General features: G+C 50.4%; 10 protein-coding genes across 20 annotated transcripts; 4 read left to right on the top strand and 6 right to left on the bottom strand.

Annotated features, from left to right (window-relative positions):
- The first annotated feature begins 13,362 nt into the window (after positions 1-13,362).
- ELOVL1 (ELOVL fatty acid elongase 1) lies at positions 13,363-17,257 on the top strand. Its single transcript, XM_069862908.1, has 7 exons — positions 13,363-13,521; positions 13,954-14,144; positions 14,296-14,376; positions 14,606-14,662; positions 14,991-15,096; positions 15,256-15,392; positions 15,811-17,257. Exons 1-7 carry the CDS (start codon positions 13,476-13,478, stop codon positions 16,063-16,065), a joined length of 873 nt encoding a protein of 290 aa, XP_069719009.1. The 5' UTR covers positions 13,363-13,475; the 3' UTR covers positions 16,066-17,257.
- A 3,179-nt stretch (positions 17,258-20,436) lies between these two features.
- CDC20 (cell division cycle 20) lies at positions 20,437-25,921 on the bottom strand. The gene is made up of 10 exons (XM_069862151.1): positions 25,719-25,921; positions 24,843-24,988; positions 24,029-24,125; positions 23,387-23,515; positions 22,808-23,004; positions 21,892-21,986; positions 21,566-21,797; positions 21,331-21,456; positions 21,044-21,161; positions 20,437-20,683 (listed from the first exon to the last, which is right to left on the bottom strand). Exons 1-10 carry the CDS (start codon positions 25,915-25,917, stop codon positions 20,505-20,507), a joined length of 1,518 nt encoding a protein of 505 aa, XP_069718252.1. The 5' UTR covers positions 25,918-25,921; the 3' UTR covers positions 20,437-20,504.
- A 1,359-nt stretch (positions 25,922-27,280) lies between these two features.
- Positions 27,281-35,352, bottom strand: MPL (MPL proto-oncogene, thrombopoietin receptor). Of its 6 annotated transcripts, none has more exons than XM_069862904.1 (12): positions 35,053-35,351; positions 32,134-32,269; positions 31,612-31,787; positions 31,169-31,434; positions 30,935-31,091; positions 30,659-30,788; positions 30,203-30,378; positions 29,979-30,121; positions 29,670-29,829; positions 29,245-29,332; positions 29,067-29,154; positions 27,283-27,577 (listed from the first exon to the last, which is right to left on the bottom strand). In XM_069862904.1, exons 1-12 carry the CDS (start codon positions 35,312-35,314, stop codon positions 27,380-27,382), a joined length of 1,980 nt encoding a protein of 659 aa, XP_069719005.1. In that variant the 5' UTR covers positions 35,315-35,351; the 3' UTR covers positions 27,283-27,379. The 6 variants fall into 6 exon arrangements, 5 of the variants coding, with proteins under 5 accessions (XP_069719006.1, XP_069719003.1, XP_069719005.1 ...); XM_069862907.1 differs by lacking the exon at positions 35,053-35,351 and adding an exon at positions 32,363-32,446 and having other exon boundaries at positions 30,935-31,110; XM_069862906.1 differs by having other exon boundaries at positions 27,284-27,577; positions 30,935-31,110; positions 35,053-35,182.
- A 633-nt stretch (positions 35,353-35,985) lies between these two features.
- On the bottom strand, positions 35,986-50,677 carry TIE1 (tyrosine kinase with immunoglobulin like and EGF like domains 1). Of its 2 annotated transcripts, none has more exons than XM_069862900.1 (23): positions 50,147-50,677; positions 49,395-49,682; positions 46,113-46,223; positions 45,850-46,005; positions 45,628-45,759; positions 45,219-45,359; positions 44,870-44,998; positions 44,348-44,493; positions 44,062-44,206; positions 43,661-43,819; positions 43,336-43,473; positions 42,923-43,213; positions 41,664-41,954; positions 40,830-41,143; positions 40,518-40,728; positions 40,264-40,374; positions 39,963-40,153; positions 39,720-39,833; positions 39,492-39,562; positions 39,223-39,263; positions 39,005-39,101; positions 37,696-37,795; positions 35,986-37,456 (listed from the first exon to the last, which is right to left on the bottom strand). In XM_069862900.1, exons 1-23 carry the CDS (start codon positions 50,190-50,192, stop codon positions 37,385-37,387), a joined length of 3,495 nt encoding a protein of 1,164 aa, XP_069719001.1. In that variant the 5' UTR covers positions 50,193-50,677; the 3' UTR covers positions 35,986-37,384. The 2 variants fall into 2 exon arrangements, with proteins under 2 accessions (XP_069719001.1, XP_069719002.1); XM_069862901.1 differs by having other exon boundaries at positions 40,950-41,143; positions 50,147-50,676.
- Positions 50,678-55,006: 4,329 nt separating this feature from the next.
- Positions 55,007-59,773, top strand: C8H1orf210 (chromosome 8 C1orf210 homolog). Of its 2 annotated transcripts, XM_069862149.1 has the most exons (5): positions 55,007-55,067; positions 55,203-55,303; positions 56,979-57,486; positions 58,435-58,581; positions 59,219-59,773. In XM_069862149.1, the coding sequence occupies exons 2-5, from the start codon at positions 55,217-55,219 to the stop codon at positions 59,581-59,583; spliced, it is 1,107 nt and encodes a 368-aa protein (XP_069718250.1). In that variant the 5' UTR covers positions 55,007-55,067; positions 55,203-55,216; the 3' UTR covers positions 59,584-59,773. The 2 variants fall into 2 exon arrangements, with proteins under 2 accessions (XP_069718250.1, XP_069718251.1); XM_069862150.1 differs by lacking the exon at positions 55,007-55,067 and having other exon boundaries at positions 55,091-55,303; positions 58,443-58,581; positions 59,219-59,518.
- A 2,478-nt stretch (positions 59,774-62,251) lies between these two features.
- On the bottom strand, positions 62,252-71,346 carry TMEM125 (transmembrane protein 125). 4 transcript variants are annotated; one of them, XM_069862910.1, is made up of 3 exons: positions 70,997-71,346; positions 69,742-69,872; positions 62,252-65,618 (listed from the first exon to the last, which is right to left on the bottom strand). In XM_069862910.1, exon 3 carries the CDS (start codon positions 65,303-65,305, stop codon positions 64,643-64,645), a length of 663 nt encoding a protein of 220 aa, XP_069719011.1. In that variant the 5' UTR covers positions 65,306-65,618; positions 69,742-69,872; positions 70,997-71,346; the 3' UTR covers positions 62,252-64,642. The 4 variants fall into 4 exon arrangements, with proteins under 4 accessions (XP_069719011.1, XP_069719012.1, XP_069719015.1 ...); XM_069862911.1 differs by lacking the exons at positions 69,742-69,872; positions 70,997-71,346 and adding an exon at positions 67,454-67,680; XM_069862914.1 differs by lacking the exons at positions 69,742-69,872; positions 70,997-71,346 and adding an exon at positions 66,592-67,135.
- Positions 71,347-74,556: 3,210 nt separating this feature from the next.
- Positions 74,557-97,573, bottom strand: CFAP57 (cilia and flagella associated protein 57). The gene is made up of 21 exons (XM_069862899.1): positions 97,263-97,573; positions 95,104-95,387; positions 94,735-94,918; positions 93,665-93,817; positions 92,457-92,596; positions 91,008-91,173; positions 90,263-90,376; positions 89,585-89,797; positions 88,845-89,018; positions 88,361-88,522; positions 87,738-87,893; positions 85,604-85,697; positions 84,541-84,731; positions 83,384-83,557; positions 82,082-82,240; positions 81,509-81,652; positions 80,293-80,409; positions 79,702-79,836; positions 79,475-79,618; positions 75,408-75,534; positions 74,557-75,131 (listed from the first exon to the last, which is right to left on the bottom strand). Exons 1-21 carry the CDS (start codon positions 97,569-97,571, stop codon positions 74,938-74,940), a joined length of 3,534 nt encoding a protein of 1,177 aa, XP_069719000.1. The 5' UTR covers positions 97,572-97,573; the 3' UTR covers positions 74,557-74,937.
- Positions 97,574-99,332: 1,759 nt separating this feature from the next.
- On the top strand, positions 99,333-103,910 carry EBNA1BP2 (EBNA1 binding protein 2). Its single transcript, XM_069862897.1, has 9 exons — positions 99,333-99,440; positions 99,529-99,612; positions 99,959-100,116; positions 101,187-101,310; positions 102,207-102,296; positions 102,523-102,598; positions 102,863-102,953; positions 103,100-103,271; positions 103,626-103,910. The coding sequence occupies exons 1-9, from the start codon at positions 99,366-99,368 to the stop codon at positions 103,674-103,676; spliced, it is 921 nt and encodes a 306-aa protein (XP_069718998.1). The 5' UTR covers positions 99,333-99,365; the 3' UTR covers positions 103,677-103,910.
- Positions 103,911-104,057: 147 nt separating this feature from the next.
- CFAP144 (cilia and flagella associated protein 144) lies at positions 104,058-106,794 on the bottom strand. The gene is made up of 4 exons (XM_069862898.1): positions 106,662-106,794; positions 105,822-105,881; positions 105,448-105,551; positions 104,058-104,423 (listed from the first exon to the last, which is right to left on the bottom strand). The coding sequence occupies exons 1-4, from the start codon at positions 106,780-106,782 to the stop codon at positions 104,358-104,360; spliced, it is 351 nt and encodes a 116-aa protein (XP_069718999.1). The 5' UTR covers positions 106,783-106,794; the 3' UTR covers positions 104,058-104,357.
- A 1,013-nt stretch (positions 106,795-107,807) lies between these two features.
- PIF1 (PIF1 5'-to-3' DNA helicase) lies at positions 107,808-115,920 on the top strand. The gene is made up of 12 exons (XM_069862147.1): positions 107,808-108,251; positions 109,523-109,628; positions 109,703-109,828; positions 110,729-110,882; positions 111,409-111,523; positions 111,599-111,705; positions 112,118-112,257; positions 112,931-113,037; positions 113,403-113,490; positions 114,092-114,237; positions 115,452-115,643; positions 115,771-115,920. Exons 1-12 carry the CDS (start codon positions 107,808-107,810, stop codon positions 115,819-115,821), a joined length of 1,776 nt encoding a protein of 591 aa, XP_069718248.1. The 3' UTR covers positions 115,822-115,920.
- Positions 115,921-136,238: the final 20,318 nt, after the last annotated feature.

Below are 136,238 nucleotides of genomic sequence, written 5' to 3'. Positions count from 1 at the left end.
TATTGATCTGTAGTTGGTTGTTTCCTAAAAAGTGTGAGACTTAAAGTGTCCATCTAGTCCATGCAAGTTGAAGGCCTCCCGTTGACACCAAGCTCTTGTGAAGGTGTGTGCATCACCACCTGTGAATGACCAGGATGCGGATGATGACCCAGGTGTTGCCTGGACATGGAACTTTTGGAACAGGTCCAGAGGAGGGCTACAAAGATGATTGGAGGGCTGGAGCACCTCCCATAGGAGGACAGGCTGAGAGAGTTGGGGTTGTTCAGCCTGAAGAAGAGAAGGCTCCAAGGAGACCTTATAGCGACCTTCCAATACCTGAAGAGGGGCTACTAGAAGGCTGGGGAGGGTCTTTTTACGAAGGCATGGAGTGATAGCACTAGGGGGAATGGCTATAAATTGGAGAGGGGAAGATTTAGACTAGACATAAGGAGGAAATTTTTCACAGTGATGAGGGTGGGGATCTTTAAGGTCCCTTCCAACCCAAACTACTCTATGATTCTATGATTCTATGATTCTATGGTTCTGTGCTGCTTGCTTGACCTGATGGGGTGGACCTCAAACACCCTGTGAGAACCCACAGGACTGGGACTTCCATTGAGATAACCTGGAGAAGGCAAGACTGAGGGGGAAACTCACTGCAGTTTACTGCTTCCTCACAAGGGAAGGAGGAGGAGCCGATCACCCTGGTGACCAATGATGGGATCAGAGGGAATGGCAGAAGATGTTTAAAGGGAGCTTTAGGTTGGTTATCAGGAAAAGTTCTTCACTCAGAGGGGGTGGACCACTGCAACAGCTCCTCAGGGAAGCAGCCATGGTGCCAAGCCTGGCAATATTCAAGAAGCACTTGGACAACGCCCTCAGACCCGTGGTGTGAATGTTGGGGTTGCCCTGTGCAGGGTCAGGGGCTGGATTCGATGATCCTTGTGGATCCCTTCCAACTCGGGACACCTAGTGACTGGTTTCCCATTTTTCCCTTCCTATTGCTTCCCCTCCACCCCCTCAGCCTCCCCAGGCAGCTGCCAAGCTCCTCAAAACCAGCCAAACCCGCCCCAAATCCACCACGACACCCCCAAAGCTGCCAGGCCGCCGCGCACCCCCCCATCAAGGGACCCCGTGTGGGCGGGGCTACAGAGTGGGCGGGGCTAAGAGGTGGGCGTAGCTAAAGACTAGGCGGGATCCGCGGCCAGCTCTGATTGGTCCAGAGGATGTTTCCCCGCCCATTGTAGGCGGGGCTTACTCCCCCTGTGGCCAATCATCAGCGGGTAGGGGTCGGGCAGGTTATTTAAGCGCGGGCGCCGCGGTGGTGGCGGGCAGAGCGGGGTGTGGTCGGCGGTGAGTGCGCCGAGCGGGCCCGGCCGGAGCGGTGGGTGCTGGGTCCAGCCCCGCCTGCTGGGGTGGGGTCGGGCTGGGGCTGCGCCGTGTTTCCCAGGGGTCCTGTTGAGTTTTTTGGGGCTTGGAGGGAGGCGCCTGTGGCGGACGGGGCCGCGTGCTCGGCTGGAGCTGCTCCCTGGAGGCTGGTGCGGGGCAGGGCGGCGCTGGGGCTCTGCGGGTTTGTCTGCAGCTTTGCCTGGGGAGGGTGGCCGTGGGGGGGGCCATGTGCCGCCTCGGCACCTGCGGAACCGCCCGCAGGAGCGGAAGAGGCTGGAGGAGGCGCGATTGGCGCTGTCCTTGTCACCAGGGATGCTCCGAGTGTCACCCAGAGCGGGGAGGGGGGGGGGCATGATGAGCATGGGGAGGCCGTGGCCTGATGGGCGGGATGGGTGTTGCGACATGGCTGTGGCGAGGCTGGGTGCGGCTGCCACCGGCCGGGAGGGCGCTGGGGGCGGCCCTCCCCCTCCCTGCAAGGGGGGAGCTTCTGACAGGCCGGGGCCGAGCAGACCCCTGGGCCAAAAGGAGCAGGAAAACTGGCTTAGAAGGCTCAGGCTGGCTTAGAAGATCTGGGAGGGGTCGTGGTGGGTGCGAAGAGCGCTACGGTGTGGGGGCTGGTGACAAGCTGGGGGCGAGCAGACCCCCTGTGCCCAAAGGAGGAGGAGAAGTGGGGTCTCAGGCTGACTTAGAAGAACTGGGGGGGTCGTAGTGGGTGCAAAGAGTGTTAGCGTGGGGGCTTGTGACAGGTTTGGGGCGTGCAGACCCCCTGTTCCAAAAGGAGGAGGAGAAGTGGGGTCTCAGGTTGTTTTCGTAAGTGTTTAAGAGGAGCTGGGGGGTTGTGGTGGGTGCGGAGAGTGTTACAGCGTGGGGGCTTGTGACAGGCTGGGGGCAAGCAGGCCCCCTGTTCCGAAAGGAGGAGGAGAAGTGGGATCTCAGGTTGTTTGTGTAAGAGGAGCTTGGGGGTTGTGGGTGGGTGCAGGGGGCTTTGGGATCACGGGTGGGTGTGGGGAGTTGGGGATGGTGGTGGGTGCAAGGAGCACTATGGCAGCAGCGTGACAGGCTAGGGGTGTGCAGGCCTCCTGTGCCAAAAGGGGGAGGACAAGCAGGGTGGTTTCCTAAGTGTTTAAGAGGAGTTAGGGGTCATGGTGGTGGCAGCCTGGAGCTGGGGGCTGTGGTGGGTGCAGGGAGTGCTGTAGCAGCAGTGTGAGTGCGTGTGACAGGCCAGGGGCGTGCAGACCTCTTTGTATCGAAAGGAGGAAGAGAAATGGGTATCAGTCTGGTTGTGGAAGTGTTTAAGAGGACCTAGGGGTCATGGTGGTGGGTGTTGTGGTGGCATGAGGAGCTGGGGCTGTGGTAGTGTGACACAGGGAGCTGGGGTTGTGGAGGTGTGGGGAGCTGAGGGGCTTCCCCAGACCCCCCAGCCTGGTGCTGCTGCCCCTATTACACAGCCAGGCTGCCCTCCTTTGGGGCAGTCACATACCAGAGCTGCCACCCTGCTTTGGTGCTGTGCTCGGGATGCTTTCCCAGCTGGCCAGGAGGAAGGATTGTCTCTCCTTGTTGATTGTGAGCCACCCCTGGCTGGCTGGCACCCCCAAGCTGGCAGCAATCGGAGGTGCAGGGCTCTGTGTTGCCCCCCCCCCCCAGCAAGGCTGGCAGCTGTGGGGGTGTAGGGCTTGGTGTTGCCCCCTCCCTAGCCAGGGCAGCTGTAAGCCGTGGGCCGCAGGGCTCGGTGCTCCTCCAGCCAGGGTGGCAGCAGTAGGGGTGCAGAGCTTGGTGCTGCCCACCGCGCCGACCAGGGCAGCTGCAGGGGCCCCGATGCTGTGCACACAACCCCACACCCCGTCCCAGCCAGGGCTGCAGCGGGGTGCAGGGCTTGGTCCCCATGAAGCCAGCCAGTTGCTCCCACAGCTGCAGCAAGACACCATCCAGGACGCCTGGCGAGCAGTGATAACCAGCAGCAGAGGTTGGGCGTGGGCAGCATCACCTGGGCTGCTCGCCTGGAGCCGAGGGGATCTGGGGCCCGTGCCAGGCTGTCCTAGCTGGGCTGCTGCTCAGGGCTGGGCTGCTGCACTGCCTGGCTCCTGGGTGTCACTGAGGGTGGATGTGGTCTGCTGGGGCCTCCCTGCAGCAGGGGGAGAGCAGCTTTCTGCGGTGGAACTGCCCGCTTGGTGCCAGAGGGCTTTTTCTCCTACTCAGCCCTCAGCATCAATGTTCCATTGAGATGGCTCTTCCCTCCTCCTCTGGGCAGGGTGGCAGTACCAGGCCTCCCCCGCTGCTGCCACACAATGTTAGCTTTGAGTGCCGCTTGTGTAGGTGCTTGGCCTCCCTCTGGCCCTTGCGCTGGAACGCAGGTGGGAGGTTGGTGGCAGCAGCAGCCTGGCTGCAGGCTCACCTCACATTGGTTTGTGGTGATGCTTGGGGGTCTGTGCTTGCTGGGTGACTGCAGGTGTAGTAACTGTGGCCAAGTGCTGATCTGACCTTCCACAGGCAGCACTGGACCTGCTCTGTCGGTCTCCAATGTGGACCTGTTCTTCTGTTGTAAGGAAGGGGCAGTTAGGGCTGCTTCTTTTTAATCTGTCGTGTTAGATGAGACAGCATAAATACATAAGCATTGGAGAGAAGGGGAGGCTTTGGTGGCGGCAGTCCATATGCCCCTGCCCTCAGGCTGCTTCTCACAGGGGGACTGCCAGCTGCTTTCCCTGTGACTGACCATCATGGTTCTGGAGTCCTAAGGACACGGAGAAGTGGGGAGAATACCCCTTGCTATGGTCAGTGGGCAGTAAGGGAGAACACCAGGCACTTTCCTTGCTAGTGCATTCCTTCAGAGCATCTCTTCCCTCTCAGATTCCTGTGGAGCAGCGCATCCCTCCTGCTGTGCTCCCCTAAACCGACAACCTTCTCTTCTTTGAGAATGCAGCCAGGGCAGATTCCTAGCTGGATGGAGCTGACCTTCCCATCAGACCTGCTGGGCAGCTTCTTGAGGATGGTTTAGAGTGCCAATTGTTTGGCTGAGCCCTTGGGGCTTGATTTAGACTGCTGTGTCTTACCTCTTTACTAGGAAGCCCCTCTGTCTGGTTCATGGGTGTGAGCTGCTGCTGCCAGCCTGTTTCTGTGATAAGCAGCACCGTGCCAGCTGTTGCAGCATCTCCTTGCTGCATCTTGCTGTGGGGATTAAGCCGTGCCACCCACACAGCCTGGGCCACCACAGTCCTGCCCTGCGTTGTATTCTCATCTCTGTTTCCTCAAAGTCTGCTAGATGGGGGGTGTTATGTGGTCCAAAACAAAAGGTAGGGGCCTAAAAACTCCCTCGGACCTTGGTGTCCTGCACCACGTTTTGGAGGTGAAAATAAGTGAGCTTGTTCAAGGTGCAGTGTCTCCTTTATCTCCTGGTGAGGAAAAGCTTGGCATCCCCAGGTAGCTCTGAAGCTGGTATCAGAAGCAGGTGGATTGTTGCATGCTTGGCTTGGCACTGTTCATGGAGGTTGTGGATGAATGCTTTCCCCTTCTCTGCTGGGGTTACAGCACAGTTAGCATTGGGGCTGGGATGACTCCTTTAGGAAGATGTTTACAGGAGATAGTTGGGAGCGGTGGCAGGGGTAGCCCAAGAGGTCGTCTGTGTTTCTATGCTTTTTTGTTGGATTTGTGGTAGCATGTGTCCTGCTGGTTGTGTGGTGGTGGGAGTACTTGGGCTGGAAAGTCTAGTTCTTGCCAGCCAAACAGGTAAGGCAGCCTGGGCTCCTGCAGGGAGGAGCTGGTCCCCAGGAGCCAGGGCTCATCCCTGAAGGAGCTGTGGTGCTGCTATTGCTCGTAAATGACAAGTTTCAGCTGCCAAGGCCAGCTCCCACCAGCAGGCCTGTGTCTGGATGCTGAGACTTGAGTGGCTTGGCGATGGTGGAGGTGGTAAATGGGTGTGATGGTTTTAATTTCCCTTGGCATCTCACAGGGTTTGATTTCTGGTTGATTCTTCCCTGTGGCATGGATCAGGGTGGTAAGCTGTCACTGTGGCAGCAAGTTCTCCAGCCTTTCTGCAAGGAGATCAGCTGTGGATCAGATCAGCTCGCTTGTTCTCATGATTTGTTAATAGATTTGCTCTTTATGTATGCAGATTGTCTGGAGAAGAGAAGGCTCTGAGGAGATCGTTCTTATAGCAACCTTCCAGTACCTGAAAGGGGCCTACAAGAAAGCTGGAGAGGGTCTGTTCACAAAGGCTTGTAGTGATAGGGTGAGGGAGAATGGGTATAAACTAGAGAGGAGCAGATTTGGGCTGGGTGTAAGAAAGAATTTCTTCACCATGAGAGTGGTGAGGCACTGGCACAGGCTGCCCAGGGAAGTTGTGGCTGCCCCATCCCTGGAGGTGTTCAAGGCCAGGTTGGCTGGGGCCTTGGGCAGCCTGATCTAGTGGGATGTTCCTGCCCATGGCAGGAGGGTTGGAATTAAGTGATCTTTAAGGTCCCTTCCAACCCGAAGTATTCTATGGTTTATGTCTCATTCTGCTTCTACTTAACCCTAAGAGGCTTTTGCTGTCAGTACAGGACAGCAGTGGGAACAACAGCCTTGGCTTGAAGTGGTCAATCTATACTTCTGTGGAGATAATGAGGCCCAATGCTGCTTTTTCTGTGCACGGAGGGCTGTGAATGCTGTTCAAGGTGGTATCTGTTAAGCCTTGTGCCTGTTGGGATCTGTGGTGCATATACTGTGCTGCTGGCGTCTATCTTTAGTATTCTCAGAGAATGTCTCTTTCTCTTGTTAGAAGGTGGCTGTCTGACTCACTGCTTTCTTGGTGTAGAGGGCAGAGAGGGCCAAAGCTGATGTCATGGTGAGTTCCAGCAGTGACCCCTTGTCTCAATAAGTGGCTCTGTGGTCACACCTGGGCTTCAAATGGTCCGGATAGAGCTGTTGGAGGGATTTTAGGAATTTTTCCTTTCTGCATCTTGCTTTGTAGACTTTTGATGCCTATCTTGTCTTGGTGTGCCTGTCAATTAATGCACAGGCCTGGATGGAACAGAGCATGGTAATCACTGCTGTGTAATGATTACAGACACTGCTTTGGGATTAGAGGTGAATGGGGAGGTACTTGCATAATGATTACAACCAGAGGTAGATGCTCTGATGCAGATACGAGTGCTCAGTGTCCCTCTGCTAGAGGGCTTTAGAAGGCTTGACCTACTTCCAGAAGCAGGTGTTAGGAGTTGCCTTGCTTGGTCGAGACCTGTCTGCCTAGTTCTGTCCCTCCTGAGTGTGCTCTCCATGCACCCCAGGGGGCTGCTGGCTGCCTTCCCTTCAGAGGGTGCCCAGCCCTCCACCTCCTTCTCCCTCCCCGGTGCTGCACAAGGGAGTGGACACAGCTCGGTGTCCTTAGCTTGGAAAGGAAATACCTAATTTTCCACTTCTGTAGGTATCTCACCTTCAGTTTCTTTTTCTTGTGCTTCTTTACTCCTTTGTTCCTTGCATATCAGACTTTCTTCCTAATGTTGTCTTTTCCCAGCTGCTCTCATCTGTACTGATATCAGTGCCCTGAAAATGCAGCTACCAGTGTTGAATGTGATAAGAGGTAAGCCTACTGTAATGGCTTGCCTGATCAGCGTGGGGAGGTGTTGTCCCTGAAAAAAAACCTGTGTGTGCTCTGCATACAGACCTTTAGCTGCAACGTATGCTCTTGTGGGACCTTGAAGTCTGATTACGTGCCTTGGTTTTTGTACAAGGCTACCAGGAACCTATTGTGATGGGCTCTGTCCTTCCTCTGAAAGCTTGCAAGATGCCACACTGCCCAGGCTCTGCAGAGCTTGACTGTTAATCTGGGAGTCTCTTGCTCTCTGTGCTTCTAGTGAGCATGGGAAAGGGAGAGCTTAGTATCTGTTTGTAGGATGCTATCAAAAGGCCTCTGGCGTTTACAGCTGTTGCATGAGATGGTGTTAGGGTATTAACACACACCTGGTGAAGATGGGGAAACTCTTCAACTTCAGACAAGCCATTTTTATCACTTGGAACCAGCATGCCAGGAGCAGCACCCAGCCAACATGACTCTCCCACCAGCTGCAAGGGCAGCTCTTGCAAGAGCTGTTATATATCAAGAGTTTAAGAGCTCTTTATGAATACAGTCCTCCTATACTGGGTTAAAAGCATGCTGATGCAGAGCATGTGGTACCAGGCTCCTAGCCATGTCCTTTGGCACTCAACATAAAGTAGCTGAGCCAGAGGAAGTGACAAATGGATATGATTCAAGTAGGAAAACTTATCTGGTGGTGTTAGCATGAAGTTTCCTTGTAGACTTTGTAGTATGTTGTGGGCTGAGAGGACTGGTTGTCCTTAAACTCTGATCAGTCTGTCACAAACCCTCAGAACTGAAGTGCCAGGCTTGGAATGCTGCTCCCCTGCTCTGCCCTAATATGCTGGCATGGCTTTCCACACTTAAAACACAGCAGCTCATGCTCTCCTGCTAGGCTGGTCTTCGGTGCCCTATGAGCTGGTGCACAGGCATCTCTTTAGGCTGTGATTTCTCTTGAAGGGAAACCTATGACTTTAGTAGCATGTGGACAGCAGTGTCTTAACTGAATCTTTAGTCAGATGGCTGCAATCATTGGGAGTGATGCAGGTGTACTTGGGTATGGCTCTCCTGTCGAGTGCTCTGCTGTGCATGCATTTGTATGGTGTCCTGAGATGCTGTGTGTGAAGCAAGGGTGTGCTCCCTTTCACCTGGGCATGGAGCAGCTGAAGGAGGAGATCCAAATCTAGCTTTCTGTGCTTTGTGGTAAACTTCAGTCTTAGAGTGATCCCACTGTAGAGTTGATAAAGAACAGGTTTTTGCTGCTTAGGGTTAGCCAGATTCCTTCTCCTTCCTGACTTGCTCTGACTGCCTTGCTGCTCATGTGCTATTTAGGGCAGACATGGCTTTGTATTCCTCATCTTCACTGTGAGAGCAGTGAGGCACTGGTGCAGGTTGCCCAGGGAAGTTGTGGATGCTCCATCCCTGGAGGTGTTCAAGGCCAGGTTGGGTGGGACCTTGAGCAGCCTGGTGCAGTGGGAAGTGTCTCCCCCTATGGCAGGGGGTGTGGAATTAAATCTTTAAGGTCCCTTCCAACTCAAACCATTCTATGATCTTGTTGGATTTGCTTGTGCCTAAGCTTCTTGTGGAGCTGTGACTGACAGTTCTCAGTGATGGTTTGAGGTGCCAGTCTCAGTATGTGCCTTGCACAGCCCTTTTTGTGCCACCAGGCCACAGGTTGGTCAGTCCCACTGTTCCACAGTGCCAGCTGCTGCAGACAGATGCTTCTGAGCTACAGGTCCCCGTATCTCTGCTGGGAAACTTACTGTCTGGGTGCATAGAACACTTGCTGGACCCCATAGTGACTTTCTGGAACTCCAGGAAGCTTGGCAGGTGCTGTGGTGAGGAGTCTGGGGAGGAAGGTGCCTCTTCCTGAGAGGCTGTGGAGGTCAGAGCAAGTCTTGCTGCCAGATTGTAGGTTGGGGATGCAAGTTAGTTTGATATTTGGCCAACTGGTTAACTCCTGACCTTTGAGGGCTGCTACTCCCTTGTGAGCCCTTCAGGAGCCAGGCCTGCTTTAGCCACTTCAGCAAGGGCCCTGTGCCAGCTCTCTGGGGTGGCAGCTCTGTGGCCACCTACCAGATAGTTGTGGTGCTACTTGTAATTAAACTAGTGAGGAGATGAGGGTGGCTTGCTTTCACACTTATTACAGGACTGACTTCTGATTTGAATGCAGATGTTGTAGGAGCGCTGGGTGTTAGATGTCTTGAGCTGAGTCTCTTTCTTGCAGATGGCTGCTGTGTGGGGAGAGATGTACCCTGCAAGGCTGTTAATAAAATTTACTGGGTTGAGCTCTAGTCTCTGTCAGTGCTGTGGATCACAGTGCTGCTGTGGTGTGACTGCCTTGGGGCTGGTTACAAAGGGCCTTGCTGCTCCTGCTGAAGTTGCACTAATTAGCTGTACAGCTCATTTGAAATATACAGTGTTACACATAGCCTGGCATAAGCAAGTATCTAATCCTTGATGGTGGTTACTCAGGCAGAATGTTGCCTGATACTCTGGTTTGCAAATAGTGGGAAATGTCTCTCTGAGACGGGGAAGTGACACCCTGTTGATGCAAGGTGGAAGAAGATGTGTTGCAAGGTTTCTAGGTATCATGCAGGGTGTGTTTGAGCCCCAGGGGTTCATGGTGCATTGGGATGCTTGGACCTGTTTACTCGATTTGTCTCCAACTGTTCACTCAGCTTTGGGTTACCCATCTCTTCCCCAGCTTCTTGCTCAAGAAAATCAGGATCTGGGAAGAGTCAATGGAGAATAAGTGTCTCCCCTGTGCAGACAGGATGGATGCAAACACTGAGCTGGAAATGCCTGCGGTGTGATGCACAGTGTAGCGTGGAGGGCGGTAAAAGCAGATGCCTGCTGCATGGTGAAGCCCTCCCAAAGCGCAGAGGGACACCGAGTGCTGGTGTTGTGCACAGAGGAAGTGGCAGGGCTGAGTTCAGGTTCCCAGACACTTGGTTTGCTGGAAACCCCCTGCCTGCAGCAGGAAGGCTGGCATGGAGCTGTCATCGAATCACATCATAGAGTGGTATGGGTTGAAGGGACCTTAAAGCTCATCCACTTTGAAGCCCCCTGCCTTGGGCAGGGACACCTCCCACTAGATCAGGTTGCTCAAAGCCTCATCCAACCTGGTCTAGAATACTTCCAGGGAAGGGACAGCCACCACTTCCCTGGGCAACCTGGGCCAGGGCCTCCTCATTGTCATAATGTAGAATTTCTTTCTTATGTCTAACCTCAATCTGTCCTCTTTCAGCTTAAAACCGTTCCCCTTTGTCCTATCCCTGCACTCCCTGATAAAGAGCCCCTTCCTGGCTTTCCTGTAGCCTCCTTTCAGTACTGGAAGGCTACTGCAGGTTCTCCCCAGAGCATTTTATTCTCCAGGCTGAACAACCCCAATTCACTTGGCCTGCTCCTCCCACCTGGTCATCTTTGCAGCCTTCTGGACTCACTCCAACAGGTCCACATCCTTATGTTGGTGGTCGCAGAGCTGAACACAGGACTCCAGGTGGGGTCTCAGAAGAGCAGAGTAGAGGTTCAGGCATCTTCCTGCTTAGTGAAGGCAATATTTTGGCCTGCTCTACAGCTCCCCCTTTGCAGCTCAACTGCCAGCACTCCAAGGCTTGTGGCCCTTGGAAGACAGGACAGTGAGATACACCTGCATTTGCTCACTGAGCAAGGCACACCTCAGCCTTGGTCTAATGCAGGGCCAAAGACCTGAAGACCTTGAGGGTTTCCTGGAGATGTGGTTGCTCTGTTAGCTGAGTGCAGCAGGATCTTCTGCCTAAAGAAGCTGTGGAAAACATCCTCTTTGTAAGGGCCTGTACCACAATCCTGCTAGTTCTGACCTGATGGAAGTCTTGGTGCTTACCCAGAGCCCATGTTCAGGACAAATATGGCTATAGGTGTGCTGGAGGTTCTTCACAAGACCCAGCAGTAAGACGGACGTGTTGCTGTTCACTGTAGTAGAGAATCCTGTGCTAATGCTGGGTTGAAGTGGGCTTCTCCCACTGCCTGCCTGGTTCAGGGCCACTGCCTTGTCTGCTGTGTGCTTTGTGCAGCCTTTGGCAGGTCTTCCAGGGCAAAACTAGGGTGTGAGTCCTCTCATTAAGTCCCCAGTGTCCTGGAATGCTGAACTGTGGTAAGCTGGGATCCTAGTTGGCCAGTGGTGCTGGAGCCTTGCTGACATCAGGGTCATCATCAGCAAAGTAATCCAGAGTGCCTGAGCTCAAGTATTTCCCTGCAGCGTGAGATGTACCTCTGAGCCCCTGGGTGATTGATGACTATCTTCTCATCCTACCCTGCCCAAAATAGGCAAGAGCCCTGCAGGAGCTCTTGTGTTTCTCCCCTGTAGTAAAGGCTGACTCATTCAGATTGATAAGGTAAACACAGAGCTTGAATGGTTGGGTACCTGTGCTGGGAACTAACTCTTGAGGGCTCCTCAGTCCAGTAAATAAAGGTGTTACTGGATGTAGTGGTTGAATCTAGACAGACGAGTTTGGAGCTTGCTCTTAGCATCTTCCAGGACTTGTGCTCACTGTGTTTCCCACAGCTGGAGCCTTGAGAGGCTCTCAAGGATGCTGGTCCCTGCTGCACATGGAGAGTGGATAATCTTGGCAGTGCCCAGGACCTTAAATATTACTGATATGATGGTGATACTACAAGTACTAGTTTCTATTAAACCCCTTGAAACCTCTAGCTGGGGAGGCAGGCATCTATTCTGCTGCTGGTGCCCCTGAGGTCTGGGGATCTGTCCTGAGTGGGCTTTGCCCTGTTGTCGCAGTTGCCTCCAAGGTGGTGTGAGGAACCACCTTCTGTGCTTTCTGAAGGACAGCAAAGCTGCTCGAGCTCTGTCCCTGGGATGCGTGGCTGTGGGCTGCTCTGGAGCCCTGCTTGGAGGAATGGGGCCTATGGGAGTGTGGATGGAGGGGGAGACCTGTTCCACCTCGCTGCTGTTGCAGAGAGAGGCACTCCCTGGTCTGGAAGAGCACATGGGATATGACTGAGCAGGCTCAGAGCCAGCACTGTTGCTGCACTAAAGTGGTTTGCAGAGGATGGTGAGCCAGGGTGGTGTGTGCCAGCACCCAGTGAAGAATGGTGCCAGTGAAGCCTGTCACGTAGGTCCTTGGTAGTGCTGCACAGGTGGTGTCTGCAAAGAACTTTGAGCTCTCCCTCTTGCAGCAGAGCTGAAGGAGCGATGCTGGTGCTGGTTGGGGGCTTGAAATGACAGTGGCTGCTGGATATTCCCAGTAAGACCCTAGGTGGGGGAAGGTTGCTCTGGCTTCAGCCTCACAGCTGCTTCTCTGGAGGAAGCCATGTGCCTCATGGTGGTGGCAATAAGACTCCTGGGGAGGCTGGGCTGGGGACCTGTTTCCCCAGGCTTGTGTGTGAGCAGCGATTCCTGCATGTCTTCTGGAGGAAAAGGGAGGTGGGGTGTCTGTTTGTAGGAGCCCTGGGGAATGCCTCCCTCGCAGGTGGGTGAGTCGGGGGAGGCTGGGCCCGTGCTTTGCCTCCCTTCCTGCTGCTGTGGTGTCCTTTGGGCTGGGCAGAGGCTGGAGAGCACAGGGGCTGGGTGAGGGTGTTTCAAACTTGCCTGCAGCAGCAAGGGCCTGGACCTGGCAATGTGACTCACCAAAAAGCCTGAGGGAAACAACCAGCGGGAGAAGGGAAGGTTAGACAAACCCTCCCATGATACCCACTAACATCTTCTTGGTTGGACTCGATGATCCCATGGGTCTTTTCCAACCTGATGATTCTATGATTCTTCCGGCAGTGTCCATCTGGATTGCTGTCTGGTGTGTGCTCCAGTGAGCATGTGGGGAGCGTCAGTTCTTCCTACAGCCCTGTATCCTTCTCCTGCAGCTTTCTCCCCTAACTGGGGATGTTGTCTCCTCTTTGGAAGGGGAGTGAAAGTCATTGCCAAGTAGGTTTATGGAGTGGTAGCTCTTTGAAGGAGGGTTCTGTGTATGGATGTGAAACCAGCAACTCATAGACCAGAAACTGGTGTTTGTTTCTGAACCGATGGCTTTCCTTCCTTGCGCAGTGGCTCTGTGTTGCTTCTCAGGTGGTGATCAGTGGGCAGGAGCCCAAAGCTGATCATAAAGGCGCTGCTCTGGTGAGCGTGGGCCAGCTCTGCATCTCCCTTGGAGACCATGTGCCAGGGTCAGGAACAGCAACGTGCTGGGTGGGCATTGGTGGCAAGGTTAGTGGCAACATCGTGGTGGTTGTGGGTGGTAATGCTTGAGGCTGTACAGCAGGAGCAAGACTTAAGGGGTTGGAGACAGGGTGCTGAGGTTGGAAGCTCTCCTAGTTAGCTTGAAGTGTTAGGATCCTGCCTTGAAAGGACTGCTGGTGGTGGGGTCTCAGTGAGAAGTGGGAAGCATATGGCCCAGCTGGAAGGTGGGTGCTGGTGTGTGATCAGCTGAGAGCAGTGCTGGCCAGATACAGAACTGTACCTCTAGCTGTGCTTGAAATCTGCTGATCTGCAGGGCTGTGCTCTATGTGCTGCCCTCCTGGGAAAACAGCTGCTTGATCTGGTCTTCCTCTCTCCAGAGGTACTGACGCCACCATGGAGGGGATTGTGACCATGTATGAGGACTTCATGAAGAAAGCAGGTGAGCGTTTGGCTTGGCCCAGCTGCAGGGCAAGTGGCACCATGTGCTTTACTGCCACAGGCCCAGGGGAGGGGTCTGTCACCCCTGAAGCAGTCTGGGTCCAGCTGCATCCTGCCTCTGCCCCGGCGCAGAAGCAGCTCTGGGTTTTTTTGGCTGCATGTTATGAGGCTGCCTCACCTCAGTGCCCATGCAGGCCCTTTTGGGGCACTTCTGCACTCCTGGGCAAAGGCAAAGGGCAGCCTGGGCTGCCCTGCAGCACAGCTTCAGGCTGCACCTGATGTCACCAGCCTTTGCTTCCTGACTGCCCTAACCTGAACTTCTGTACTGTGAGTGCAGGATTGCTGCATCCTCGACTCTGCTGTGACAGGAGCATTGCTGGCAGCAGACTGGGGTGAGGATGCTAATTGCTCTGCACTGTGGCTCTCTCCGCAGACCCCCGCATCGCTGATTATCCACTGATGCAGTCCCCGTTCCTTGTGATGGGCATCCTTCTGGCATACGTCTACTTTGTGCTATCCTTGGGTCCCCGGCTAATGGCCAACAGAAAGCCTTTAGATCTGAAGAAATTCATGGTGCTATACAACTTCTTTCTGGTGGGACTCTCACTTTACATTGTCTATGAGGTGAGTTGTTGGCAGTAGGCTTTGCTTGGGATGTATAAAGCAGTTTGAGCAGGCTGCGTGGGTGATGGGAGACCTTTTGCAGGCTGTTCTCTGCCCTTTGGTGCAGGGCTTGATGTGTGTTGGCCTCACCCTGTTGATGCTCTTGTTGCAGTTCCTGATGGCAGGGTGGCTTACTGGGTACACCTGGCGATGTGACCCTGTGGACTTCTCGCAAGACCCCAAAGCCCTTAGGGTGAGTTCTTGTCCTTCTGATAACTGGGGGTGGCCTTTATTTAACATTTGTTAAATAAATGTTTATTTAACATTTGGACAGCAAGGTCACAGCTATCTGCCTCTCCCAAGGCAGAAGACTCGGAGTCCCTGGCTCTTGGTTTCACCCCAGGGTTACTATATGGGGACCCTTGGTTGCTCAGTGCTTTCAGGCTGAGGTGGGTCTCTAACGTTAACTTGTTCTGTTACAGATGGTCAGAGTTGCTTGGCTCTTCGTCTTCTCCAAGTTCATTGAGCTGACGGACACGGTGAGTGAGCTACTGGGGAGGCCTTGTCACTGCATGTGGGGCCGGGAGCTTGGGCCCCTTGTATTCGGGGTTGGTGCCTTTTCAGCCTTTCCAGTCTGACCTGGCGGTGCTTCTGTCTGGCACAGCTGCTGTGGACTCTGGCCTCTGCAATAACCCACTCTTGACATGTTACAGCTCTGGAAGCTGTGGGGTGACCTAATGTGTGGTGGCAGTGAGCTTGGAGGGGGAGGAAAGCATCACTGAGATCAGACACTGAATTAGTGGCTCACCCTGCTCTAGGAGCTCCCTAGGGCTGCAGGCCTTTGATGCTGTTGGGTTCTCATTGCAGGTTATCTTTGTCCTGCGGAAGAAGAATGAACAGGTCACATTCCTGCACCTCTTCCATCACTCTGTTCTGCCTTGGAGCTGGTGGTGGGGAGCAAAGTTTGGTCCAGGTAAGATGAAGACACTGTATGCAGCCTGGAGAAGGGGTGTGGGGTCAGCCCATGCATGTTAAGAGGGTTTTGGTGCTGCTGGGCTTCCAGGGCCGGCCTCCTTGTAGTGCTAATTGCTGCAGAGGATTGACTTATGCTAATGAACATCTCTCTTTACAGGGGGAATGGGCTCATTCCATGCCATGGTCAATTCCATGGTGCATGTTGTCATGTACTTCTATTATGGGCTCTCAGCAGCAGGACCTGCCTTTCAGAAGTACCTGTGGTGGAAGAAGCACATCACAGCCATCCAGCTGGTGAGTCTTTGCTGTGGAGCAGAGCATGTGCCCTCAGCCTCTGATGTGAGGGGCAGGCCAGCCCTTGTACCTATGAAAGATCCAGCCAGCAGCTGTAGTTGTGTCATCTTCAGCCTCTCACTTGGTTTCTAGCAGCTCTGGCCTGCTGTGGACCTCTGATAGCCCTACCAGCCTGGTCAGGGTGAGGGGGGTGCTCAGCCTGCTGCCCCTGGGCTGCAGCCACATTGGGAGGGTGAGAGGCACGTGTTGCCTTGAGACCTTGTGCATGCTTCTTCCAGCTGCTGCTGGCTCTGCCTCACCGTAAGGATCTCTGCTGTAGGATGGGAAAGGAACAGCTTAGCTGAATTTACAAGGTCTCTGTTGGGATCCCTAACTCTGCTCCTATAAATAACGTGTCCCTGCTCTGCCTTGCTCCCAGGCACAGTTTGTGATTGTCTCCATCCACATCTCCCAGTATTACTTCATGCCCAGCTGCCAGTACCAGTTCCCCATCTTCATCCACCTCATCTGGATTTATGGGACGATCTTCTTTATCCTCTTCTCCAACTTTTGGTACCAGTCCTACACCAAGGGCAAACGGTTGCCCCGAGTGGCTCAGCCAGCAGCCCAGCACAACGGTAGCAGCATCCATGAGAATGGCACTGTTGCCAACGGGAAGCTCAAAGCCAACTAGAGGGCAAGGCCCTCCCAGAGCCAATGAGAGCCCCGGGGCAGAGGCAGCTGGGACCTGTTCCTCTGCTCCTGGGTGCCACTAGCCAAGTCAAGTGCCTACAGACTGTTGTACCCCTGTGCCCAGCCCTGCTGTCCTCTGTCTGCATGCCCAGCCCCTCTGCTCTGACCAGCCATGGGCCGCTTCTGCTCCTGGGAGGGCTTGTGCTGTTTCTCAGTGTTGCTGAGCAGAGAGGCAGCTGCCTGCATCACAGCTGTGGGGCTCAGGTCCCATTCCACTGTTTCCAAAGGAACTTCCCCCAAGTGCCTACATCTGGCCCTTCTGCCTGGGGTCTATTTCCTTCTGCGTAGGACCAAAAGAAGAAACCAACCGGTCCCTGTCCTGGTGCCCTCTCCTCTCCTCTCCCCTGTCTCATCAGCACCTGTGTGGATGAGCAGACTTGTCCCTGGTCACTTGCTGTTGCCAGCTCAAGCGCCAGTGCTCCTGCTCGCCCATGCCTTGTGCCACCTTGTTCCATGCCACAGTGCCACATTGTCCCTTCTGGTCCCCGGGTGCCTGGGTGTGGGGGTCCTGCCCTGGGGTGGCTGTGGCGAATGTAGGGGCAGCGTGTGGGATATGAGCACCCACACCTTGCCCAGTGCAGTACATGTGCCCTGTGCCTGGGATGTAGCCAGGGCTGCGACAGCCTGAACTCCTGCCCCACATAAGCCTGGGGTGCCTTGCCTTTCTGTGCCTGCACCAGGTGCTCGGTGTGTGCTTCAGCCACACAGACCTGAGCCCGTATAGCAGCTGGTGGCTTGCTCCGGAGTGGGAATGGCCAAGCCCAGCCTTGCCTTGGACCACTTCCATTTCTGCAAACTCAAGACCTGAGCAATAATCACCCCTCGGATGGGCTCCTGGGCTCTCCTGCTTGGGACCAGCCCTGCTCTGGCCCGGTGTGAGCACAGCAGAGGATGGTTGTAGCATGCCCTGCTCTGGGGCTACAAGTGAGTGCCTCTTGCCTTTGTGGATCTACCTGGGCCTGGGTGAAGGTGTAAGCTGCCCTGCAGCGGAGCTGTGCAGCAGCTCTCCTGGGCCTGGTGCCACTCACCTGCTCTGGCTGTAACCAAAACCTGCTGGCCTTGAGGATGAGGTGAAGGAGTCAGGCCCTGTCAAATTGGGCTGCTCTTCTATCACAAATAAACAAACAGAAGGAGAGATGGCTCTGCCCTCTTCTTTTTCCTGCGTTTTCCTGGTGCTTGATCTTACCCAGTGTGGTTAGAGGCAGGGCTGGGAGACGCAGCTGGTGTAGCAGGTTTGCGTGTTGGGGGGAGAGGGTGATGGCAGCGTTGCTGATGGAGCAGATGGGTTCTGAGTGTTTTGGTAGAGCAGTTCTCAGGGCAGGAAGTGTGTCAGGGCTCCAGTTGTGAAAGTGACTCCACCCCGTGAAAGAATGGCTGGGGTGGAGCTGGGGTGTGGGCTGGGAGGTCGGCCAGCTGCCCAGGAGGAGCTGCTGCTTTTCAGAAATCCTGGGCAGCTGAGGTGTGGCGAGCAGGGAATGGTGACCCTGGACGCCCCAGGAGCGTTTTCTGCATTTGCTGAAGCCAAAGCAGCTCTCTGCCAGCGTCCCTGCCCTGTTCTGTGTGGAGTACAGATGAGACTGGTCAGAGGAAGGTTTGTGTTGCTAGTGTCTTGCTTTTGCTACAGCTGTGCATCTTCCTGGGTCCTCTCTGCCCTCCCTGCCCCCTGAGACAATCTGGCTTCTCATCAGCGCTACTGGGCTGTAGTGCTGCCTTCCCCATTGCCTTGGGCCTGGCCTCCCTGAGCCGGGAGGAGAGCTGACTCAAGCCAAGGAAGTGGGTGGGTGGCCAGCTGGGCTGTTTGTGACTGCGAGGAATGTGTTAAACCTGCAGGACTCTGAGTTTCACTGTTAGTTTGGTTGGGATATGGGAGAGCTTTAGGGGATGTCCAGCCAAAGCTCTAGAGCAAGGCTTGTGTGGGAAAGCTCTGGCCCTGTCTGAGCTGCTGTACACTTCACGACCATGCTCTGAAATGTAGGAAAAGCAGCTTTGAGTGAGCTGATCTGTTGTGACACATAGGCCTAACTGTGTGTGGGCATCACCCCGTTTTATAGGGCTCGGTGCCCTGTGTGTATGAAGCCTTAAAAGGAGATCAGGCTGCTGCACCTTGGGGTGTCCTCGCAGTTGCTGCCACGTTTCCAGGGGCAAGAACTGGCAGGCGGTTTTGTTCTGATCCCTGCTGGAGGGGTGGGTAACATCAGTGCTCAGAGGTCACTGCTTTGGCAGCTGTAGGTGATGGTCCAGCTGCAATGGAGCTTTTTCCCATCTAGCTGCCTCCTCCTGTCCCAGCTGCCTCTTGGTAAAGACAGGACTGCCTTTGCTTTTGCCCAAAATAGCAACAATAGTTTAAACTACTTCTGCTTGGCATTTTAAAGTGGGCTGTTCACTACATGTGCTCTGCTCTCCCTTCCTCCAATTGTTCCTGTTAGCTGTGTTCTTTCCACGGGCTGGCCCAGGCACTTGGTAATTTATACTCCAGCAATAGCAGTTTGGGCTCCTGCTCTGAGCTGGATTCACACCTTATATGGCAGCAGCTCCCAGCTCTGGTACTCGCTCCAGGGCAGTGGGACCAGTGTGGGGGGCAAAGGAAGACACTGCACTACCACCACCTTCCAGTAAAGCTCAGAGGACTCTGAAGGCGTGTGTAACGCTCTGCTGCTGGGGGCGGGTGTGTGCTAAGGAGAGAGGCGAGACAGGCTCTGTCTGAGAAAGATAAACTGTTATTACATGGGAATGAAGAAACTACACCAGCTTTCAGGCATGTAAAGCCTTTCTTCCAGGATCAGGAACCACTGGAGGCCTTAATCTGCTGTGGGGCCTGAGGGCAAGTCTGTGTCAACTCCCAGCATCGATTTGCTGGGTGTGGGGAAGGGCTCCTACAGCAGCAGCACAGCTCCGGGAAAAAGCCTGCCTTGCGTCTGAGTTTCCCACCCCCTTTCCCAGGGGATTCAGATGCTGCCTTAGGATTTGCTTCTGAAGGGGATGGAACTGCCTCTTCCTCCCTTGGACCTCCCCTGCTGTTTCCCAGGTGGCCAAATGGAGCTGCACCAACAGCTGGGAGGGTGCTGGACTCTGTGTCCAACAGCAAGGGGTGTGGGGCACAAGCTGGTGCCGACACTGCCCACCTCGGAAGACTCCAGCCCTTTTAAAGCTCAGGAGGCAGCCCAGGAGCCCGGTGCCAGGTTCAGTGTGGTACTGTGCTGAGAGGAAGGTGGCTAGAGTTAATAATCCACCCTCAGCTGATCACAGGCTGATGGGAGGCACAGGCCAAGGCGCCAGTCTGCTTGTGCAGCGTCTCCAGCAGCCCCTGGCGGTGCTGGTGCAGCTGCAGGACGGGCTCTGGTCTGGTGGGTCTGGTGCACCTCAGCCACCTCAGCTCAAACACACAACACAGCACGGCTGCTGCGGCTCTGCTGGCTCATGCTCAAATAAAGGTTCAAATATCACGCTCTCTGTGACTTAAACCAGCGTAACTGAGCATGGAAAAAACCTGCATTTCTCCAAGTGCTGAAGAGGTCAAGTTCCACCAGCTGTCCTGCCCCTCCTTTTTTCCAATAGTATTTGGCTCCTAAATCCAGTACTGAACTCAAAGCAAAAGTAGCTGTTCTACCCTAGCACCAGAGGAGTGGGCAGCGTTAGCCGTAGCACAGAGCCCACATGTGACAAAACAAAAGCCACTGCTCTGTGCAGGTGACACTACAGCTCTGACTGCTACAACAAACCCCTTCCCCATGAGCACCTGTGGCACAGCAAAGCCCCCCGGCCAAGAGGCAGGACGGGGAGGGGGTGCTTTCACTCAAACCTTGCTTCTCATCCACCCTAGCACCAAAGCAGGCAGCAACAAGGCAGAGGGCCCACCAACAAGGCAGGGACCCATTTGGAACTGGTTCACTTCTTTGTGGAAGTGAAAGGCAAGGCAGGGATACTTCCTCCCAGCCCCAGAGCAGGGCTGGAGCCCTGGGAAGTGTCAGGTGTGACAGCTGATTGGGAATGGAAGGGAAGTAAGTCCTTCTTGCTACAGCTTCCCTCCATGATATTGCTGCTCCACCTGTTGTCAGCAAAAGGATGTGGCAGGTGCCACAGCCCCCCTTACCTGGGACAGATATAGAAGCGCAGCCACTGAATAGCCTCCTTCTCTTTCTCCCAGGACTTAAGGGCTGTGCTAGACTGAGGCTGCCTGTAACATGGCCCTAAAGAACAAGAGCTCCACCCCTTGCCCAGATTCCAAATCTCAGGGGAAGGAGGAAGTTGGTTCTAGGAGCCATAGCCTTTTCTTCCATCAGACTTCATAAAAAAAGTCAAGATAAAGCAGTTTATTAATATTTAAAATACTGTACAGTGTGTAACCCAGACTCTCCCCCTCCCCACAACAACGTTGTGCATTTATCTGATGCCCTGGTGAATGATGCTGCTTTTGACACTGTTGGCCTTCTCTTTCTCCTTCTTCTTTATGGGGTCCATCTCAAAGCAGCGCCACAGCCGCAGTGTTTCATCAGCACCTGCTGAGGCCACTATTGCACCATCAGGGCTCATAGTCATGCTGAGGACTCTTGCAGTGTGACCTGAGGAGGAGGTGTTGGGGTCAGGAAGGGGCTGATCACTGCACACCCTGCTCCCTCTGGTTCTACCACCACAGTCACATTTCTTCCCCTCTGCCCCATGATTCCCACCGATTTACAGAGCTGTCCCCACACTGTGCAGGGGCAGCAGGAATTCCCACACTAAACGTGCATTTGGAGCAACAGTGTTGATTCAACAGTCCCCAGGAGGGCCTCCCTTGAGCAGCACACAGCCCTGGACACCATCCTGCAGCAGTGATGCTCCTGGTTAGACCCCTGGTCTGTGCTCGGCCCAAGGATCACATCTGCCTTCAGCCTCCAGCAGCCCCTCCCTCCCTTCCCCAGGCAAAGGGCCCAGCCTACCTTGCAGCTCTGTGACCTTGACCATCGTCGGGTACTTCCATATAACCAGCTGATTCTGTGCAAAGCCATGGCCTGAAATAAGTTCCTTGTAGTTCGTTGACCATAGAATAGAGCAGACCTGGAAAGAGGCAGGAATAGAGGTAAGAGAAGCTGCTTGTGCCGATGCTCAGCACCCAGAGATGAGCATGGTCCCCTCCTTTCCCAGGCCTCTGGCCTGCATAGAGAGTTGCTGGCTCCTGAAGCCGTCCCACCAGGTGTTTGTGTCCAAGCTGGCATTCACGTCTCACCTGGGAACGCGCATCAACAGCATTGAGGCAGGTGCCAGAACACACATTCCAGATGCGGATATGCCTGTCGCTGGTCCCACCTCCAGTGGCCAGAACACTGGACTGCCACGGGCACCACGCCACGGCCTGCAAGAAGAGAGTTAACCTTAAGACATGCAAGAAGCAGCCTGTACTCAGGCAGTGCTGCACATCTGCCTCACACACAAACACGTGCCCACAGCTGCCCTGTGCTCACCTTGACAGCGCCCTGGTGCTGAGTGAAGGTCTGGACAGGAGTAAATCCTCCACTGCTCCCCTGGATGCTCGGCCAGATGTTTACGAGATTGTCATTGCCACCACTAGCAAGGTAGCGGCCATCAGGAGACCACTTCAGGCCGCACACCTCCTGCGTGTGGCCAGTAAGTGTGGCTACGTGATGCTCAGCCACTCTGACATCATGATGGTGGATGTGGCCGCTCCGTGCCCCGCTGCAGAGAGGAGGATTGTGGGGTCAGGCTGCACAGATTTTCATGAAATAACACCTCTACGCTGCCCTTCGCGTCCCACCAGCTGCTGCTTTACCTGGAGAGGATGTGACTGTTCCAGCTGAGACAGCCCACACGGGAAGACTGGCTGGTCATATTGCGGAGACGCTTCTGGTGCTGGATGTCCCATAACTAGAATCATAGAATTGGAGCATGGTTTGAGTTGGACAGGACCTTAAAAGCCCATCCAGTTCCAACCCCCAGCCCTGGGCAGGGACACCTCCCACCAGGCCAAGCTGCTCAAAGTCTCATCCAGCCCGGTCTTGAACATCTCCAGGGATGGGGCATCCCCATAACTTCCCTGGGTGAACTGGGCCAGTGCCTCACTGCCCTCATTGTGAAGAATTTCTTCCTAGTGTCTGGTATAAATCTTCTCCCTTCCAAGTTAAAGCCATTCCCCCTCATCCTATCACTCCATGCCCTCATAAAAAGTCCCTTCCCTTGCTGCTTTTGATGCAGCCCAGGACATGGTTTGCCTTCAGGGCTGCGAGTGCACATTGCTGGCTCATGTGAAACTTCTCAATCAGCACCCCAAGTTCTTCTCCACAAGGCTGCTCACAATCACATCGTCCCCCCATTCTGTACTGAAACCACAGATTGCCCTGACCCAGGTGAAGCAGAGCAATAAGCTCTCCAGAGGATAAGGAAGCCCCAGTCCCATTGCTTTGGCCTAGGAACCTCACTGCACAGGCTCCAGCATTCAGCCTTGTCAGTTTGGGAGCAGGGATCAATTTGTATCTCATACCTACAGAACAGAGGAGAACTTAAGGTGTCAGGAATCCCAAAGCCAAACTCTGCTTCACTACTGCTGCAGCTGCTCACTGGCTGTGGACGTTTCCAGCCCACATTAGTCAAGTCAGAATCGAATCCTTCTTGTGCCAGCCAAGCCTTTGTCTCAAGGCCCCACAGCTCCAGCAATCCCTGAACATCTCTAGTTTTCCTCCTGCACTCACCTGGACCTCGGCATTACTTGTGCCAATGGCAAGGTAGTTTCCTTCTTTAATCCATGACACACAGGAAACATACTCAGATGTGTGCTCCATCTCCATCAGCTTGATAATCTCCCCTGAGGTGTGGTTCCACAGATAGACAGAGGTGTCCAGAGCCACTGCCAGGAAGTTCTGAGTGCTCCAGTCAATGAGATTCAGATCTACAATTTGGAATAGCAATGCCATGCAGGTCACACTCTGCTTCCCTGGAGAACCCTGCCCTTCACCTTCCACCAGCACTAGGTGTGCATGCACAAACACCCAGACACACAGACAGGGAAGGGACAGCCTTCCGAGTGTCACTATGCCCAGCTGGGGAAGGTTAGGTAGCCCTGATCCAAGTCAACCTGCATAGCACTCAGGACCACTGTCCCTACAAGGCTATACAAGGACACTCCAGAAGTGGTCCATGCCAGTCTGAGTGCATCAGATACACAGACAACTCAAGCAGAGCTCCAGTTCCTTGGACCACACCATCCTAGGAACTGCGCTTTGCTGCAGAATGATCTCAGTGCCCAGCACTCAACATCGCAGCCCACTTACAATAGTCATTGCGGATCTCCGGGGCATCCAGGATCCGGTCTGGCATTGAGGGAATGTATCTGGCATTCTTCTTGCTGGATGTAGGAGTCATCTTTTGGCTGTAGAGCACTTTCAGGTTGTTCTGATAGCCTGTGTGCAGAGAAACACTTTTGTTAAGTTATTGTTTCCTCCCAGCTAAGCCCTGCTCACCCAAGAGGAAATCCCTTCCACTGAAAATGGAGTCCTGAGAGCAGAGCAACTCTCAGAACAGCACTGGCAGTGTGAGCTGCTGAACCAGGAACAGCTCCAGGGCTAGAATTCAAAAGAATAAGTTTAACCGACAAACTTTTGGTTTTCTGCATCCCATTACATTCAGTGAAAGTTAAGGCACTAATCAAACAGCAGGGAGTTTGAAGCTTTTGCAGACATCAGGAAAATTTGCCACCTGCAGTACCAGGAAGCACCTGGCAGCTTTTGTAAATCAATTCACTGTAGCTGTTATACAGCCCCTAGAAACCTAAAGATTAGGGAGACTCCAGTGTGTACAGCAGCTCTGAAGAGCCAGTTGATCCTTCCTGTGTCCACATATAGGGCCTCTGTGTTGCTGTTCCCCTGCCCAGGTGTCTCCAACTGAGGCAACTCACCCAGACCCCTGTGTCTTACCTTCCAGAGCATTCTGTGGTTTTCCACTGAGGCGGAGGATCTTTGCCTCTTCTATATCAAAGCCATTCAGATTCACTGCCCAGGCTTTCTGGCGCTCCTACAAAGACAGTCAACCCTCAGCAAGATGCATGTGAAAATCAAAGCCCATGCTACACTTAAAACTGCAGCTGGCAGAGCACACACCTAAGGCCCCTTCTCCTAGAATCAGGAGGTGCATAGCCATGGGGTGAGAGTCAGCTGCATCCAGCCAGCTCAGAGTGGTTTTTCCTCACACTGGCAAGCAGTCCTGCTCACGTTCTCATACAGAAGAGTGGCAAGTTCAGCGTGTCCTTGCCAGTGGAGAAAGTCACAGCCACAAGGAACCACATGCTTCATAAATAGATTTCGGAACAGAGCATATGCATTCCAGAACAGCTCCCCATCTAGACATTGTCCTGGAATAGCTACCAGCAGCAGTTTCACAGTGTACAGGCTCACAGCTTTGTCTCTCTGTAGCCTACTCTATTTTAAAGCCCCATTAGCCCAAAGCTGTGTTTTCCTACCAGAAGTGGCAGGGACTCTTCCCTACACCCAAGGAAATGCCTCTACAGAACAGCTACACTCAGGCTCCTGTGTACCTATTCCATTCACAGGACCTACAGCTTCTGCTTCATCCCAGACTCTTGAAGGCCAGAGCTGGAAGCAGTGATGGTTGGAGCTGCCAGCCTCACATACGCACTTGATAGAACTTAGTTTGCTTCTCTGTGAAAGGCCAGGAAGGATCAGGTGTTTTGCAGTGACCATTGTAGTAACTGTAACTTAGAAACACACTCACCTTCTTGGTAGGCGACTCCTCAGCAGGATCATTCTCTTTGGTCAGGAGGAAATTAGCCATCTCCATCCGCATGGTGTTGCGGTTGGGAATGTAGCGATCTGGCCCAGCATTTGTCGGGGTCCTCTGGGTTTTGGATCCAGATTTACCTGCATTCATAGAATCATAGAACAACCAGGGTGGAAGAGACCCACTGGACCATCGAGTCCAACCATTCCTATCAAACACTAAACCATGTCTCTCAGCACCTCATCCACCCATGCCTTAAACACCTCCAGGGAAGGTGAATCAACCACCTCCCTGGGCAGCCTGTTCCAGTGCCCAATGACCCTTTCAGTGAAAAATTTTTTCCTGATGTCCAGCCTAAACCTCCCCTGGTGGAACTTGAGGCCATTCCCTCTTGTCCTGTCCCCTGTCACTTGCATTCACATGCATAAACATTGTCTTACAGCTACTGGACAGCCTGTATTAAAGCTTTCCAGAAAAAGAAAAAAAAAAAAGACAGCAAAGCCAATGCTTTTCCATATCACACCTAGCAGACAAGCAGGACTCAAGAGTTCAGGCTATCCAAATCACAGTTAACTTGTACCCCTGCCCCAGCCTAATGGCATGGGTTGGGGACCGCCAACAGGCAATATCTTGGATCCAGCACAGGAATTACAGCATCCACGGACAAAGGGAGGATGCAAAACGACTGTAGCAGCCTGTAAAGCGGTCAGAAAACAGTCCCAACAGAGAGCTGCGCCAGGAGGGCTCAGCAGCAACTCCAGCTTCAGCTGCCTTGGAGAAGGTGGGTGACGTCCCAGGAGCCGGGCAGCGCAGCCCGGCACAGGCCCCAGAGCCCCCCGGTGACGCTCCCCGGTCCCCCCCCTTACTCACCGGGCGTCTTGGAGGGAGTCTTGCTGCAGCTGTGGGAGCGGTTGGCCGGTTTCATGGGGGACAGGCCGGCGCTGGGGCTGCACCCGGGGCCGCCGCTCTCCTTGGCTTTGCGCTGCCAGCGGGCGGGCGGCGCGTTGGGGATCGTGGTGTCCAGCTTGAGCAGCCCGTGCAGGTCCGCCTCGAACACGAACTGCGCCATGGCCTGCGGGCAGGGCCGTCAGGGGCTGCCCCGCCCCGCTCCCCCGGGCGCAGAACGGGCTGCGGGGGGAAGGGACCTCGGAGCCCCCCCAGACCCACCCACCCCCCACCGGACCGCGCTGCTCAAAACCCACCCAACCCTGAACACCCTCAGGGATGGGGCAGCCACAGCTTCCCCAGCCGACCTGGGCCAGGGCCTCACCACCCTCATGGTGATGAATTTCTTCCTAATATCGAATCTAAATCGTTCCCTTTTCCGATTTAAAGCCGTTCCCCCCCACCCCTTCGCTCCAGCCCCTCCTCAGCTTTCCCACAGCCTCCCTCAGCGCTGGGAGCTGCTCTGAGCTCTCCCCAGAGCCTTCCCTTCTCCAGGCTGAACAATCCCAACTTCGAATCATAGGATCACCAGGGTGGAAAAGACCCACTGGATCATCGAGTCCAACCATTCCCATCAATCACTAAACCATGCCCCTCAGCACCTCGTCCACCCGTCCCTTAAACCCCTCCAGGGATGGTGACTCAACCACCTCCCTGGGCAGCCTGTTCCAGTGCCCAATGACCCTTTCCGTGAAAATTTTTTTCCTAATGTCCAGCCTGAACCTCCCCTGGCGGAGCTTGAGGCCATTCCCTCTCGTCGTGTCCCCTGTCCCTTGGGAGAAGAGCCCAGCTCCCTCCTCTCCACAACCTCCTTTCAGGTAGTTGTAGAGAGCAATGAGGTCTCCCCTCAGCCTCCTCCAGGCTAAACACCCCCAGCTCTCTCAGCCGCTCGTCATGAGGCCTGTTCTCCAGCCCCCTCACCATCTTCGTCCCTCTTCTCTGGACTTCCCCAAGACCCCCCACTCTCCCCCTCTCCATCCTCGCACTCTCCCAGTCCCCCCTTAGCCCCCCCAGGCCCCGACCTCCCTCTCTCTCACCTCCACGCCGCAGCTCGAGGGTCGCGCCCCCCTCCTCAGGCCCGTCGCCGCCTTTTATACCCGGCGCGGCCGCTGCTCCCATTGGCCGCTTCAAACCCAAACGGCGCGCGTGGCCACGGCGACCGTCGGGCGCCGCGTTCCCATTGGCTCCGGCCGCGCATGGGGGCGGGGCGTACGGCAGTGGGCGTGGCTTCCACCACCCGGCGAACACAGCGGGCGGGGCCTCGAGAAGTGGGCGTGGTTTAAGCGAGTGGGCGGGGCTTACAGAGCCGGACGGGCCCCTCAGTGGGCGGGGCTTCCCTGAGTTAGTGGGCGGGGCTTCAAATCACCAGGCGTGACTTTCGCGAGTGGGCGTGGCTTCAACTCCCATTAAGACATCGCTAGTGGGCGTGGCTTGTGGAGTGGGCGTGGCTTCAATGCCCATTAAGACACCGCTAGTGGGCGTGGCTTCGGGAGTGGGCGTGGCCTCAGTTTCCCGCCGGCGCGCTCCGCCTCCCGGGGGTCGCGAAAGGAGCGCTCGGGGGCGGCGGGAGGCTTTGCGGGATTCCTTTATGTGGGGCTGGGCCCCGGGGGGGGCCCGCGCGGCTCCCAGCCGCTGAGGAGCAGGTAGGACTGGTTGGCGATGTCGGTGCCCGGCAGCCGGCTGGCGGCCAGCTCCGGCGGCGATTGCGGCTCCCCCCGCGGGCCGGGCAGCACCTCCAGCAGGCACGGCAGCACGGGCTCCTCCGGGGGCTGCTTGTAGAACGCCTGCGGGGGCGGGACACCGAGGGGGCGCCGTGGCAGCGGACCCCCTAGCAGCTGCCCCTCGCCCCGCTACTGCAGGAGCTGCCCCTCCAAAGAGCTGCAGCCCCCGGAGCTGCCCTGGGAGCTGCCCTGGGAGCTGCTCTGGATGCTTTCCCCCCTACATCTGCCCCCCAGGAGCTACTCTGGATGCTTTCCCCCCTACATCTGTCCCCAGGAGCTGCTCTGGATGCTTTCCCCCCTACATCTGTCCCCAGAAGCTGCTCAGGATGCTTTCCCCCCTACATCTGTCCCCAGGAGCTGCTCTGGATGCTTTCCCCCCTACATCTGTCCCCAGAAGCTGCTCAGGATGCTTTCCCCCCTCCATCTGCCCCCCAGGAGCTACTCTGGATGCTTTCCCCCCTACATCTGTCCCCAGAAGCTGCTCTGGATGCTTTCCCCCCTACATCTGCCCCCCAGGAGCTGCTCAGGATGCTTTCCCCCCTCCATCTGTCCCCAGGAGCTGCTCTGGACGCTTTCCCCCCTACATCTGTCCCCAGAAGCTGCTCAGGATGCTTTCCCCCCTCCATCTGTCCCCAGGAGCTGCTCTGGACGCTTTCCCCCCTACATCTGTCCCCAGAAGCTGCTCAGGGTGCTTTCCCCCCTACATCTGCCCCCCAGGAGCTACTCTGGAAGCTTTCCCCCCTACATCTGTCCCCAGGAGCTGCTCTGGATGCTTTCCCCCCTACATCTGCCCCCCAGAAGCTGCTCAGGATGCTTTCCCCCCTCCATCTGCCCCCCAGGAGCTGCTCAGGATGCTTTTCCCCCTACATCTGTCCCCAGAAGCTGCTCAGGATGCTTTCCCCCCTACATCTGTCCCCAGGATCTGCTCTGGACGCTTTCCCCCCTACATCTGCCCCCCAGAAGCTGCTCAGGATGCTTTCCCCCCTACATCTGCCCCCCAGAAGCTGCTCTGGATGCTTTCCCCCCTCCATCTGCCCCCCAGGAGCTACTCTGGATGCTTTCCCCCCTACATCTGTCCCCAGAAGCTGCTCTGGATGCTTTCCCCCCTACATCTGCCCCCCAGGAGCTGCTCAGGATGCTTTCCCCCCTACATCTGCCCCCCAGAAGCTGCTCAGGATGCTTTCCCCCCTACATCTGCCCCCCAGAAGCTGCTCAGGATGCTTTCCCCCCTCCATCTGCCCCCCAGGAGCTACTCTGGATGCTTTCCCCCCTCCATCTGCCCCCCAGGAGCTACTCTGGATGCTTTCCCCCCTACATCTGTCCCCAGAAGCTGCTCTGGATGCTTTCCCCCCTACATCTGCCCCCCAGGAGCTGCTCAGGATGCTTTCCCCCCTCCATCTGTCCCCAGGAGCTGCTCTGGACGCTTTCCCCCCTACATCTGCCCCCCAGGAGCTGCTCAGGATGCTTTCCCCCCTACATCTGCCCCCCAGGAGCTGCTCTGGACGCTTTCCCCCCTGCAGCTGCCCCCCAGGAGCTGCCCTGGCCCCCTCACCTGGCTGTGCTTGCTGCTTTCGTGGAAGAAGCTGCCCAGTGCACGGTGCAGGTCGGGGACGGGTGGCCACAGCTTCTGCTTCACGTTGCTGGGTGAGGGGAAGCGGGTGTCAAAGGCAAAGCCCAGTCTTGCGGTGCCCTGATGCCCCCCTGGGACCCCCTCCTGCCTGCCCCCTTACCTGTAGAGCGAGGGGAAGGTGCAGCGCAGCCCCAGCAGCACCCCGGTGAAGAGCAGTGGCACCACCGTGACACTCGGGATGATCCAGTCTGCATCGGAGAAGGAACGCTGGCACTGTTGTCCTCCCAGACCTGCCACCTCTGAGCCCTTGGCAGCCCTATCACCCCATCCCGCTTCCAGCACTCTCCATCATTAGATTTAGATCAGGTGTTAGGAAGAAGTTCTTTCCATGAGGGTTGTGAGGCACTGGCACAGGTTGCCCAAGAGAAGCTGTGGTCGCCCCATCCTGGAGGTGTTTAGTGCCAGGTTGGATGGGGCTTTGAGCAAGTTGATCCAGCAGGAGGTGTCCCTGCTCATGACAGGGGGGAACTGGATGATCTCCAAGGTCCCTTCCAACCCAAACCATTCTATTATTCTGCCCCTCACCTGCATCGGCCGTGGCGTCAACTACAACGGGTTTGGACCAGGCGCTCCAGCTGCCCTGGTACAACGTCCCGCTGGGCTGGGCGCGCACCTGGGCATGGTAGCGAGCACCTGGCCGTAGGTCCAGCACTTCTTTCCTGGCTGCCCGTGGGACCTGCAGCACCTGTGGGGCAGAGCCGGGCTGGAGATGAAGGCTGCTCTGGGGTGGTCGAAGGGCAGCGCTGGGGTGTGGGTCCATCCTGACCCCAGTGGGCCATGTGCTGGCAGCAGAGGTGGGCAGCGCTGCTCGGGAGAGCCCTGGCTATTCCATACCTTCCAGTCCTGGCTGTTCTCCACGGCGTAGCGGACTTGGTAGTCCAGCTGCTCTGCCAGCGCCTCCAGGGGTGGCAGCCACTGCAGGCTCAGCTGGCCCTGCGACACCGTCGCCTGGATGAACTCGGGGGCATCCGTGAGCACTGTTGGAGACAAGGATGTGTTGCTGGCATGGGATGCTGCATCCCCCTCCAGCCGGGGACCACGGTGGTGCTGGGACTCACCCGCCTCGTGGAGCCAAAAGGGCTCCTTGAAGTAGCTGAGCGTGGGTTGTGCGTGGGGCTGGGTGACATTCACCAGGACAGAGATGGCACTGCCAGCTCTGGGCTGGAAGGTGCAGGCGTGGGTGCCCTGCATGCCCACACTCTCCTCCTCCTCACACCGCTGCCACGTCTCTTCCCTGTGCAAGGAACAGTGACCCCGTCAGCCCCACCGTGGTATCCCTGAGCCCCTTGCCTGATGCCACCCTGTCCCCATGGCCAGTACGTGCCCAGGAAAGCCAGCAGTGCCCGTGGCTGGAGGGACAGTGTGTCAGGAGTGGTGGCAGGGAGGTGTGAGGTCCATGGTGGCAGGGCACAGGACCAGCGGATACAGTGATGTGGGATGCTGAGCAGGGCTAGAGGTCCCTGGGATGTGCCCCCCCTCTGCTTGCACACCATGTCCCCGCTCTGCCCCCTTACCTTGTGCCAGCCCCGCTTGGAGGTGGGCGGTAGAAGAGCTGGTGGGAGCCCTGGGGCTCCGCAGGGTCCCCACTCCACTCGCAGCGCACGTGCCGCAGGTCAGGGGTGCTGCAGCACAGCCCGATGTCTCCTGGGCAGGTGAGAACCAGGGCAGGGAGGGGGCTGCGTGCCCCTGGCCCCCGAAACCTGGGTGCTACCCCTCACCTACCCTAGGACCCCCCACCCCTCGCAGCCCCAGCTGTGGGTGCCTCCCCGGCGGTGGGGATGGCTTCTCACCGGAGGAACGGGGTGTCTCCGCGGCCACTGCGTGTGACCAGGGCCCCCAGACGCCATCCATGGAGGTGCCGTCGGGCTTGCTGCGCACCTGGATGTGGTACCTCACCCCTGGCCGCAGGTCGTGGAGGACCACCCAGGTGTCGGCCTGGACCAGCCCCTGCAGGAGAAGGGCCAGGCTGGGGAGCGGCCGTGGCCCCCGAGTCCCCCTTGCTCATCCCTGGCCCATTTAGGTACCTGCCCTGCTGTCGGGGAGGCTGCGGCTGCCCCGGCCGTGGGTGCGTGGGTGCTGATGCCCGGCTGCCTGGAGGAGTCCCCAGGGCGCTGCCCGCTGGGGTCCAGCGTGGTGCCGTAGGGCATCTCCGCGGAGCTGGCAGGGCAGCGCTGCACCTCATAGAGGAAGAAGTTCGGGTAGTCGACGAGCGGAGGCTGCCACGACACATAGAGCTGCCCCGCGGCCCCAGCCCAGCAGGCTGTGATGTTCGTTGGGGGAGCAATGAGACCTGTGGGGAACGTGCTGAGCGGTTGTCCTCCTGTGGCAAACTCCGTCTGGGCACCCCTGGTCCTGCCAGGGGACACCCAGCCATCGCTCCAGGGCTGCGAGCATGCAGGGCACGAGGTATTGCAGCCCCGTTGGTGGCAGGAGACCCAGGTTTGGGGACCGTCCTGGTGGGACTCACCCACTGCATCCACGCTGAGCTCCCGCTGGTACTTGGTCTGGTTGGTGGTGGCATCCAGGACACGGAGGTGGAGCTGGATAAAGAGCCGCACATCCTGGACGGGGAAGATGCAGACGTGCCGCGTCCCGACGGCCCCGTGGTGCCACGTGGAGACCACGCAGGCCTTGGGGACACCTCTGAGGAAGAGAAAGGGGGATCCTGCAGCACCCTGTGCCTCCTGCCCGAGGCCAGGCAGGAGGAAAGGGGACTGGGGACACAGCACTGAGAACCCAGTGTCATCAGCTCCTTCTCTGTGTCCCAATCTGCTGCTGCAGGACATCATCCCCATGGGACTGCGGGGCAGCCAAGGTCCCAGCCCTGCCGTGGGGTGTGCATCGGCTGCTTAATATCTCCTGTGGGCTCTCCACCATCTTTTCTTGCAGCTGGGAGCCGCTGGGATGGTGCGGAGTGCTTGGCACCGTGACCCTGCCGCTCTCTGTGGGGGCAAGAGGGAGGCTGGGCTGTGTCCCCACCACCTCCTACCTGCTGTACCAGTAGTAGAAGTGGCGCGTCCTGTTTGATGCCTCCTCCTCCTCCTCATCCCAGAAGCAGGTGAGGTCCTCAAAGGTGCGGGAGAAACAGAGGATGTCCTCAGGTACCCCTGCCAGCAGCATGGCATCTGGGAGGAGTGTGGGTGTGAAGGAGCCCCTGGGCACGAACCCATCGCCGTCCCCCCTGTGTCCCCCTGCCCCATGCCTGCTGGCCAGCTTGCCTTCCAAGTCAGTCCACGCAGGCATCCGGGGCGGCGTGGGCATGGCTGTGGGCATGGCTGTGGGCATGGCTGTGGCACAGGTGTCCTTTGCCAGCCTGGCACAGCAGGGAGGGACGTAGCATCCTGGTGACAGGGCTCCCCACCAGCCAACCCCACCGCTCCCCCCTCCTCAGTCCTTTGGGACAAACAAACATCCCAAAATAGCCCTGCGGTCGGAGGGGCTGGGGGCCTGGCCCATCCCTGGGTGATCAGGGGGAAGCACCTCTGCCCTGTTCACTCCGGAAAGTGCGCGGAAGTGAGATAAGGAGCAGCAGCGTCCCAGGGAGAGGGAAAGAGCCTCGAGGCTGGCATGGGGGGCCTGTGGCCTTGAGCAGAGGGGATGCTCAAACCCCAGCCCTGCAGCTTGGGGGGCTCTGGATATCTCTGCAAACCACATTCCCTGCCGTTGCCGGGATGAAGGGGAGCATCGCACCCTGCAGGATCTCCATCCCCAGCACCAGCGGCTTTGCTGGCAACAGGGGTGCCTGTCCTCATTGTCAGGGAAAAGGTGACAGCGCCGAGATGCAGGTGTGTGAAGCACAGGGCTGCTCACAGTGTTGCTCCAGAACTCACTTCTCCCCCACTGCCTCCAGCCTGGGACCTGCTCCATCCTTCCTGCTCTTCCTCCTGGGATGTGCTCCCTTCGCCAGGGACTTCCCACAACAAGCTCCTTGGCAGCGCCTGCCCCTGTTCCATGGGCTGAATGCATCTGCTGTCTGCTCTGCACCCCCCGTGCTGCTGGCTGAGCCCACGGTTGGTGAAGAATAAGGGACAATCCCCAAATATCCTTAGAATCATAGAATCACCAGGTTGGAAAAGACCTATCGGATCATCAAGTCCAACCATATCACCTTGCCACCTTCTTGGTGTTTCCCTGCTCTCCCTGTCCCTTCTCTTGCTCTGACTCCCCTGCCTTGTTCCTCCTTTCCCAGCCCTGCGTTGCCTTCCTCCTTTCCTAGCCCACGTCCTCTCCCTGCAGACTGGAGCCCCCCCACCTGCTCTTCCCTTTTTGAACCCTGTGGGAATATAATGGACTGTTGCTGAGGAGGAATTGTAAAACACACTGAAGTGACCTTGCAGCTGGGATGTAGAAAAACACGTAAATCATGCTAATCATTGCTTAGTCTTGTGTGCTTGACAAGTAGAACCTTTGTGTTTAGGTAATGTAGGGCTGTGATAAACTCAGAGTGATTTTAGAAAACAGGCTTGAGGTTTCTGTCCAGCTATGAGACAGGTGAAAGCACAGTGGATGATACTCTGCCTTTCCCTGATAGACACAGGAAAAGGAGCAGATTCGGGATTCATACTTTCCAGTAAGGGAAAGTTGCCCAGGGACATAGATGCCTCATCCCTGGAGGTGTTCAACGCCAGGCTGGATGAGGCTTTGAGCAGCCTGATCCAGTGGGAGGTGTCCCTGCCCATGGCAGGGAGATGGAACTGGATGATCGTCAAGGTCCCCTCCACCTCAAACCATTCTATGATGCTAAGATTCTATGATTGAGCTCTGTGGTGTCTGTGCTCCTGTTTGTGTTTCCCCTAACTGGGTGCTGTTTTGGAGTTCCCCTGGTTCACAAGGTAACAGAGATAAATTTACTTCTTGCATTTTATCTGTGACTTTGTGGTTGTTCCTGCGTCCTGCCTGCGTTCCGCTGGCACCCCCCTCCTTGCCCCCCAACCCCAGCTCCATGACCCCCCAGCTCCCCGAGTGAAGGTATTGGGTGGCCAGGTCCCAGTGACACAGGGACCCATGGGTGGCATCAGTGGGAGGCCACGCTGGTCCTGTGGCCACCAGAGCATCTTTCCTAGGAAGAGCAGCCGCACAGCTCTGCAGCCCTCATCCACCACGCCTGGTGGGCTCAGGGCATGGCCACACCGTGTTGCAGAGGCTGCAGGCAGGAGGAGGACCAGCCCGACCCCAAAAATCCTCCCACTGTCCCTACAGGGGGGACTCGAAACGTGCCACCAAGCCATGGCTAGAGAACTGGGGTGGGGCTGGAGAGATCAGCAGGAGGTCGACAGGGATTTGGTCAGTTATTGCTCTTTATGCTGTTATAGAAAGTGTTAAAACAGCTAAGGAGGGGCTCAAAGAAAGCATGGACAGGCCTGAAATGGGAGAAAGCTGGGAAGCGGCTCTGCTGGGCGCAGCGAGACAGGCTGGGACCAGCTACCAGCTGAGCTGGAGATGCTTGGTGAAGCAGTAAGGTTGTGGCGAGGCTGGAGTAGGAGCACCGGGATTAGCCCAGCAGTGCCGTGGCGTTACTGTGGTGCAGAGCCAGCCCGTCAAACATTAGCTTGAATTTTGCTCAAGCCATCATCATCATAACTCAAAGAGCTCTGGGTGAGTGAGGAGCCCCTCTGCTACCTGCCTGGGGCTGGGAGCTGCATGTTGCCATCCCAGAGGGTTGCTTGGGGGTTGCCAGGTCCTGCCCACAGAAAGCGAGGATGTCCCTTTGCTCCAGGCACCCCAAGATGTCCCATGGGTGAGAAGGGAGCTCCGTTGCCCACCCTGAACACCCTGAGATGCTCTCCTGGGATGGCCCCTCCCCAGCCCTTCAGGTTCTGGCTGCCGTAGGGTGCCTGCTGCCCATGCCTGGTGTGCCAGTCCCTCTCTGGCCCATCCTCTGGAGGAGAAAAAGGCCCCAGGGACCTACCTTGGGATGTCACTGGCTCAGGGGTGGACAGCGGGCTGCGGAAGCTGAGCAGGACAGCAGGGAGCAGCGAGAGCAGCCAGCCCTGGCACAGGCAGGCTGCCATCCTGCAACCCACGTGCCGGGGCTGTGTACGCCGTGCACGCCGTGCTTGGCCTTTCCCAGCGCCCTGGGAGCTGCTGTGGCTCCTCCGGGTGATACCTTTATCTGGGAAGTGGTGGCTGTGCAGCTCAGGAAGCCTAGCTGGAGGCTCCCCCCACCCCATCGCCTGCACTTCCCCGTGCCCAAAACCACCGTGCCGTGGCCTCCCCACCGCCAGCCGCAGTGCCAAGAGAGGCTGCTCCTATCAGATAGGAGGCATGTCCTGCTCTTGTGGCCACCGACATGCTGGGAGGCTGGAGTAGGAAGAAAAACAACCCCTGAGATGCGAGGGAGGCCTCCATATGGGGTAAAGGAGGGCAGGACGGGCTCTTGGGGGCTGCAGGCATGAAGGAGCGTGGGATGTGGGGCGGCTGCCCTGGCTCCATCCCACCCTGTGCTGCCCAGGTCAGCTCCGTGTGTCCCAAGGGTGGCTTGGCTTCTCCTCACACTGCAGCTGAGGACAGCACCAGGGCACTGAGGGGAGACAGCAACAGCAAATGCCAGTTTGTCACAGTCAGATTTTGGCACACCAGTTCCTCTTCCATCTCCATCCATTTACTGAGCTTTGCTCTCAGTGAGGCAGAAAGCAGAAAGCCCTTGGTGTGCGCAGGGCTGGTGACGCCGCCTCAAATGCTGTTCCCCACCAGCGGTGGAGGAGGCACAGAGACAGCAGCACAGATCTGGCTGCTCGGGAGGGTCAGTCCCCATCACCGTTTCACTGAGGACCCAGCAGTGGGGCAGAGAGGCTGCTTACTAACAGCTGCGGTTGGCACTAAGGACCACAGGAGGCCAGAATGAGAAATCAAAATGGTATTGAAAGGGTTGAAACACCTTTTGGGGAAAAATGAATCTTGCCCAGAAGGGCAAATGCAAATACCCCTTCCTTCAGCTGGGATAATGGGCTCAGGAGGTGTAGCCCTTGCTTCCCACAGACTGTAGAACACGGCTAGACTATCAGCAGGATGGTCCACCTAAGGCTAAGCAAGCTCAAGCCAACAGAGATGAAGCCCACCCGCTGTTGATGCAGCAGCACAGGGTGAGGGACTGAAGCCAGGGGCAGGAGCTCCCCATGTGAGGATCAACGCAGAGCCCAGGCGACCCTCGAGGAACCGGCACGTGAGGGAGAATCACCCCAGCAGCACATGTTCAATCAAGCAGGCTGGTCGAACATGACGGTCCCTGTGCAAGATGTGGCTCAGCGCAGTGCTAGGCAGGTGCCAGCTGGCCAGGGTGGGAAGGGTGCGAAGCTGCACAGCCCTGCAGGGACCAGCCAGAGGAGCAGGGCCATTCCTGTGGAGAGAGGCCAATGCAGAGGAAGCTGCAGGAACAGTTTTGGAGCATGCAAAGGCAGCTGCACAAAGGAAGGACGCAGTCTGTTCTCCATATCCCGTGGGGACAGGACAAGGTCTTAAATTGCAGGGGCAGAGATCCCAGCTGGATACTAAGAAAATCCATCCCCACAGCATGATGAGTCCTGGGGCTTCTCTGGGGATCATCAGAGGATCTCAGTGGGGTCAGGATCCCAAGGAATGCCCACCAGAGCAGCAGACCACTGGGGCCCTGCATCCTGCTCACAAGTGTCATCAGAGGGGCAGACCTGGGCCCCCATCTCCCCTCCTCTGGACCCGGCTGCCTGTTGCACGATGTTTATTGTCCATAAAGCAGAGCTGGCACCTCCAAAGAGTTACTGCAGAGCTGGAGGCTGTGCTCAGCCAACACTGTCCCTTGGCCGCTTGTGCTGGCTGGGGTGGCCCCGTCCCAAGGTGGCAGTGATGCTCAAAGCGCTGCTGGCAATTCTTGAAGCCTAAAGCCACAGGGCAGGCAGCTGCTGGGTCGCTGGTTCTCCTCTTGCTCCAAAACTTGGGCATTTATGTCTGTGGGCTCCTGAGAGCCCCTCTCCTGCCCACTCTGCTGCAAATGCCCCGCTGCTGCTTGTCCTTGGGGCTGTCCCAGCCCATTCCCCAGCAGCGTGGGGCTGTGTTTGGGGCTGCAGCACGCCTGCACGGCCAGCACACGCTGCGTGGGCAGCCAGAGAGGGGATGGCACAGTCCTGCTGCCGGGAAGGCGCTCTCAGGAAGGGGCGTTGGCATTTATCCGCTTCGCCCCAGATGGGGATGGGCAGCCCCTCGTCCCCACAGCAGTGTCCCAGCAGGCTGGAGCCAGCGTTGCCTCTCTGCGTGGTGCCAGCGCAGCCTCACGCCTCCTCGGCGGTGGCATCGATCCCTGCGTAGGTGAAGTTCTCGAACAGGGCCATGTTCACATAGGCCTGCAGGAAAACCTCAGTCAGGTTGTGACAGCATCCGCGTCTACCTCCTTGCTAGCACACTAGCAGGTGCCGTGCCTGGAGGGAGGCGATGGGGCTCCCCACACCCCAAAAAAGTGGTGCTGGGGTTACCACCACGTGTGATGGGGGTCACACAGATTCTGGTGCTGGATATCTCTGCCCCAAGCCCAAGGGACGCTCCAGCACTCAGACATCCCTCCTGTCCATATGCTGCCACTCACCTTCCTGGCCTCCAGCATGCGGATGAGCTGCATGGAGATCTGGGCGAAGGGCGGGCGCTCGTAGGGGCGGTCACGCCAGCACTGCCGCATCAGCTCGTACCTGGGGGCAGAGTCGTAGAATCATAGAATCATAGAATCACCAGGTTGGAAAAGATCCACTGGATCATCGAGTCCAACCATTCCCATCAATCACTAAACCATGTCCCTCAGCACCTCATCCACCTGTGCCTTAAACACCTCCAGGGAAGGTGACTCAAGCCCCTCCCTGGGCAGCCTCTGCCAGTGCCCAATGACCCTTTCCGTGAAAAATTTTTTCCTAATGTCCAGCCTGAACCTCCCCTGGTGGAGCTTGAGGCCATTCCCTCTCATCCTGTCCCCTGTCACTTGGGAGAAGAGGCCAGCACCCTCCTCTCCACAACCTCTTTTCAGGTGGTTGTAGAGAGCAATGAGGTCTCCCCTCAGCCTCCTCTTCTCCAGGCTAAACACCCCCAGCTATCCCAGCCGTTCCTCATAAGGCCTGTTCTCCAGCCCCTTCACCAGCTTCGTTGCTCTTCTCCGGACTCGCTCCAGAGCCTCAACATCCTTCTTGTGGTGAGGGGCCCAGAACTGAACACAGTATTCAAGGAGCGGTCTCACCAGTGCCGAGTACAGAGGGAGAATAACCTCCCTGGACCTGCTGGTCACACCATTTCTGATCCAAGCCAAGATGCCATTGGCTTTCTTGGCCACCTGGGCCACTGCTGGCTCATGTTCAGTCGCTGCCAACCAACACCCCCAGGTCCTTCTCCTCCAGGCAGCTTTCCAGCCAGACTTCTCCTAGTCTGTAGCTGCACAGGGTTGTTGTGCCCCAAGTGCAGGACCCGGCATTTGGCCTTGTTAAACCTCATGCCATCAGTCTCAGCCCAGCGGTCCAGCCTGTTCAGATCCCTTTGGAGCCTCCCTACCCTCCAGCAGATCCAGCTTCCACCCAGCTTAGTATCATCTACAAACTTGCTAAGGGTGCACTCGATGCCTTCATCCAGGTCATTGATAAAGACATCGAACAGGGCTGGACCCAGCACTGAACCCAGCACAGAGAGGCAGCAGCTCAGTGTACATGGGGTAAAGGGGACAGAAAACCTGTTTGCGAGAGATGGGGGAAGCAGGTGGGAAAATGAAGCTCAGCAAGGGTGTTTGGGGTGTGGGAACCCAGCTTATACCTCAGCCCTACCAAAGAGGAGAACCAAGCAGGAGTTACTGCAAGCTGTTGGGGCAGTGGGGTCAGGGGAACACGGGTACCACCATCAGCCAGGGCTCTCAGCCCACTTACACCTCGTCGTCACAGTTGCGTGGCTTCTCCATGCGGTAGCCCTGGGGCAGCTTCTCGTAGAGCTCAGCGCATGTCATCCCGCAGTACGGTGTCCCCCCTGCAGCCAGAGACGCAGAGGGCTGCAGCAAGGACAGTCCCTGGGGTGTCCCCTCTGGGGCTGCAGGAGGATCACACCTGCAGGCACCTGAGTGGAGGCAGGGGACGCACAAGAGTCTTACCCAAGCTGACGATCTCCCAGAGCAGGACACCAAATGACCACCTGAAAGGGCAAGAGCCAAGCCTGTGATGGAGCCTCCAGCCAAACCCAGGGTGAAGCAGGCATCCATGGCTTGGGCTGAGCTGGCAGCTCCCCAGGGAGATGCATCAGCATCACCTCCAGCCCTTGCAGCACCCAGAGCAGAAGCCTCGCCGCACTGGCCACCCCGAAAGGGACTGGAGGCAGCCACATCCGAGCCCCGGGTCTGGTGTCCCTGCCTGCAGGACTTACACATCGCTCTTGGTGGTGTACACGCTGTAGTTCAGGGACTCTATGGCCATCCAGCGAACCGGCAAGCGGCCCTGGGGAAACAGAGAGCGACTGTCAGGGGATGCCCCATGGGCAGAAGGCAGTTGTGACCCAGCCAGTCCCGAGATGCTGGGTCATTCCCGCTGATGGCAGTGGTCCTGCCCACCGCATCGGTGCGAGCCCCGTGGAGATGCTTCACTCCTGCCTCACCATTGTCTTCTTCACATAGACCTCCTCGCCTCTGGAGAGGCCAAAGTCGGCAATTTTTGAGGCTAGATTTTCTCCCACTAGGATATTCCTGGCTGCCAGGTCCCTGTGAATGAACTGAGAGAGAGGCCGACGGTGAGCAGTAGCCACATGCTCCCTCCTGCTGGCCACAGGGGTCTTGTGCCCTGGTGGGGAGTCCCCAGAACCCAGGGAATGAATGCTTTGAGGGGCTTGTTGGGAACGTACCTGCTTCTCACTCAGGTACTGCATCCCCTTAGCCACATCGGAAGCGAACTGGAGCAGCTGCTGGGAGGTGAGGGTGGAGGCAGTGCCGTGCTCCTTGGCAAAGGCTGGGTCTGTCTCCAAGACTCGGCTTTTGCGGAGGAAGTCGAGGAGGTTTCCATAGGGAGCATACTCAATGGCGATGTACAGGTAGCCTGGTGGGCAGGAGGAGGTTGGGTTAGTGGGGTTTTCTTCAGCAAAGAGGAACACGCAGCTGGGCAGAGGCCGTGGGGCTGGGGAGAGGGGAGAGAGGAATAGCCCTCACCCTTGTTCTCGCAAGCACCCAGCAAGTTGATGATGTTGGGGTGATGGCCCAGTTTGCACAGCACCTCCAGCTCCCCAGCGAAGTCCCGATGGTCGTTCTCTGAAGCAAATTCTGGAAGCAAAGAAGGGATGGACACCTCAGTCCTACAACAAGGACCCTTCCTCTGCTCCTCCACTGATGGCTCATCTCCCTTTTCAGCCCCAGGATGCAGCTGTATCCCCCAGCCCACCCTGCCTGGCTCCTCCCACACTCACCTTTCAGCATCTTTATGGCCGCATTCATTTTCAGGCCGTCCTTTTTGATCATGGCCCTGATGACCTGCCCGAAGTTGCCCTCCCCGATCATGTCCTCAAACTTGATGTCTTCCCACTCCAGGATGGGGTAGCTGAGGGGCTCGGGCTGCGGCTTGGGCCGGCGCGTCAGGGTCAAGGTTCCCGAGTTGAACTGCAGGATGGTCTCTTCCCCCTGGCAGATGGAAGTGGATGAGGTTAGGGGCACCGGGCACCTCTCTGCCCGCGCAGCAGTCCTGGCAGGGCAGGTGTCGTGGGCAAGGGTGGGCTCCGCACCCTCTCCGCGTGGAAGTGAGGTCTGGCTGTGTCCGGACTGGAGGCTATGGAGCGTGACCTGGATCGGGCTGGGACGTGGGGAGCTGGGGACACGGTCCTGGAGGGGCAGGCGGCACTCACCGAGCCAGACTGGTACGTAAAAGTGCGGCGCCGGTGGAAAAAATTCTTCTTGATGAGGAAAAGTGCCAGAAGGGCAAAGAGGATGGTGAAGCAGGTGACGGACACGGAGCCAACGATGGCCAAGAGCAGCTGCTGGTCTACTCCTGCCTGCTCGGTGCTCTGGCTGCCCAGGCTGGGTGGCACACTTAGCGCTCCTGCCGAAAGGAGGGATGGAGGGTCGTGGTCCACAGCCAAGTCCTGCGCAGGCTGCATGGGTGGCCAAGCACCAAGACAGCAGCTCTCTCCCAACCCTGGCACCCCATAAAAACACCACAACCATATCCCCAGCTCCTGCTGCCATGATGGCACAAGATGAGGGTCACTGCCCTGTCCCTGCCACCAAACCTGCTGGTTTGTGGACCTTCAACCAGCCCTGGGTCCAGCTACCAGCTCCTCCCACGCCGACTCTGCCCTGTTCCTCTAGCCCCTCACACTCTAGCCAATGCAGAGCCACTCTGTGGGTACTGTGCTGTCCCTGTGCCACCTCTGCCCCATCAGAACTAGGAGAAATGGGATTTCTGAAGACACCCACAAGTGTTCTGGGCTTCGGCTGCTGCTTCAGAGCCACTCTCTGAGATTACCATGAGCACCCTGGTCATTCTTTGCTGACCCAGATGCTGCACCCAAGCTCCAGCAGAGCCGTGAGCGCCCTGCCTGCTGGCAAACCCATCTCACCATCCCCCAGGGTCTTGGCTTTCACGGGCTGGCTCCATTCCCCTGGGACGTGGGAGTTGGCACGGACACGAAACTGGTAAGTGGTGCTGGTGTTGAGGCCCCCCACAATCTTGGTGGTCTCGGTGCCGCTGTCAGTGTCGATCCACTGGGGCTCGCTGGTGCCTCCCACCTGCTGCAGCTCCACGATGTACTTGGTGATGCCCCCGTTGGGGTACTCGGGGACCTGCCAGGAGAGCCTGACAGCGGTGCTGGACACTGACTCTGCTGAGAGCAACCGCGGTGAGGAGGGCCCTTGAACAAGGAGAGGAGAACGTCAGCCCCAGGATGGAGCTCCTGGCACTGCAGCGGCTGAACGCTGCTGTGAGGACCAGATCCTATGGGTGGCAATTGCAGCCAAAGCTGTGTTAGGTTTGATAGACCTCCAGGAAACCCCAGTGCTTGGAGGAGGCACAGGAGGAGATGAAGCTGCTCTCCAGGTACAATAGTGGGGCAGGACTGCACTGCAAATGCTCCCAGTCCCAGGGACGGCCAAGCTAGATGTCTATGTATTCACTTGCCCTTGGAATGTTTTCTTTCTCCAACCCTCTCTCACACACGGGGTTTTCACTGCCTCCTCTCCACCTTCACCAGCCTGCCCACATCCCTAACCCCCAAACCCCAAATCACACATAGCTCTGACAAGCAACAAGGGAGGAAAACTTTGCCTCCTCCAAGCCTGATGCCCACCAGCCCTCCCAACACATACCAAACTTCACTGAAGGCCTCCTGCACTCCTTCCCTCTTGGGTGCCAGAAAGGTTGATCAGGGTGATGCTCCACCTCCCCACAATTTCCCAGCCTTGTGAGGAGCCATCCAGAAAAATTACCGGAGGGGTGGAGTTAAAGTGAACCAAAGGGAAAGAATGTTTTTCATGCAAATTATAAATATATCAAGAAACTTGTTGCTACGGGGTGTTGTAAAGGCTGCAACTATAGACAGGTCCATCAGGACTTGGGCAAGGGTGCAGAGGACAGATCTGTTTGTGAGTATCACTTGTGATGTCCTGAATGTCACATTCAGCTTAGGATGTTTCTTCTTGGTGCTGGAGGCTGAGGCATCTAGCAGGGAAAGGAGGACTCATTTTCCTCCAGGCAGCTTTTCCTGCATTATCAGAGATGGGATATAGGAGCAGCTGGACCTGGGGGTGCTTGTTGTCATGACTATAACTGATTTATCATAGTAATTCCCTGTATTAATTGCCTGTGTTCCACTGGACCCACCTTTGCTGTTGATCATGACCTTGTAGAGGTCGGAGGGGGGTCCCAGGCTGGTGCAGTGGTACACCAGCACCTCCAACCCATACTCCTTGTTGAACTCCAGGTCTCCGATGCGGGCAGACAACACGGAGATGGATGTGATGTTTTTCTCAGAGATCAGATGCCTTGCAGAGTCAAAGAGGTGGACGATGAACCCATGTGCTGGCTCGTGGTTACTTGGCAATTTCCAGGTAACATGAAGTGTGTTTTTCTCCTCTATGGACCAACCTTCTATTACAGGCTTGACTGTGGGCTCTGTGAACAAAAAGGCAGCAAAACCTCACAGCGCATCAGCCTGGGTCTTTGCAGACCCCGCACCATGCAGAGCTAGGGGTAGGGTCCGCGTTAGGGTCAGGGTCGGGGAGACGGAGGCTCACCAAGGCACTCGGTCACCATGACGGCCTCAGGCCCCTTGCTGCCCTCCCCTCCGTCCCCTGGCCGGCTCAGCTGCACCTTCACAATGTAGGCAGTCACTGGCCTGAGATTCATGAGGGTGATGTTCTCACTGTTGTCGACTGTTGGCCAAGAGGACATGTCAAAGCCATGATGCACACTCTGTCCTACCTCTGGCTTCTTCCTCAGCATCACCGCAGGGGTCCCAGGATGGAGAATTCTGTCCACCTCAGACCCCTACTGGTTTGGGCAGCCGTGCCCTCCTGCCCAGGGCTTACCTGTGCCCTCCACCCCTCAGCAGACACATACCCACGATGGATGACCACGCGGAGTTGTCGTCCTTGGGCTTGTAGAGCAGCTTGATGGAGGTGATGGGTCCATCACCAGAGAAGCAGTCCACGGGTGACACCACAAGCTGGCGGCTCTGCTTGGCCAGCAGCCGGGGCGGGGTCAGGGGCGCCGGTGGCACTTGGCAGGGAAGGAGGGAATGACACCAGTGGGACTGGGAGTAACGAGGAGCAGAGCATGGTTACACCCGCCACCTCTTGACTCCTTCCAGCTTTGTCAGGGAAGTCTTTTATCACCACCCAAGCCTGTCTACCATGGGTGGTACCCAGTGCGGTGGAGGGAGTCTGGCGGTGTCACATTGTGCCATCAGCCTCCCCCGGCAGCCCCAGCTTCTCTCACTCATGCCCTCAGCCTTTCCTCACCTCGGATATTGACCTTGACTTTCCGGCTGTCCTGGCCCCCGGGTGTGGAGACGCGGCACTCCCAGAGCCCCGTGTCCTCTTTCGTCAGGTGCTGCACCTGAAACTCGCAGGTGATCTGCCCCAGCTCGATGATGGCTTTAATCAGCTGTGGGCACAGAGGGTGCCGTCAGCCCCCCAGCTCCCCACACAGGCCTGAAGCTTCCCAGCAGAGCGGTGAGGAGATGGATGCTTTTGTCCGAGGTGGCAGCATGGGATGATGGTGGGAGCAAGGACGCGGGGGTGGTACCTTGAGCACGGTGCCATCAGCCTTGCGCAGCTCCACGCTGTCGCTGGCAGGCAGTGGGTTGCCAGTGGCCACACAGCTGACAATGGGTTCCGAGCCCAGGTTGAACTCTAGTTCTGAGGCCAGCTGGATGATCTGGGGGTACCGGTCTGGCACACAGAAAGCGGCATTAGGGCTGGCCCCCAGTCCCAAGGGAGGATGGCACCTTTCCCCTGTCCTGCCTGTAGCCAGATTCCGGTGCCAGGGGGCTGTGCCAGGTGCTCCAGACCAGCCCCGGTCCCCACCCCATGGGGCTCAACAATGCTTCTGGCACAGCTAATCCCACCACGGAGCTAGAAGAGATGGTCCCCTCACAGTGCCCTCTTTTCCATAGGCTTGAGGGCTACTTCTGCAGGCGAGGGGGGCTGCTGACCCAGCTGGTGACCCCAGCAGCCGATGCACCCCCCCAGTCACTGGTGAGGAAGGAGCCAGAGCCCACCCAAGGGTGGGGGATAGAAACCCGCTGCAGCCTCACGCCAACCTCACCTGACTTCTCACAGTGCTGCCCGTGCCAGCCTGCTGGGCAGATGCAGCCACTGAAGCGGTTACAGCTGCCTTCGTTTTGGCAGGCGCACGCCAGGGCGCAGTCGGGGCCGTAGAATCCTGGAGGACAGGCTGCGGGAAGAGGAGAGTTCACTGCTGCCCCTGGCCAGGGCGCAGGACCACAGAGACAGAGGTCGTGGGCACCCGGGGCAGGCAGCAGCACTGCTCAGCCCATGCCACCTCTCAGGGATGAGAGGTTTGCACAGATTCTGCTGCCGCTGGGGAGCGGAGCCAGGCCCTGGAGGAAGCCCAGGCTGGCTGGATGAGCTGGTGGACACCTGCACCCCCATACCTTGGCTGCAGCGGGAGCCACTCCAGCCCGAGGCGCAGGAGCAGCCGTAAGGGTCTGGCAGGCAGAAGCTCAATCCCTTGCAGCCCTGGGCTCTCTGGCACGTCTCCTGGCAGTTGCGGCCAAACTGGCCTTCCCGGCAGGCTGGAAAAACAAGCTTTGTCTGCCCGTGCACCACTTGCGCAGGGCATGGTGGCAGCTTGGGTGCCGGAGCCCCGTGTCACCACCCTGAGCAGGCAAAGGAGCTGTGTCCTGCTGAGAAGGTGACCCAGCCCAGCTCCAGAAACAGGGGGCACTGCCGGCGGGGGGGCTCTGGCAATGCACGTGGAGTTTTGGGCAGGTGTGCAGGTGCAGTGGGGACCCCACGCGTGCCCTGGGCGCAGCTCCTGTTGTTGGGCAGCCCAGCACTTACCTCGCTCGCAGCGAGTGCCCATGAACCCGGGAGGGCAGATGCATTCGCCAACATGGTCATGGCAGACGCCACCGTTCAGACAGTTGGGACAGTCCTTCTCACAGGACGGTCCCCATTTCTTCGCGGGACAGGCTGCGGAGAGAGCAGAGGGGGCACAAGGTGGCTCCAGGATGAAGGCAGGGTACCTGTCCCCGTGTCTTGGGGAGGCAGAGCCCCACTCACCTCTCACAATCAGGCGGTAGAAGGCACTCCACAGAGGGCTGTCCCCCATGAACGTGGCACTGTAGACACCGTTTTCGCTCACGCTGACGTTGGGGAGCGTCAGGTTGACGAGATTGCCCCGCACCTCGCCGCGGTCTGTGGTCTGGTAGTAGGTGCCTGCAAGGGGACAGAGGGTGACCTGGAGCTCCCCACGCCCTCAGAGCCCACCCTGGGCACCAGCTGGGAGCAGCCCCAGCCCTGTGCCTGCTCTAGGGGCCACTTGCCATTTCTTTTCCACATAACGTCTGTCTCCTTTCTCTTGAGGACCCTGGCAGAGAAGGTGGCTGGCTCGGCGACGTTCACAGACTGTGTGGCCTTCACTGGGAAAAGGTGGGCTGTGGACGAGTTGGGAGAGAAGCAGGCTGAGCCCCAGGGCGCTGACACCGAAGGGCAGTGCTGGCACACCCAGACCATGGCCCTGGCACAGCCCAGCACCCACCACACGTTTCTGCTAGGACATCAGGACCCATCTCCCCGTCCACCCCTTGTGGGAGCCAGGTGCTGAGCGGCCGCAGGCGGAGATGGAGAGCAGGCCAGGGGTGGTGAGGGCAGCAGGCGTGCACAGGTCTCCACGCCAGCCCAACAGATCGGTGCCTCTGTCATGACTCTTTTCCTGATTTCCCAGGTGCAGCAGCAATTAACACTCAGTATATTAGTGTGAGCCAGCCAGAGCCCAGCTTTCATAGAATCATAGAATCACCAGGTTGGAAAAGACCCACTAGATCATTGAGTCCAACCATTCCCATCAAATACTAAACCATGTCCCTCAGCACCTCGTCCACTCATGCCTTAAACACCTCCAGGGAAGGTGACTCAACCCCCTCCCTGGGCAGCCTCTGCCAGTGCCCAATGACCCTCTCCGTGAAAAATTCCCTGGAATTGCCTCCCCGCCTACCTCTTCAGTTGGGATCTTTCTCCCATGGACTTTGCAGTCCCCTGTAAGGGGCACACAGATGTGGCCCTTGTCCTGTCTCGCTCTGTCTCACTCACTGGAATGAGAACTCGACACGTTCCCTGGGGATCCCCAAACACAGCGCTTTGCGTTCACCTGTGCTGAATTATATCTGTGACAGCAGTCGTCACATACACTTTTTCAGCAGTTTGTAACTACCACTGGTGGCACAGGTCCCCGCAGAGACCTTGTTCCACGCCGATGGGGACTTCCTCGCGTGACAAGAACCACAAATTAACTCCGATTCTTGCTCCCATTCTTTTAGTCAGTTATTTACCCGTGCAAAGGCCTCCCCTGCATTCCTCGCATGCAGACTTGCTCCCGGAGAGCCTTTGGAAGGGAATTATCCCAGTTTTCTCCAGGAACCTGAGCAGATGGTGTCTAGTGGCTCATCCACAGCACCCTCACCACTGCCATCCTACTGCAAACTCACATTGCCTCTTTCTCAGGGACGACATAACCAAAAATTCTGGTCTTTACTACAGTTTCTTCTAGTTTGCCTGGTTCCAATTTGGGTTTATAAGCCTATGACTCCCTAACCGGAGAGCTTTTAGGAAAGGTGGGTGGCCCACAAGCAGCCTTGCCGCCTGTCCTCTGCTCATGGTACACAAGCAGGGGCTCAGCCTGACGACATCGTGCTGCTCCCTTTGGCTCCTGATTGTCCGTCTCCCTCTACCAGCACTGGCATTTCAGACAGGTTAAGTCAGCAACTTTCCCCAAGTTCTCTATTGCGCACATGGAAACAAAACTAAAATATTTTTTGTTTTCTGCAAATGTCTTTCTGCTCTGGATACTGTAAGAAGTTGTTTATTGCCAGGTTTAAACCCTTCTGACGTTGCTCCTCAGGATCTCTGCTTTGCATTGTTTTTACAGCAAACCTTCCCAAATTTGTCATCCTTCCTATGATGTCCTTCATGCATGACCTTTTGGGAGATGCCAGCTTTCCTCCAACAGCATTCCCACCCACTGCTTCATCACCCTGGCCTGGTGCATTCTTGGGCTTAACAGGAGAGATGATATGTGCTAAACCTCCCTGGTGGGTTCTGTACACAGCCCTCCCTCCCCCTGCAAAGATGTCATTTTTTTTCTTACTTTTTCCTTTATTTTTTACTTCTTTTACTAAACAGAGCAACAGCAGCTTGTTTTGCACTTAGAGGAAAGCATGTTTTGTCACTTGAAACTCCTGCAGGGCTTGGACCCAGACACTGACCAGCTCTTCCACAGCGCTGTTGCCCAGGGAGGTGGTGGAGGTCCCAGCCCTGGAAACATTCAAGGTCAGATTGGATGGGGCTCTGGGCAACCTGATGGAGTTAGAGCTGTCCCTGCTCCTTCAGGGGTGTTGAACTGGATGATCTGTAAAGCTCCCTTCCAACCCAAAGCACTCTGTGATTCTGTGATTTAATTATTCTAATTCTATGCTGATCCAGGAGCAAGGAGATGGCTGGAACCCACGCATGATGAGACTCTCTGTTCTGCTGAAGGAGCCCCGGAGCCGTCACCCTCTTCCATGACTTATATTCAGGGACATTGGGGAGTGCAGAGGACCCTCTGTGCTCCTCACGCCCCCTGCCACCAGCCACTCCTCGCAACCAGCCCAGACTCTCTCCTGGTGCCACTGCCTCCCTCCCCCAGTGCCCTCTGCTTGCCCAGACCAGTTGGCTCCATTTCCAATAGGACTGGTGGCATTTCTGAGTTGAGCTTCTGGCCAAGGACACAGGCTGGTCCCTGCTCCTTGGGGGATGCTTGGACCCCACTGGCAGCCTCTGTTCCCCAGCTTGGAGATACTAGAGCTGCTTGATAAAACTGTAGTTTATCACGAGCAGGGAAACTTGTATTCCTCTTTCTCTCATTCTCAGCAAAAGGTCAACTGTTTTAGCAAAAATTTGATGAAAAAGAGCTCGAAAACATCTTGTGGCAACCACACACCACAGAAAATGTCAGTCCTAACAGTTTTCACAGGGGAAAGCAGAGGGTGGGGGGGGGATAGTGCTGCCCTGTGTGCTATCCTTGCCGCTGGGCAGTGCAGCGGAGTCCTTTCAGTTTATACAGCCCAAAATGGGAGCGGGAGACAAGATCCCAGTGCTGCGATGGACTCTGGAAGTGTGTTTTGGCAGGACTCTACCAGTGAAATGGCAGGGAGGCTGTTGGAGATGCACCCCGGCACCACCTCCTCCCTGGAGCCTGTGGCAGGGCTGTGAGACTGGCACGGTTCTTTTGGCCACCCCCTGCCCTGGTTAATGATTTCCAGATCCCACCACCTCCTCCAAGGGCGCTCGACTTCCTTTTGGACCTTGCCCTGCTCCCAAGCACTGTTCCCAGCCCAGTGGTTGCCCATCCCCAGATCCCTCCATGGGGTTCAGCCATGCTCCTTGAGAAGAACATCCCTCCCCTCTCCATGCTGCTGGTGCCAGTGGACCCTAAACCTAGCCCAGGGTCGCCATCATCCCCCCCGCCACGCCTGCTGGTGCCGGGACTGCAAAGTGCAGAGCGGAGAGGTCCTACATGGACCTGGATGGGAGAGAAGGAGCTGCCCACCACCCCACCAGCCGCTCACCATTGTGGCTGTTGTGCACGTAGACCACCTGGCCCTGCTCGGTGGGAGTGCGCCCCAGGCAGTAGAGGATCCCCACAAGGTCAGCCATGGAGAAACCCCTGGCCTGGACATAGTTGCTGCGGTTGCGGTAGTTTTGGAAGCCTGTCTTGGGGTGTGTCATCACGATCTTGTTCTCCCGCTCGATCTGCAGGTAGCTCACATCCCGCTCCCCCGTGACGCAGGACAGAAAGAAGTCGGAGTGGGACAGGCTCTGCACGTTGGCGATCAGGGTGATGTCCAGGATGGCTCCTGGAGTAGGGGAGCAAGAGAGGGCGTCACGGACACAGCTGTCTCAGCCCTACCTCAGGGCCAGACCCCACCTCATCCCGATGTCACCCCGTCTCTAGGACATTTTCCAGGATGTCCACCCCAGCCCAGGGGCTCTGCCAGGGCACAGCCAAGTCGGGTGCAGACCCATCAGGATGGCACGGTGGGCATTTCCACTCTCCTTTTGGAGATGCCCATGGACTCAGACCCCCATCATGAGCCAAAGATGCAGCAGGATGGGGGTCCCAGGGCTCCTCTCCTTCCACAAGCTGCCCACGCACCAGTCTCATGCAGCGGAGGTCACTGCTGGCCTCTAAGGTCTCCAAACTACGGATCACAAAGGCATGTTTCCTCCCTCCAAACTCTCTTCTGATGGCACCACTGAGCTCCCACAGCTGCCCCATCCCACCAAGCCTCCCTGGGGAAGAGGGAAAGGGGTGATTTACCTGCCAGCCGTGGGAGGAGAAGCAGAAGATAAACCTGGAGTCCCATGTCCTTGGAGCGTGTCCTGAATTTGGCAGAGGTCAGAAAATCCCCAGCATGTCCAAGCCACGGGGGCTGCCTAGAGGCTCCGTGTGAGCCATGGCTCAGGAACCTGTGCTCCCCATCCCGCCTCCGCCCTGCTGCTCAGGGTCTGGGGCAGCCAGGATCAGCTCTTCTGGCACATAGTCTGGGCACAGCGAGGAAAATACCCCTGTCTCTGCTTTCTTGGTGGCCACCCAGCTCTTCAGGAGTAGGGCTTGGTGGCAAAGAAGCCGCTGAGGTGCCCGGTCTGGTGGCAGCTCTCAAAGGGAGCAGATAGCCACCCGTCCAGAGCTAGGGCTGTGTGCGCAGGGCTCCCTGAGCCATGCTGAGAGGTGTCCTGGCCCCCCTCCTCACTCGCCGTGTGGAGGGTCTCATGCCCCAGCCTGTGTGGGCAGCAGCATCCCCATCCCTCGGACGCAGCCCCGCTGCCTGTGGGAAGGGCTCTCTGGAGCAGGGAAAGGAAAGGGGCCAAGGGGCCGTGGCTGGCGGCGGCGACGGAGCCAAATCCTGTTTCCCATGTGGCGTTTCCTGCTCTCCACCCATTGTTTGGAGACGGCCCTGACTCCAGGAGCTGGCGGGAGCTGCCCCATGCGGGCTCTCCCCTGGCGAGTGGCGTGCGGCGATGCTGAGGCCGTACACACCTCGTGACACCTCAGCCTCCTGCCACCATGAGCTGGGGCTCCGAGGCCCCACCTGCTCTCCACGTTGCACTGGGGCCTGGCTCACACCTGCAGAAACCCCTCGTGGGGCTGGAAGGGGCTGAGCTGGAGAGCAGGCAGGGTGATGAAAAACCAGCCTGCGTGGCAGGGAGAAAACCTTCCATGTGGCAGGAAACAAGACTGGGACTGGGAGGAAGCAGAAAGCAGCAGAACACGCAGCTTTCCTTAAGTTTGTTGCCACAACAGCTCTGGCACGGGCATCGGCACGGGCACCGCGTGGCCCCGCTGTCTCTGCCCTGTCCTGGGGGTCCCACAACCCCCCCTCCAGCCGGGCTGTCCCAGCCTCCAGTGGGCATCAGGCAAACAAAGAGCATTCCCCAGGAACCCCCTGTCAGCTTAAACCACCCAACCCCACGCTGCTTCGGGAATCAGACTATTCCCACGTGAAACCCGAGGCTGCCAGGGAACGAGCCTCATGTTTTGGTGTGTCCAGACCCCGTGTTGTATCCGGCCAAAAATCTAAAGCACACATGGAGAGGAAGTGGAAATCCATTCATCGTTTCCGACTATTTACAGAGCGCTCTGGGGTGGCGCGGTGCCCAGGGTGTGCTGAGGGAGGGATGGCAGCAGGCAGGGGCTCCCCCAGCGCAGCCTTCCCACCTCCCCGCCACAGAAGGGATGGAGAGGATCCAGAGAAGATGGGAGACTGGAGGCAGCTGCCCACATTTGCCGGGAAAACTAAGCCTGGGGTTTTGCCGTGGGCCATATGTAGATGAGCAGCCCTGGTTTTGGAAGACCCTTGAGGCACAACTTTAATGTAAATGCTGAGCGCAGGGTGGGACATGCAGGGGCTGGGCAACCTTGCCCTCCTGCCATCGATGACCCCCTGAGGCCCTGCAAATCGCCGTTTGCTTGGAAACTCCGTGCCAAGTGGGGTCAGCGACTCATCAACACACTCATAGACTTCTCATAGACTCATAAAATGGGTTGAGTTGGAAGGGACCTTAAAGATCCTCCAGTTCCACCCACCTGCCATGGGCAGGAAGACCTCCAACCGGACCAGGCTACTCAAAGCCCCATCCAACCTGGCCTTGAACACCTCCAGGGATGGGGCATCCATGACTTCCCTGGGCAACCTGTGCCAGTGTCTCACCACCCTCATCATGAAGAACTTCCTCTCTATGTCTAGTCTAAATCTTCTCATCTCCATCTTACAGCCTCTTCCCTTCATCCTGTCACTACACGCCTTTGTAAAAAGTCCCTCCCTGGTCCCTCTGCACAGATGCAGGAGTCGAGGGAAGTACATGAATAGATAAATAAATGGCTTTTTTCCCCCAGTTCACTGGCCGTAGAGGTCAGTCTCACTCAGAACCATAATTGCCATCATGTGCTTACACGTGCTGTGTCGGGGACAGCAACGAGAGAGCACACACACGCTGTGCTCCCCAACAGCACGGGCACAGCCGTGAGCTGTGATGCACTCTGTGAAACGCCCTCTGACATCTCTTTGAAGACAGGATTATTTGCACACAACAAACACACTTTATGAGAAGGCTCTGGAGCTGCAGGCCCTGCAGGGTGCTCCACCAGGGAGAACAGCGCAGCTCTCCTTACAGCCCCAGGGGAACCAGGACCTCATTGCTCTCTACAACTACCTGAAAGGAGGTTGTAGAGAGGAGGGTGCTGGCCTCTTCTCCCAAGTGACAGGGGACAGGACAAGAGGGAATGGCCTCAAGCTCCACCAGGGGAGGTTTAGGCTGGACATTAGGAAAAAATTCTTTACAGAAAGGGTCATTGGGCACTGGCAGAGGCTGCCCAGGGAGGGGGTTGAGTCACCTTCCCTGGAGGGGTTTAAGGCACGGGTGGACGAGGTGCTGAGGGACATGGTTTAGTGTTTGATAGGAATGGTTGGACTCGATGATCCGGTGGGTCTCTTCCAACCTGGTTATTCTATGATTCTATGATTCTATGATTCTTTGCTCTTTTGGAGAATGGGAGCCATTTGGGGTCAGATCTCCATGTCAGGTCATGTCCAGGAGACATCAGAGATCTGTCAAACCCAACCTGGTTTGTCCCCTTGCATTTTTTTCTAGGAACACCTGGATAAGAGGTGAGGTGCAGATCCCTTGGGTTGGATGTGGGGTAGGAAACCTCTCTGGGAGGATTTTTAGGGACATCCAACTGGGACCCTACAGCTCTGGTTTAACCTTATGTATCTCCAGAGGAGGAACCAGGGAGTTGGTGCAGCCGAGCCCTAACAAAGCATCTCGTCACACTTGCCCTGCTGTAACATGGAAAGATCCAGCTGCCCAACCCACAGCACACTGAAAGCACCTGAATTTCTGCTGAGTCCACAGACCTCAACTTTTTTTGCTGAATCACAATGGACTAAAAAAAAAAACTAGAGTGACAAAAATACCCCTTTTTTGTTATCATTTGGACATTCTAATGCACGGCACCGCATGCCAGAAACCATAACGCACTGATACGTTTCCTGATAGGAAACGCAAACGCCCTGCAGATCCACTGATGGGCTGGGCTGCCTCAGCAAGGTTTTCTAGCCCTGTATTTCTGGACATATGTTTTGTTTCACATTTCCAGCGGGTCCTGGGGAGGTTCTGCATGTTGAGGTTAGGGGCTTCTGCCACAAGCGTAAGAGCAGCCCTGGAGAGGGCAGGCAGCCCACCTGGTCAGATCAGCAGGGCACACACTCACAGGATCGAGGATGGGCTGCTGGGAAACACTTTCCCCAAGGAAATGGTGGGATGCATGTCCATGGAGGAGACCTTTGGTGGCTGGGGAAAGTGGGGACACCCTGTCCTAGCTGCCGTCAAGGTGGAAACTGCAGAGCCATGGTGCTCTTGTTGGCAAGTGGCTTCCAGCTGCTGAGCAGTAGCAGGAATGGGAAGCTCAGTGCAAGGAGCAGGGAGTAAGAAAGAGAACTGGGGGCTTCCTCCCGCTGCAGAAGTAAAGCTGAGTTTGGAGCTGCCAGCAGCTCCTCCTGCTCTGTGGTTCTGCCAGCCCTTGCCCACTCACCTTCTCCAGCACCTATGGGCGTGGGAACACATCCCACCCAACCATGTGCCAGAAAAACCCTGCAAGATGCTGATTTGACCAGATTTTGTGGGACTCCACTGGCAGGCAGCACTGCTGACAAATGGTGGGTCTGCACAGGGGGTGCTCAAGGTGTTGGGGCACCTCCATCCTCCGGGACCTGCAGAAGAGCCCTGGATGCTTCTCAGGGAAGTCTCATTGTTGTTGTCCAGCTCCCTGATGCTGGAAAGCTCACCCTGCTGAGCCACTGCTGGCCCCAGGAACGTGCCTGTTTGCTGCATGTTTTAAACACCTTTCCACCTTTCCCAATAAGACTTTTCCTGTAAGAAACATTCTTGAGTGACAAAGCTGGTGAGGGGGCTGGAGAACAAGTCTTATGAGGAGCAGCTGAGAGAGCTGGGGGTGTTTAGCCTGGAGAAGAGGAGGCTGAGGGGAGACCTCATTGCTCTCTACAACTACCTGAAAGGAGGTTGTGGAGAGGAGGGAGCTGGGCTCTTCTCCCAAGTGACAGGGGACAGGACAAGAGGGAATGGCCTCAAGCTCCGCCAGGGGAGGTTCAGGCTGGACATCAGGAAAAAATATTTCATGGAAAGGGTCATTGGGCACTGGCAGAGGCTGCCCAGGGAGGGGGTTGAGTCAGCTTCCCTGGGGGGGTTTAAGGGACAGGTGGACGAGGTGCTGAGGGACATGGTTTAGTGATTGATGGGAACGGTTGGACTCAATGATCCAGTGGATCTTTTCCAACCTGGTGATTCTATGAATCTATGATTCCTGCTGCCTCAGCCCCAGCTCCTGCAGCCTGGCCTTGCTGCGTGCCCTTGCCCTGGGTGCATGGAGCTGGGGCACAGCGCCTGGCACAGCTGATCTCCTTGAGCACAGCCCCATCAGGGAGGGTTCCACAGGGATATCCCCCTTTCCCTCTGGCCCCCAGCACCTCCCGGTGCTGTGCTCCCCCAGGCAGCCCCCACGGCACTTTACAACCCACCAGGCAGATGCTGGCGGTCCCAGGAGGCAGCGGGTAGGAGGTGGTGGGGCACAGTGGTTAATGTATAACCGGTCCCACCACCTTTCACCCGCACCAAGCGTCAGGAGGGAGCGGGACTGTGGTCACAACCGGGCTGGCTCCCAGGTGCTGGTGGGCTGCGGGGTGCATGGTGACTCGGTGGGGACTCTGGGTTGTGCGGCCGTGGCCACACCTTGGCCGGCACGGCTGGCTCCGCCAGCTTCCCAGGTTTCCCTAAGACTTGTTTTTCTGCCTTGGCAGTTTCCTGGAGCCAAATGGCTCCCGCCTGCCTGCTCGGAATCTGCAGCCTCCTCTGCGCCTGGTCAGCGGGGATGGGACAACCCTGCACCCTGGACCACCAGGTAGGGCTCTGGCACGGGCAACGGTTGAGGGTGGGTAGCGGTACCTCGGTGGGGGTGGTGGCACTGAGCCACCTACTCTGCACAGCTCAAAACACGACGAGCTGTGATGTTTTGGATTCTGAATGGGTCTTGGCTGTGGCCCTAAATGCACTGGCCTTGAACACCTCCAGGGATGGGGCAGCCACAGCTGCTCTGGATAACCTGTGCCAGTGTCTCACCACCCTCACAGGAAAACATTTCTTCCTAAAACCTAATCCTAATCTCCCTTATTTCATCTTAAAACCATTCCCCTTTGTCCTATCACTGTGCTCTTGTAGCCCTTTTCAATAGGAAAAAGTTTTTCACAGAGAGGGTCATTGGGCACTGGAACAGGCTGCCCAGGGAGGGGGTTGAGTCCCCTTCCCTGGAGGGGTTTAAGGGACGGGTGGACGAGGTGCTAAGGGACATGGTTTAGTGTTTGATGGGAATGGTTGGACTCGATGATCCGGTGGGTCTCTTCCAACCTGGTGATTCTATGATTCTATGAATACTGGGAGCTGCTCTTAGGTCTCCCCAGAGCCTTCTCTTCTCCAGGCTGAACAATTACAACTCTCTCAGCCTGTCCTGGTATGGGAGGTGCTCCAGCCCTCGGATCATATTCGTGGCCTCCTCTGGACTTGCTCTAACTGATCCATGTCCTTCCTATGCTGAGGACTCCAGAACTGAATGGAGAGGCAAAGAAATAGAAAGAGCAGCTAGGTGGGAAGCAGCTAAACCTAGAAAGCCAGGACTACGCACTACAGCAAACTTCCAGCATGGGAACTCTGCCTGTGGAGCTCCAATGCTGGATCAAGCAGGAGCCTGTTAAATTGCCAACCTGCTCTCTGGCAGCTTCAGTTTAGGCAGCTGCCCTTTTTCCACACAAAGTCCACGCAGGAGTAACACATCCTGAGGACTGCTCCCCAAAACCAGCTTGAATTTGGGAGGCAAATAAAATCCATCCACTTCAGCAGGTCGTTGTATCCAGCATGCACTGCTGGCTTTTTAGGACAATGAATGGTCCTTGGTCTGTTTTATTTACCAGTACAGACAGAGCCAGCCTGTACTAAGCCGCTGCCACTCAGTGTGTCCTCAGAAATATGGGAGGGCTGGAGCAGCTCCTGACAGAGATGCCAGTGCAGGTGCCCCCTGCTTCGCAGCCCACCCTGCTGCTGGCTGCCCACCCTCCCAGCAGGCAGGGGGCTCGCCTGCTTCCCTGCCCCAGATGGGAGGATGCCCCCGTGCCACGAGAAACCTCCCTGGGGGCTGGAGATGGGGATAGCGGGGAGGAAGAGGAAGGTGTTTTGCGAGCTGAATCCAGATGGTGACTGCCCTGGAAAGGGGGACAGGAGGATGACATCCTGGTCCTTTCACACCCATCTCCTCTCTTTGGGTTTCCCCCTCCCAGCATTCTGCGCTCCTTCTTTACTTCATTTAGCTGTTCTCAGTCCTAGGCTGTCCCAGGTTGTTCTGCTCATCTTTGTTTATCTTGGCACATGCCAAACTGGCAGCTCCTGTTTTTTACAACTCTTTGTAATTTTACTTTTCTAAACTCTGCAAGCATAATTAATTAAGACATTTGAACTTCTGGGGGGTCTTGATCTAGAGATCCTCCCCAGCATGGAGAGCTCATCTCACACGGCACCTCTTTTCCCAGGAATGGGCTGACTGCAGCGGGAAGAGCCTCCTGCATGTTCCAAGTTCTCTTCCAAGCAACATCACCGGTTTGGACCTCTCCTTCAATTCCTTGGTCATTCCCCATCACGGGACTCTCTTAATGCCTCTCCCTTCCCTGCGCTCCCTCAATCTCTCTAGCAATGCCCTGCGGGCGCTGAGCCCAGGTGTCTTTTCCAACCTCGGGGCTCTGCGACTGCTGGACCTGAGCAGCTGCAGCCTTGACTACCTCCACAGGGATGCCTTCAAGGGACTGGAAAACTTGCACACATTGCTCCTAAGGAATAATAATCTGCAAGAGCGTGAGGTCCCTTCCTTCCTGCCGCTGAAGGCCCTTTTCCACCTGGACCTGCAACACAATATGCTGGTGTCTCTGGACGCATTGAACCTGCAGGTGATGGAGACAATCCCACAGGTCCAACTGGAAGGGAACCCCTGGGTGTGTGACTGTGCCGCGCACGCTCTGCAGCAGTGGCTGAAGCGCAGGCAAGGTGAGACAATGGGAGAGGGTGGCAGGAGAAGTGTCAGCCAGGAGCAACCACGGGTGCAGGGGTCTCACTCGATCCTTTTCCTCCATCCCCTGGGCAGGCTCGGGGATGGCTCCCCAGGGACCCCTCCCACCCCATTGAGGGTCACAGAACTGAAACACGTGTCCATTCCTCACTTGCAGTTACATGTAAAACCAAATATTTCTATGAATGGCAGACAGATAATTTAGCCACTCTTCTGGGAAAGGGGCTGCATGTACAGTTCTTCCCGTAAGTCATAGAATAATAGAATCATAGAATCACCAGGTTGGAAAGGACCCACCAGATCATCGAGTCCAACCATTCCCATCAGTCACTAAACCATGTCCCTCAGCGCCTCGTCCATCCATCCCTTAAACACCTCCAGGGAAGGTGACTCAATCCCCTCCCTGGGCAGCCTCTGCCAGTGCCCAATGACCCTTTCCATGAAAAATTTTTTTCTAATGTCCAGCCTAAACCTCCCCTGGTGGAGCTTGAGGCCATTCCCTCTCGTTCTGTCCCCTGCCACTTGGGAAAATGCACCTTTATATATCTGCATGGAGCATCCGCATTTTCAAAAGCTGCTGAGCACTCGGCAGCTCCTCCTGCAAAGCAAGGATGAGGCTCCGACCCTCTGAGTTTGGATCCCAGGCAAAAGTAACTCTGTGACAGTGCAGTTTTTATCAGTCTCCATGAATTTGGCATTTTCCAGTTAACAGGAGCCTCCTAATCACGGTTACCCACTTGCATTGTTCCTTGGTCAGGGAAATTCTTCTTTGCTTGTTCTGAGGGCTGTTGAGGCTGGAGGGCAGGACCAGGAGTGCCTTGTGATGGATCCCAACAACACAGGAGCAAGCAGGCAGCACTTTCTCTAAACTGGGGAGGGGATGGAAGAAGAGTCCCCTGTCCCACCTTAGCCCATGTGTCTCTTAGCTGTGCAGGTGACCTGCGCGTCACCCTTGAGGCTGCAGGGCCAGGAGGTCGCAGCTCTGGATTCCCAGGATCTGGGCTGCCAGATGAAGAGGCGTTTTCCTCGGGGGATCAGCACGGTGCAGCAGATCACAGTGACCCACAGCAACAGTAAGTTGTGCAGCTTTGAAGGGTGCCCATAAGGTCTAGCTCCCTCCTGCCTTACGTCACCCTTGAGGGGACAGCGGGTGGAGATGTCGTGTCGTGGCTTCCAGCAGTGGCCTGGTGGGGACAGTGGCCACCACCTGGAGATTCTGGGGGATTTGGAGCAGAAAAAGTAACAGATGCCACGGAGCCACACGGCACAGACTCCACGGTGACGGGCACCAGTATCAGACAGCTGTCTGACAGTTTTCCCCATAGTATTCACCCACCCTGGGTAGCCAGCGCTGGGTGAGGAGCATTTCTATTGCTTCTAATGAAAGCAATCAGAGAATCATCATAGAATGGTTTGGGTTGGAAGGGACCTTAAAGATCATCTAATTCCACCCCCCCACCATGGGATCAGGATGCTCAAAGCATCCTGTCCAACCTTGCCTTGAACACCTCCAGGGATGGGGCATCCACAGCTTCCCTGGGCAACCTGTTCCAGTGTCTTATCACCCTCATTGTGAAGAATTTCCTCCCTATGTCTAGTCTAAATCTTCCCCTCTCCAGTTCGTAGCCAATCCAGTGCTGGCTGCTGAGGCGCACCAGGTATGGCACCAGCTAATCTGTCATGCCCTGATGTGCCTTTCTTGTGCCACAGCCACCACACTGCCCGCTGGGAAGGGCGGAAGGAGCTGGCCGTACCTGGTAGGGTTCCTGGTGGCAGCAATCGGCATCTCCATCCTGATTGCAGTGGCTGCCAAGTGCAAGCTCTTCCACAAGAACTTCGCCAGCTACCGCCACCGGCCGCTGCCTGAAACCAGCTCAATCGGAGGGAGCCCCTTGGAGGACGGCAGCGGCTGGGACAGGAGCTCCTCAGGCCCAGGAGACAGCGAGAGCCACCCCATGCCCGGTGATGCAGACCTGCAAGCTGAGGATGATGACGGCTTCATCGAGGACAACTACATCCAGCCAAGCGAGCAGATTGCAGAGGAAGAGGAGAGGGAGTTGCACCTCTCCATCTGAGCCTGCAGCCAAGCCACCGCTGTTGAAGCTTCTTGCTGTCCTCCTACCTCCATCCCCTTTCTGTCCTTTCCCACCTGCCCTGGGCTTTTGGGCTCACACGGTGACAGGCAGGAGGAAAGGAATGGAGAGGAGAGGGGAGAAAGATTAGGCTGGGAATGGTGAGAGAGGCTGCTGGCCCCACAGTGCCCCAGCAGGGATGCACTGGCACAGGGACCCAGCCCAGCTGCTGCTCTCCTGGCCCTGTTTGGATGCCGAGGATGGAGGAGATGGTGCTTATGGCACCTGGGAAGCCTGGTGGAGTAGGAAGAGGAGCCTGCCGTGGTGCTCCTGTGGGGTTCTGGGAACCGACCCTGCTGCCCCGTTGCTCTGTCCCTCAATGTGTTGTCATTCCAGGGTGTGATTAAAGCATGATTTAACCCTCTCTCTGCCTGCAATGCTTCGCTGGGGAGAAAAGAACATCCCAGTGGTGGTGCTGGGAGGAGAGCCCCAGCCCCACAGCTTGGGTACAGCATTTTTTGTCTGTGCTTTCACGAACCCTATATACATTCCTCATTAATTGTGCCCATGAGAGAACAAATCTGTGGTACAACGCGTGCTCTTGTGCAAACAGATCAGTTCCCTGACCTGGTGCAGGCAGCCCTGGTGCATTGTCACAGGGTTTCTGTGCGTGTTGCTTCTCGATGTGTTCCTTCCCAGTTTTCTCTCCCCCGTCTCCAGCAGGACATGCTAGAATGACAAGTACCTTCCCCACCTCAGCTCTGCAGCCTGTCGGCTGCGAGGGTTGTGGCGTCAGGCAGGCACGTGCGCTGGGGCGAGACAACCCTGTCCTCTGCACCCATTACAGAGCCCTGCCTGTATCTCGAACCATGCAGTTATACGCATTATAATTTTATACATTATATACACATTATAATTTTTGCATTCCTGTCATGTTTGCAGTATGATAAACAACACATGAGACGGGTAACTCCACGCTTCTGTTGTAGCTGGTCGTGCCTACGTGGAACACGCTGGAGTTAAAAGCAGGGAGCAGCAGCATTCACCCTTCGTAAGTGATTCAAAAAGCTGGTACCATCAGTCTGGAAAGATTCCCCAGGGCTACTGTCCCTGATAGCCTGGGAATCTCTCCATCGTGCTCTGGAGGAAGGAGCATCATCACACAGGTGGCATTTCCTGCAACCCTGACACATGGTTAATAGCCCCATCTCTTTCAAACCTCAATTTCACTGTGAGATGCCTTTTTAATTCTCTACCTATTAAGATATTTATAGAGCACAGTGGATACAAAAGTGAGTAATGCGCGTCAGAGAATGTAAACCAAAGGGGACGACTGGGTCAGGTGTTGGGTGGGTGATACAAGCCAGGGACATCCAGCACGTTGCAGAGAGGGAATGTAATGTTTGGAGCCAGGAAGAGGAGAACCTATTTTAGTGGTCAGCCAGTTTTCACTGTTAAATGCCTTATTTCTAAATTGAGCTTTACTTCTGGAGTCACTGCCTTGTGTTTTGCCTTCTGGGATCTGGCATCTTAACAGCTCCCTGTGAAACACAATACATGCTGGAATTGTTGGAAGTGTCTAACATCTTTCAGGTAAGATTGGAGACAAATCTGAGAGCTAAAGAAACAAGTTTCACTTCTCTTTTGGGAAGTATTCTGGGCTTTTTCAATATACTTCTCAATCCTTCGGACTTGTGCTAGAAGCAATGTTTTACTTTTGGACTCAGCGATGTCTTAAAAGAGATTAAAAATAAACTCCTTCCCAGGCTTATTGATCCAGGATATCTCTCAGTCTCATCCCTCAGTACCTAGTAGTGGGTTTCTTGTCTACTTTGACTCTGCTGGGAGAACTGCTCATTTATTCTTTAACAGAGCAGTTGAGGTTATGTTCTGGGTGTGCAGGCGGCTCGGAGCAGTGACAGTCGCTCTGCCCCATCCCCAGGCAGCTGCAGTGCAAGTGGGTAGGAGCCTGGCAGCTCACATGGGGTTCAATGTGTCTGGCACGCAGATCTGAGAATATATGGGGATCAGAGCAGAAAAGGAGGAGCTTCCTGAAGGTGGTCCTCCCAGGAAGGTGTTGGCATTGCAGCTGGCGGAAGGGAGCAGTAGCAGGTATGCAGGCAGACTGGTTCCAGGCTCCAGGCATGGTCCTACCGCAGGGTGAAACAGCTTCTTTGTAAACAAACCACCTGGCACTGACATATTCCAGAAGATTTGCATGTGTCCCGTGAGCCTTCAGGGCCATGGCCCTGGCCCAGGTCGCCCAGGGAAGCTGTGGCTGCCCCATCCCTGGGGATGTTCAAGGTTTGATGGGGCTTTGAGCAGCCCAATCCAGCGGGAGGTGCCCCTGCCCATGGCTGGGGGGTTGGAACTGGATGGTGCCTTCCAACCCGAACCGTTCTGTGATTCTGTCACCTCAGGTTCTGTGACCAGTTATGTCTAGGTCCTTATGCAGAAGTAGATGCGCACACATCTGGAGGTGGGAGTCACGTGTCAGGAAAGAAGTTCACACATCTGGGGGGACTGTGGTGGCATTGGGCCATGAGCTCCTGAACTGAAACCACAGCCACAGGAGGGACCCTGGGCTGTCATGATTTCTGCTTGAGCAGAGGCCAGCTCTGTACAGACCTCCCACCTCCTGCTCCCCACGCGAGCATCAGCCTTTTCATGTTCTTAACACTTTATTATGTATTTCCACACACAACACAGGAACTGAGAAAGGAAGAAGCCAGCACGGCTCTTACAGGAGGTGAGTCGGTAGCTGGGGCAATACAGGTTGTGTCTGGGCAGCCGGACACCCCAACCACCATCTTCATGCACAGTCTGAGCTCGACCCCTGTTTCCTCAGGCTCTGACACAGCCCTTGAGCATCTTTTTCTGGCACAGCTCACGGGCGCTTGGGACACAGTTTGAAAGGTCTAGGGAAGGAGGATTCACATTGATAGGCGGGCGGCGTGGGGCTCCGAGCTGGGCACTGTCACGCATCCTCACAGAGATGCCCAGATGTGCAAAACAGCTGGTGGGCAGGCAGCTGCTGCCCGTCAACACGTGCAGGCTGGGGGAGCCGGGAGCAGCTGCCAGAGCACTGGTGGGGGCAGAGGTGGAGCAGCTTGGCAGAGCTGCGCATGCACCGACACAGACGTGCAGAGCAGCAACGACGGATGGTGCGAAACTGTCCAGCTCTGCCCTGTCCCTCCCTGCGTACGCACAGGGGTCCCTGCTCGACCTGGGGGCAAACAGCCCGGAGGGGATGGGCAGCTCTTTGCGTTGCAAAGGATTTAGCAAAGAAGAACCTGAGCTTAGCAGCACCCTCTGAACTCCTGGGCAGCTTAAGGGGAGGGATGCAGAGAGAGGAGAAAACAGCAGTTTATTAAAATCTATAGATGAGGTGAAAGTGGTAGTGGAAAACGTAGAAACAACAGAGATCCAGAAAAGAAAAGCCAAAATGATGTTCCTGTACTTTAGGGGAAATAATCCAAGGCTTCAGGGGGAAGGAAAGCCAGCAGGAGCAAGGGAGGAGCAGATAAATACTCAAGTGCCTTCATGTGATCTGTGTGCATCGGGGATGGTGTGATCTAGAGCTGCAAAGAGATGAAGTCCTCCTTGTCCATTGCATACCTGGTGGGGTTCACTAATGCTGAACTCTGACACTACCCCAGGTGTAACATGGACAGCAATTCATGCTGTTCCTGAGGGAATGAGCTATGAATTTGTACCAGGTGCCAAAAAATAATAGCTCAGTTTTCTTCCATTACAGAAGGAATTGAGCAAACAATGAGCAAAAATAACAGCCAGGGAAGAGCATCTCAGGTGAGGGGGAGATGGGAGCAGACAAAAAGATGAAGAGGAGGTTGCGCAGAAGCAGCTTCACCAGGAGGTTAGGATCTCTGTCTATGGAAAGGGCAGGGAAATGCTTCATGGGTCTATGGAGGAAATGAAAACTCTGGCAGGTAAATTAGCTTTAAGTCACAGGAAAAGCTCCCAGGGGTAGTTGTTAGTCTGCCTCTGGGAAAGGCACCTTGGTGGTAGGCACTTTGGAGAGATAAAACACCTCCCATTGGAGGGCAACAGTGCTCCCCACCTTGCCTTCCCCCCAGCCCTGGGATTTGGGCATCTCATCACCATCCCCCAGTGATTGCACCTTGCTGCTTGTGGCTCCCATGGAGCACGCTGGTGTGACAGCAGAGTCCCAGCACACAGCCCGGCACTGCCGACCCATCAGGGCCACCAACACCCTTCGGTCACCACAGGAGAGGGTGGGCTGCAGAAAGGTGCCATTGGAACAGATCCTGGCACTGCAAACACAAACAGCATTTCATACAAGGTCCAGCCGTGCCACAACTCCAGTGCACAGAATCCCACGCAAATCCCACGCTCGCTCTCACAGACACACAGGTTCCTCCTCAGGAGCAGCCCCTGCAGCCACAGCTCCCACCGAGCTCCCTTCGCCTGCTCTGCGTGCCTGCCAGCTCGCAGAGTATCTCCTGCCGTGCATCAGCTGCTAGAGGCTCTACCTTGCTCTGTGGTCCTGCAGCCTGGGAGAGAGGATGCGCAACACAGGGCATCACCGCATGGTGATGGGGCTCCGAGGCACGAATTGCTGGTGCCAGCTGAGACACAGGGCCGAGCTGACAGCTCTGCACAGAGCACAGGCTGGTTTTACCCCATCTGTGGTCACAGCCTTTTCTGCCAGGACGACCCACGTCACAGCCCTGCGGTCAGCAGGAACCAAGCAAACGCTGGTATCCCTGGGGGTACAGAGCAGGCTCGCCTTAACTCTGTGACAGGGGTCCCAGCCGGGCAGGCAGGAGCTATTACAGAGACTTTGTGGAGATTAAAAATGCCAACCAGACCAGCGCTGTGCTCCCAATGTGCCAGGTCACAGAGGCCACCCAGGCACTCCAGATCCCTGCTGCGCCGCCAGCCTGGGGCAAAGCAACCACCAGTCCTCTCCGAAAGAAGCACAAGGCGCACCACAACGCTCACCCTCCCTCGGGGAAAGGCCGGCACGAGCCCTGCTGACGGGTCGTATGCAGCGAAGGTCACGCAGAGGTGTCCCGGCTCAGATCAGGTTGGCCATGCTGGAGGTGGGAGGAAGCCGCCTGTTGGCAGCGAGGCGGCCGGAGATGGTGAAGACGCGGATCTCGCCGGTCTCCAGGCTCCGAGGAGCAGCCTGGCGGCAGGAGATGCAGAGCAGGTAGAGCAGCAGGCCGAGGAGGACGGCACCGCCCGCGGCCAGGAGGACGATCCCGCTGGTGAACATGGTGGCCAGTGGGCGCGCGGGGCTGAGCTGCGTGGTCGTGATGGAGAGGACGGTGAGCACCAGCCCGCAGATCACCAGCACCAGGGCGCTGAGCAGCAGCACCAGGCAGTCCAAGCAACCCCCGCTCTTCAGGAGCTCGATCTGATCCCGGCTGCGGATGCAGTTCATGTCCTGGATGGCGGAGCTCAGCAGCTGCTTCAGCAGCACGAGCAGGGCCAGGAGGCAAAGCGTGGTGCCCACGGCCAAGCGCCACTCCCCAGAGCGGCTGCTGGTGCTGTACAGCAGGATGATGCCCCCGACCCCGCAGGCCAGGATCAGCACCACGGCCACCCCGTAGCACAGGATGGACTTCTTGGGGTCCTGGAACCACCAGAGCTCCACGTGCTCCTCCAAGATATTCCTCTGGATGTGATCCATGTCCGCAGGCGTCCGGGGGCTGCTCAGCTCTGCCAGCTCCGGCATAGTGGACGGTGGGGTGGGAAGGGCACAGAGAGGTGGTCGCACGAGACGAATCTACACCCTTACAGCAAAGTCGAGGGTCAAAGCAGCAACAACTGCAAAGGTAGCTGCATTTCCCAGGTGGGGATGCTTCTGTCTCATTCTTTGGAGCCTGGTGGAGCTCCCTTCTGCAGCAGAGCCACCTGGAGAGTCACGGTCCATGCGCTGGGGCTGAGCCCACCCTCCAGGCAGGGCTGCAGGACATGGTGGAGCATCCTCAGAGCAGCCTCACAAGGGAAAAACCAGGGCTGAGTCTTTCCTTTCCTGCGCCTTTTATCTGAAAGAGTCAAGAAGAGAAGGTATCATTAAAAAGAGACCCTATTCCCCTGTACCAAACATTCCCATGCCAAACCTTGGGCATTGGTTGCTCCAGGCTGGCCTGCAGACCTTTCCTCACAAAAGCCCCGTGCGTTCAAGCGAAGATCAGCCACGTACATCTTCCTAGGAGACCTCCATGCACTGTGGGAGGGCCTCAGCCTGCTCCAAGAGCGAGTCTCCTGCCTCTGCAGCCCCACGCGCCCTGCTCAGAGGCTACTGGCACATCACTGCCCGCAGCTGGTACTGGCAGCAGGGCAGGGATGGAGCAGAGGCAGCTCTCTCCTGGGATAAAGCCCCATTCACAGCTCCAGCTTCACATGCTTCCTCATCAGCATCAGCCTCTTGTCACCAACTGGCTCTGCCGCCCAGAACGACAGCGGGAGGTGGGGGTCAGGACCAGGGCTTAACCCTTCCAGTCCAGTCACTGGAAGAGTGAGAGCTGCCCTGGCTGCCTGTCCTCAACCCTGTCCCACCGCCAGCGCCCCCTCCCAAGTCCCCTACAGAAAGAAATGTGATGGCTGCATCTCCAGTGACCACTTCCCTGGGAAGAGCATCCTAGAAGCTGGGACCTGGCACCCCTCAAGTTTGCCCTCCTCTCTGCTCCTCCTGGTCCTTGAAGCGCTTTGCCACTGGAAGGGAGCAGGGCGCCTTGCCTCAAACCACAGCCTGACTTTCGCAGGCTCATCCCCTCCCCAGAGTCCTGCCCCTCTCAGTGCTTCTCTGGGCACAGTTTTACACCAAGCATGGAAGCTGCTTGTGTTTCTCTCACATAGTCTCCCACCCCACAGCACCAGAGGGACCCTCCAGCACAGCTGGTACCCAAAGCAAGAAAAGGCACTGGGGAGCGTGGTACAGGAACATCTCAGGTTCGGCTGAGCCCTTGAGACATGGAGAAGACCCTGGAGAACCCCCCAAAATGCCTCCCCAGTCACCTCCCAGTCAGGATGATGCACCCTTGGCCATCATGGGCACGCGCGCACGAGCTGCTCGGAGTCCTGCGGGAGCCTAGCGACAGACGCAGATCCCCTGTGTCACAGAGGTGGGCGGGGGACAGCCCCACACAGAGCACCCTGCTTGGTAGGAATGACTCTCCAGGAGTTTATCAGCCCACACCAAACATACTCGGCTCGTCCTTGTGTCCTGCTCTGCGCAGTGCCGGGACTCTGTGATCATTACGGATGGGTGGGGACCATTTGTGACCTCCACGCATGGCAGCTCTTCACACACCAAAGATCTTTCCTCCCACAGCTCTCCTTGTCCCCAGACGGTCTCCGCAGGCTGCATCCACGTACAGCAATGTCTTTGCTACCAGCAAACGCCTCTCAATCCCCCTCCGTCCGGGACCAGCCAGCGTGGGGTGGGGGGAGAGGGAGGACAATAGCGTGGGGGTGTCTGAACCAGACACCGCCTGACAGTGTCAGGCCAAGCTCCTCCTGAGTCACTCCCCGGCTGCGATGGAGCGTGAGGTCACTTTGGACGTGGCTCAGGGCGTGCTGCCAGCTGGCAACGTGTGTCAAGGAAGTCTCCAACCACGGCGGGTTTGCAGTCCTGGGACCCATTGCAACCTGTGTTGTTCCCTTGCACAGCAGGGAGTGGGCTGGGACACAGAAAAAAACATGTTCCAGAGAGCACACTTGCCTGGAAGCCCATGGGAGATCTGCAGCTCCTGGTTAGAGCCAGAAGAATCAGAAAGCATCAATTAAAGGGGAGGGAAAAAAAAAAATAGCTGTGGTTGAGCACAGTGATTTGTGCCTGCTGGGATCCCCTTTGGTTTTGCATGAGACAGCCAGGTACCTTGCACAGTTTGCATGTGCCCAGGTCACAGGTCCCTGAGAAGGTCAGGATGTCCCAGGGCGCTTTCAGAGCAGAGGGGTGAGAAGGTGTTGAACCTGGAGACGTTTCTGCAGCCTATGCAAACCAGCTCAGTGCTAAGCTCTACTTCCTCCTGCCTTTCCTTCTCCAGGCACAGAGGTGCCTTATCTCCTCGTTACCAGCGAATGGGTGACTCTGGTAGATAGCAGGTTTGTAGATTAGGTTTTGGACTATGAAAACATAAAACTTGAAGAAGTGCAAAGTCTGCAGCCGTCTGCTGCTTGACCAAAGTCGTGCACACAAGTTGTGAGTCAAACAGTAAGCAGAAATACCGCAACAGCACAAACCACAGTGAGGGAAAACACGACCGAAAACCAAGCTACAGCGCTGCATTCTCTTGTTACTTTTTAAAATCTAACCATTTCAATTTTTATTTTCTCAGAAGGAGGTCAAGGAGCGAGATAAAACATCTGACTGCAGAGCAAAATAAGGTGTGACCTCTACAGGCATTTATCTCCCAGTGTAATATTAAGCTCTATGAAACAAATTATTAGGAGAGGCAAAGGCTTCCATGGTTTCTTGTGCCTGAAAATGTTCTGGAAATATCATCTTTTGGTCTGTAAGCATCCACACTTGCTTGGGCTTCTCTAGACTGTGAGGGTTTTTGTTGCTGGTAGTGGTATATTTATTAGAATCACAGAATCGATCAGGTGGGACATGACCTTGTGAAGTCTCCTGGTCCAACTATTTGTTTAAGGCAGAGCTAACCTCAAAGTCAGACTGTAGCTCAGGGCATAATCCTCTTGGGTAGAGGATACTGTCAAGTATGGAGGATTCACAGGAGATGACAACACAGGAGGATTCACAGGGATGACAAGTCTGGAGTCCTCAGCACAGGAAGGACAGGGATCTGTTAGAGTGAATGCAGAGGCCACTAGGATGATTCAAGGGCTGGAGCACCTCCCGTACAGGACAGGCTGGAAGAGTTGGGGTTGTTCAGCCTGGAGAAGAGAAGGCTCTGGGGAAACATTAGAGCAGCTCCCAGTACTTAAAGGGGGCTACAGGAAAGCTGGGAAGGGGCACTTGATCAGGGAGTGCAGCAATGGGTTGAGGGGGAAGGGTTTTAAGCTGAAAGAGGGGAAATTTAGATTAGATATCAGGAAGAAATGTTTTCCTGTGAGGGTGGGGAGGCCCTGGCCAAGGTTGCCCAGAGAAGCTGTGGCTGCCCCATCCTGGAGGTGTTCCTGCCCGTGGTGGAGGGGGTGGAACTGTATGATTTTTAAAATTCCTTCTGACCCAAACCATTCTATGAGTCTATGATTCCAGTGTTTAACCATCCTCACCATGGATAAATTTTTCCTTAAATCTTACTCCAGTTTCCAATTCCTCAGCACACGTGCGTTGTCTCCCATCCTTCCTTTACGTCTCTCTTAAGAAAAATCTGTCTGTCTTTCTGTTTTAAACCAACTACCCAGGGCTGTAACCACCACTATTTGGAGAAGGGATGAAATAAGATCTCACAGCAGCTTTGCTGATCTGGTTTCTTGCCATTAGGCGGCACATCTGTTTGCCCAGATCAGATCAAGGGGACGGGAGCGACGTGTATTCCTGCCATGAGGAAGAAGGACAGCAGTTGCGTCTTCTGTAGCTTTTCTTTGTGCTACCTGCTCTCACAGGTCTGGGATAACGCAGTCCCTTTGGGATCTTCAGCTAGGTAGCCCATCAGATTAGCCAGTGATCACAGGTCATCTATCTCTTTGATTTACATTATACTGAACCCCATACCTCTCCCCTCTTTGTGTATAAGCAAACAAAGGAGAGGACCAGCCCAGTCACACAATGCTTTCTGACTGAAGGCCACATCTCAGGAAAAAATTGACAGGCTGCCCTTCCCTGCTGCTGCCTGGCAGCTGGGGAGGAAGAGCAGGAAAGTGCTGGGAATGCAGGAAAACAAAAAAGTTCATGTCTTTCCTCCCCCTCCTTTTCCTATTCTGACAACATTGAACTGGGAATCGAGGATCATCATCAACTCGTTTCTGGCCACTCCTGGCTGCAGGTGTGAGAGCCGCTTGCCTGCCCTCCTGGGAATGGTGTATGTGTTTATTTATTGAATTCTAGACTCTTTATGTCTGACTGATATCTGCCAGGTGGGCCAAGGACTGTGTGTTAATTAACACCAGCATTTCAGAGCCATATACAGGTCAGCTCTTGAAATATTCCCCACTCCCTGCTCTCTCTGAACCCAGGGTGCCCCATGAGACCTTGCTTACCCACAGCGTTCAGGTCGGGGAGCCTTGGGGTGGAACAGGCTCCTGCAGGGCTCCCAGCCTTCAGGAGGGTTTTATGCAGCTATGTGGGCTACGTGAGCATCACAGAGACCGGGGGAGTCCAGCAACATTTGCTGTAAAGTGAACAACAATACGCAGAATTATTTGCACAAACAATCTAAATGAGAGTCAACAGAGCTTCACAATCTCAAATAGGTATGAGCCCTCTCCTTCCACTGCTTCTCCAGTCCATCAGGGCTTACTCACTTCCTAGGCAGGTCTGGCCATAGCCTGTTTGGGATGCACTCGCCACCACCCCGCCTCGTGTTACCACTGACCCAGCCCCACAGAAACCTTTAGCCCAGAATAGGCATAAATATTTTCCCATTCCACCCCATGGAAGATTTCCTGCTCCCTAGTATGAGAATGAAGGTCATATATCTTGTTTTTTTGCTTGAATGCACAAAGTAGAAGCTGCAAATGTGATGTTGCTCAAGGTCTCTCTGTGCCCCTGGGAGCAGGGATGCTGCTGCCCTGGGAAGCATGGGAAGTTCCATTCCCTTCTGAGAGCTCAGGAGTGGGGATAGAGGAACCTGCGGGGAATGGGAGTGACACCTATGGCTTCTAGGTGGCATCTGTTTAACACAAAAGCCTGGCTAGAGATCCACATTCCTCTGGCTGCTACATCAACAGCCAGTTCCCAGTGCTCCTACTTTCCAGGGCTGCTCAAAATCCAGGCAAACCAATGCTATCTGATCTCTATCTGAGGAGAACCCACCCTCTCTACCCTCTCCAAAGGATACTGCATCCCTCCCACCAGTGCTCCCTGCACCAGACACTCAGGAAGTGTCAGAGAAGCCCTGGGTGATGGTAGATCATCTCTTCCTTTCACCAAGCCCAGAGGCTCTAGAGATAAGCCGGGCAGAGGGCTTGTTGTAACAGGCTCGGTGTACAGCTGCTTTTTATAGAAATCTAGATAGTTTTGGGATGATGCAGTATAATTTTATGTAACAGGCACCCAGCATCCTGACCTCACAGAGCCTGTCCTGATGCACCTTTGCTGAGGGATGGCTGGGAGTCCCGAAGGAACTAGAAAATCCAAAGTTGAGAGGAAACACAATGGCACAAGGAAGAAATAATGGGGAGGCAAGAGGCAGGATCTCTTAAGAAGTATGTCTGAAGCATACCCCAAGCCTGGCAGCAGCTCCTGATGAAGAACAGCCCTTCCGCACACGCAGGGATCCCGGGGTTCACTCACCTGCAGCACACGCTGCCCATGGCAACAGCCCAGCAGCCTTCCCTGCACCTGGCTGGCAGCAATGGTTTTTCTGGGCTTTCTTTCCACTGGATCGAGCTACAGAGGGAGCTCCCGGGGAAAACGTCTTCTCTTCCTCTGGCAATCGCTGGCCAAGAAGCAGGTTCTCCTGCTGGCTCCCCTTCCTGGTGCGGTGCGGGCGGCAGCAGCGGCGATAGGCTGGAAGCCCTCACCTTTCGCCCCGGCAGGTGCATTCCCCAGCAGGGAGGCGTCTCAGCAAACCTGCTGCTGGCCTTGGAGAGGCTCCAGAGCCGCGCTGGTGTGAAGGCGCTACTCCTCCCTCCCTCCTCGGGCAGGATCTGACCACGCACCCATCCTGGAAGGTGGCTCATATCCTCCCGGAGGGAGGTGAAGGGGTGCTGGAGCCAGGGAGCAGCTCCCAGGCAGCAGGTGAGAGGAAGCCTGCAGCCAGGTTGGCGGCGCTGGGGAAGATTGGACACATTCAGCAAGTATTTGCTGGCTGATGAGAAGTTGGACATGAGCTGGTGATGTGCACCCGCAGCCCAGAAAGCCAATCGTGTCCTGGGCTGCATCCAAAGCAGCATGGCCAGCATGGTGAGGGAGGGGGTTCTGCCCCTGGACTCTTCTCTCTTGAGGCCCCACCAAGAGTCCTGTGTCCAGTTCTGGAATCCCCAACATAAAAAGGATATGAGGCTGTTGGAACAGGTCCAGAGGAGGCCATGAAGATGATCAGAGGACTGGAGCACCAGTTGTGGCTGCCCCATCCCTGGAGGTGTTCAAGGCTAGGCTGGATGAGGTTTTGGGCACCCTGATGCAGTGGGAGGTGTCCCTGCCCATGGCAGAGGGGTTGGAACTGGATGAGCTTCAAGGTCCTGTGCAACCCAAACCAGTCCAAACCGACTACCTGGTAATCTAGTAGAAAGAAAAGGATGTTTTGAGAGGAATTAGGGAAAGAGAAAATGAGGGGAAGAGCGAAAAAGGGAGTAGTAGGAATGTTGAAGGTAGTGAGGGAATGGGACTCCCAGACGGGGTGCACGCACTCCTCCCTTGTGGTTGGGCTTAACGCCAGCAGAAGGCATCACTACTGTGGGTCTGAGCAGCTGGAAAATCTGGGACGTGCAGGGAGAAGAGAATGGGGCTGAGCAACAGCTCTTTCCCAAATAAGTGAGGCTCGGTTATTAAGTCGCATGTTAGCTTTTTAGCAGGGTGTGAGAAGGGGAACTTAGGATCCACTAACACAACAGACACCAATTAGTGCAACAGCTTCAGGGTAAAAATTTATCTGAGTAAAATCTGACAGATCTTTTGAAACTTGTAAAACATTGTCTATCCAGTGATTGGTGTCCTACATCTAAAAGCAACAACTGGGATGTGTTGGATTTCCCTACACAAACACCCTTGAACTTGCCCCCACCCAGAAAAACTTGTCCCTTAGTTGGGTCAGTTAGCAAACACCTCATCCAAGAGGAAACCTTACTGAGCTTTAAAAATAGCCACATGTTCACTCTAAAAAGTGGGCTATAACTTTTTAAGAGCATTAGATGCTTACCAGCTCCTTTAGAGAGGTACCAAGAGAAACAGACAATGCAGAGCAAGAGAGGATGAAAGTGAGAAGTGTCTTTGAACTCCAAGAGAATTCAGGTCATCAGCATACAAACCATGATCCAGCTACAGCTTAATTTTGAACATATTTCTATAGCGCATGCGTGGGAGATTGACCTTGGTCTAGTTTTCCCACTACAGAAGGAGCTTGTATATCTATTTTGCTTCCAGCAGGTCTCTGATAACCCTCAGTTGCAACACTGCTGTGCCAGACTTGTTATGTTCTCCCTTACAAACAATGTTTTAGCTGACTCTTAGCCACTAAGAACCAGTTCAAAATCCTCTTGAATCTACAGCTCTGCCCAGGCTTTGTCTGACGGGCCTTGGATTGCCTTTAAAAATCCTTCTAATGAGGGTTACACGCAGACATACTTTTAATCATATTAATCTCCACTTAGAAATCACTCTTCACCTGCATACGCCTCTTCTTCTTATTAGGACAAGGTTCTTTTTCAGAAAGATTGATTCCATTTCTCTAAACTGCATCTATTAAAGAAGTGGCTTCTACCACTCCATTTATTCTGACAGAGTGAGGCGAAAATTATACCACTCGGGAGTCTAGCAAATTAAAATGGGTGTGTTCTGAAAATTTAAGAGGGAACTAGTTTCTAAAACATTTGCTAATTACATTAATTACATCCTCTTTCTGCACAGGAAGTATCAAGATGATTATATGGGGAGGGGGAGGAGGAAGAAAGGGTGTTAAACTAGCACATTAAGAGAGCAATTCCATCATAACTTCTTCCTTTTGTTCCTGTGAAACCTATATTTCATACAGGTTAAAGCTGTAAAATGAAAGAAGTTAAGATTAAAGAAACTCAATTCATAGACAAAGCACTCAACTGAGGTCTCTCAGGTCACAGGAGCTCGTGGAATCATCTGTTTTGCTGTGGTGTTAGCCTGGAAATGAGTCCAGTATCCTAAATGGTGATGCAGCTTACAAGTTATCCAGCCTTGGTACCACCATCTTCTGTATAATATTATTATCAGTCTACAGAAACACTTGTCACTTCTCTACAATGCAGGATAGGAAATGGAAACAGCAGCGCCTTGGCTGATACAACACTCAATCAGTAGCTTACACTTCTGATATGTGTGAAGCATTCTTCATGGGGACAGTGAGTCACACACAGACAACAAAGGATGACAGACTTACCTTGTTCTCCCCTCATTATTAAAGAAATTACTCCCTGCTTTCCCTATACAAGAATGCTTTGCAAAGTCCCTTTTTAGGAGAACTTCACTAAAAATCCAAGCTAAAGGGATAGCAGATGTTAATTTATCAAAGTTATAGGAGAGTTACGACATAAGGTTTGGACTTCATTCCAGATTTCGATGTCTGAAACTGGGCTGCCTTTTTGTCCTGCTGAAATGATTGTAAGATGAGAGGACAAATCTCTAGACTGGAGGAAAAGGTTTGAGCAAGGGCTCTAGCTCAGGCATGCTTGAGCTCTAGTGAAAGGTTGCCCTCACAAGGTAATTGATCTTTAGTCCTTGACTGGGTACCTGCTTGGAAATCACTGACATCTGACTTAAGCACAGGCAACGCTTTGTATGGACGTAGACAAGGTCTCTGGGGAGACCTTAGAGGAGCCTTCCAGTACTTGAAGGGGGCTACAGGGAAGCCGTGGAGAGGCTCTTTATCAGGGAGTGCAGGGGAGCAGTTTTAAGCTGAAAGAGAGGAGATTTAGATGAGATATTAAGAAGAGAATTTTTCCTGTGAGGTACTAGCACAGGTTGCCCAGAGAAGTTGTGGCTGCTCCATCCCTCGAGGTGTTGAAGGCTAGGTTGGATGAGGCTTTCAGCAACCTGACCCAGTGGGAGGTGTCCCTGCCCATGGTAGGGGGTTAGAACTCGATGATTTTTAAGGTCCTTTCCAAACCAAACCATTCCATGATTCATGACATAGGCAATTCAATACAGGAAAATAAAAGGCTGATGTTTATTTTTGCATCACAATGATATCAAATCAGAATTCTAGCAGCAAAGACTTAGAGAGTTTGACCAGCTTTTCTGAACTAGGACACATCCAAGAGAAAGGTGTGTACCTGCACCTGGCAAGAAGGTACAAAGATCAGTCTTGCAGTGACATATTGTTTTTTCTCTTAGCTCCTGTGCCTCATGGAAAGGGCAGATTCCAGGAAAGCAGAAAGAAGTGAAAGCTGGTACCTTGTGTTCACAGCAGCGAGTGCTGCACAAATTCTTCTAGAGGAAAAGTACAGGATTATGGAGGTCTAACCTTTGCTGTTGCATTTCTGATCTTTCCTGCTGAGAATACAATGACATAAGGCATTCTTGAACCAGGTCACTGTTGCTATGTCTTATAGCTTCTTTCCAGATTCAGCTGAGGAAGACTTGTCTAAGAGAGGCTGAACAGCAAGGACTTGTCCCTTCTTCTGGATTTGGTCTCGCAGCTGTTGAATTTCTAGCTGCTGAGTTTCTATGATCTTCTCATTTTCCCTCTCTGCATTCAACCTCGGGACAGCTGGGCTGGACAGCAGCTCACTGGTGGGAGCTAGAAGATGAAGTCAGAGAGGATAGAGCAGAATAACAAAGGTCTAGCTTGCAGAATTCTTTGGCAGGGACAAAGAAAGGCACCTTTCAGTGCTGAAGGAGTAGCACCAAATAGTAAGATTCTGCAGTATTTAGCAACTTCTACAATTAATGTTACAATATAACAGGTACCACCAGCTAGACAAGCTGAAGTGATGTGGAGACAGTAACAGAGGAGAGACTGTGACCAAGGACAGAGTACTGACAATATGGAAAACATACAAGAAACGCTACTTACTTGTGTCTTGAATTGCTTGCTTTTTCTTGATTAATTTTAGTTTTGACTGGAGGTCATGTACCTGGGTACGGGTCGCATCCAATTCTTGCCGCAAGTCATTAATTTCCTTAATCAGACTCACATTTTCCTGCAAAAACAGTATGTCCTATGAGGAAAAGCACAGGCACAATCTGGCTCAGCAATACGTATCTCCATATTCTTGGGAAGGAGACAGCACCATGTAGAATCAGTATTACAAGGAGAAGATACAGGGCAATCAGTACAGTATACAACGTTTCAGATAAGGCCACAGTAGATTTGCCACAAAACATGACAGTATTCAAACCACATTAGCTCAATAAGCTAATATGTGGTTTGCTTTTCTGGCTGCAGCTACACTCCGAGGTACCATTTCCCTTGCCAGTTCCACAGGGACACTCAGGGCCCTTCCTGGACTGATCCAATTAGTTCAGAATTAATGCAAACAATTCCCATTTCTCCCTCCAGGGTGTATTATTTTGCTGTTCATTTGCCACTATATGTCTGTTCACTTAAGTTATCTGTATCTTCTTGCAGTTCTTCAAAGCCCTCTTCACTAGTTCTGACAGACACCGACTTCCGATACTCCTTCCAAATTGAGAAATATATAACATCAAGCATATGGAGACTTGAGATACCTCTTGCTAATGTGCTGTTATGATGAAAAAAAAGCTGTCCTTGTGTTCATCTTCTGTTCTCTTAGTCAGTTTTCAACCCACAAAAGCTCAACCCTCTAACTTTTTTTAATCATTTACCACAAGGCATCTTGCTGAAGGAGTTGTGGCAGGACATGGGGATGTGCTTTACCCATTGTTGTAACAGATTGAAAGGCTTCAGCAAAACCAATATGGGCTCATACTAGCAAAGGACGGTAAAACTGCTGCTTGGGATACAGAAACAGGAGCACTATCAAGTAATCATTGTTTCTCTGAATTCAATAGAAGTGGAATTGTTGCAAAGACAGTGAAATACCTTATCACATCAACAGCTACTGCAAGTGTTACACAGCTGCCATCATACCTGAACCAAGAATAGCAACAATTTCAGCTACTTATGCTAGTTTTTTAGCAGTTTTGGAACACAACACCATTCCAACCCCTGGAACTTCATCATAAATGGTGATATTTTAAACAGATATATGGCCAATAGGCATGCTTTGTGTACTCACTAAAACAACACGAGATAAGAACGAGGATTAATGACATTTTCCTTTGAAATAAGTGCCTTCAAACCTTTATTTTTAAAAATAATTTTGGTTAATAGAGATAACTGAGTTGCCTTAAGAGATTTATGTCAAGCATATGATTTGGTTCCTCACAGTATAAAGTATTGGTACCACACAACTGAAAACTGTTTAGTAACAAAGCACAATGCTTATTGCAATTATTTGTATACAGATGCACTGAAAAAGTTCAAGTTGGCAGCAATAACTCAGAGTTCATGTATGTGGCTAGATTCTCAATGCCTCACATTGAGACAAGTTCACTAAGTGTGCTTTAGTTTCCCCTCAGTCTGAAGGAAGGAAGGGATCTTCCTCTTCTGAATGGAGGAAGATTGTGGAATGTGTTAAGGTCCGAACTAGTTTGGCAAGATCCGTTGTTCTTGCAGGGGTTGTGTGGGACAATCCAGCATGAGTTGGTGAGCTTGAGCAGCCTGCTCTGAAACCATAATATTTTGTTGATTCCAACTTGTTTAACTCAAGTCTTCAAACACAGATGAAATTTGACTACTATGCATTTATCTCAGAGCTTGATCCTCAGAGGAACACATGAAGAGAAGAACTTCCAAGAATCCGTCAAGGAAATTTTGTTTTGACCAGCTTTCAGGATTAGGTCCCAGCATTTCTCTTCAGGTGAATATCATAATAAGTTTAGTCCAAGTAGCTGAATGCTGCTATCAAATGAAGATCTTGCTTTTGCTCTATAAGATAGAATAATGCATAGTATCTTGTATGGGGCTATCTTGGCCACACAGAAATGTTTGGTTTAGTGGCTGCTGGTTGACACGGATACTATTTTTAATGAAGACGCTTGTTATCCACAGAGATTAGCCTTTAATTCAATCTTTGTGTTCCAGCAGAAAGCTTGCACGGCAATGCAATCATCATGCAATGGATTAAAATAAATCTTCATGGTAAAACTTGTTGTCATGGATGTTGTGGCAAAGTACCAACTGTCTCAGAAAAGGGGCTGATCAAATGTATGGAGAACGAGGCCATCGGTACAACTGCATATAATGCCTGGATGTAATCTACAGCCTGCAAAGTCCCTACAGTGTTGACAGGTAGGACATAGTACGGAAAAGCTCATCCTACACATGCTTCAGTTCAAGTGTTACTTGAAGACTATTCAGTGTGTTTGTTCTTTATGTATCCAAGTGACCAAAGAAGTTGTTACAGAAGGCTGGAGGGGAAACTAACAGACTAACAAGAAGCAACTTGCCAATTGGCAAGAAAATGAAAGTTATCTTGACAGTTCTAATCACCTGTTGCAGCAGTCACTGGTGAAATGCACCCAGTCACTCAAAGAGCAATGTACAGCTCTGAAAATGTAAGCACAACTGAGGAATAATAGAAATACAGAGCTAGAAGGCCATCAAGATGTCATTCACTTCTTCAAAGCAATCGCTAACAGAAGCTGCTCTAAACTAACCCCCCATGAAGGACTGGAAGACCGTGATAATTCCTCCTGGCTCTAAAGTCTCGTTAATCTTCAAGACTTCAGAGAACTGCTTTTTTTCTTTGAAGAAACTAGGCTGATTAGAACCTTTGATATCTTCATCTTCCAGATGTTTTATTAATTTGGTTTTAATCATCATCTCATGTTAGGCTTACTGATCCAAGACATCAAGTATTATCACTATGAGCACCATCTGTCACCCCATTCCAGCAAGGAAATTCTCCAGGCTATTTTCTGAAGCCATCTCCTTTTGTGCCAAAAGGAAACATCTAACACGCAGAAGGAGTAAAAAATTAAAACAGGGACAGGGAAGAAGACCTCTGCTGCCTGGGCTGAAGAAGTACTATGGATAAATAGCAAAGAACAGACGAATTAGGAGGGGACTGAGGTCTAACGATCTTGAGGAAGCATAATAAAGTAACAATGCAGAAAGGGCTGGTTAGGGGAAAAGGAAATGCTGACTAGGCAGAAGGAGATCGTGGTAAAAAAAAGACTGTAAAAGAGCTGTCCTCCCAGGATGTTTGGTGTGGGGCTTTAGATTCTCTCACTCCAGATGAAAAGAAATCGAATCTTTGGCCCCAGAAGCCACAAGTTTACATTGTTTTGTAAGGAACGAGGATTCTGAGCAAGAGATCTTGGGACAAATGGGTATGCTTATCATGTGTTTCTGAACTTCCTCACAAAGCCTGGATGTGAAAACCAGAAAGTTCTCCTGAAGTCAGTCCAGCAGGCACAGGACTACATGGCCAAAGAAAGTAAATTTTTCTTTTTCTTTCCCTTTCTTCTTCCAAAAGTACTTCCTAAGCACTACCACATAGCAAGTACAGCTTGTACTCAGGCAAGTGCAAATTGACTATGATGGCAATTATAAATACTGTTTGAAATAAAAAATAAGTACATTAATTGTGTAAAAAAAATAAATATCCAGGCAGCAGAGACTCCCTATCTCTTTTTACATTAGGGAAAATATCCACAAAACAGCAGCAATTTCTGACTTCAGAGATCTTGTACTTTTTGTCCAGAGAATTGTAAGAACTGTAGAAACCCTGGAGGTGTTCAAGGCCAGGTTGGATGGGACCTTGGGCAGCCTGGTCCAATGGGAAGTGTCCCTGCCCATGGCACAGTGGTTGGAACCAGATGATCCTTATGGGCCTTTCCAACTCAAACCATTCTATGATTCTATGAACTTCAGTAGCTCAATGAAAACTATTCTTGAATGGAAACAGTTGAAAAATTTAGGAATTCTGGCAAGGAAGCAAACCAAAATTGTTTCAAAATCCTAACAAACCATAGTATCAAGGCTGCTAGAGTGCTTTCTTGGGTGGCTGCTTCCTTTTTCCCTCTCTGTACCACAAGGAAAAGGTTTATTACCTGCACAATGCGTATGTGAGCAGCTTGGTGGAGTTCCTGATCCTTCATCACCTTCTTTTTCAAAGCTTCCAAATTCCTCTCCAGGTACTCTTGATGTCTCAGGTATTCCTGCTGTAAATCTGTGTCTACTACTTCAGTGTCCACCTGAGGGGGCACAGCATGTTGCCTAAGTAATTACACTACCACAGAAATTCATCTGCAAGGAGAAGGCAAAGGCCCTGACTCACCGAGTCCGATTGCTGCGCATACTTGGTGTAGAGCTCACGGACCCCTTCCTTCATCTTTTTTGAATCCTGAATTAGGCTCACACAATTATGAAGATCTGCTTTAAATCGTTTGATGAGAGTTTCCATATCTTGCTTCTGCAAGAATGATGTAGGTACAGTCTTATTTGGCTCATCAGAGCACTCTATCACGTGCAATTTTCTAGAAAGCCTCACAGACCTGGTGAAGGTCCTCACCTACTTTACTTCCACTTAATTCTTTAAAAATATATTATTAAAAAAGAGTGCTGGGGATGTAAGCACTGCACACATCTAATAGCAGTGGTAGGTTTTAGCAGTAATATTAATCCACGATACTTGCATTAGGTAATGTAAGTGCCAGCATCCTGAAGTCTCATCTGAAAACCAGTGGTCTATTATCATGAATGCTACCCCGCTATGTGCTGCTTGTGTTTAGGCCAAGTGTGTGCAGACTGCAGCTTTGGGCAGGAAAGGGTAATCAATTAAAGCATGTGCCTCATGGTTCTGTTCAACCCAGGAGAATATGCATTGATTGAACAAATTGACACATAAATAACTGGTTGCACTCCGTACCTTCTGCCTCTCTTTGTGCATCTCACGAGCAGTGGCCTTTAGTTTCTGCTGCAGTTGTGTGATGTTCAGCTTTAACTGTATGCTCTCCTTGTGGAACTGGTCCAGCTCCCTCTCCATCTGAAAGGAAGCAGGAGGAGGAAATCAGGACTAAAAGGAGACACGAAAAAACAACACATAACAGGAAAACTGGAGACTGGAAATAGAGACTTGAGGGAGTAGATCCCCCTTCAGGTTGAATTACAACACGCAAAAAAGTTAATTTTGCAACAACACTGCCCTCTGTCAGAATATATATAAAGCACAAAAATGGATATTCCACTCCTTCTTGAGTTACAGGCATTTAAGTGATGTGATGCCCCTTTCGTTTTCTTGAGTTGATCTGGAGCTTTACTACTCCATCTGAATAAAAATGAGTGAAACAGAAATTAACTGGAATTCCAGTACTGAAAAGAATAAGTGCAGCAATAAGAACCTGATACTGAAAAGAAACAAATGCATTGAAAGCTGTGGCTACATAAGTGCACTAGAACACAGGGAGAAACACCAGTAAGGGTACTACAACATTTACTGGCACAAGATGATGACCAGAAGAGAGAACAGGGATTTCATCATGCCTGTTTGATGTACATACAAATTATTAATTTGTTTGCATTTTATTTAAAAGGCTTTGTTCTAAATAAACAGACTTATGAAAACAAACACAATAAGTTTCTTCAATCACAAATAAGTTGTTGCAATGAATTTGCTGCAAGCTAAGTATGACTACATAGATATTTTCCATGGATCAGCTGATGAACAGTAATTTTGTCCATGTACCTAATGCCTAAATAGAGGTATGTTTGCATAAATCTGCAAGTTTTCTAAGATAAGTTCACTCTCTCTTCTTCCAGATCAGCAAAGGCAGTGCCTTGCAAACTCTACAGGGTATGTGGAGGGCAATCACGTAAGGACAAGATCAATTTTTAAGCAAAACTGATATTACTTAGAGTTCAGAAATAAATACTGAAACAGGAGCTTAAGTAAGAGTATCGATCACTGGTAGCATGCGAGAGAAAATTAAATAGCAGCTATTGTGAGCAAGTATTTTTATTAGCTGTAAAAATATTGAATCAGTGCCGTGTATCCTTGAAACAAGTCAAGGAACAAACAGGGTGGAGTCATCTTTGCATTCAGACAAAGGGCTTAGTGGCAGAGGCCAAATGAGAGTGTTGCTCACCTTGCGGATCTGCTCCTTCATTGCTTTAGTATCATTTTCACGTGACTCTATTTGCTTCTTCAACTCCTCTGTACTGCATTCCAGTCCACATTTGAGCTTTCCCAGTTCCTGATTTTTCTTTTTTAGGTCACATATATCCTTCTCCTGGCAGAAATAGGTACAGGGATATGAATCAGATGCAGGACTCTCAAACAAGTCCCTTGGACAAGGTAGATGTAAAACCAGCAGTCATAGATCTAGTGTAAGACCGGACAACCCCATCAGTTGCACACCTACACAGGTGCTGGGGGACCAAATAATACAGAGAGCACAGATCCCAGAACAGGGCACAAGAAACTCTACATCCTGAATTTGAGCTCCCCAAGAAAAGCTTAGAAAGTAAAAAAAAAAACCTAAAATCCCAAAAACTAAATCCCAAAAACTAAAATCCCAAATCAAAGACTGTCAGTTCCTTAATTTAAAACTCGGTCTCCAGTCATGTGTTACTATCACAACACAATAGCAATAAAATAAACATCTGTATTAAAGTCAGGAAGGGTGACTTTAACCTCAGCCAGTTGTCTTGCTTCTTACCTTCTCTTGCATAGTGTCGTCTTTCTCCTGAATCTCTGTCGTCAGCGCTGAGATGTCCATATCCAACGACTTAATGATGCCTTGCAGCTTCTGCTGTTCCAGTCTCAGTTCCTCAATGATGCTGTTTCGCTCCTCGAGCTGTTTCAGCTGGCTGCTCAACTAGAGGCAAACAAGAAAAAACATAACAAGTCTCCAAAAGCTGTGCACAACTGAGCCACCCTACTCTGTAAGATACTTTGTAGATGGTGTGGGATAAAGGATATCAAACTAAGATATAACGAAGGAGCACCACATAGCTTAAAGATCTGTAACTCAAAAGGTGGTTGAACATCCATTTTTGCATTTTTTATATGTCCTGACAGAATACTCACAAGGAATTAAAGAATTTGTATCCAGAAACAAGATGGGTATGGATATTATACCCAAGCATCAGTTTCAAATAACACTTAAGCCATGGAAAATTACTTTAAGATGATAGCTTGTTATATATCTCTAAAGATGTCAGAAGTAGACTGGAAGGGTGACTAGTTCATAGCTCTTGGGCTTAGTTCATAGCTCTTCATAGCTCTCAAAATCCTTGCCTCAGTGCTAAGATCTGTGAAGCCAAGAAAGTTGGAACCAAGGAGTGGTGCTGGTCAAACTGTGAGGACCCATTAAGAAACTCCTGGTGTCTAAAAGACAACAGAACTGAAGACAGAACCATGATAACAGAGGCCATGAAGGAAAAGAACCTTTCTGTCTCTAGGTCGCAACTGAAGAAACTGAAAAGAAAAAACACCCCTCTAACATACTTAGGTAGATGTAATACTCAGGCAGTAAAAGAGCTAAAAGTTTTTATGCTTCCTTAAAAATCCTAGCAAAACCAATAAAAATTATGATGCATACAACCCACAAAGTGTTTATGGCATTGAACAAAACGGTAGAAGTATTTTTCTAACAAAGCAATGCATTAGATCTTGAAAAAATGACAAGGTTCATTTCTTTCCCATCATAGGATGAACAATATTATTATTTACAATTTAAAACTATGTAAGATAGGAGAAAGTGTACTTAAAAAAACTCCACACCTCCTCTATCATCTGTCTCTAATAATAACAGCAATGTTATTGGCATACAGCTGCTTCTTCTGCCCAAAGATTCTAAACCATTCAAACTGATATGAGAAGGGGCTACTGTTCTCCTATAAAATGTCACACAGCTACAGACTAAATTAATGACTAAATTGATATGCCATTAATCACATTCAACCCTTGGCTATAGGTTTTCATGTGCAGTCTGATCCTACCACAAAATAAAATATACCATTTCCTTCATGATTCCTATTTCTCCTTGCAGTTGCAGATTTGCTTCCTTTTGTTCTGAGAGCTGCCTCTCATACTTCATTTGGATTTCCTGGATTTCTTCGTCTCCGTCTTCTTCGATCTGTTTCTTAATTTCTTCGTGTGCTTGAAGCTGCTGCCTCATTTTCTCCCCTGCCTGCAGTTAAGGAAAGCAAACTTTAGAGAAGATGGCAGTAACAGAGCAATAAAGAACAGACGCCTGTATTTGTGACTATGTTTCTCGTGAGAGTACCTATGTTTAGTGGACTCTTCAATTGCAGCAATATCATTTAAGATAACCTAAATTCTTTGGGGATTAAAGTAACTTTAAAAACTGTTACGAAGAACATAAAAAATATTCTTAAGGCTTGGATGCTTCAAGTTAGGAACCTGGCCCAAATACTGACATCGGCAAACTTGTTCTGGCTGCAGAAAACACAAACATGAGTAACACTTGAAAAGATCTTTTAGAATTGCTGTTTCTGATGCATTAGGACCAGTAACCGCTCAGGTTTACATCAATCTGTGTGCTTCTCTTCTCATGCTCATTCCTCATTTGTTGCAAATTGGTATTGCAACACAGGGCTTCAAACAGTAATGTTGATAGAATTTATTGACTTTAGATACGTAAGTATCAGTTATCTGGTTGGTCTTGGTAAAGCCAAATGTTTGACCTCAATATGCAGGAGTTTTTGAAGTACTCAGGATACTTCTTTCTGCTCCCCAAGTTAGGCAAGCAGGAACCTCAAGGACTTAGGAATGGAATTCGCCATTTTAGAAACGTTCTCTCTTCACTAGAATAAGGTAACTGAAACTATCGTTCTCCATTTACAGTAAATGTGTTATCTAAGCCACACTAATAAACAGGAATTCTTGGGTCAAGGAGAAAGAGATGTGAAGCTGAGAATGCCCAAGGATATTAATCTTAGCAGGTTACATACTCGAGGTATGAAGCCCATAAAAGTTGGTAGCACAGCTGGATTTTCCTCATTACTATTCTAACTGTCAATAAATTTCCCCAAGGTGACAGGCAGATTAGGATTTGCATGGAGGGCGACAATCTTTCCTGTCCTAAGGAAGATTTTATCACAATTGGAGATAAACTTAGTCAATAATTTAAACTCAAATCAAGTTTCCTACCTCTTTCAGCAGAACAGATTTCTCATTAAGTTTTTCCTCATAATGTTCTGTTAGCTCCTTCACGGCCTTGCTTTTGCTTTCCTCCAAATTGTGCAATTGTTTCTCGTATTCCTCCCATATCCTCTGGGATCTCACGTGCAGATCCTGGTATTTCTCATCTTTCATTAAGAGTTTCTGATTACTGTCAGATTCTGGTCACAGGAAATAGAAGGAATGGATAAAAATAACAGAAAAGACGGGTGCATCCTATCCTTCTACAGTCATCAATGTCTTATTCTCTACTGTCTTTTTTGGCAGTAACTTCACTACTCTCTTCATTAGATATACAGGGGTTATAGACTCTGTGGTCGTACAAAATTTTAAATTAGAAAACCATCTCTTGCGTTTCCTGCTCTTCCCTTTATTCATCACTTCACTAATAATGCCTGTTTCAAAGCTGTCATTCACCTTTCTCAGTTGTGCCTCTGGATATTCCACTATATCTCTGCTTGCTGTGTCAGGACAGAACGTTGTTCTGTTCCAGCTTTAACAAGTCTAAAACCTACACCAAAATCTCCCACTCTGCCACTACAACAAATTAATAACAGCTAATTCAGGCATTCCCTTGAGATGACAACCACAACAGGCTGCACAGGCACAAATGTTACAGAATATGAGTATGAAATGGGCTCATTTATGAGTGGACTTGATTTTTTGCACTAATTTGTAGTGTTTGTTTTATCTTGATAACAAATCCAGGGTTAAGGTATTTCCATGTTGTGTGCATTATACATTAGGCTCCTTGCTGAAGTCTCTGACTTCACACTTCTTGCACAGTGAGCTATAAGGTAAACGAGAAAATTACTAATCTCAACCCCCAAATGTCTAAGACACAGTGACCATGTGCATTTCGCATCATGGTCACGTGTTTGGTGCATTTTAGATAAAAGCTTGGTCTGCAATACCTCTATGACATGCACACATTTTATCTTGTATTCTAGTAATCTCTCCCTATCGCATTACTGGCTATGAATCTAAGGCACTTCCTCCAGATTCCAGTTACAAATGCTCATTATAGTCTAACCTAGCTCTTGCATCTCCCTGGTGTGTTTATTCATCAGCTCAGACAGTTGAAACTGGTGTTGTAGCTCCTGTTTTTCTTTCTCTGCCTGTAAATCCTGGGGAAAAAAAATAAGAAAAATATATTTTAATTTGAAACTAGGTAAAGCATTATCCAAGTTGTTTGTGCTCTTGCCCATGGTGGGGAATACATACACAAAAGAATTTAGATTTGAAGTTTCTCTGCAAAATTCAGACACCATGTGTCACTAAGCCAAGTTTCCTCAGAGATGAGTTTGTTACAACTATGGAAAGATAGGGGAAAGTAGGAAATGGAGTTCATATACCACAGGGTACTGTATAACTTTAATCTAACAAGAAAAGTTTGAGAGCTACAAAAGCTTCTACTTCTTTGTGTGCCCCTGCCTGAGGAAAATTTGCAGTTCCACAAATTGTTGTGCAGATATTAAAGTTCAAGATGTTTCCTGTCTCACTTGAAGGAACCCTGAGGTCCTAGGACAGACATTTGTATAGAACGACATAAACCTAAGTAGAAGTGAGTTTTGAATACCATGTGCCTGAAATGTCTGACTACAACCATAAATGACTTCATCTTCTAAAAAAAGAACTGGAGTAAGAACTGTTGGGAATTGTACTGTAAGTACATTTTTTTCTGTTTCTTCTCATAACTGTGTGAGTCTCACATAAGCAGAAATACTCTGTTTTCCTGCTGGACACAACTAGAAAGATTAGCCCCAAGCCTGTCCAAATCTGTCATTGGGTTTAATCTTAACAAGTACTGATACTTGGAAAGGAAGTGCAATTTGCCTGCCTAGAAAACTTCTGTTCACCTTCAAACGCATTTGCTTGCAAGCCTATCACCTACACACCTAAAGAAGTTATGGCCAAATACTACCTATGAAAAGACCTGAAGAACTGCAGAAGAAAACCAGCCCAGATAAAACAAATATAGAGGAATCTATAAGAAGTGAAGTGGCTTTCTTGTAAAAAGTCAAGCTAAACAAAAATAAGGAAAAATAGCAAGGTTAAAACTCAGGTTATTTAAATGTAAAAACCACAACGAGAAAAGCCAAAGGGCCTGAGGAACTACTTGAATAAAAGGTTGAAATGAACAATTAAACTTCCTTAAAAAAATCAAAATCAGGAACCTGCCAGAACATTTGTAGGGCCAAAAGACAAGAAAAGTATAAAAGGAGCACTTGAAAATGACAAGACCATACAAGAATGAAACAAGTAAGTAACTCAGCAAGCTTTCATACTGGAATCCTTCTTTATGTGGAGTCAAACTGAAATACTGCTCAAAGGGACTACGTGCAAGTCAACAAAATAAGCAGTAACAAATCACCAGGACAGGACAATATCCATCCAAAAGCTTGAAAAGAGCACAAGGCTGACAGAATTGAATCATGTGACATGTAATCTCTCACTTCAAGTCATGTTACTGCCAGAGAAATTGCTATTGGATCACTTGCCTTCTAATTCAAAGAAATGTCCAGAAATATAGCAAATTATAGGTCAGAAATCTGGTGTGTGCATCAAACAGATGGACAGAATCGAATAGAATTAACAGATAGAGATAGATTAGACACTGAGAAGAATTATCATAGCCTTTGCCTTCCAGGGAAGTCCTGCTGCATGGCCACAGAGAAATCAATAAAGACATGTACAGAAGAAATCGAGGGAATATATTTTACTTCCGTTTTCAAAGCATACAAGACACCTCAGCAGACATTCTTAAAAAACCGGCCAGGACATAAAGAAGGTGGCATTAAGGAGAATAATCGTTGCATCCTACAGCAGCTACAACCTTGTATGTGACAGAGCTTTTAAGGCATGGTCCCATTTCTACTCAAGGGTGATACAGCGCACGGATCCTTGCTGTCAGGCAGCATTTATTGTTGGATGTGTTTTTATGTGAAGACACTTACAGGCTACCTAGGAGAACTCTTGCATCCCCTTGTAATGATAGGTGACTCAAAGGTAGCTTCATGCTTTACAAATACCAAGAACACCTTTATTGGAAAGGAATGCCTAATTCTTCAGATGCTTTATGGCATTCATACACATGTAATGCAAGCTTGAATTCACCTCTTCAATAAAAGATTTCTCTGTATTTGGTTCTGCAGTATGAATCATACCTGATGTTTGGTTTTAAGGGAGTCTATTTCTTGAGCAAACTTATCTTCTAATTCCTTTATTTTTTCTTCACAGCATATGTCCTTGAAACGCAGCTGGTAATCATTTTCTGTCTGTAGCTCTTTCACATGAAGCTGTAGGTCCAGCATTGCTTGACTCTGTTAGGACACACATGAGTAGTTTTAACAGAGATATAATTTGCCATTAGCAACAGCCTGTTAAGGATGTTTTATTTACATGCCCATATTGATGAAAATCAGCCTTTGCAAAGAATCTTCAGATAGACCAAGAAGTTTCAGAAGAAAAGCTCCTTACTTATCTTACAAGACAATCTGTAGAAATGCAGATTCTGATTTCTCTATTCCATTAAAACTGGTTTCAAGAGACTGGGGAAAGTACTAGAGAAAAATGTAAACTCTTCTCCACACTCACCGTTCATACAGTTTTCACATTGACAAACAGCTGCAGTTACTTGCTGTAAGCTCTTTTCATTACAAAAGTCATGTAAGTCTTCTTAAGCAGAAGGCCATATAGGAACATCGAGCCCCAAACATCGTGCAAACGTAAATCATAAGTTGTACACTAGGAATCTTTATGGTTCATGTTCATGAGTTGCTCCTCCTACCTTCTCTTCCATATCTGACCTGACGACCAGCACTTCCTCAGCATATTCAGCTTCCTTTTCATATTTCATTATCCCACCTACTTTATCATTCACTTGCCAGACAAATATAGAGCCATCCTCTGAGGCAGTAAGCAGAAGCTGGTCATCGTTTGTTATGGACATCTTAGAAGGAACAGAAAACAAAATAATAGTAGAGACAAGGGAGAATGGAGAGACAGTTTAATTTCACACCAAATTTTTCTCCCCATGCATGTAGGAAGGAAAAGAAAGAACAAATGAAGAAATTGGATCCACTTCTGCTCTCAAAGGAAGATTTTTAAAAACCTGGAACAGAAAAGACCTTCTAGACAGTTATAGCACAGTCAGTGAATTAATATGAAAATTCCAAAGGCCTCAGTCTTAGTTTTAACATATCATGCTATGTAATGGGAAGGGGAATTAGTACTAGAGGAGCTGGTATTGCTGGGAAAAGAAAGTATGTTACCTTTGTAACAGCACCTGCATGGGCCTGATACTCATTGAAATCCTCCTTCAAAGGTAATGGGTATTTCATAGCTCGAATTGTCCCCAGAGATGTACCAACAAACACCATGTGTCCAGAATGAGAAACAGCTACTGCAGTATAAACAACATCAAAAGCAGGCACTTCAAGCTGGATCTAAAGAAGAAAAAAAACAAAGTGCACAACCCCTCACATTAAGTTCCGCAGTAGTATTTGATCACTTACTGAATGAGCAATTGTCATATCCCTGCTTGCAGCAAATAACACAATTAAAAGAATCTAATTAGTATTAAGCTTTATAGAAGAATCTAATTAGTATTAAGCTTTATAGATACGTATTATTAAAATTTCAAGCCAAGTTCCACAAGTCAATTTCTTCTGAAAGATGTAATGGTTATAACATGAAATTTAGTACTTTTCTGGACAAAAGAAATGCAAGATACTTGTATTTCAGCAAAACCGTTGATACAAAATTGCCAAGATAATTTGTTAGCTGGATTAGAAGGTTTCTAGGTAAATCCAACTGAAGTTAGAAAAATACGAAACTCACAAAATCTTAGGTTTCATGGTAAAGGACATATGAACACAAGGAAAGTGTCAGTAAATAGTGCAGCTGTCAAAACCAGACTGATTCCTACTTACCCAATGGATGACAAGGAAACCAAAGCACTAGTCCCCTCCCCAGAGAACTCAGCAAAATCCCAGAGGGCTTGTTAGCTCACCGAAGACTCCGAAATTTCTTTGAGAGTTTGGTCAGATCCAACAGCAAAGATGATTTTGGCATCAGGAGACAGGGCGATGCTGCTGTAGATGCAGGACTTGAGCACGCACTCAGACTCCCTTTTACCTGTCAACAAGTTCCACTTGTACACAGCACCATTTGTGTCACAGGAGACAAATTTGGTATCATTTGTGCTCCATTTTATAGCACGTATCTGGCAAAAGCAAAACATACAGAGGAGACCAATGTAGAAGTCATAGACATAAGACATGGAGTCATTTTATCAGTAAATCCATGACAACTCTGGAATCATACTTCTAACTCTTACTTAAAACCCCCAGGATGATTCTCAACTAATTCCATCCTAGCACTAAAAAACCCCAAACCTAGTAAGGACTATTTTATGAACACACAGTCAAAAAAAGCTCATTTAACTACAGAGTAGTACATTTTATTTTTATAATTTATTACCAATAAATCATTCACCTTCAATTTAAGGACAGACTCTTCAGATGTATCCTGTGCATACATTGACTCCTGACCAAAAAACCCTGACTTTGGTATTTCTATTTCTAATTTTTGGGCCCATTTCTGATCCAAGATTGTACTTTACCTTTTCCAAATGCATCTTATCAACTAGTTTATACTTTAATGAGTTGCAATGGGTTTGTTTACTAACCTTCCCACTATGACCTTTCAGATTATGAATATTCTCAAAGGTGACGCTGGAATAAATTTGAATCACATTTCCATCAATTGCAGCGAAAAGATGGCCTCCGTTACTGAATGAGCACTACAGAAAGAACGTAACCACCCATTACTGGAGATGCAGTAGATAAAAAAAATTCCTGCATTGAATTCCAGTGACATCATCTAACAGCAGAATATTACACAAAAAGAAAACTCCATGACATAATTAGCCGCTTTCTGCTTTCTTCATTGTTGTTTTCCCCTGTAAAATTCAGTCATAGAATGGTTTGCTTTAGAAGGGATCCAGTTTCACGCCCCCTGCCATGGGCAGGGACACCTCTCACTGGGCCAGGTTGCTTAAACCCTCATTCAACCTGGCCTTGAACACCTCCAGGGATGGAGAAGCAATGACTTCTCTAGGCAACCTGTGCCAGTGCCTCCTCACCCTCACAGGGAAACATTTCTCCCCAAGATCTAGTCTAAACCTCCCCTCTTTCAACTGAAAACTGTTACCCCTCATCCTACCCCTGTAGTCTTTGAGTATTTCTGAGGAAACTACTCCTTCTGCTACTTCCTACGTCCAAAATTATGCCTCAACCTCCAGTCTCATTTTCTCTGTGCTTTCAGATCCTAAATCTTCCTAGGATCTCTTGAAGAGGTCTCTATCTTCTGTCACTTTCTTCACCTCACTGTTCCTTGTAACTCCCCGGTTTAATTTTTCCATAAGTCCTTACCTCTCTACACTTTCTCACAGAAAACTCCTTGGAAACACGCATGTCATCATACAGTAGACTTATAAATCGCAGTTTGTAAGAAAACCCAACCAAACAGAAAAGGCCAGTGGGATGAAGTGATATTGTGTACGCTTCCTCATGATATTTCTTGCACAGCTCCAAAGTGCTGAAAGAGAAAATCATGGCATACTCAGTTGAGTAATGATCGCACAGATGTTACAGCAAACAAAGGTAAATTTGAACTTTCCGGTTCACAGAAAAGGTGTGGAAGGTGCAAGAGCAAATCCTCGCTTACTGCAGTACAATGAAGAAGGTAAAAGAACTGCTGATTGCAAACATACAAAAACATCTCCTCTGAAATTTGGTTTTCTCCCCGTATTGAACCTTAAAAGATGGAGCCATTTGGCTTAAGAACTACAGCTACAAAGCAGGAGATGGGACAACACCATCTTAAGACAAAACTAAATGAAACATTCCTGAAGGGTTTTTTTTTGCTAAAACAAATGAGAACTCAGACACAAAAATGGCTTAATAGGAAAGGCTTTGGGTTCTTTTACCTCATTTTTTATTATTATTTTTTTTATTACCTCATAGGAGAGGGACCTGGGGGTGTTGGTTGACAGCCGACTGAACATGAGCCAGCAGTGGCCCAGGTGGCCAAGAAGGCCAACGGCATCTTGGCTTGGATCAGAAACGGCGTGACCAGCAGGTCCAGGGAGGTTATTCTCCCTCTGTACTCGGCACTGGTGAGACCGCTCCTCGAATCCTGTGTTCAGTTCTGGGCCCCTCACCACAAGAAGGATGTTGAGGCTCTGGAGCGAGTCCAGAGAAGGGCAACAAAGCTGGTGAAGGGGCTGGAGAACAGGCCTTATGAGGAACGGCTGAGAGAGCTGGGGGTGTTTAGCCTGGAGAAGAGGAGGCTGAGGGGAGACCTCATTGCTCTCTATAACTACCTGAAAGGAGGTTGTGGAGAGGAGGGTGCTGGCCTCTTCTCCCAAGTGACAGGGGACAGGACGAGACGGAATGGCCTCAAGCTCTGCCAGGGGAGGTTTAGGCTGGACATTAGGAAAAAATTCTTCACAGAAAGGGTCATTGGTCACTGGAACAGGCTGCCCAGGGAGGGGGTTGAGTCACCTTCCCTGGAGGGGTTTAAGGCACGGGTGGACGAGGTGCTGAGGGACATGGTTTAGTGTTTGATAGGAATGGTTGGACTCAATGATCCCGTGGGTCTCTTCCAACCTGGTTATTCTATGATTCTATGATTCTATGATTTTAAAGGCACTGCATATTTGCACTCCCCAAATCATGTCAATATGACCATTTATATCCCACAGCACACAAGAATTCTACCAGAACAACACTCTCATTTATATGAGATTACTGCTGTTACCTGCTAAACACAACACACAAAAAAGCAAGGGGTAATAACAAACACAAACAACACTTTACTTCGTATTGTAATTCCAGATGCGGACAGTTCGATCCAGGGAGCAAGTAGCAAGAATGGGTTTCCAAATACAGATGTCCAGGCCAGTGACTGAAGCAGAATGCACTGAGAAATTCAGATACACGAAATAAGCTGCCTCCTCCTGAGAAGCAAATAGAACGTGAAAAAATCACCAATATTTCACTGCAGGCAGTAAGTCAGGTAAGAAATCTATCAGAGCTCTTTGCATACAGTAGTCAAATAAATTTGGGGAAACAACTTAACCCTTTCACTGTGCCAGTCTGATCATAGCAGTGTTAAAAACATAACAACACCAGAATCAGTTTTAACTTTATAATTAACAAATGAAGAAAGTGATGCAGGGAAGATGTAGGCCCCATAGTTCTCATGCACTAATGAGAGTGGAACATAATTGTAGTGTCCAAAGAAATGCAAGGTAGATAAATAAAACTGGGCCTGCATGAATTCTGTTCAGACCTTCTGGTCAGACAAATATTTAAAAATAATCAGTTGCTGAGTGCTAAGCAGTTTAAGCAGGATATTTAGTTATTCCATGCTGGAAGTGAAGCACCAATAAAATCTCAGGCTGCACGCAGAAAAAGGACCTATAACAAAAATTCCCTTCCTGCAAAGATCTTTCTGTACACCTGCATGCATGTTAGGTATTCAACTCCATGCAAGCCTATTTCATGATGAGACATTTATCTCATCTTTGTATTATTTAGTTCCTTCAGAGTAGGGAATGTTTTCCATTATGTTTGCACTTCACAAAGAGGTTTCACTTCTAACTACTCAAACAACTCTTGTTTTAGACTAACATGAGATTCCCATTGCTGTTTCAGCTTTATTGTTGCATTAACGTTTCCGCATTATATGGTGGAGCATAAACTACTACAGTTAAGTTAAAAATCTCTCTGTCAAAGCCTTAAGTGGTTCAGCAGTGACACATCCCCTTAAACAGTCTTAACAGTGTCCTCTATCGTTCTGCTGCATAACATCAGGTATTTGGATAGAGGGATGCTTGAGCAAGGGGCTACTGAAATACAGCTCTCAGAGAAACACGCAGAGCCCTTCATATGATGAGCTTTAAGGGTTCAGATGCCGTTTGATGGATTTTATGGGAATGCATCCCAGAAAGCCACGATGAATAGTCTGTGCCATAACAATACACCCCCTACTGGACTGTGGAATGTGATAAGATTGCACTCACCTTCGTAAGATTGGTGGAGAGCATAGTAAACATGTAAAGTTGATTTGTATTTGTGCTAACAACCATTGTTTCCTCAGAGGGGCTGAAGCATATGCATATAATGTCCTGTCTGCCTGACTGTTTTAGCTCACTGCTGAACATGTCCTGAGGAAGCTAAACAAAAAAATGCATCCCATGGGATATTCCATGTTTTAGTACACAGACACACGCACACACTTTTGCTGTAATGCTACTTTACTAAGCATATACATAATATCAATAAGGCAACTTGGATATTTAATAATATCTAACTACTGCAAGGCAGGGAAAAGTGGACAAGAAAACCTAACTGTATAGCTTTACAGCTGAAAAAAGAGTCAGAAGACATTTCAGTACTAATCTTAAGTGCCGTATTAAAGAAAAGTGGAAATGGTAGCAGAAAAACATTTAGGAAAAAATCTAGCGAGGGTCAGAATGAAAACTACCTGAAAACTGAATAACAGCTCTTTGCAGTGCATCATTCAGGTTGACAACAGTCCTGTGACAGGGTCTCATGCACAGGGAAGGTCTGACCTTTTAAGCGCACGGTATGAAGGCTTGACTAGGTCATCAGAGTCAAACGTTTTTATCCAGAGACTTCAGTAAGTCAATGCATACAGATTGGTATAGAACAGTTAGAAATCTTACTTCATTACTTAAGAGTGCATATGTCTCATGGCAGCTATAATAAATAGCTGAGAGGAGAAAAGCTTTGTTTTGGAAAAAAAATAAGTAGCCTACTTCTTCAAAACTGGCATACACTACTTCTTAGCTCCGAAAGTCTCCATAAAGACAAGTTTCTTGAAGGTTTCCTGAAGTTTAGCAGCTGCAAAGCACATTTTGCATGTGGGAATATGTACTGCTACCCTGAAAAAGGACATCTGTCACTGAATTCCAGTGTGAGCTCTGAGCATCACGAGGACACTTAGCTAATGCTTACAATATAATATAGAGGTGTGCTAAAAATTACTATTAATAACTGAATTGGAAGTGACCCATCTCTCCTCGGTCTCTTGCCACATAATCACTTGGAAAAGCTTTTTTCTCCCTACCCAAATTTCTTGACTCTCCTTGTAGACTTCCTTTTCCATGTTCTTCTCAAACAGAAGAACAACTCCTGGGCTAGAAGAACATGCAAAGCCTTTGGAATAAGATGCAATTGCAGATATTTGAGGCAAAGAATCCTGTTGTGAACCATTATCTTCAGAGACCAGTTCACAAAAGATGTCAGAAGAGCTGCAAGCAGGAAATTAATAAAGATTTAAGAATAATGAAGGGCAAATCAAAAAATGTTTATCATCAGCAATCCAAATATTATAACCCATCCATAAACTGGACAAGAAGGAAATAAGTGAATGGCCTGTGCTAATCTACGTGTACAAGCAAGAAGCTACTGGTAATAGTCCTTAACAAAGATTTACCTCTCATATTCTTCTGTTGTTCCATCTTCTAGTTTCCTGGGAGGTTTTCTGTACTTTACACTTGTCTCCCAGAGCAGCTCTCCAGTTTCAAACAACACAAGTTTGCCTGTGTCAGTGCCACACAGAACTTTTTCCTCTGACAGCCAGGTATGGCACAAGTAGTTTCGTGACTCTCCCTTGGGTAAATTAATCTGCTTCAAAGTTCCTTCTTCATATGTAAAAAGTTTAAAAAAGCCATTTCCAGTGACACAAACCTGTGTGTTGTCTTGAGGACTAAAACTCAACTATGTAATGAAAGACAGAGAAATTATTTTACACAACTATGTTCACAAATAAGGAAATGTTATACCTGTTCAGATGACTTTCAATACAGGAAAACAAACAAGGCAAAAAGGTTCATAGAAACTTACAGGAGTACAAAAGAGACAAAGAAATAGCCATCATAATTACATATTGCAGTTTTCCCCCTTTCAAAACTGCAAATATCAATTTTACCTGATGCTACAAATACATTAACTCTATTAAGCTAAGACACTATCTGAATCACAATGCAATACTGAAGAGAAAGTTGTCTCTGCCCTTCAGGATTAAATGAGAAAATAAAGCCAAAATACATATTTACTGTTAATCAGCAAGTTTTTCAGCCAGTGAGATTCCTGAAAAGCAGGACCATTCATTCCTAAAGGCTGGGAATAATTTCTGTATTTCCATATTTCAGGCAAACCTTGACCACTATTCATATTAATTCACATAATTAGGTGTTTATAGGTGAAAATACTGGAACAGCCATCTCATGAAGCACAGCAGGGATAGTTAGACCTCATTTTTTCATGCTTAATGGATGTCTAGACAGCAGTTGTCTTTACAGTCACTCTCCTCTCTTTAGTAATCAAGCTCATGAAGTCAATAGTTCACCCAACATCTGCTTGAAGATGTAACCCAGAAAAAATAGCAGCTAAGGTCCAACCAGCCCATGTACTGAAAGCCTCTTATCTCCCTGCAAGAAAGATAGTAAAAAAGGACACCCAAAGCAGGATGCAGTTGCCTGAATGCCATCAGCCTGCTCCTAGCTACTCCTTCTGGGCTCCTCCTCTGATCTACACATGGAATAGACTACAGGAAGGACAAGGTGCATGAGTAAGCACAGCCAATGTATTCCATGAGTGTTTCTGCAGGGGCATGATGTTGCATACGTGCTGGCCAACTGAACTGGCCACATCCTATAGATCTCAGATGATGCGAGAGAACCTCATGTGATACGGACACGAGAATGTTCATAATGAGCAAAAATTCATCCAGCCCAGTGTCCTATTGCAGCGATGCCAAGAAAGGTCACAGAGACTGTAAATAACCTGGAGCCCTGCATTCAGTTTTGGAGGACGTGGAGCTGTTAGAGCAAGTGTAGAGGAAGGCACAAAAATGATCTGAGGTCTGGAGCTTCTCCCATACAAAGACAGAGATAGTTGGGCTTGTTCAGCCTGGAGCAGAGAAGGCTCTGGGGAGTCTTAAAGCAGCTTCCAGTACTTAAAGGGGGCTCCAGGAAAGCTGGGGAGGGGCTTTTGATCAGGGAGTGCAGGGATAGGATGAGAGGGTAAGGTTTTAAGCTTAAAAAGGGAGACTTAGATATTAGGTAGAAATGTTTTCGTATGAGGGTGGTGAGGCACTGGCCCAGGTTGCCCAGAGAAGCTGTGGCTGCCCCATCCCTGGAGATGTTCAAGGCCAGGTTGGATGGGACTTTGAGCAACCTGATCCAGTGGGAGGTGTCCCTGCCCATGGCAGGGGGGTTGGAAATGGATGAGCTTTAAAGTCCCTTTGAACCCAAACCATTCTATGATCTACAGTGTGAAGCTCTCTCTTGCCACGTGCCCACAAGAAGAGTCTGCCTGAGCAAGGATTGAGTTTGTGTGGTGTCTGTCGCTCAAGTTCTCACTGAAGTGTGTTTGATCCTTGAGCAATCCGTTTATCTGTCTTTTTGAAATAGTGCAACGGGTTCCCAAAACACTTGTGAATCGAGATGTTAAAACGGGCTGTGTAGCTGCTGTCCCCACTTGATTTTGGAGACAGGCATGTGCAGCCCGCACCCTGCCAAGGTCAGGGGGAGCCAAACGGGCTCGAGGCTGGCCTGGTGGCTGTGGAGCCGTGACAGCTGCAGCCGTTACCTGGCAGATGCTGTTGCCTGGGGCCCAAATGCGAGCCACCGCCATCAGCCGCTGCTTCTCCCAGAGCCAGAAGGTGAGGTGGCCCTCGGGGGGGGCCGTAGCGGCCGCCAGGTACTGGCCATCAGGGGAGAAGGCCAGGGACACGGCCTCCCGCACCGGTAGCCCCTTGGCCACCAGCCTCCTCCGCTGCCGTGACCCTGCCAGTGCGCACACCAATAGGGCTGGCTGCTCCTCCGCCAACACCTCGGAGACGGCCAGGAATCGCTGGTCAGGGCTGACAGCCAGTGCTCGCACACCCCGACTCTTCATGGTGCCTGCGGGGAGGACAGGGGTCAGGGCAGGGTGCAGCAGGGCTGGGAGCAGGGTCGGGAGAGCGGATGGGAGTCCGAGTTTGAAGCAGGGCTAGGAGCTGGGTTGGGGAGCAGAGTTTGGAATGGGGTCAGGGGTCAGAGTCCGAAGCAAGGCTGGGAGTGGAGTCAGGGAGCAGGGTTGGGCAGTGGAACTGGGAGCAGAGTTTGGGGCAGGTTCGAGGAGTCTGGAGCAGGGTTGGGAGCAGGGTCAGTGAGCGGAGCCGGGAGTGAGGTCGGGGAGGGGAGTTTGGAGCAGTGCTGGGAGTGGGATCGAGGAGTGAGGCCAAGGAGAGGAGTTTGGAGCAGGGCTGGCAGCGGGCTTGGGGAGTGGGTTCGGAGCAGGGCTGGGAGCAGGGTCGCGGGAGATGGGAGCGGGGCTGGGCCGGGGTCCAAGAGCGAGGCTGGGCTCCGGAGCGGAGCCGGTGGCACCTGGGACGAAGCGGTGCGGGCCGGGCCCCAGGCTCCGCCGCACGCACCCCGCCCCCGCCGCGTGCAGCACCTCGCGCTCCCCGAGGAACCGGACCCCGCCGGGCACGCGCGGGCGGCACCCGAACACCGACACGGGCTCGGCCGCCATCGCGGGGCCGCGGCCGCCGCTGTTGCCGTGGCAACCGCGACGCCGGCCACGCCGGAAATGGGGGCGCTCACGTGACCGGAAGTGACGGCGCGCGTTTGCGTCGGGTAAAGCGGGAGCCGGAAACGCCCCCGAGGGAACAACCCGAGACTCGAGCGGGACGTGTGGAAAGCGAGGTCCCTGCGGCCCATTGAGCAGCTCCAAGCCTTTGGGAACAGTCCCTCCCCAGCTTTCCTGTCGCCCCTTTCAGGTACCGGAAAGTCGCTGTAAGATCTCCCAAAAATCTTCACGCATTTTCTGTTATTTTCCAAGAACTCATTTTAATGTTATTATAGAATCATAGAATCACCCGGTTGGAAGAGACCCACCGGATCATCGAGTCCAACCATTCCTATCAAACACTAAACCATGTCCCTCAGCACCTCGTCCACCCGTGCCTTAAACCCCACCAGGGAAGGTGACTCAACCACCTCCCTAGGCAGCCTGTTCCAGTGCCCAGTGACCCTTTCTGTGAAGAATTTTTTCCTAATGTCCAGCCTGAACCTCCCCTGGTGGAGCTTGAGGCCATTCCCTCTCGTCCTGTCCCCTGTCCCTTGGGAGAAGTGCCCAGCTCCCTCCTCTCCACACCCTCCTTTCAGGTAGTTGTAGAGAGCAGTGAGGTCTCCCCTCAGCCTCCTCCAGGCTAAGCACCCCCAGCTCTCTCAGCTGCTCCTCATAAGGCCTGTTCTCCAGCCCCTTCACCAGCTTTGTTGCTCTTCTCTGAACCTCATAACAGCCAAATCTCTTGCCGATTTGGAGCTTTGGCTCCAGCTCTGCCTGACCCTGCACTGGGGATAGGGAAAGGCCGCAGACAGGTGATTCCTGAAGAAGAATCATCTGTTCAGCATAAACCAGACTGAACACACGGCGTTACCAGCTGCGGAGAACGAGCAGTGTCTGCAAAAACACTGCTTGAAAGAAAACATGCGATCAGAGGAGCATCCTTTCTAACTTAAAAAAAAAAAAAATTACTTAGATGAAACTTCAGCGTCAATAAAATATCCCGGCGGGGCCATGTGACCGGAAGTAGCGGGCGAGGAGGGGCCGCTCACGTGACCCGAGGAGGCGGGGAGATGCGCACGTGACCGGAAGTGACGGTGCTGTGCGCGCGCTCACGTGACCGGAAGTAGTGGCTGCGGCATGGCGCTGCGCGGGTTGGAGTCAGATTCTGGCTCGGATTCGGAGTCGGAGGGTTCCTCTCTCTCGGACTCGGAGGTGAGGCGGGGGTCGGGGTAGTGCGTGTCGGGGGAGTGGTGTAGCCCCACTCCGCCGGCGCGGGCTGAGCCTCCTCCGCTCCCTACAGCTGCAGGAGGCGTTGCGGAGCGGCGCGCTGAAACCGGGCCTCAACGTGGTGCTCGAGGAACGGCCCAAGCGGCGCAACGACGTAGTGAGTGGGGCAATCCCGGGCGGGGCGGGAATCATCCTGGGACGCGGCCCTCGTACCTGGACCCGGTACTGTCCCCAAGCCAAGCTCTAACCTCAGTCCTGTCGTCAGGCCCCCTCCTGAACTCTGACCTCAGGCCCCAACTCTTTCCCCGCACCCCGTCCCGAGCCCTGAATCTGGTCCCGGCCCCAGCCTGAACTCTGACCCCTGTCCCAACCCCGGTGTGGGGCTGAGGAGCCCCAGCTGCAGCTGCTGCCGATGGGGCTGGCTAGGGCCCTGCCTGGCAGCCTGCAGTGTGAGCCAGGGCTGGTTCTGTGTGTGGATGTGCAGAGCTGTGGTTTGTTGACAGGACGGCCTGAAGCAGTGTCTGTCCGAGTTCAGGCAGCCCCTGGCATGGGTGGAAAGGCTGGATGTGACTTTGGGCCAGGTCCTGGATCCCGTTTCACAGAGCGATTCCAGCAAAGATGCTCTGGACCCCGAGAATGATTTCCAGAGAGAGATGAGCTTGTAAGTAGCAACACGTGCGATTTCTTGTTGGGTCTTGGCGTGCTACAATGTGCTTTGAGTCGTGTTGAGGGCTTTAAAGCAGGAAAGGAATAGAACCAGACTCACTAGAGGTGAGCCTAGGCGTAGTTCACCAGTCACAGAATTATAGAATTGGTTGGTTGGAAAAGTCCTTTGAGATCATGGAGTCCAACTGTACCTGTACTAAACTGTATCCCTGAGCACCTCATCTTCCAGTCTTTTAAACGCCTCGGTAGATGGGGTCTCCACCACCTCCCTGGGCAGCTGTTCCAGTGCCTGAGAACCCTTCTGGTGAAGAAATTTTTCCTGATAATCAATCTGAACCTCCCCCAACACAACTTGAGGCCATTCCTTCTTGTCCTGTTACTTGGGAGAAGAGACCAGCACCCACCTCACTACAACCTCCTTTCAGGGACTTGTAGACAGCGATAAGGTCTCCCCTCAGTCTCCTTTTCTTCAGACGGTGCTGGGGGCAAAATCGATAGCCTGACTGGAGGTCGTCTGTAACACCAGTACGCGCAGCATCAACAATAAACAGGAGGAGCTGGAAGCCACTGTGCAGCGGGACAGCTGTGACTTAGTTGCCATCACAGAGACATGGTGGAATGACTCATAGCTGGAGTGCTGCAGTGGGTGGCTGTAAGCTCTTCAGAAGAGACAGGCAGGGAAGGAGAGGCTGTGAGGGGGCTCTGTACGTTAGGGAGGGTTTCCATTGTACAGAGCTCAGCGATTGTGATGATAAAGTTGAGTGCTTTTGGGTAGGGATGAGGGGGAAGATCAACAAAGCAGAATCTGCTGGGAGTCTGTTACAGACCACCTGGTCAGGATGGAGAGGCTGACAAACCGTTCTGTAGAAACACCTGTCGGTTGGGCTGGAGGATCTTATAGGTCTTTTCCAGCCATAGCGATTCTACGATTCGTGCTGGTACGCTGCAAACTGCTGCACTGCCTGTCACCAGTGTTGTGCCACTCTTCGGCCTTGTATTTTACATTTGATGGTTCTGAATGTGTTCCAAAATGACTACAAATTAATGCTTGTAATGCCTCCTTAGTTACCGGCAGGCTCAAGCAGCTGTCCTGGAAGCCCTCCCCAGGCTGCGTAAGCTCCAGATTCCTACTCGGCGCCCAGATGATTACTTTGCAGAGATGGCCAAATCAGACCAACAGATGCAGAAGGTATGTGAAGAACTAATGGCTCTCTTTCCTCTGTTATATGTTTGATTTAGCCTGTGTTAGGAATTAACTTGAGGGTGTGATGTGCAAATACTTACCGTCGTCTCTTTGACAAATGCCTGTGACAGCGTTTGTATTTGAAATTTTGTTTGGGATACAAAATTCTTTCTGTTTAGGGATTTCAATGCATTGGGGGGTTTTCCATAACAGGTTGGAACATAAGTAGAAAACCATTATTTATGTTCTATCCTAAATGTATTTAATATTAAAAATAGAGAATTATTCTCCATATATGTAACAATGGCTGTAAAGTTGGCTGTGTTTAATCTATTGGTCCTAAGACTTGCAGTCAACTGTGCCATTAGCATGATCCTTTTCCCCTATTTAAATATCACCCTTTATTTGTAGTCAGTGTGTTTGAGTTGAATTATTATTGAATCAACTGTTATGGTTAGTGGGTCAGATTTGTGTAGGAAACAAGAATTTCTCCAACTTGCTTCTTGACTGCGATCTCTGTTCAAAATGGAACATAATAATGACATGAAAGAAGCTATCAAGTCTTCCACGTGCATCTGAGTAGATTGACAAGATGTGACAAGACACTCTTGTTTACCAGTTCAGCTAGAGCCGGTTATAAGGCTTTGTCTTGTCTCCGTATGAATTATGTCTTTTAAACCAGATTTTGGCTACAGATCAATTCAGGAGTTTCTGTAATAACCGTTCCAGCCCTGAGTTGAAAGAATGTTATGTCTTAAAGTATTATCTGATGGAGAAGCATTTTCTTTTTTACGCTTACGGATAGTTCACATAATTATTGATTTCAGGACTGCACAGCAATCATAAAATTATTTTCTTTTGTGTTACTAATTTGGTGTTTCTTCTTTCTATCCCCTAATAAGATTCGAAAGAAGCTTAAGAGCAAACAGGAAGCAATGGAGAGGTCCGAGAAAGCAAAACAGCTCCGTGCAATGAGAAAATATGGCAAGAAGGTGAGAAGGAGATACAAAAGGAACCTGTCTATGACATGAATCTAGAGCTTGAATGAGGAGCTTGGAAAGTGAGACCATAGGAGGCTGGTTAAAATATGTGGAATCTGTCTAGTCTTCTGTCTAGCTGCTTTGAAGGACACAGCAAAAGATATGGGATACCTTGAAAAGAAAAAGAACGAGTGGGACGCTGCAAGGAACAACACTAACATTCTGCTTCTCATCTCAGGTGCAAACTGAGATTCTGCAGAGGAGACAAAAGGAGAAGAAAAATATGTTGAATGCAGTCAAGAGATACCAGAAAGGTAAAGTTCGCTTGTCTAATAGAACAAACATGTTATGGGAATAGAGATGTGGGAGGCAGTGTAAGGCAGCGTGATGTATGTTCTCAATCTGCCATGCTGGGCAGTGAGCTTGAAAAGCTGCTGCTGTGCAGGATCCTACACCAGAGGCAGTGGGAATCCTCCCAGGTAGCTGTTCTTCAGTGAAGGTGACCTGTTGCGGTTACTTGCTTAGACTGAAAATCAGTATTTTCTGTGGTGGTAGCTGTTATGTTTTTGCTCTTGCAGGTCTCTCTGACAAGCTGGACTTTCTAGATGAAGAGCAGACGCCGTCTCAAGGGAATAAAAAAGGCAGTGCGAGTCAACGGACAAAGAAGGGGTGAGACCAGAAAAGAAAGATATTTAAAGAGAATTTCTGATTTTTTCAGTCTTTTAGATGGGAGTCCATCAGCAGATACATGTGCCTTCTTGAGAGCTTCCTGAGGAGAGGAATATAGGCAATGATGGTGTTCGGTTGTTTTTCAGACCAAACGCCAAAAGACGATACAAGAACCAGAAGTTTGGTTTCGGTGGGAAGAAGAAGGGCTCAAAGTGGAACACAAAGGAGAGTTTTAACGACGTATCCAGCTTCCAGCCAAAAGTGGCTCACAACAAAGGCCCAGGAAAAGGAGGCAAAGGCAGGAAAAAATCCCTCAATGTAAGTAAAATTTTGCATGCGGAAGATCCTGGTTGCTAGAAAGCCAGCCCCAGTCTGGGAGGGAGAGCTGAGTGCATGATAGGTGCTTCCAGCATCTGGAAGTGATAAGCCACATCTTTGGGAGCTGAGCATAATTCAGTAGCAGACAGAGTTAGGGACAGTGGTTCAGTATCTCAGCAGAGCGGTGGAGTTTGTTGGTGCTTGTGTCCCAAAACCTCACCCTCCAGAAATACTGACAAATATCGTCTCCTTGGTATCATTCCCCAAGCTATAGAGCCAGAACAAAGACTGAGTACGTGAAAATAAAGATCTGGTTCTGTTTTGTTTTATTTTTTTTTCTTTTTTTCTTTGTAGAAGAGACCTGGAAAGAGAGCAAGGCAGAAAATGAAGAGCCGAGCACACTAAGAGGACTGTGCTCCCTCCTCAGCGGGGTTCCTCTGTCTCTTTGTGTGGCAAGATGCATTTCTGCTGTTGTCAAGCAGCTAATGGTGAAGCAAGCCGGATACTTCCAAGTGGAAGAAAAACAGTCAGTGGAAACTACTGCCTTATCACTAATTTCTTCCTGCTGTCTGTTTTGTGGAAGGACTGTTTTTTACTTAAACCTTTGGGGTGTGAACACATTAAATTGTTTGCACAGAACTCTGTCTAACTCGTGTTTAGTTGTGTTATGAAGGGTGGCTGAAGTGTGCCCTTTGCTCCCTTCATGCTGACAGCTTTTTCCAGAGCTACTGTTGACGTCTACTCAGTGAACTTGAGCTCTGGGTCATGGTGCCGATGTCAAAATAAGCTTGTCAAGATGTTGGCGTTCTTTAGACTGTTCGTATAGTTGGGCTTGGAAACAGCAGTGAGACAAGTGCAGCAATCTTGTAAATAGGTTTATTTTCGTAACTATGGTCAGGCTGCAAATCTGGACAGACTGAGGTTCTCTCTTCCCTTTTCTTGCAGTCTTCTCTTTACAGAACTCTACCTGGCTCACCTAATAACTAGAAGGGCCTAATATCAGATGTCATTAACTGCTTCTAGGTTGTGTGGCTTTGCCAGTCTGCTACTGTGGGTTCTAAGACTGCTACTCTCCATGTAAGTTGTTTATTTAGTGATGTCAGTTTTCTGGTGTGGGAAGTAGAGTCGGCGATCAGTACGATCCATGTGAATCTGGGGAAGAAAAATGATGAATAGTCATATGCGACTGCTAGAATTAGTAGTAGTCATCCCTTCTGAGAAGAGTGATGCAGGTGTTCCTGCTGCTGAGAATACTGCTTATTGGAGAATACACTGCTCGCTGCTTCGTTACAGTAGAACATGGTGAAAAAGGAGAACTTAATGTATGAAACAACATCATGAGTCCTGACTCTATTATTAACTTGTTTCTCTTCATGCAAATTTAGTTTCTGCCAGCCTAATTCTGCCAGCAGTATCTTAACAGTGTAAAACCCTGCTGGGAGCTCGGTCTCCAGCCTGGTAACTTGTTTACCTGAAGTGTAATATATGAAAAGTTGCAGAAGACTATCCTATTTCCTTATTTATCTTCATTTTCTTTGTAATAGGCCAAAATTAATCAAGCCTTCATTTGCATTTCTCAAAACGCTAATCTACAAAGTCAGTTATCATCACAGCTTTTCATTTGTCAGATATGATTGATGTCTTGGCTTGTTAATAAGATTTCTTTTCCTCCTATTTATTCACGCTTCCCCAAATGGATTCTCACTGGTGTATTCTGCCATGGGTATCCTTAGCTGATTATTAATGTTATGGTTCTGCTTGCAATTTGTTTGAAAGATACTGCACAGCAGCACATTTCTTTCCACGGTACTTAGGTGTGTCACTTCGCATTGCTCGCTGTGCTGTTCCTCGAGGCTGAATGCTTTAATAAACAGCTGTGACTACATATGTGGCAATGGGCAATATATACTTGGGATTGACTGTCACTGTGCATGTTTTGCATGCAGGTTTCTCAGGGAATTCTACTGTTTGTGTGTTCACAAGCCTACACCAGCGTGAAGAGCCCTCTTAGGTGTAAATTTGTAAAGCTTGTTGTCCATGAACAGCTCTGCTTGTTCCTAGCCAGTCCTGTTTTCTGTGTGTCACAGATTATTTCCTGCATGACTGTCTTTCAGTGTGATGGGCTGAACCTTTCTGAATCCTGCAGAGAGCTGAATCCTTTGAGCACCCTACTCACCAAAGGTGTTGTGTTCCAGCCGATTTTTTGGCTTTCAGTTTGTGGCTCCGGATATTTCTTTGTTGGCTCCAGTGCTGCGTGGTGGATAACATTCAGAAATGTGGCTGTTGGTTTAAGAGACACAAATGAAAATATGTTTATAAACAAGTCACATGAATGTATGCGAGAATGAGGCATCCTGGTGCTGTCCAGGCAATAGCAAGAAAGCCAAGATTGGAGAAAACTTCTGTGCTTCTGCGAATGATCATAGAAAGCTTTGGGTTGGAAGGTACCTTTACGGGTCATCCAGTCCAACCCCCCTGCAGGAGCAAGGCCATCTTTAACTTCATCAGGTTTTTTATGTAATTATCACAAGCTCTTCAGAGATTTCTTACCGTCTGCTGCCTCTTCTATATGATCATGCCAAGACATGGGCTTCTTTGTGATGGCATGAACTGGAAAGAAATACAGATGGATTACTTTAATGTGTATTTAGCATCACAGCCACAAATAGGTTATCTAACATTGCAAATGTTCTTTTCGATTATTCCCTGGTCTGGGCTCAGCTAGTTCACCAAAGCCATAAAGGAACAACAGCATGTGAACAGAGCAAAATGAGCACTGACGAATCATGACTTTGTAGGAAGGGAAGGGATGCTGGTCTCTTCTCCCAAGTAGCAATAGGATGAGAGGGAATGGTCTCAAGCTGTGGTGGGGCAGGTTCAGCATGGACATTAGGAAAGGTTTCTGCAGTGAAAGGGTTCTCAGGCACTGAACGGCTGCCCAGGGAGGGGTTTAAAAGGCAGGTGGATGAGATGCTGGGGGACACGGCTTAGTAGCAGACAGGTAGGGTTGGAACTAATAATCATAGTTTAGGTTGGAAAGGAGCTTAAAGATCATCCAGTTCCAATCCCCGTGCCACGAGCAGGGACATGTCCCCACTAGATCTGGCTCTGCAAGGCCCCATCCAACCCAGCCTTGAACACCCCCAGGGATGGGGCAGCCACAGTTTCTCTGGGCAACCTGTGCCAGTGCCTCACCACTCTCACAGTGAAGAAATTCTTCCTCATATCAAGCCTAAATCTATCCCTCTTCAGTTTACACCCCTTTCCCCTCCTCCTATCCCCACAAGCCTTTAGGAACAGCCCCTCTCCAGCTTTCTTACAGCCCCTTTCAGCTCTTGGAGAGCAACAAGGCCTCCCCTCGGCCTCCTCCTCTCCAGGCGCGACGCTCACCGCGGCCCCACGGGTTCAGCCCGTACTGGGTGTGCAGCCTCTGCCCTCGCAGCTCTTTCCGCACCCGCTCCTCCAGCAGCCGCCCCTCCCGCACCGCGTCCCGCACCGCCTTCTCCGCCATCGCCCCGCCGCGCGCCCGCCGCCCGGCAACGCGGCCATTAGGCCGCGTTGCCGGGCGACGGGCGCGCGGCGGGGCCCCCTGACCCCGCCCACTGCCCCCTTTCCCCACCTCCCATTGGCTAACGATTTAAAACCCCCAGCGCTGATTGGCTGCGGCCGCACGCCCTGACCCCGCCCACTCCCCTGCTTCCCCGGCCTCCCATTGGCTAACGATTTAAAAACCCCAGCGCTGATTGGCTGCGGCTGCACGCGGCGGGTTTGAATGGACGGCGTGGGTGGCAGCGGCAGCATCATTAGGTGCAGCGGAGGGGCAGTGGGGGCATCATCAGCGGCATCAGCGCTATCAGCAGCAGCAGCAGCGGCGGCAGGGAGGGCAGCGGCAGCGTCGTGAGCTGCAGCGGGGTCCGCAGGGGCCGTGTGGGCAGGAGAAGTGGGGGCATCATCATTATCAGCAGGGGGATCGTCATCACCGCGATCAGCAGCAGCAGCGAGGGCAGCGGCATCTTCATTAGCAGCAGCGGGGGCCGCGGGGGCGGTGTCGGCAGCACAAGCGGGGGCAGCAGGGGCGGCGGCATCATCATCATCAGTAGCATCAGCAGCAGGATCATCAGCAGCAGCGAGGGCAGCGGCATCTTCATTAGCGGCATCTTCGTTAGCAGCAGCGGGGGCCGCGGGGGAGGTGTCGGCTGCAGAAGCGGAGGCAGCAGGGGCGGCATCATCATCATCATCATCGTGATCATCATCAGCAGCGAGGGCAGCGGCATCTTCATTAGCAAGAGCTGGGGCCGTGTCGGCAGCAGAAGCTGGGACAGCAGGGTCGGCGGCATCATCTTCATCATCATCGTCAGTAGCATCAGCAGCAGCGGGATCATCATTATCACCGGGATCATCATCATCAGCGAGGGCAGCGGCATCTTCATTAGCAGCAGCGGGGGCTGCGGGGGCGGTGTCGGCAGCAGAAGCGGGGGCAGCAGGGGCGGCGGCATCATCTTCCTCAGCATCAGCAGCGGGATCGTCTCCTCGCGCATGGAGGACGCGGAGCTGCGCTGCACGGTGGCCGTGGAGCAGCCGGTGCCGGGCGCCGCGGCCCCGCGGCGGCGGGTGCTGCGAGGGGCCCGGGTGCTGCTGTGCCGGAACGAGCTGCGGCAGCCGGTGCTGCGGGTGGCGGCGGGGCCGGCGGCGCTGAGCTTCGCGCTGCGGGCGGGGGCCGCGCGGCTCTTCTCGCGGTTCCGGGCCCAGGGCCGCGCGGCGGTGCGGGTCGGGCCGGCCGGGGAGCTGCTGCTGCTGTCCGACTGCCCGCCCCACGCCCTGCGCCGCTTCCTGCGCCTCCTGCGGGACGAGCTGGCGGCCCCGGCCCCGCGGCCGCCCCGCCTCGGGCAGCGCCCGCCGCCCGCCCTCGCCGCCATCAGCCCCGCGCGGGCCCCGCGCCGCCCGCCCCTCACGGTGAGGCCCGCCCGGGGCCCCGCCCCTGCCATCTGCCCTGCTTCCCGTTCGCAGTTAGCGCTGCCGATTCCCGATCCCAGTTACCCATAACTGGTATTATTCCCGGTTCCCGTTCCCAGTTATCTGCCCCAGTTATCATTCCAGGTTCCCATTCCCAGTTATCCGCCCCGTTACCGTTGTTCCCAGTTATCAGCCCCAGTTATCAGCCCAGATTCCCGTTCCCAGTTATTTGCTCCAGTTCCCGTTCCCAGTTATCAGCCCCGATTATCGTTCCAGGTTCCCGTTCCCAGTTATCAGCCTGGTTACCGTTCCAGGTTCCCGTTCCCAGTTATCAGCCTGGTTACCGTTCCAGGTTCCCGTTCCCAGTTATCCACCCCGGTTATCATTCCAGGTTCCCATTCCCAGTTATCTGCCCCTGTTATCATCCCAGATTCCCATTCCCAGTTATCTGCTCTTGTTCCCATTCCCAGTTATCAGCCCCAGTTATCATTCCAGGTTCCCGTTCCCAGTTATCAGCCCCAGTTATCATTCCAGGTTCCCGTTCCCAGTTATCAGCCCCAGTTATCATTCCAGGTTCCTGTTCCCAGTTATCAGCCCCGGTTATTGTTCCAGGTTCCCATTCCCAGTTATCATTCCAGGTTCCTGTTCCCAGTTATCAGCCCCGGTTATCATTCCAGGTTCCCATTCCCAGTTATCATTCCAGGTTCCCATTCCCAGTTATCAGCCCCGGTTATCGTTCCAGGTTCCTGTTCCCAGTTATCTGCTCCAGTTCCCGTTCCCAGTTATCAGCCCCGGTTATCGTTCCAGATTCCCATTCCCAGTTTTATTGTTCCAGGTTCCCATTCCCAGTTATCAGCCCCAGTTATCGTTCCAGGTTCCCGTTCCCAGTTATCTGCCCCCGTTACCGTTCCAAGTTCCCATTCCCAGTTATCTGCCCCCATTACCGTTCCAGGTTCCCATTCCCAGTTATCAGCCCCTGTTATCATTCCAGGTTCCCATTCCTGGTTACCCATTATCAGCTCCTGTTACCAGTCCCAGTTACTGGTCCAGGACCCAGTTACCTTACCCATTCCCAGTTATCAGCCCCAGTTACTGGTCCTAGTCACCTTTCCAGGTTACCCTTCCTGGTTATCAGCCCTAGTTACCAGTCTGAGTCACTAGTCCAGGTCCCAGGTACCATTCCTGGTTATTGGCCTGGGTTATCAGCCTGGGTTACCACTCTTGGTTCTCGGTCCCAGTCCCTGCTTATCAGCCGCAGTTCTTGGTCCCGTTTACCAGCCTCCCCATCCTTCCTGCAGGTGCCCCGTGCGGAGAGGCGGCCCCCGGTGATGCTCTCAGCAGAGCAGGAGGCGGTGCTGAGCGCTGTGCGGAGTGGGCAGAGCATCTTCTTCACTGGCTGCGCAGGTGAGGGGTCTGGGTTGTCCCCGGGTAAAGTCCTTCAGCCTCGATGCTGACTGACTGCTTCTCGCTCCTCCAAGGCACTGGGAAGTCGTTCCTGCTGAAGAGGATTGTGGGCTCCCTCCCTCCAAAGAGCACCTATGTTACAGCCAGCACGGGAGTGGCGGCTTGCCACATCGGGGGCACCACTCTCCATGCCTTCGCAGGTAATGGTCTTGAGACCAAGAGCCGTAGAATTGTAGAATGGTCTGGGTTGGAAGGGACCTTAAAGATCATCCAGTTCCAACCCCTCTGCCATGGGCAGGGACACCTCCCACTGTATCGGGTTGCTCAAAGCCTCATCCAACCTGGCCTTGAACATCTCCAGGGATGGGGCAGCCACAGCTTCCCTGGACAACCTGTGCCTTATCATGAAGAATTTTTTCCTAATGTCTAATCTAGTTCTTTTTCCCTCCAATTTAAGGCCATTAAATGCTGGAAAATAAACTCTCCAAGACTATTTTTGGAGTTTTAGAAAGCAAGCATCCTTTATTACACCACTAGATGCATGAGGGATAATTTCACCAATGAGATGAGAGCTGCTTACAGAATATATTTCTCATCTATCTGCATACGTTTAATGCTTTCCAGAAATCTCATGCATATTCTATTACTTCTAAGGTCTAACTTTAATGTTACTGTGAACTGCACAACAGCCAAATCTCTGCTAACTGGTGCGGTACCTGTTCTGCTTGATCTTAGGTTCTGTAGATGGAGAGAGACTATAAACAAATGGAAATGATTACACAAGATGACACATCAGCACATAGTATAGTTAGCACAAGGCGTTATCATTTCTCAAGAGAACAGTGTCTGAAAAAAAACCATGCTATTTGAAAACAAGTTGTCTGGAAAACTGTCTGCATCTTTAAAAAAATAGGTACTTAAGTGAGACTTAACTGAAGTTAGAAAACTGACTCTACTTTAGCTCAAACCAGAACATTCCACTTTTGTGATTGTAACTACTTCTTGCATCAGTCTGCCTCCCAGCGAGGGACTGGAAGCTGTTGCTCCCTTCCAAAAGAGTGAGGAGCTTCCCAAAGCTTTGTTCTCCTCTTCCCTGCCAGGGATTGGCTCTGGGAAGGCCCCGCTGGAACAGTGCATTCAGCTGGCAGAGAGGCCAGGGGTGTGCCAGCACTGGCTGGCCTGCCAGCACTTAATCATCGATGAGATCTCCATGGTGGACGGCAAGTTCTTCGACAGGCTGGAGGCAGTGGCGAGGTGAGTGATTATCAGGTCAAACAGCTAACAGGAATGAGTTACCCTGAACTCCTAAGTTGCTTCTTTTCTCTGGTCATGTGAGTGAATACAAGGCAACCACTGGCACAGGACTGGAAGGAAGCAAGGAATCAGAAGTGTGCGCAGACGTTTATCTTGAGATAGGTTTTGGTCGTATGCCTGCTCCCCAGCTGTGGTTGTTTCCATCTTCAGAGCTAAGAGTTGTCTGTAGGGCTGAGTCCAGAATACAGCTGTTGCTGCTCTGCCCAGCACTTCTCTCTTGCAACTGTACTATAGCAGCTACCAAGGAACTAGTAATGACACCTGGGGTGGATAGGCAAAGAAACATGAATGCCTTGTAATAGCATTGCTTGATTATTAGAGTTCTTCTGCCACAGCTGAGAATAATCACCTTTTACTGCAGGTGATGTATGATTGAAATAATGACAGAGAATGAACTTCTGAGATCTGACTATGTCCGGGTCCTGGAGGGCACTCTTAAGTTTCTCTTCTCTTCCTTCTTTTTCAGGGCAGTGAGAAAAAGGGATGAGCCCTTTGGAGGAATTCAGCTAATCATCTGTGGGGACTTCTTGCAACTACCCCCAGTCTGCAAGTCTAATGAAGAAACCAAGTTCTGCTTCCAGGTACAAAAATGTCCCTAAACTCCTTCTGATACTACAAGTTGGTGTCTTTTTTTTAACAAGAGAATGGTTTGCCAGGCAAAAAGCTGGAGGAAATGCATCCACGTAAACATGGAGCTGACTGAAGTGCGGAGACAGACTGACAGGACCTTTGTCTCACTCCTGAGTGCCGTCCGTTTAGGCAGGTGAGGAGAAACTCTGCTCACTTAGTAATCCCTGCTCCCTACTGATGGAGCAGAGGAAAGAGCTGTTTATCACTTCTTCCTTCTGCTCCGTCGGGAGTATGTGGCTGGGGATGATGACTATGAATGCTTTAATTAATGTAAGCAGGTGCCATGTGTGCTCCTCTGCTAAAGAAGGACCTTTTGTAGGGTCCCTCTGCAATTTCTGCTAATGGATGCAATGCATCCCAGGCTGGCCGTGGCGAGGGTGGGCCTGGGGGACACACTTGTCCCGTTTTCCAACTTTGTGTAGTTATCATCCTCTGTCCTCTCTAGAGGCATGGGGCACAGCCTGATCCATCTGTGTACAGGTTACTGCTGCTAAAGACTTGTTCCTGATCACTTTAAATAATAATTGCCTTTTCCTGGATACCAGGTGCACGGAGGAGGTCACCAGGCTGCTGATGCAGACGGCTACTAACAGGTCTGAGCGTGATGGGATCCTGGCTACGCGGCTCTGCACCCATAAAGATGATGTAGAAATAACTAATGAGAGACGCTTGCAACAGCTGTCAGGTGAACTACTGGGAGGAAACCTCTGGCTTTGCAGTTCAGCTTTGCATGGATGCAAGAAGGATTCTGCGGTGTCAGGAGGAACTGGTGTTGTCATGCACAGCAGCAGCAGTCTAGGCTGTGCATGTTGGAGTTGAGCAGCCTGGGGAAAAACCTCACAGCTTTTTACTTAAAAATCCACACTGTTATTTCTTGGTGTGTAATAGGCAGTGAGCTCATTACTTGCTGTGGGGTAAGGTGGGTCATTATTGCCTCCGTGTCCTTGCTGCTTCTTTCTATAGCATCTTGGAAAGGCTGTGCTCTATGCAGCCACAACTTGAATTAAGGGCTATTTTATTTCTACCTCCCTATTTCTGGTCTCAGATTCTTCCTTAGTCCTTTTTGGAGATGTAGTGTTGGCAACGAGTGAAACTGTTCATGTGCTCCAACTGGTGACTGCTCAGTTCCTGTTTCCTGCTGGTCTTTGATTCCTGATCCTTCTCATGCTCTGGGAGATATTTTGGGGGCACACAATAGTAAGTGTTGTGCTGTTAGTTGTGATGAGGCTTGTGTGACGATGTCCTACCAGCAGAGCAGAATAGGTATCAAAAGAGGAAGAGAAAAAAGTGCTGAGCCTCCTGCAATGCTGTGTCAAATATGTTCGATGGCAGCAACTTGTCACGTCTTTCCTTAACAGGAGACGTGCACACTTTTGAGGCTCTGGACAGCGACCCAATGCTAGTGAAGATGATTGATGCTCAGTGTCCTGTGGGTGGTAGAGTTGAGCTGAAGCTCGGAGCTCAGGTGAGTGAGTGTACGTACATTTGTGAAAGACCAGCACATCAAATGGCATAAAAAATAAAGGAATGGCAGGTAAATTTATAGAATGCAGATTCTGTGTAGAACAGCCAGGTCAACAGAAGCCCCCAGCTTAGGGTTTGTATCCTTTCTGCTTGGAATCTTATCCAATCAGAGGACTGAAGGAAAGGCCATGGAATAGTTTCAATCAAATTGGAGATGACATTGTATCCTGCAATAGGATGATAGGATGATGTGGCTGTGGCCACATGAGCCTGCTATGCTTATGCTTTCTGACTGGAAGCTGAGCTGGGGATGGTTGAGTAGGCTATAAAGCCAGTGCACTCAGGGATTTTTCTTTTTCTCTGTAGGTGATGCTAGCTAAGAACTTGGACGTATCTCAAGGGCTGGTGAATGGAGCACGAGGAGTTGTTGTAGGATTTGAAAGTGAAGAGAAGGGTAAGTAAATTTGATCTTTTATTGAGGGATGGGTGGGGAGAGGGGGAAACAAAAACAATTTATCATTAACTGCTGTTGACTTGTTGATTTCGTCTACTGCCTGATAAGATTAATGCCAGGAAAAGTAGGGAGAAGGTCTTCTCTGCAATGAGAGCTGGGATATTGTGCACTGCATCACCTGGAGCTCTCTCTAGGGCCTCTTGTGTTTGCTTGTCTTTATTCTCTAGATGTGTGTGCCCATTTGGATTTACTTCTGTTGAAGCAAGGCTTGGTGTCTTTTTTCTAGTTTTGTTTTGGTTTGTATTTCTGGGAGTATAATGTTCTGCTACCTGCAGTGGGTATTTTTCTCTGCGTTGATAAGTTATCCGACTTTAGTTCTCCTCCTTAAGAAGGTCACAAATATAATTTCAGGACATCCTATTTACATGTGTGGGTTTTGCTTTTTTGGTGTGGGATTTTCTTTTTTTTTCATGCAGTCCTACAGTTCAGGAAAGACTGACATAGGGAAAGAGGAGGGAAAAAATGTTCCTGGGCTGCTGTCTTCCTGGCTGTTGAGTATCAGGTATACATCCATGTTTCTCTCCTACTCTTATTCCTACAGGGCTGCCTAAGGTTAGATTTCTCTGTGGGGTCACACAGGTCATCAAAATGGAAAAATGGGTCATCAAAGGACCATCAGGAATTCATCTGAGTCGTCAACAGTTGCCTTTAAAATTGGCATGGGCCATTTCCATTCACAAGAGTCAGGTGAGTGTTTTATACAGCTGCCTTTAGACCTTTATGCCACCATAAACTTTATTTTCTGAGTGAACTTACATTGCTGGTAAAACAGGAAGGAAAACTGAAAGGACTTTGTTGTGGGAGAGCTTGGGAGCTCTAGGCTAGGTGTGTCTTTCGCTGCAGAGAAGGCAGCACCTCTTCTTGTGTTTGTGATGCTTGTCTATAGCAGTATTGCTCACCCGTCTGTGACCCGAGAGTTTCCATAAGGGGGCTGCTAACGGCATACTTGGTGCTGGACTATAAATTGTCATTATTGACTGTGGTGGGTTGATCAGGGTGGTGTTTCCCTGACAGCCGTCACTGTTAGTGACCCTGAGGTTTGCAGTGTACCTGAGGATGGTGCAGGAGTCACAGGTGGGATCTTTGGGCTGGACTTTCCCTTCAGATGTGTGTGATGGGTTTTTTTCATTTTAAGTAATATGGTTCCTACCTTTCTAGAAGACTTCATACTCTTTGGTAGATACGTCTCTCATTAAGAGATGTGTGGGTTTGCTCCCACGTCACTGATCAAAACAGTCCATGCTGTAAATTCTGCTGCTGCCTGGCACGTCTCTTGCTGCTGGCCAGGCCTAACCCAGACTGTCTTGGATGGTCTGTCTGAGCACTGCTTGAGCCTGGCTACTACTTCAGTTAATCACTAGAAATAAAACCCACAGGATTTCTTTCTGCACTGCATTGGGTATATGGGATTTGTGGAGTTTTACACAAGAGGCTAATCGGAGTCGGATCCTACTGCCTGCTAGAGACTTCCTGCCTGTTCAAAACCATCCTTTTCTTTCTTCCCCTTCTCAAACCTCCATTTTTTAATCAATTACATATTCAAGCATGGACCATTCTCTGTTTTTATGGAACTGCACACTGAGGACGACAGACTCAGAATCATAGAATCACCAGGTTGGAAAAGACGCCCAGGATCATTGGGTCCAACCATTCCTATCAACCACTAAACCATGCCCCTCAGCACCTTGTCCACCCATCTTTTAAACACCTCCAGGGAAGGTGACTCAACCACCTCCCTGGGCAGCCTGTTCCAGTGTCCAATGACTCTTTCCGTGAAAAATTTTTTCTGATGTCCAGTATTTTTTTCTGATGTCCATGTCTAACTCGCAGCACAGGTTAATGTTGATACAGCACAATGTTCTTTGTTTGTCTTGTTACAAGCTTCTCCCTGTCTTTGATAGGGCATGTCTTTAGATTGTGTGGAGATCTCCCTGTCTCGTGTCTTTGAAAGTGGGCAGGCTTATGTAGCCCTTTCCCGAGCTCGCAGCCTTGAAGGTCTCCGTGTTCTGGATTTTGACCCAAAAGTGGTGAGAGCTGATCCTTCTGTGTTGCAGTTCTACAGGCAGCTGAGACGTCATCAACTTCTAACCCAGGTAAAGAAAAATCTCATGCTGGCTCAAGGGAGGGTTGAGGTTCTTTAATCCTTCTCTTGCAGTAAAGACTGAAGGTGAAGTGTGCACACAAGAGTCTCTTGGTTTTTTTTTCTTTCCTCCTCCCCAGGATTCCCTACACTCTCAATCAGATGAGAAGGAGAACTGGAAATGCAGCTAAGAAGGCTCTTCTAGCCTCTGTGAGGCAACAGCACGGAATGCTGTGTTGCACCAATCTTGCATTGTGTGTATCTGATAATGTGGATAAACTCCAAGGAATTTTTTTTAACATTACCTTCATTCAGCTGACTCCAGACGTGTAGAATTCTCCCTGCCTCGTGCCTCTGAAATTTGGAAGGCTTCTGTAGCCCCTTTCTGGGCTCACAGTCTTGAGTTCTCCCATGTCACAGATGCAACTCCAGCAAATGAAATGACTGAACAAGGACATATCTGAGGGACCTTCCTACAGTTCTATCCTTTCTGCCTGGTTGTATTTTATTCTCCACATATGCAGACTGAACCTTGTGTGTTTTTCTTTAAGTATACCGTGGCTGAGACATAGAAGGTGTCCTCTTTGCCTGGATGGATTAGACCTGCTCACAAGAGCTGCTGACAGAAGGAAAATCAGTGTGGAGTATCTGGAATACACAGGCTCAATTTTCCTGCAAGCGAGGAGCTGCCAGAAGCCAGGCTATCACTTCATAGCATGCTGGCGTGTCCTTGCCTTCCAGATGTTTAACATCAGGAAGTTTTGCATAACTTCATTCACAAGCAGAACGAAGAGTTTTATACAGTGCCTGTTATGCTGATACGTAGCCTTTTCATTAGTCGGTTGTGTACAACAAGATATAATTTTATTTTTTTAACCTTTTGAAATGAGCTGTTAAAAAGAGGAACAAGCCCTACATCTTATACCCATGATTATGGGGATGAATAATGACGATCCATTACTCCACTGGGAAGAAGGGAGTGAGGAAAAGATGGGTGCTTGTGGGAACCTCTCTTGTTTAAGCATGAGACTCACTTAAATGGGGTGTGGGGGGGCGGTAGTTTCTGCTGGAGACAACACGTCTGACTGAGAGGTAGGAGTTGAATGTGCAATAGGGAATAATAGTCAAGGGTGTGTGAAGTGAGCTGTAACATCACCTGTTTTGGCAAAGGCTGAAATATACTCTTTTTTTAAAGCCTTAATAAAGGAGAAACTTTGGTCTTGTATTTTAGCACACCACTTAAGCTTTAAGTAACTTGTATAGTTTTAAATGTTTAACATGTGGTAGTGTGAAACATCAACATCCTCTTGGAATTAGTCTCTTGCAGGCTAATGTCTCTGTAACAAAGCCTCTGCAGTTTGAGAGAGTTGAAGGCTCCTTGTTGGCAGCTGTTCTCCTTAAAGCCAGGGAAGGATGCTGACTAGCCAGTGGTTCATGTAAGAGAAAGCAGACTTTTGGTGGGACTTCAAAATGTATTTTTTTACGTGGGGTTTATTTTTTCTATTCAAGAAGCATTTGGACAACACCCTCAGGCACATGGAGTGAGTATTGGGGTTGTCCTGTTCAGGGATGGGAGCTGGACTCGATGATCCTCATGAGTCCCTTCCAACTCAGGACGTTCTGTGGCTCTCAGCTTATTCAACCTAGATATCCCGCTTTTCCCTTGTCCTAGCATGGATCTTCTCCACAGGCTGGATCTTCTCCCTCAGGAAAAAATCTGCTCTGCCATGGTCTCTCAAGGGGCTGCAGGTGGGTCTCTGCACCAGAGCTGCTCCCCCACCTCTGACCTGGCTGCTTGCAGAGCTCATTTCTCACGTGTTTTTCTTCCTTCCTTACAGCCATGCAGTGTTTTCCCCTTCTTAGATCTGTTGCCAGAGCTTAGCTGTGCCCTGCAGTGGGGCTGCTGTGGAACTGGCTGGAATTAATTGGAATCCACTGGAACCAGCCCTATCAGCACAGGGAAGTCCTGACCTCACCAGTTCCCACCGACACATGGGCTTGGGAATCTGTTGCACTGGGCATCCAGTGTGTTCACTTCCTTCAAAATTACATCCCTGCCCTCTCCTGTAGATGCCTGGAACTTTTTCATGATTGGATATCCGGGGATACAGAGGTACGGCTAGAGACACTGCGGTGGGTAGAAAGGGAAATGGCCAGTGATGGAGGTAACATCATCTTTTGTGGTGGAAGGTGGAGGGAAGAGGTGGCCTGCAGGAGTCCAGCAGAAACAAGACACGTGGCTAGAGGACACACAGCACTGCAGCTGTGGGTTCACTACTGTCCTCCAATAAATATGAGGAAATGAGTATTGTCTCTCCACTTTCAAAAACTGAAGTAAAACCATTTAACTGTTTTGGGTTTGCCCTAAATTAACTGCAGCTATAATTAAGTGGCTTAAACTACACATTGGATTCATAATTGGTATTTCTGTTACTACAAAATACAGCCATTCTCTTTTCAAATACATTAAACCATAAGAAACTGCTCTATACCTGCTAAAGCTTCATAATACATCTGTGTGTTATTGGAAGCATAATTCATATGCAAAGTGTTATTAAAACCTTAGCAGCTTCCAATTTAAATCTTTGTACAGTGATTTAAGTCCCTTCTTATTCTTTACGTGACATTTTCCTAATAATTGCACATGACTGTATCCTTGCAGTCTGCACGAAGAAGTCCTGTGGTGGGCAGGAAAGGCAGCAATAGTCCTGTTGGTCTTAGATGCTGTAATAAGATTGTGCCCGTGAATTAAATTTTCCTATCCAGAATTACTCTGAATAGATCAAACAAATGCTACTCTTAAGTAATGGAAATACGGTATGTTATAGGCTATGCTCTGAATGCTAATAATGTCATTTTTCTCACAGATATTAAGTTTCTCATTTTGTATTATGCCACTCCATGACATGCAATTGTCTTCTGCTGCTAAGCCTAAGCAGTTCTATTATTAGAATAAGAAAAAGACCCAAATTACTAGAGATTGCATTTAGATCTGTAAAAATCTCTACCTCTTTATTTCCTGTATGATGACTTTATGCTTGTTTCTATTACAGATTATAAGGATGTTGGATGGCAGTTTTTTAGCTAAGCTAGTGACTAGTACATAAGGTTCTGCACCTGGGTCAAGGCAATGCCAAGCACAAACACACGCTGGATGGAGAATGGATTGAGAGCAGCCCCAGAGAGAAGGACTTGGGGGTGTTGCTGGATGAGAAGCTCAACTTGAGCCAGCAATATGCTCTTGCAGCCCAGAAAACCAACAGTATCCTGGGCTGCATCAAGACAAGTGTGACCGGCAGGGTGAGGGAGGGGATTCTGCCCCTCCACTCTGGTCTCCTGAGATCCCACCTGGAGTTCTTGAGTCAACACAGGAAGAACATGGATCTGTTAGACTGGGTGCAGAGGAGGCCACAAAGATGATCTGAGGGCTGGAGCACCTCCTATGTGAGGACAGGCTGAGAGAGTTTTGTTTGCTTAGCTTGGAGAAGAGAAGGCTCTGGGGAGAACCTGATAGCAGCCTTCTAGTACTTAAAGGGGGCTACAGGAAAGCTGGGAAGGGGCTCTTGATCAGGGAGTGCAGGGACAGGATGAGGAGGGGCAGTTTTAAGCTGAAAGAGGGAAGATTTAGATTAGATATTAAGAAGAAATGTTTTCCTGTGTGAGTGGTGAGGCACTGGCCTAGGTTGCCCAGAGAAGTCCTGGATGCCCCATCCCTGGAGGTGTTCAAGGCCAGGTTGGATGAGGCTTTGAGCAACCTGGTGCAGTGGGAGGTGTCCCTGCCCATGGCAGGGGGTAGAACTGGATGGGCTTTAAGGTCCCTTCCAAACCAGCCCATTCTATAATTCAAGAAATCTGGTTATATAAGGAAAATAAGTTGATAACAAGTCTAAGATGAATCTTCTTCAGTTATAATTATTGAATACTGCACTATCTATCTGAATTGTTTTAAAATCTGTTATGGTGTTGATGAAGGGGGCTGTCACCTGAGAACGTATGAGAGGTCTTCTGGGATGGCAGCCTGAGGGTTAGGGAGACCCATAGAGCATCTTAAATATACCACATGCCTCTGTGTGGACAACTGAATTAAGCCTGTAATGATTTTACTGAATTGTTTATTACGATCTGTTTTGCTAGAAGGCAGAGCTATGATAAAGATAACACTGGCAAAAATTTTAGTAAGATTTTATTATATCAACTTTGGCATTGTAGGGTTTTTTCTCTTATTTCTTAAAATAATTTTCTTTTTGTCAGCTGGCTGGTGACTAAACATATGAATCACATTTTTCATCTACTCTCTCCAAGTCACTAGGCTGTATAAGTCTGTAGGTACATAATATTAGGTTTTTTTCCAAATTATTATTACCACCATGAGAATTACAGGGGAATTTACCCAGACTTTTAGTTGGGGTTGGGAGTTAGTCCATGTCTTCAAAGAATTTGGATCCTGCTTTGCTTACTGAAAGATCTGCAGTTCCTTATAATCAAATACCAGCTTAGAGAGGATATGATGTATTTTGCAGATGATGCTGAACATCAAAGTAAAACCACAAGTAAAGCTTCTTAAGATTATTCCATTAGCTAATGATTCACAGAAGTGAAGCAACACATACCTCTTAGTATCTCCAGCTGGAGGCTGGACAGACTTTTTGAATATAATAAATCAAATATTGAAAAAACGTGGATCAATATAAGAATAACTTGGCTTAAAAAATAGCTTTTAAAATATGTAATTTATCTTGGAAGTGGTACGTAATGGTCATCTTTGTCTTCAAGTTGTTCTGTGAAAACATTCCAGGTAATCTACCTCCATATTTGTGTTGGGTTAGTGGGATGCCTTGTAATAAAATATTTGACCATAATTACAGCAGCTATTTCAACTGACACATTGCAATACAAAGTAAATTTTAAAATAGATTTTGAATCTGAGCAATGAGCTATTATTTAGTTTCAATGCATAATGCATTAGGCAGAGGGATGGTACCAGAGTGGATTTAATAATAAAGGAGGAAGTTTTGAAATAGTTTGGTTTTCACGTCTTCTCTCCAGATGAAAGAGACCTTACAATAACCTTAGCCATTTCATTTGTGATATGGCTATTTTAACACAGAATCCACACTTAAAATAGAACACATCAGATGATTCATTTAGGTCAAAATAACAAACTTTGGTAAAATATTGCCCCTTTGTCTTTATTAACCGTAATTATTGCTGTCAGCTAAACTTTGGACAAATACATTTTCGTAAAAAAAAGGATAGAAATCACTCAGTGTACAAACAATTTCTAGTTTGTGCTAGAGATAGAATATTACTTCTGACAGATTGCTGCGTAGCCTTGTGCGCTCTCAGATCTCAAAACAGCACAAGGTCAATAATACTGTTTCTGATGACCTATCTATTTTACTAGAAATATTGTCAAAAGAAATGATTGTCAGATTCTGACACTTATCCTGGGAGTGTCATCAAGGACCTCTATGAAATACAACACATCTGAAACATCAAGCAAGAAGTCGTAAGTGTAATACACATTCAGGACCTCCAGAAGGCATAGATCATCTTAGAGTGCTAAGTTTTGGGATCGGGGCGCTAATATGAAAATGAAGTAGTATCCCCTAGAGTACTTTTGCTATGGCTTTTGGGAGATGGTCTTTAAAAAGAAAAAAAAAAAAGGCAACCAAACAAAAAAAACCCCAAACAACAAAAGTATTTGTGGCTATCAGTGTGACTGAAGAGGCATTGAACTGTCAATGGAAACTGGGGCTGGAGGGAACATAAAGCGTGAAGGCTGCATTGGACATTGCTTTTCTTGCAGCAGAAGGAGGCCTGGATGAAGAAAAATTTCAGCACCATACCAAGTCGTAACAACTCGAAGTGGGGCGCTAGGGGCAGGATATCAAGCTAAGGTGAAGGTTATGTCAAAAACTGAAGAGAGCACATGACATCTGAAGGACTCTGTCTAGAACCAGAGAAACTGAATCATTAGGAATACGTCCAGCTCAAGGCACACAGAGGCAATAGATTCAGAATAGTTACCAAGTATGTTTCCCGATTCAATAGACCTGTGGGGCTTTGTGATAGTTGGAGTGAGCCCAGACAAGGCCATGACGATGATCAGAGGGCTGGAACACCTCCCACACGAGGATGGGCTGAGTGAGAGGGGCTCTTTATCAAGGAGTGCAGGGATTAAATGAGAGGGAATGGTTTTAAGCTGAAAAAGGGGAGATTTAGATTAGATATTAGGTAGAAATGTTTTCCTAGGGTGGTGAGGCACTGGCCCAGGTTGCCCAGAGAAGTTGTGGATGTCCCATCCTGGAGGTGTTCAAGGCCAGGCTGGACGAGGCTTGGAGCAACCTGATCCAGTGGGAGGTGTCCCTGCCCATGGCAGGAGGGTTGGAACTGGATGACTTTCAAGGTCCCCTCCAAACTATTCTATGATTCCGTAAGAGATCTAAGATGATTGAAAAGCATCTGAAAGAGCAGCAGAAGTCACTGTGGAATGGCTGGAAGTATAGCAGCAGTGGTCACAATGCCTAGGAAGGAGGGCTGGGAGCAGCACTGAGGCAAAGCCATTTCGGTAGAGCTTGCAGAGCTTTGATGGGCAAAGAAGGGAGTTAAGCTCACTTTGAAAAGGAGCTGCTGGCCATGTTCTCTGCCACAGAATGAGTTTGTCAGTTCACCTTGGGGCACCAGACAGACATGCAGTCTGTTCAAAAGCCATTAGGGAGCATTATGGTGAAGGCAGCCAAAGGACTATAACCCTTGTCAGATGTTCACCAGTCCAATGAGATGATGACAGGGTACACCCCAAACATTCATGGCTTGGGGTGGTTACATTTCACAAACTGTCCAGACTACAGTGCAGACAGCTTTTCAGAACAGAAGAAAATCTTCCAGCATGCTTTGATATATCCTTTTTGGCACTTATGAAGTATGCTTTGCTACAATGGTCATTTTGAAGATGGGAGTAGGGGGTGGAAAAAGGTGCTTCTAGGACATTTGAGAAGTGACAAAAGATAGGTGCTACATCTAGACAAATAGGATACATGATATGATGATGATATGTCTCCAATGACTTGTTATGTATTAATAGATTTCTGTCCAAACGAGTGAAAAAGGCACAAACAACTTGATAAAACTAACCAAAAGGGAAGAGGTAACAATCAGTATGGAGCCTAAAGGGAGGAGAGGATATTTCAGAGGAAATGAGTTTAGATTCTGCAATGCGTCCTCCACTTCAAAAGGCTCTACTTTACTTTTACAAGTATGGAGCCCTTTCATTTTATTTCCAGAGCAAGGTTGATGGAGCATATTTTGGCTTTGCCTCTGGGTTCATAAAGAACTCATCTTGATTTCTCTGAAATGTTTGCTTGAAATCAAAAGTGAATTCTTTGCTTAGCATGCTGATAGGGGAGATAACCAGTTTATATCTGTTTTTAACTTTCTTTAGGGTTTGGCTGGCAGTTCCTTGTTTATTTTGGAATTCCAGTCAGAGACCTGTCCATATTTCAAAGAGAATTTACTTCTGCTAAATCCCCAAATCAGTACGTTCTCACTAGCAAAAAGACAGATACATTTTTTTAAGTATTTGTTTTGCATATTTTCCAACAACTGAGGGGAAAATAATGCTGCTTAACAAGTATTTTGATAGAAAACACTGCTCAGAGAATGCACTTGAAAACTCAACTCTTCTTTTAGAGGGAAGAGAAGTTGATCTGATATTATTGAACACTCCGAAGTAAAGAGCTGCTGTTCCATTCACTGTTTTAAGAGTAGGATTATTTTCTTTCTCTTCATTAAAGAGGAGATAATTGATGGTAAAAGCAGGGGGAGAGTGCACATTTTGATCTTAAATGCTGTGAGTGACATACTGCCAGAAGAAAACTTCACTGTCTACTTTAGCTGCATAAACTCTAGTAGCAGGGTGGAAGCTGCCATTGTTTTCTATCAAATAAGGTTTTCAAAAGCGAGTTCTACAGCTCATAAGCAGTATGGAGGCTTGTTTCCTTATGCTCCATTCTACAAATGTACTAAACATTAACAATCCATTAGCTACCAGTGTGCCAGACTGTTCCTCAATATGGAATGTCTGCTGTGTCTTAATTTTTGCCCTGAATAGGTATTTTCCCAGAGCCAACTCATTATATCTCACAGTCTCAGTGCTATCCCCACTAATCATTTTGATGCTTAATACCTTGACTGCCTCTTGGAGCTCCTTTGCCAAGGGGTTCTTTCATAACCTCTCAGGGGATGTGACATCCACCTGGACCCGTACAGATGCCACTGTGAGACAAGTCACGTGGAATGCCTGAAGGATGTAATAAATATTGCATGCAGTGCAAGTGCTGTTGGCAGAGATATCTGAGGGAAAGTGGAATACTTATCTAGCTATTTGAAGGACTTGGTATGGAAATGAACTGCTAGTAGTGCTGTAAGAATTGCCATGTTGTGTCAGACCATCAAGTCTGAATTCTTGCCCTGAGTGATGCCTTCTGTTTTATATTCTGGTTATTCAGAGGATGAAGGACTACCTCTCTATGACTATGCCCATCGAAGTCACACAAAGAGAAGGGAAGAGTGATAGATTCCTTGTTGATTTGGATGAGTTTATTTTTGCAACCTCTAACCTCCTTCCCTGAAAGATGAGTACGGTATCCTTGAAACACACACATCAACACAGATGCAACGGGTCTAAGCATTGCACTTCAAAAAAACCAAACAATCTCCACCTCAAAAGCTCTGCAAACGTTCACATCCAGTTTCTTTAACTACATTTGGAAGAATTTTTTACCTAACCAATCTTAAATTTACTTAGCTTTAGTTTATTAGATATTTTCCCTGTACACCAGCTGAAGAAGAACACAATTTTTTTTATCACATTTTATTTTCCAGTGGATTAGTTAAAACGCTTTCTTTAAGTTGTTTAATGTGATTAGTGTTCAGAAAGACATGTATTTTCTTAACTGTTGCTGGCCTTCTCTTGAGGTTCGGCTGGGGCTGTAGCTACTGGGCAAGGTGGATCAGACTCATAAGGGCTGCAACTGGGAGCCTGGATGTAGGGAGTAAGTTGCATGTCTTCAGTCTGGTCAGACATAACCAGTATTTAGATTTTTCCTTCTTATATTTTAAACTAAGCAAATGTAGTCTCAGTGTAGCTTATCAATTTACTGATTAGCTCCTCTGCAAAGTGAGAATGTTATGACTCAATGGCATGTGAATATCCTCTGTAGGTGTCAATGGGACTTTTGCATGAGTTTATGCAGGCAGTTTTATGATCTACAATAAATAAAAATCACATACAAACTTTAGTGGCACCATTATGCAGTTCTCTTTTATCTTAGAAAAAGCTGTTTTTTCTAACTACCTTTATTTACTTTTGTTTTCTAATTATTCCTTTTCCTTCAAGTTCTTGCAAGGAACATTGAGGACATGTAGGATCTACAATATGTTTCATCCAAATTTAGGTCAAAGCATGTCAGAAGCTATTTATATATAAGAATTAGACTATTGGAATACAGGTCTCTCTTGCAGTTTTCACTAACAAGTGTTTGAAAACAGTAACAGCCAGTGAAAATACAGAAAGATATGTGGAACTTGGGGCCTGCTAAACACAACATTGATTAAATTCATAATAAGATCACTCTCTGTTATGGAAAACTTGCTCAGGCAGCTGCAATAAAGAGAGCAAAAGACATAGATATCGACCCTGGCTTTATTTTTCAGTACTCAAGTCCTGTGCTTTCATTGTCAATGTTCAGCGGTGTTTACACTAAAGCTTTGTTCGAATCTGTGTTATTGAAAGCCTGTCCTGGGGAGAAGCTCACAACACACTACTGTGGAAATCACCCCAGCAGTGCAAATTTAAATGCAGCCTAATTACATAAATATAGGCAAAACTTGAGGCATCTACATGCTGCAGCAGAGGTAGCTTAAAATAACGTATTCGCAACCTGCTCAGCTCTGCTAACAACTGATAACTAGCATTGATGCTTAACACAGCAAAGTAATTATAAACATTTACATCCACCCCCTCTCTACAAGGAACCAAAAATGTTGTTCTTTCAAAATGTTTTACTGCAGCGTATGAGGCTTGGCTAGATGTTGGTGTGATGAGATAAGCTATTTAATTGGGGCTTTAGCACACTAGTAACATGCTTCACGGTACTTGGGATTCGGTGACTAGGGAGCCATTAAAGATTATCTTTCCTGAAGAACTTGAAAATGACTTGTCCTTTCCACTTGCTTTCCCCTAAGCCTGAATATCCTATTTTCCTTTTGGAATCTCCTTGTTTTTCTCTGTGTCCAGTCTCTAAGGAGAAGCTTATCTTGGAGTTGTTCTCCCAGGTTAAATACATTGCCTCTATGTGTTTCTCTAGCCAGATGAAAGCCTTTACTTATCTAAAGAGGTGTGAGGCTGTATTAACTTTTGCTTCTGCTCCTTCTACAAAACTCTGCCTGCATTCAGAAGGCAGCTGCAATCAGGGAGGTGTTGGGAATTCAATGCTTGAAAGGTTTACAGTGTAGGTTATGCTGCAAAAAAAGAGAGACGAGATTCGTGTGGATGCCCAGTGACTCTCACAGGATCTGGGGGCATCCCTCTTTCCAAATACGCACAATCCAACTTTTCTTATTAAATGACAGGAAAGACGAGACACTCTTATCTTAATAATATTGGGAGGGCGACAAAGTAGTTCTCTCTCCCAGTTTCATGTTTTGCATCCAAGAGGATATGGCACATTGTTCCTGCTGCGTGTAGGTTGTGGTCCAGTTCACCCAGATTATCTCTGCTCTTCAGAAGCAGGGAAAATGATTGCAGTAGAGAAATGGCAGCGAGATACAACTGAGGGCAATGCCTGCTGTTACATGGTCTTGAGGATGAGGAAGGGTAAAGGGAGAGTTAAAAAAGAGGCTAAGCATCACATCTCTCCAGTTTGACAAAACAGTCTGAAATACACTGCTTCATTTTTCACACGCTTGTTGATCCAGTCTCAAGCCTGCAGCCTGAGACAACGGAGAACACTCCGATCCACAAATTGAACACTCTTGTAACTTTTTGCTGATGTTTCACATGTTCAATTCCTCCTTCATGTTTACCCCAAATACCAAACTTTATTCACTTATTCTCTTATTTTGGTTCGTAAGAGGACAGATTAGAGGGTAACATGCTTTTAATATTTAGGAAGAATTTAGTATTTTAATACAGTATACCCTGCATAATGAATATCACTAGAATCGTCTTGATAGCTTTCAGTGAGTGAGGCAATTACTAAGTAAGGGAACAGAAATACTTGTGAATCAAGACTCTGCAATAAACTGTCAGATTTATAGGGATTAGAGAGAATGTATTTCATAATAAAATATAATTTATCGTATTTATGCAGATTTGGAAATTGCTGAACAGCTGGGCAGTCAAGTCACAGAGCTCTGTGTGTGGGTATCTGCTTCTTGTGTTTTATCTTCTGCAGCAGTAGAAGGATTCCCGCACCATCCATTTGCAGAGATGGATTCTACCAGCTGGAGAACATAGCAGCCTAGGTGCTCCTATCAAGCATTTGTTCATCGGTCACCCTAAAACCCAGCTCTGAGATGCTACTGCTCCACTTATCATTTGTTTACTCTCTATGGTATTTCTCACCCCTGGATTCTTGGAGTGCTGAGTTTTATGCCTTTCTTAGGAGGGGGACACAGAAGATATTATTTTGTTGGCTTCAACGTGTTTTCGCACAATGCTTGACCCTTACCGACAGTCATTCCATTCTTCTTGTCTTCTTCTTCATTGTCTTCCATTCTTTCATCCCACTGGCAGGCTTTCTGTGCCTCAGGATAGTCTTTAAATCTAAGAACCTGATCTTCTGATGTGCTGATCTCCTACCATTCCACCTGGCTTCAGTTGGCATTTTACATGCGCAGCAGTACTGAAAATCAGCCTCCAAGTGTGTAGCTGGTAGCGTGTGTTCCGTGTTAGCACTGGCTCTGGCTCTCTTGTGCTGGTTTGCTGCTTTAGCAGCTTTGAACTTTCTTAGGTCACTGAATCACAATTCAATTCCTACTGGAATTTATGGTGGTATGGGAAAAGCTTTGTCTTGTGAGAGGCAAAGGGAAAGGAGTGTCTGAGTTCCTATTTGTTTTACCCTTCCCTTCCTGTCGCTCTCTAAGTTAGTGACCTGAAGGGCAAACTGCTCTACAGAAGAAGCAAAATATTTTGTTTTAAACTCTGTTTCATAGAATCATAGACTCATAGAATCATAGAATAACCAGGTTGGAAGAGACCCACCGGATCATCGAGTCCAACCATTCCTATCAAACACTAAACCATGCCCCTCAGCACCTCGTCCACTCATGCCTTAAACCCCTCCAGGGAAGGTGACTCAACCCCCTCCCTGGGCAGCCTGTTCCAGTGCCCAATGACCCTTTCAGTGAAAAATTTTTTCCTAATATCCAGCCTAGACCTCCCCTGGTGGAGCTTGAGGCCATTCCCTCTCGTCCTGTCCCCCGTCACTTGGGAGAAGAGCCCAGCTCCCTCCTCTCCACAACCTCCTTTCAGGTAGTTGTAGAGAGCAATGAGGTCTCCCCTCAGCCTCCTCTTCTCCAGGCTAAACACCCCCAGCTCTCTCAGCCGTTCCTCATAAGGCCTGTTCTCCAGCCCCCTCACCAGCTTTGTTGCTCTTCTCTGGACTCGCTCCAGAGCCTCAACATGTGTTCCATGATGTGATGAGTTGTTTGTCACTACTATTTGTACAAGCTTGTTGAATTTGAACTCAGAGGACTAACTGGGGTTGATTTTTTTTGTTCTCAGTTTTCCCTGACATAATTTTCCTAGCATGTGTCCAGTTATCCGGATCACCACCACGTATGGCCCATAATCCAAGACTGAGCAGGACATTTTCTAAACAATCTTGGCTTAAATGTGTAGTTGCTTGTGTGAACAAAGATCAAGGTCATTCTGCAGTGGACAGCCCTAACTAGCATGTCAAGACCACCTCTGCGGTCCTGTGGTCTCATAGTGAGGTCAAATATGCAGAAAACTACGTCTAAGCTTCCTGATCCAGATGTGCAAGATTCATAACAAAGCTGTGAGCTTGCTTTGAGAAATCTCTTCTTGGCTGTGTCAGACACTGAACTTCTGCCTCTAATCAGGTTGGTAACTGGAGGTAGCTGAGAGTGCTGGCTGAAGCTATCCGTGCTTGTTCCTAGAGGTCAGATTATCTCAGAAAGCTGGACACTCAATGCAGTGACAAGTGCTAAGGGATAAAGAGGGATCCTCCGAAACATCTACAGATCATAGAATCCTAGAATGGTTTGGGTTGGAAGGGACCTTAAACATCATCTGGTTCCAACCCTCCTGTCACGGGCAGGGAAGATGATGCTGATATTAGCAGAAGGGCACTAAATTTTACAAGTATTTTTTCTGAGTGCTGTGAATTCAGCACAAGGAGGAATATTATTGGGTACAGCTTACCACAACATCCTTCTGAGACACATGAGAGCTACCCCTGAAATCGACCTAGGAGAGACCAATTTGCTAGTCTCCACATAGGGCTTTTTAATACAGCACCAAAACAGTTGTCCAGTAGATTATTTCCTTTGGAGCCACCTGTACGTGGTAGAATTTGCACGGCTAAATTTCTCCTTTATCTGTGCTTTCAGGTAAGTTGACAATTAAGAACACAAAAGGTAAGAATATAGCAGAGCATTACCAGCCTTCCTAAGGTTCTTGTGAATAAAAGCTGCTCATGAGATGTGCCAAATAAGCGTGTTTGCCTGGCTCAGCTATATTCCCTTGCAATTCAGCACCATTTTTTCTGCAGCAGTTAGTTGTTTTGGCACGCTGCATAGATGCAATATTTCAATCACATAACACAGAGGATGTAAACTAATGGGATTTTAGATTCTTTCAATAAAGTGTTACTGAAGCTGGAAGGCCACAGCGAAATGGCAGTTGGGCAACTGTCTGTGGCTATATAAAAGAGATGGTGGGATGCACAATAGCTGTAGTGATTGCCTGCTTAGCATACACTAACATAATTCATCCCCACAACAACTTTGTCCTATGATGAAGGCAGGTTAAATGATGTTGCAAACATTGCTCAGAGAGACAGATGGCACTGCAGTCCTCTAGCTGTGTCAGTAAGGACAAACCGAGTGTGTAGAAGCTGGGGAAAAAGGCAACCTTTAATTGCAATCTCATCCTTTGTATTTATCCATTTCAGCTCACAACAGTGCCTTCTAAGTGAATCAAGATAATTTCAGCATGGGCACAACTGGATACGTAAAGAGTGAGTTGAGGTTCCTATTCCATAGAAACATGATAGAAACAAAAATCCTCTGTTTCTGCCACATCTTAATCCTACAAAACATCTTTAATTTGCACTAGAAAGGCTTTTTATTGTAGTATCACGTGGTCTGTGATTATTGAAAGAAAAAGCTACAACACTCAAGTCACAGTCTAAAATCAAGTGGTTTGGTCTGACTATTTCTTGTTCTCCATGTATGTACTGGTAATGATAAAATTCCCTGACACTTCAAAAGCAATTAATGTCATTAATGTGCTATAAAAACAATTAATCAAGCTTCCCCTGGAAAATTATCTCTGTGTCTCTGCCCGTCACATATTTCCCTTTTGCATTCAAGTTTTCAGTCTTGCAGATCTGGAAGACAGTTTGTATGAAAGAATGTGGGAGAGATTCTCTTATGTAGCAGGTACAGCTGGCAGGGATGGCAAAAAAATTCTTTATATTAATTTTTCCACTTACATTTTGGCTACTGAATGGACCAAAATAAGGTGAGTTAGGGCTAGTTTGGTCTACGAATGACACCACAGTGATTTTCTGTGGGTGTCTCTGTGGTTAAGAGCAGCATTCAGCACTGCAAATCCAGCCCCAGACGTGCCAGCCCTTCCTCTCCGTGGCAGGAGCTGGGCAGGCTTGTTTTGTCTGTCCTAAATGACTCATTTATAGAGGACTTTTTCCTCCCAAGTGGTTGAAGCTCCTCTAATATCCTGTTGTTTTTCCAGAGTGAGGTGGCCTTGCTACAGAGAGCAAAGTTGTCTTTGCTAAACTTGGGCAATTTCTTGAACTTGGATTCAAAAGAAGAGTTTCTCCTGGTATCTACGGGAAAGTGGTGAGCTGATGCCATCATCAGCACAGTTTGATTGCCTAAATCAGATTCCAATTGTCCACCTTGGTTTTCTAACATCAACTTTAATATTTAATTAAAGGTGAAATGAGATACTGAATGGAACCTCAGCAGTGAGCAATAAATAGGGATGGATTTGATGGGATGAAACAGCCAATACATAAAGAGTGAGCTAGGGACGGAAAAGAGATCCTGATTGGAGGAAGCAACACAAATAAGCTGTTTGTGCCAAATCCTCAGATTAACTCTAACTGGAATTGGGAGATGACTGATTGCACAGAACTAAGACCTAGAGCCACAGATTTAGTTAAACTCTGGTTGTAGTTAATGAGTTACAAGCCTGTCATGTTTATCAGAGCAAGGGAACACAGGGGACAGTTTTCCTAGTCTACCAGGCCCCCGCCAGCAGGGTCACTGGGACAAATCCCTTCTATCCCTTAGAACAATTAGTTAAGTTTCTGGAAACTCGTATACGCACAACATTTATTACATAAATTTGTGACAGGGTAAGGGTTCAATGGTAGTTGGTGATAAGATACTGGCTGCAAAACCAGGTCTACAGTGATATACAGTCAAGATTGCAAGCATAAATAAACACTAACAGCTGGTGTGATGTTATAAATAAGTGTGCATAACCAATAGGCATCCCTGTGGGATGGCAAGAAGACAAGGTCTGACTGGTTGGCTGATTTCAGAACATTTCAATAACATCTTCTCCCAGAATTTCCCCTTCGTGTTTCATTTTATAATGTTTTTGCATCTTTAGGTGGAGCTTGAGTGACTTCAGCCATACATTCCTGTAGTTCTGATTGGTGCAAAAATCTCTCACTTTGCATTTAAAGGTACAGTCAATAAAAATTTAGGGCACATGCTCAACTGAGGGATGACATCATTTGAAGGTGGGTAGACTGCAGGATGGAGATGTGTTTTTGTCTTATAATGACTTCATAACAAGCAAAGTTTGGGTAGAGGACACTCCTGTATCATGTTTTTTGAGTCAGCAGCTGTGATCCATCTATCTTGGTAGGAGCTACGTGGCTATCTTCACAGTTCCATGCCTGTAATGGTAACGGAGCCTGGCAGTGCCATTGTATCACTGCGCTCCATTCCGGTGAGGCAGAACGTACCAGTCAGCCAGAACTAGCCTCTTCCATAGCAACCACATTCCATTCCTGGGAGCAGCAACTGTACCTTGCTTTGATATTACAGTAAAATCCACCTAACTTGATGGAGGGGTCTTTGGAGAAACGTGGGGCTCTCATTCCTCCCCCTTCTTATTTTCCCACACAAGCCTAAATGCCTTTGAAAACCTGGTGCTTAAGAATCTTAAATGTGTTCAGCTGTTGTAGAATTTGTAAACCCCTCCTAGTTAATAAAGAAGCAAACAGGTAGGACATAACAAACACACTAGCTTTGGCAAAACAGCTGCCTCTGATTGCCTAGGAAAGGGTGGGGTGGTTCCTTTACTAATGAATGCTTAACAAGCAGGTGGACCTCCATAGCTTCTATAGCTTTGTTTCAGGTGAGAGAGCTGCTTTTATAAAGGACAGCTTTTCCCTAGGGGTTTGCATCATGGAGAGCAAGCTGAGAGTGTATCTGATGCCTGGAGAGTGTGGAAGGAGCTGGATGTGTTCGTAAAGGTTAGTTCACAAATGAAGTTGTGTTGATGAGATGTTGTGAGTAGTATTTCTGTTCTCAAATGCTCTGTGTGCAGTGCTGGCTCTCTAATGCTAACACATTTCAGAATGTCCTCACTGGTATGGGCTTTGCTGTTTCTGAAATAGTCCTGGTGCTTCACGATGTCTGTGTGCTCAGGACAGTAAATGCATGCTGGATTTGTTTCCTTTTTTTTTTTTTTAGAATTATTTCTTTCTTCATACTCAACAGAATTCCTCTTTGTTTTAGATTATTGAACTAATGTGGGCCTTGAAGCATTCTGAGGATTAGATTAAATATTTGTATGGTGCTTGCTTTGAAGATGTAGAATGATATTTAAGTACTAAAATTTAAATATGGGCTGGGATGGAAGTGCTGCTGATTGAATTTTCAGAGGCAGCCTATTAAGTAACAGGGGTTGTTATTGAGAGATAAAATGAAAGGAAACCCATGGAACCCTCTTCCAGTGCGTGTAGAGTGGAGAAAGCTTCTTACTGACTTTGTATAGAATAAAACACCTTTTTTTTATGGGTATTTGAAAAAGTTTAGAAGTCAATCTTGATTAGTAGACCTATATGGAACATTTAAGGGGTTGTAATGGGAGCAGCAGTTGAAGCCCAGGAGTATGGTTTGTGTTGCTGCTGAAGCCTGGAATTATTTATGCTTTGTAGTTTCTTGTTTTTATTTTGATCCACATACGAAAGATAAATGGAGCAATCAAACCAAACCTTTACTGTTTGCACTACAGCTTAGAGGATGAGGAAATGTTGATGGGCAGGCCTTGGATGAAAAAGTTTGATTTTTTTTTTTTTCCCCTGAAGGAACCACTGTTCCTTAGAACTCTGCAGCACAGATATGAATGGGTTAAGGCATTCTGATAGATACATGGTAACGAGGCTCTAGGAAAACATCACAATCTAATCCCAGTTTTCTTCGGGGGGAGTACAAGTGTATAGATTTGGTGTTGTATTCTATGCAGTAGGTGTGAAAACTATCCTGCAAATTTGCTTTCATTAATAAATAATGCTAATGGAAACTTAATAGTCCATGTGTGTGTGAGGACTGATGTGGTGTTTCTAGCTCTTCCTCCTCAAAGAATGACCAGTTTAAAGGCTGCTTCAAGTACAGTATTGATGACTCTCTTGCAGAATGTGCAATGAACACTAAAAAGGTTTTCTCTGTGAGCTTCTTATGCAGAGCCATTTCAGAAGGTTAAAAACTTTAGGTATGAAATGCCTTCTTCTGACTTGACTGGAGTTTTTCATTTGGTTGGTTTTCTCCCTCCAAGAACTGAGAATATTTCAGGCTACTCTGAAATGAGTTCTTGTGTTCCCCAAAGCAAACTGCAAAATCAATTATTTGCATGGCCCAAGTCTTAATGTGCATTATCTGCTATTGTGCATAGTCTCGGGAAGGCAGTGCTCCTCTGATGTGCTGGCGTGTCTTCAAACCTAAGTGACAGCCTGTATCAGCTTGATTCTGTGATTTACTATTTACACATCAAGAAGGAAGCAAATCTATTTTCTATTTGTTTCAGCAAGAAGCTTTGTTTCACATAACGGTGTTTTACTGCACTTCACCTGACACGCAATAATCCTTGTAACGCATTCCGAGTAGCATGCTGGAAGGGTGTTTTAAAAGAAAGGGAAAAATACATTCTCAAAGGGACCAACGCTTCTAAGGAGTGAATGAAAAGCCAGTGAGTGGTTGTTCAGGATTTCTGTCTCCTTTTCTTTTACCTTTCCCAAGAGATTTCACAACTGTGTTTTGATAGAATACAATTACCAGAACTGTGAAGCACAGACTGCCCATACCTTGCTAAAACAGTGATGTTACGGTGCAGAAGCTGTCAATAACAAATCTGTTTTCTATTCTGGGGGACTCGTTAAAATATGAAGTGGAGTGAAAATCTGAATTTTTGATTCAATGCAGATCTAGGCATAATATAAACTCTATCTTTGCTGATCCAGTAGTGAAACAGATGCATTGTGTGAGAGTACCCTGGATTTGGAAGTCTTGTGCACAAGAGTGTTCCTGTATGAAAACATCTAGTGATGACTGGCAGAGGTAGAAAGCATGATATTGGCTAGCAAAGCCAGGTATCAAAATAAGGAGAACTGTATGCTATGGACTTTGCAAGATAACTTCTGATCTTTATGATATTATGAATATGTTCCTACAAATCAGGGGTTTGGACTCCTTAGTTTCGCTGCAAGGTTTCAATTTAAAGTTACAAATCAACACAGCTGATCTAAACTATTCCAATGCAAGCCATTGTTATTTACTTTCCAGCATCATGTTGTGTGATGACCAGTAGAGAACATTATGCCAAGAAATTGCTGCACATGAATTTCAGCTGTTTGCATTTGGATTGATGTATTTAGGTGATTACTTAGCCCTGTATGCGGTCACATGACAGTTTGTAGACTCTCTGTACAAATATTTATGTTCTGGTACATGTCAAAAAACCCAATGTGTTTGGATCAGTACAGTGAAGACCTTTGGGAGCTAAATGTATGTAACAGAAGGTCTAGTGTAATGGCAAGACTGAGAAAGGCTTTCACAATAAATCATCTTCTCTCCTGGGCTGTATAGGGAAAAGGGCACCGATGGATAGTGACAACCAGGAGTTGTCCTTGGTTTGATTTGAAACTGAGACTGGAGAATATTACAGGTATGCACCCATATCGGATGCTTTGCAATTGATTTGTTGAAGGATGAGCTGAAGTTAAAAAGACGGTATTAAGGTAAAAGTCAAATGAAGTTGGCAACAGCCTGTATAGACTGCAGAGACAATCATCTTTCAGTGCCTGAGTTTTAGCTGGAAGTGCTGCTGCAGAGCGATGGGGGAGCTCGAGGGGCACTGGGTGCCTGTTGGTCCATGCACAGACCTGGTCAGGCTGTATGCAAGGCAGGTCACGTAACTGGCAACCAGGAAGGAACAGCAGTGAAAATGAGCTACTTTGGTGTTCTAGGGGCTGGTGTAGAGTGAGGCCAGAGCACCTTTTTGACCGGCACTGTTGAACACGACCAAAAGAGAATTAGTTCCAATGAACAATGGATCAGTGGAGTAATTCCCTCTTCTCTGAGGGATTACCTCATTGTACGTTGTGATCTGCTGCCCTGCTAGGACTGTGGGGGATGGTCGGTGTAAAGTCCAAATGGTGCAGTAGATCAGCTGAAGGGAATTGTGAGCAATGGAATGAAAACCATGGAGATAATGTGAATGTCTCCTTAGCATGAGGAGGCAGACTAGAGCATTACAGAGGGGTGGTACCTCCTTCCTGCTCATTGTCCCCTCTGCCAGGCAAGGTTTAGGCTGAACATTAGGAAAAAATATTTCACGGCAAGGGTCATTGGGCACTGGAACAGGCTGCCCAGGGAGGAGGTTGAGTCACCTTCCCTGGAGGGGTTTAAGGGATGGGTGGATGAGGTGCTGAGGGACATGGTTTAGTGATTGATGGGAATGGTTGGACTTGATGATGCAGTGGGTCTTTTCCAACCTGGTGATTCTGTGGTCTTGCATCCTGTTTGGCTGGTCACAGGCAATAGTTTTGCCCTGTCTTGCATCCCCCCAGCCCGACAGAAAAGGCAGTCATCCTTCAGGAACTGAAGGATCTGGTTCGAAGAGCGACTCTGGTCATTGAAAGCTCATTTATTTATTTTAAACACATCCATTTCTCTGTGGTTTATCTCCTAATAGCTTGAATACTCTAGTGAGCTGCAACTATCAGAAATGGGAATTTCTGATAGACAAATCCATTCCATTATCTCATTCCAACAAGCAATAGCAGAGTGGCTCTTGGTCAGCATTCGATGTGCT

This window comes from Phaenicophaeus curvirostris, chromosome 8 (genome assembly GCF_032191515.1).
Source record: "Phaenicophaeus curvirostris isolate KB17595 chromosome 8, BPBGC_Pcur_1.0, whole genome shotgun sequence".
NCBI classification, from domain to species: domain Eukaryota; kingdom Metazoa; phylum Chordata; class Aves; order Cuculiformes; family Cuculidae; genus Phaenicophaeus; species Phaenicophaeus curvirostris.
Note: the sequence above shows the minus strand (reverse complement) of the source record. Positions and strands in the feature narration are given on the sequence as shown.

Coding starts and splice junctions, on each gene's coding strand:
- EBNA1BP2 (XM_069862897.1), top strand. CDS start 99,366: ATGGCGCTGCGCGGGTTGGAGTCAGATTCTGGCTCGGATTCGGAGTCG. Junction 101,311..102,206: donor CAGACCAACAGATGCAGAAG/GTATGTGAAGAA, acceptor TCCCCTAATAAG/ATTCGAAAGAAGCTTAAGAG. Junction 102,599..102,862: donor AGTCAAGAGATACCAGAAAG/GTAAAGTTCGCT, acceptor TTGCTCTTGCAG/GTCTCTCTGACAAGCTGGAC.
- CFAP144 (XM_069862898.1), bottom strand. CDS start 106,782: ATGGCGGAGAAGGCGGTGCGGGACGCGGTGCGGGAGGGGCGGCTGCTG. Junction 105,552..105,821: donor TATAGAAGAGGCAGCAGACG/GTAAGAAATCTC, acceptor TTAAACCAACAG/CCACATTTCTGAATGTTATC. Junction 104,424..105,447: donor GCTGGAACACAACACCTTTG/GTGAGTAGGGTG, acceptor TTTCTTCCCCAG/ATTCACATGGATCGTACTGA.
- TMEM125 (XM_069862910.1), bottom strand. CDS start 65,305: ATGCCGGAGCTGGCAGAGCTGAGCAGCCCCCGGACGCCTGCGGACATG.
- CDC20 (XM_069862151.1), bottom strand. CDS start 25,917: ATGGCGCAGTTCGTGTTCGAGGCGGACCTGCACGGGCTGCTCAAGCTG. Junction 24,126..24,842: donor AGGAGTCGCCTACCAAGAAG/GTGAGTGTGTTT, acceptor CTGTCTTTGTAG/GAGCGCCAGAAAGCCTGGGC. Junction 23,005..23,386: donor GGAGATCCGCAATGACTATT/GTAAGTGGGCTG, acceptor TCCAAATTGTAG/ATCTGAATCTCATTGACTGG.
- MPL (XM_069862902.1), bottom strand. CDS start 35,314: ATGGGGTGGGGGGAGCCTCCAGCTAGGCTTCCTGAGCTGCACAGCCAC. Junction 29,830..29,978: donor AGAACAGCCAGGACTGGAAG/GTATGGAATAGC, acceptor TCTGCCCCACAG/GTGCTGCAGGTCCCACGGGC. Junction 27,578..29,066: donor AAAGCAGCAAGCACAGCCAG/GTGAGGGGGCCA, acceptor CCGCCCCCGCAG/GCGTTCTACAAGCAGCCCCC.
- C8H1orf210 (XM_069862149.1), top strand. CDS start 55,217: ATGGCTCCCGCCTGCCTGCTCGGAATCTGCAGCCTCCTCTGCGCCTGG. Junction 57,487..58,434: donor GTGGCTGAAGCGCAGGCAAG/GTGAGACAATGG, acceptor TGTGTCTCTTAG/CTGTGCAGGTGACCTGCGCG. Junction 58,582..59,218: donor CACAGTGACCCACAGCAACA/GTAAGTTGTGCA, acceptor CTTGTGCCACAG/CCACCACACTGCCCGCTGGG.
- TIE1 (XM_069862900.1), bottom strand. CDS start 50,192: ATGGGACTCCAGGTTTATCTTCTGCTTCTCCTCCCACGGCTGGCAG. Junction 44,999..45,218: donor TGGCTCCCGCTGCAGCCAAG/GTATGGGGGTGC, acceptor CTCTTCCCGCAG/CCTGTCCTCCAGGATTCTAC. Junction 43,474..43,660: donor CGCGTGGTCATCCATCGTGG/GTATGTGTCTGC, acceptor CTTGGCCAACAG/TCGACAACAGTGAGAACATC.
- ELOVL1 (XM_069862908.1), top strand. CDS start 13,476: ATGGAGGGGATTGTGACCATGTATGAGGACTTCATGAAGAAAGCAG. Junction 14,145..14,295: donor CACTTTACATTGTCTATGAG/GTGAGTTGTTGG, acceptor CTCTTGTTGCAG/TTCCTGATGGCAGGGTGGCT. Junction 15,393..15,810: donor ACATCACAGCCATCCAGCTG/GTGAGTCTTTGC, acceptor CCTTGCTCCCAG/GCACAGTTTGTGATTGTCTC.
- CFAP57 (XM_069862899.1), bottom strand. CDS start 97,571: ATGAAGAGTCGGGGTGTGCGAGCACTGGCTGTCAGCCCTGACCAGCGA. Junction 87,894..88,360: donor GGTCAGATATGGAAGAGAAG/GTAGGAGGAGCA, acceptor GTGTCCTAACAG/AGTCAAGCAATGCTGGACCT. Junction 84,732..85,603: donor CAGGGAGATGCAAGAGCTAG/GTTAGACTATAA, acceptor TCCTGTGACCAG/AATCTGACAGTAATCAGAAA.
- PIF1 (XM_069862147.1), top strand. CDS start 107,808: ATGGAGGACGCGGAGCTGCGCTGCACGGTGGCCGTGGAGCAGCCGGTG. Junction 111,524..111,598: donor AAACCAAGTTCTGCTTCCAG/GTACAAAAATGT, acceptor ATGGTTTGCCAG/GCAAAAAGCTGGAGGAAATG. Junction 113,038..113,402: donor AGCTGAAGCTCGGAGCTCAG/GTGAGTGAGTGT, acceptor TTTTCTCTGTAG/GTGATGCTAGCTAAGAACTT.